General features: G+C 42.9%; 2 protein-coding genes across 9 annotated transcripts; both read left to right on the plus strand.

Moving 5' to 3' along the window:
* The first annotated feature begins 6,922 nt into the window (after positions 1–6,922).
* LOC121859288 (dihydroxyacetone phosphate acyltransferase-like) lies at positions 6,923–48,962 on the plus strand. Of its 8 annotated transcripts, XM_042356066.1 has the most exons (16): positions 6,923–7,018; positions 12,958–13,228; positions 18,902–19,075; positions 23,219–23,348; positions 25,500–25,603; positions 26,778–26,877; positions 28,595–28,746; positions 31,592–31,750; positions 35,054–35,258; positions 37,849–37,980; positions 38,575–38,724; positions 41,302–41,381; positions 42,972–43,130; positions 43,822–43,985; positions 46,805–46,919; positions 48,016–48,962. In XM_042356066.1, the coding sequence occupies exons 2-15, from the start codon at positions 12,998–13,000 to the stop codon at positions 46,905–46,907; spliced, it is 2,043 nt and encodes a 680-aa protein (XP_042212000.1). In that variant the 5' UTR covers positions 6,923–7,018; positions 12,958–12,997; the 3' UTR covers positions 46,908–46,919; positions 48,016–48,962. The 8 variants fall into 8 exon arrangements, with proteins under 8 accessions (XP_042212000.1, XP_042211999.1, XP_042212006.1 ...); XM_042356065.1 differs by having other exon boundaries at positions 46,805–48,962; XM_042356072.1 differs by having other exon boundaries at positions 6,998–7,018; positions 12,965–13,228; positions 46,805–48,962.
* Positions 48,963–55,210: 6,248 nt separating this feature from the next.
* LOC121859290 (monoglyceride lipase-like) lies at positions 55,211–120,898 on the plus strand. Its single transcript, XM_042356073.1, has 7 exons — positions 55,211–55,673; positions 90,839–90,945; positions 109,123–109,259; positions 111,398–111,553; positions 111,675–111,748; positions 111,985–112,171; positions 117,791–120,898. The coding sequence occupies exons 1-7, from the start codon at positions 55,525–55,527 to the stop codon at positions 117,902–117,904; spliced, it is 924 nt and encodes a 307-aa protein (XP_042212007.1). The 5' UTR covers positions 55,211–55,524; the 3' UTR covers positions 117,905–120,898.
* The last annotated feature ends 998 nt before the right edge of the window (positions 120,899–121,896 follow it).

Raw genomic sequence — 121,896 nt, forward strand, 5'->3', positions numbered from 1 at the left:
GTTTAAGTCTAGTTACAAGATCTTTACCTGTCTGGCCTAAGTAAAACATATTACATTCCTTGCAAGGTGTCATGGGTTGCGTTAGGTTTACCCACTCAACCAACTCCAAAGTTTGTTTTACTAGAGATAAGACACCCGGCGAGGCATAACTGGGACATATATTTTCCATTAGTGTATGTTAGCCAGCCTTTAGGGGGGGGGGGGGACAGTAGACAGTGTTGTACTGTTCATCGCTTCACGCCCAAAAACCAGAGTTGCCAACTTAGCGACTTTGTAGCTAGATCTAGAGTTTTTTGTTTTTTTCTAGCGACATTTTAGAGCGATTTGCGACTTGTCTCAAATCTAGAGATAGCCACAGAAATCTAGCGACTTTCTGGATACTTTTGGACTGTCCATGTAAACTCAGTTTTCCTAATTTCGAGCCATAATATATAGCAACGGGGTTACGGGGACAATAAATAATAAGAAAAGTTTAATACATTTGAACGGGTCGTGGTACAGAAGGAGGGACACGTCTATTTCCTGATCACTTGATGTCAGCCCGTCCATGCATCTAACACCCTAAAATTGTGGTCAGAAGTGGCAAATTACAGAGATGCGACAGGTGAAAACCCTTACCATGATCTGGCTGAAATTGCACTCGCTGCCTTATCTCTTCCGCATTCAAACGCAGATGTAGAGCGCACATTTAGTAATATGAACTTTGTGAAATCAAAATTGCGCAACAAAATGAAACTATCGACATTAAAGGCAATTCTTACAATAAAGTATGGGTTAAAAAGACAGAACACCTGTTGTGCAAGTTATGAACTTCCTAGTGATATTTTAAGAAAGATAGGGACTGTGGAGGCATACAGTTACAAGAGAACCTGAACCAAGCACTTCACATGCTTCCAGTTCTACAGTTGTTCACACTGCCGACGACTACAAAGAGGACTGGGATGCAATTACTATTGAATAATAGGTAAGTGTGCACATTAAACATTAAAAAATATATATTTTTATTTTTACATAATGCATTTTATTTATACTCCGTCCATTATAGTCGGCATTATGAAAATTTTATTTGCATCAAATTACTGAAGGGGGGGAATAATAGCTAGCGACTTTCCATGGAAGATTTAGCGACAATTAGCTACTTTTAGGTACCAGCCTAGCGACATTTGAAAATCCGAGTTGGCAACCCTGCCAAAAACCTCATTTTAAGTAGTATCCCATTGGCCATGGGTTAGTTAAGACGTCTTCCCCATCCTCTCCCTCCTGAAAGGGAGCGGGACACCACACCACACAGAGCCCTCCACCGCCACCCTTTACTGTGGACCGTCGTCGACACAAGACTAAGCATGTTAACCTAGGTTGTTATCCCCGTGGAAATATCACTTGTGGAAGCCTGGTTGCGACAAAAGCAATCCAGGCTGGTCTATTGCACCTTAGTGGTTAATTCAAGTCACGCTTACCAGTTCTCCTTGCCGCGACAACCGTCTACACTACAGTGACTGTCAGTGACGCGAGACTATGTGTGGTAACCCAAGAGTATTAAGGCTCTGTGAAGTCATACCCATAGTAGAGTAATCACATGTGTTCCCAAGTTGAAAATTCCCTCTTTTAGAAGATTAATTTTATTACAGCTTGAACGTGGGTGATTCATATATCCATGCAAATTGTAAATCATTGTATGGAAGCTTGACAAATAAATGTAAGTGCAATTATCTGCCCGTATCTGTGATCCAATCTTATTATTACTCAAGGTAATGACTGATTGGTTATGACAAAGTATAACCAATAACTTAGATGGATGTTGGAAATTAATGGAATTCATTAAATCATCATTTATCAAGTATGAATCATGGAATGTCGAGTGGTGGAGTGAACTTCTACGTAGATACGTCATAATCTCCTGTAAGTAATCAGTGTGAAGGTATCGAACTCTACGGTAAGAAATAAGAAATACGACATATTATTATCTTTATATAATGTAATCCACTCTTACTACCACCCAAAACCATGACACAAGGAACCTTGTAAATGCAGCAGCCTGCATTGTTGGGGGAGTTCTTGATTAACATTTGTTTTACGTTAGCTTACGATGGATTTGACTGTATTAACCATTTAGAGGGCAGGGGTTCCCCTCAGCTGATTAAAACTATCTGGCAATGGCCAGAATAAAGTGCCTAAGGGATACCTTAAATTATGCCGAACATTAAACACACTAACACTATTCCTGGGGGTTAAGTTAACGATAGGGTGGTTAATCTTCAGGTAAAGCGAGCTGGCGTGTCTAATCATCAAGAGAACTTTTTTTTTATGACTATACCAAAAATTTTGGGGCAGCGGAATACAGTATATAGAAAAAGAAAATACATTCAATTTTGAGCTTGGCCTTATCAGTAGGGGAGCCTGTATAGTTCTTTTAAAAGATCGGTCGTCGTTGGACGACGATTGGGGTTATTCGAGGTGCCTAGATTAACTAAACCATCGAATTCCGGTAGCTTGTGTCTCACATCCCATATCATGGGTTTTAGTAGGGTGCAGAGTGAATAAATATCGGAGGCAGGTGAAGCCTTCCCGTCATGGTAAAGTTCTGGGGCCACCCACCATCGATCAGTTTCGCGGGTTTTTTCCTTCACCGCCCAGCAAGAGGGGCTCATATCCCGTGTTATGAAGGGGTAAACTTCATTTATATTACTTTTACCCCCTACTGACAGGACGTCCGTAGACGATAAACTAAAGTTACAAAGGGTAATTTTAATTTTATTATTGGCCGATATTTCTATATTTATGTTATCGTTCATTATATAGTTGTGTATCACACCTAAATCGTGGACGTCTTGTACTACCTCTATTATTTTTATTAGAATGCCAAAGAACATTTTATCGTCGGTTGTGATGTAGCCTAGGTGACCCCACCGCCTTAGAGTTGTGTCGACTGGTGTTGTGACGATGAGACCTGGGAGTTCCGGACATAGCCTCAGGACATTTGGAACGCCTTTTATTCTCTTGAGCCACATGAGAGTTTTGGTCTCTCTTTCGGCCATCTGCAGGTTGCCCTGGAAGGTATTGAAGATTTTTAAGCAGACCTGGGGGTGTTGAGGGAATAAGTTCTTCGATAAGGTGAAACTCGTGGAGAATTCCCCTGCCGCAAGTATCCTTTCCCCCGACAAGATTTTGACGTCTATAAAGTCATAAAACACTTGTTCTTCAGGGGTATGAATCAAAGGGGTTAGGGTACTTTTATTAATGCGCAGGGAAATTTCCCTTTCTATATTTTTTAGAAGTTCATTCATTGTGGGCCGCTGATGAGGAGAGTGGGACAAACCCCGTTCGACCAATGTCAACAGGGATTGCTGTGGTTTTCTTTTGAGCGACCCCAGCAATGAGGAACACATGACCGAAGTAGAAAAAACATCTGATTTAAAAGATTCTTTCCCTTCATAATATAATTCCGGGGCCACCCACCAGTGTTCATCCTGGCGAATTTTCTCGTTGTAGGGGCCCGGATATTTTCCGTGGGTTATGAAGGGATGAACCTCTGATACCTTCATAGTTTCTTCAGTCGAAAGGAACCCTGCTAGACTAAAGTCTAGTAAGGTAGTTTTTATTTTGCCGTCTGCTGAGATATCGACACTTACATTTTCCTCGTTGATGAAATTATGGATCACCAAGAAATTGTGTATATTTTTTACAATTTTAATGACGTCAAATAGAATTTTTAAGGTATTGATGTCTTTGGTTTTCTTGGTGATCGCGCGAGCCCAGTGCCTGAGGGTTGTGCCTGGCGGTTGTGTCATCACTATGGCAGGGACCGACGGGTATAGGCACACCAGATTTGGGACACCTTTGACTCCCTTGAGGCACTTGAGTGTGTTTGCCTCCCTTTCGGCCATAGCCACGTTGCCGTGAAAAGTTTTGAATACTTTTGAACAGAGTGTTGAATGCTCCGGGTACATTCCGTCTGGTAAAGAATAAAGGGTGGCAAACTCACCTTCACTGAGCATTGTTTTGCCCTTTACCAGTTTTTTAAAACAATATTCTTTTGACAGCCCATCGGTGAAGGATGGAGTGTCAATATTATATTTAAGTTTCTTTCGGAGTAACCCTTTTCTGCCCTGGGGCTGCTCACAGCAATATTGCTCACAGCTGCCTTGGGGCTGATCACAGTAACACAGCTCACAGCTGCCCTGGGGCTGATCACAGTAACACAGCTCACAGCTGCCCTGGGGCTGATCACAGTAACACAGCTCACAGCTGCCCTGGGGCTGATCACAGTCCTGGAGCTGCTCACTGCCCAAGATGCTCTCGAGTAGAGCTTTGCACCCGCAGATCAAACTCAGCAAAATAAACATCACGGCTCCCACTAATAGGGTAAAGAGAAGAGTGTTTAATTTAGACCTTTCGGCCGCCTCTTGGTGAACCTTGACTAAGAGTTCGGCCAGGTAGTCCTTCTGCGCTTCCTTTAACAGTCTCGTTATGATCTCACCTACCAGCGGAACATACTCCCACTTGGAGATGAACCAATCTTCATGGAGGTCAACATCGGGAGCACCACCCCAGCGGTGCTCCCCGTGGATCACCACCACCTGGTGCGCCATGACCCGAATGGCTTGCTCAAGGTCAGCATTACGGAAGCGTCCCCACAACGCGACGGCTACGACCACCCAGACAAGGAAGGCCCACGAAAGTTTATTTTTCAAAATCATAATATATTTTCTTATGATATTTAATAACTAAACCCATGTTAGAAAAATAAAATTTCACAACTGGTGTATTCTTTGGGGATGTGAACACTGATATTTTGACTTACAACAGTTATTGTGGTGCTGGTTGTGGTAGTGGTGCTGATTGTTATAGTGATGGTTATTGTGGTGATGGTTATTGCGGTGGTGCTGGTTGTGGTACTGGTGCTGATTGTTATAGTGATGGTTTTTATGGTGATGGTTATTGTGGTGATGGTTATTGTGGTGGTGCTGGTTGTGGTAGTGGTGATGGTTGTTATAGTGATGGTTTTTATGGTGATGGTTATTGTGGTGGTGCTGGTTGTGGTAGTGGTGATGGTTGTTATGGTGATGGTTATTGTGGTGGTGCTGGTTGTGGTAGTGGTGCTGGTTGTGGTAGTGGTAATGGTTGTTATGGTGATGGTTATTGTGGTGCTGGTTGTGGTAGGGGTGCTGGTTGTGGTACTGGTGCTGGTTTTGGTACTGGTGCTGGTTGTTATAGTGATGGTGTTTTGGTGATGGTTATTATGGTGATGGTTATTGTGGTGATGGTTATTGTGGTGGTGCTGGTTGTGGTAGTGTGGTTGTTATGGTGATGGTTATTGTGGTGGTGCTGGTTGTGGTAGTGGTGCTGGTTGTGGTAGTGGTGATGGTTGTTATGGTGATGGTTATTGTGGTGGTGCTGGTTGTGGTAGTGGTGATGGGTGTTATGGTGATGGTTATTGTGGTGATGGTTATTGTGGTAGTGCTGGTTGTGGTAGTGGTGATGGGTGTTATGGTGATGGTTATTGTGGTGGTGCTGGTTGTGGTAGTGGTGATGGTTGTGGTAGTGGTGCTGGTTGTGGTAGTGGTGATGGTTGTTATGGTGATGGTTATTGTGGTGGTGCTGGTTGTGGTAGTGGTGCTGGTTGTGGTAGTGGTGATGGTTGTGGTAGTGGTGATGGTTGTGGTAGTGGTGATGGTTATTGTGGTGCTGGTTGTGGTAGTGGTGATGGGTGTTATGGTGATGGTTGTTTTGGTGATGGTTGTTATGGCGATAGTTGTTATGGTGATAGTTGTTTTGGTGATGGTTGTTATGGTGATGGGTGTTATGGTGATGGTTGTTTTGGTGATGATTGTTTTGGTGATGGTTGTTATGGCGATAGTTGTTATGGTGATAGTTGTTTTGGTGATGGTTGTTATGGTGATGGGTGTTATGGTGATGGTTGTTATACAAATTTATAACAAATTTGTATTATTTGGCAAATCACATGACGAAGGAAGTCTTCAAATGTGCAAATCTGTTGACATTGCCACCTGCAACATGTATAAGCTCGTTTTTTCTCATCTGCCTGTGGTTCATTAAAATAACGTTATATCTCTTGAACTCTATTACTTAGTCAAAGCATCACCTGTGAGATGTGAAGGTTTTGAGAAAATTCTGGACAAATTCAGTCCTACAAAGCATGTTTCCTTCCACACGTGCAGAGTAGGTGACTTACTCTTGAAGATATTAATGGGCGTCTTATAGGACAATATCCTGCCATTAACCTCCAAACTCTGCACTTAGATCTCTCTTCACATGCTGATAGACAGAAATATGAGAAAATCAATAAAATTGTGTTAGAAACAAGGTTGTTTTGATGGAATTACAATTCTTCAAGTCAATCCTGTTCATTTTTACAAAGCTGGCAAAGACCTTTTCAATGTGAAGCTTCTCTCATTATATATATATATATATATATATATATATATATATATATATATATATATATATATATATATATATATATATAGTATATATATATATATATATATATATTCTTCCTACAGGTCATTTGACCTGTGCCCTGGTGGGCGAATTCCCGTAAAAAAAAATTTCTTTCTGTTATAACACCGTACTTGAAATGAACTGTACTGCACACACATACAGTACATACATCGTTCATTATTATTATTATTATTATTATCCAGATGTCCTCACACTCCAAAATGAAGATATTTTATGGAGAAAGACATTATTGCGTGACAAGAGACGTGACCGATGGCCCAAGCGGCTAACAAGCCGATCAGTGGCGAAGAGGATAATTATTAAGTAAAAGATTATTGGATTGTCATTTATATACAGTATTGCATTATATAATAGCTTTAGATACCAGTTTCAAACGGTATACTCTAAAATAATTGAAAACTGAAATTTTAAGAGGACAACGATATTTATTAATGAGCGAAAGTAAAGGAAAATAACTTTCAAATCCCAAAGGAATTGTGTTAGTAGTAGTGTGTAAAGCAGCAGCAGACGCTCACTACCGGGGACTGATCAGCAAGTACAACAATCTATTGAACTTTTAACTTATTTTCAGACGTTATTGATTGACAAATGTTAGAATAACTACAAACTTGTATTAATTGGGATTTTTAAATGTGTTTTATGAGGCATGACAGCTGTAAAGCTTACTTATTGAAAAGGGTTTTATTTTTACCTTTATCCTCCTCGCCACTGATCGGCTCGTTAGCCGCTTGGGTTTTGACAGGATGGTCAAAGCTCTTGCACTTTTTTTTATTAGTTTTTTGTTTTATACTGTATTTAAACATGACCGCCGTCAGCAGAAGAGGGGGCTATTGAAGCTCCAGACATAAGACCCACTGCCTTATGGTTGTTAGTGCTTGATTTAATACTTAACCTATGTAATCCATCTAAAGGTAAAATTATTGGTAATTTTTCACTTATTGCCACTACGAAATCGAAGTTGAAATTATGTTTTTTCGATGGTTTTTGATGTATTGTGAACGAATTTGACCTTCATTTCTGACGCAAACCAATAGTTTCTGAGATAAGCCCCACTCTCATCTCACAATCTCGAGATTTGCTATAAAAATTAAGGTAAAAAGTGTTCAAAACTCATTGGAAACCATCGGAAAATCAGATTTCAACCTGACTTAACCTAACCAGGGAGCTCCACAATCGTTCCATGTTCTGTGTGTGTACAGTCACGGTCCGAGTAATACCCAAATGTAGCCGCAATGAAGTCAAATAATGGTCCTACTTGAATAAATCGGACTGCCAATCACTTCTCGACTAGTATTTGGTGTCACGAAGTAAAAAAAATTGGAAATCGTAATTTAATCTGAGTTAATTGATCGAGTGCATGTACCTAACCTAACCTAACCTCGACTAGTATTTGGTGTCACAAAGTCACAAAAAATTGGTAAACTTAATTTAATCTGAGTTAATAGATCGCGTGTATGTACCGAGGGAGCGAGTAATTACCCAAATGTAGCCGCAATGAAGTCAAATGATGGTCGTACAAGCGTAAATTGGGCTGTGAATCACTTCTCGATTATTATTTGGTGTCATAAAGTCACAAAAAATTGGTAAACTTAATTTAATCTGAGTTGTGTTGTGTTAGGTTAGATTAGGTTAGGTTAGGTTAGGTACATGCACTCGATCTATTAACTCAGATTAAATTAAGTTTACCAAATTTATGTGACTTCATGACACCAAATACTAGTCGAGGTTAGGTTAGGTTAGGTACATGCACTCGATCTATTAACTCAGATTAAATTACGATTTCCAATTTTTTTTACTTTGTGACACCAAATACTAGTCGAGAAGTGATTGGCAATCCGATTTATTCATCGAGGACCATTATTTGACTTCATTGCGGCTACATTTGGGTACATTTGGGTAATTACTCGGACCCGTACCGTCATGTATGAACAATTGAACATATATAATAATGTTAGGTAAACTTGCATAAGCGCACCACACACTGTTAGAAAGTCAAAAAGATATTTTTCTAGTGTATTTGTGTGTGTTTAGACCGAATATTACCTGCATTTCCGGCGGAAATTGGCCTTTTTTTCATAGGTATTTTTTTATGGGACGTTTTCCGGAAAAAATAATGGCTAAACTAATTAAAAATACACCAAAAAACACTAGAAAAACCAAACCTAACCTAACCTAACTGACTCTCACCATATGATGGAATCACCTATTTCTTACATTATTGCCGTCTCTTCTTTGTCTTTGGGATAAGGGACGAGTTAGGACAACGCCACATATATTTTTGCGATATTTACATTCAGTCTTGCACTTATGACACTTTACTGAGGTTGGGAGAACACCATGCCATCAAAAAAGGGCTGCAGTTTCTTCGTTTATTTCCCCAAAACTTGCAATCCGCTCCATATAATTTAAGTGACACCCATCACAGAATTCCATGGTCGGAAATGAATATGAATTTGGAAATACAGTATGAGAAACCCAAAATAAAAGGCAATTTTGATTGGGCCAAAAATACCGCAAGTTAAACCAAAAATCATTTTAATAGGTTGCAAAAAAAAAAATGCCTTTGATTGGCGGCGTGACGAATACGGGAATGCATGAAGGGGACATGCAGTGTGGGAGGTGAGGTAGGCGATAATGGCAGAAGAATAATGGAAGAAAATAGAAAATTTTGGATACGCTATCTCCGTTATTATACACTTGCACCGGTAATATAATAGATGAAAATTATCTTATTATTAGACGTCTTATTCGAATATAATAATAGATTAGTGTTAGGAATGTGTGGTGTGAAAATGCAATAATACCTAATGTTAAATATCTCACTTAAGCATAATTTGCACCAGAAATGCCATTGAAGGTAATTATTCGTTTTGGTAAATGTTTACGAAACTGTTATCACTAGAAGTTGTTTGTTGATTTGGTATTATTTTACTTTCGGACAGGGCGCCCCCAAAAGTTATAAACTACTGAAACATTTACATCTCGCTATTCTGAGCATTTTGAACCCCATATATACCAGGCAGAAATGGATAATAGAAGCAGCCTGGGTAATGTCATTGACCAGTCTCACAATGGCCCTGGTGAAGGTTGGTTGTCATTTGTGCTCCTAAGATTATTTTAAGTTTATTGCCGAGTTTTATGAGAAAGACGATTATTCTATCCAATTCTTACATATCCCTGGTTCTTCCAATTCTAACTAAGGTATTGTACTTTTGGACATGGCGCGCCCCAAAGTTTTTAACAACAGAAACATTTGGGATAGTTTAAGTTAGGCCTACCAGGGGTCAGGGGGCGGAGTCCCCGGTTAGGGGTTATGTTAGATTAGGTTTTGTTAGGTCAGATGACTCTTGTTTTCAACCCCCCACCCAAAAACCCCGATTTCTCAGGCTCCCCCCCCCCCATTATTGATGGGGGGGGGCAAAAAGTATCAATTTCTGCCCAAAATGAAGGTCAGAATCGTTTACAACACATCAAAATACACTGGGAAAACATATTGGTCAACCCCTAAGGAATCCTGTCCTAAAGTAAAAATATATTGTTGATTTTCTTTATTTTGCTATGCTTATTATTTTGATAATTTTAAGTATATTAAAAGAAATGACAACTTTCTATTATATTTTTTTTTATTTTTTACGATTTTTTTAAATTACTCTATCCTACGATTTTAAATTCCTTGTTAGAGGACAGGGCATGAAAGATGAAGGAAATTACTGGGTAAAAACACGGCAAACACTGATGTTATGGCATTAAACTTGCGTCTCCAGGTGCATTTCAAACGCCACAATTATTTTCTTACCGTAAGTCACTTAATTCCCTACCGCTGCTATTCCTTCCTCTCCAATTGTATAAATTGTGTTCCATTATTCCTGTTCCTTTTAATTAAAGAATTACGCATCTTTAATAGGTTTAGAATTACGTATATACCACTTTATTCTTCTTTTGTTTATTAAATGCATTCTCTGTTCTCTTTATATCTATAGTGTAGTGTGAACATCAAGTGATGATTACGTGTTAGAGTGTCTTGTTTACATCATGTTTGATATACGTTGTTGTGATTATTCTTCTTGCTAATTATCAGGCCTAGTTCTTGATGATTCTTGTTTGTTAGCTTTTATATTGTGACCATGGTTTAATTAACGCAACATTAAGGTAAGTTGTGTACGATTTTCTATTAGCATTACAGTAAGTCCTCGTATAACGTCGGCCCGCTTAACGTTGTTTCGGTACTACGTCTCTAATCTTTAGATGCCAGAAATTCATTTAGCGTCCCGATGACTCGGTACAACATTGTTTTACGTCATCACGGACTACTTTTTTATGGCGCATCACCCTCTCTTGTCTGGCCGCACTACGCTCTCTCGGCTCTGCGCAGAGTCTCAGTGACTTGCCACCCTCCTCCACTCCCTCCATACTCCTCCCGCACTCCCTCCATACTTCTCCACTCCCGCCATCCTCCTCCTTCGCCCCACTACCCACCACACACTCGCTCTACCACCTCTGCCCATCAGTGAGTACCAATACAAACTTTGTACGTAGTTGTATATATATGCACTATTTTCTATAGAAATGGCAATGATTTTCTGTATATTTAATGTATTTCATGTGGCAAAGGGAGGCTCAGAATCGTAACGCTTGTATTTTATCTATTTCTTATGGGCAAAATTGACCCGCTTAACGTTGTTTCATTTGACGTCGAGTTTTTAGGAACGTAACCCCGACGTTAAGCGAGGACTTACTGTATATTAAACACAGAAATGGAAATGACAATGCATGGAACCTAATAGATCCTCACCTAACAAACCCTGGGTTTCCATTTCTGTGTTTAATATCATGCTAATAGTGTGCAAAATTTTTTTTAACCAAATCGCACATTCCCTTCGGGTGATAACAGTTTCGTAAACCTTTGCCCTCGTTTTAGCACACCCTTGAATTTTTTCATCAGATATTTGATTTTCTGATGTATTTTGATGTGTTTTGTTCAGATCTAACCTTCGTTTTCATGGGAAATGTGTCGTTTAAAAAAAAAAAAAGTGTAAGTCATCCTTGATGAAAAATGGTTATTTTCCATTAAAAACGAAGGTGAGATCTGAACAAAATACATCCAAGTACATCAGAAACCAAACATCTAGACCCCTAACTTTCACTAAATTAACCAACCTTAACCTAACTTAACCTACCCTCACTTAACCCCAGCGGAGGCAGGCAATGTGACATACCCTCATGGCTCCAGACAGCTCGCTGTGGGACAAGAAATGGCGGGTGGAGAATTATTGATTTAATTTCTTAGGCTTTCCTCACTTGTGCGATTTTTCTGAAAGAACATGTTTACAAGAGGCTTCAAGGGTTGAGGAATGTATTACTGTACTCTATGATGTAGAAATTGCCAAAAAGTAATTGCTTCTATGCGATTTGAAAATATGTTAAACCGAATAATAACCCCATTGAAGAAAAGTGTCATAGAATAGTAAAAATTACTGATTACAACTATAAAATTCCCAAGACTTGTTTGTGGCAACATGTGAAATACTGGAGTACCAAATTCTTGTTTAAGTCATCCAGCGATTTTAAGGATTTTAAGTTTTGAAATCAGTAGTATAGACAGTTCTAAGACACTTTCTTCTAGGGCATTTCTTGCGCTCATGATTACTTTAAAAGAAAATCTTCAAAAAAAAAAGGAAAATCATCATATTTTTTATTTTTGCTCTAATTTGTTGGAAGTTGAAATTATGTTTTTCTACCGCTAATTACACCAAACCTAACCTAACCTAACCTAGGTAAAATAATCATATCGGTTATCCAGCGATTTCTAGGATTATAAGTATTAAAAGCAGTAGTACTTACCTTAATTAGACTCGGAAGACTCAGAGTTGGGGTCATCCTCTTCGTCATCCAAAGGTGTTTGTCAGCTTTATAGCTACAGGGCTGGTTACAGTTCGTGCAAGTAACCTCAGTTGGCAAAACACCGTGTTCCTGGAGAATTTCAACGCCTCACCATCGTTACTGTAATATTCAACGTGAAATCTTGCGATGGCTTGGAAGTAATCAACATCACAGCCATTGCACAAGGGAGACATCTTGGAAATACAATGTATATTCAAATTCAAGGGGGTTGTGGCTGGAGCCTATACCAAGCTGTAATTGGTTGATCCCAAATCATACCCACCAATTAATGTGTCAGATTCTTCCAAAGAATAACTGTGCTTGTGTCAGACTCTAGTGCATGTGGAGTACAGCATACTAGCCAACACATGAACACACAGGAGCTAACTGGGATGGTGGTAACACCAACGACACTTCCAAAAATTTATTATAATTTTCTCTGAAAGTAATCATGAGCAGAAGAAATGCTATAGAAGAAAAGTGTCTTATAATTGTCTAAACTACTGATTCCAAGACTTAACATTCTAAAAATTGCTGGATGACCAAAATGAAAATAATGCCATCTATAAATTACTTAGGCTAATGTTTGTAAAGGTTACAGGTGTAGTTGGTGGGTACAGGCACCCACTGCACAATGGAGCAACCAATGAATCCTACTAGTTCAAGTCTGCCCTTAAGGAAAAGAGCACAGTCGCGACATGAATACATTGATCTGCTGGCCCATCGAAGGCAGTCCAGTGATCTTAGATGGGCAGCCCGTGAATGGCACTCAAGAGGCAACTACAGATATGGAAATCAGCTGACACGTGAGGAGGTGTTTGACAGAGTTATGCAGTCTGACAGAGTGAAGCATACTATCAGTCAGGTGAGAGAAAGCTATAATACTAAACAAAAGTTGTAAATTTAGTGCCTAGTGTTAATTACTTTTACTACTTTAGTGTAATACTAATCATGTTGAAGAGGTTTTAATGTTTTATGTTCATCTATTCTATTTTCTATTAATTAAAAAAAAAATCTGAATCCCTGGTTATGATCATGGAGTGAACAGATGGTGCTTTTTTGTACCGGCAGCCCTTGTTTTTACATTGTCACCTCCCCATCCCCCAAAAAAAAAGAGGACTGTACGAGAGCTGAGACTATGTGAGAGTTTTTATGTTTACACAGTACAGCATTAATAAACATTTACAGAAAGCCAACAGTAATTCCAGGCAAAACCTGAAAGACATCAAAGCATATAAATATGTTTACAGTCCTCCAGTACACTATACAGAACACCATGTTGTGGAAACATTTTTGGAAAGATGTTTAAAAAAAAACATCACCACAACAATTTATCGGAGGGTTAACTGAACTACAGGCAGTCCCTAATTTTTAAATGGTTCCATTCTTGAAAAACCTTTCATAACTTGATTTTTTGTAAATTGGATCACATTTTCTCATAATGTCCCATTAAACAGACAGTACTCCATAGTGTCTCATTAAACAGGTAATACCCCCAAATTACAAAGATTTCGTTTATGAAAATCTGAAATTATGTGTCCCGTGTTTCAATTTACTCTGTACATACAAAAATTCTGAAGTTACAATTTTGTTTTCCTGCACCAAAACTGGTCAGTTTGTAAACACAACTAACTAAAGAACAAAACATACAAGTTAAAAGCAAAGAAATGAAGTGGAGGAGGCTGCACTCAGTGGGTGAGGAGCGACTTTGTTGTGACCCACGTCATGTTGTTGGGCAGGTGGTGAGGATGGTGAAATCTGCATTATTTATTGGGTGATCGGAAGTGTGACTATGGTCTTAACCACCATATTCAGCAATCGGAGACTACAGTATACACACAATATATATACTGTATACAGGTGTACAATATACAGTATACTGTATATATACAGGTACTCCTCGACTCACGACCTACTTGACTTACGACCACCCGGACATACGACCGCCTCAGTCGTACCAAAATTTTTTCAACTTACGTATTTTCGGGTCCCGACGTCAGTGATTGCGCTGTGTACTGACAAAATTTTCGTTTGTAATTCCCTTTAAAATGGCTGGCAAGCTTAAAAGTGAGAGATTTGTGGTGCTGAGAAGAAAAAGAGACACTCATTTTAGATTTTCTATGTATTATTTAAGCATTTTCGGCTTACGACCTGGATTTGGGTCCCTAACCCCGTCGTAAGTCGAGGAGCAGCTGTATATATATAGACAAGCTTTAGACAAGCTTAATGATCTTTGCCCTAGTATTACATTCAAAATTGAAAGAGAAATAAATGGATCCCTTCCATTTCTTGATATGCTTATCATTAGAAATGGTCATAACTATAAATTTAAGGTGTACAAAAAGTCTACACAGGTAGACAGTTTCATACTTTTTTATCGAGTCACCTGGAATCTACCAAAATGTCAGTTTTTTTTGCTATGTATTTTAGATCACTGCGTATTTGTGAAGCTGAATTTATTGATGAAGAACTGAAACACATTCATTCCATTGCTCATAAACTTGGGTACCCATCATTGTTTGTTGATCATTGTTTTAAAAGGGCTAAAAATTCCTTTCCTTCTACTCAAACCAGGCAAATTCCTACACTTAAGAATATTTTGACTGCCTTATCACAGTGAATTTGTCCCGTTAGTTCAGTCCCTTAAATTTTAAATATTAATGTTGGTTTTAAGTATGACTCGACTATTACCAATATATTAATCAAGAATAGCCCAACTTTAAATGTAAATGGAAGTGTTTACTGCATTCCATGTGGCAACTGTGGTGGGAATTATTTAGGACAGACTGGGAAAGCATTGCAACTCAGAATTAAACAGCACAAGTACAATATCAGAACAGCATCTGAAAGCAGTGCACTGTTCATTCATGTTAGGAATAATAATCATCCCATTGATTGGGAAAACAGCTTAGAGGTGTACAAATCATCATGTGTCACAGAAAGACTTCTGGTTGAAGCTAGTTTGATTAGGGAATTAAATTCTATTAACCTTAGTGATGGTCAGTACAAAACTGATATGTTACACAAATTTATTTGTCAGTGGCCCAAGGATAAAAATGCTTTGAAAGCCTTGGTGTTAGATGTAGGATAGATAATTAGTGGGTCCCATATTTTTTACCTGACTTAACTTGACTAGTCACGTCGCCCTTTCTCTTAAGCTCCTCTGCGTGTGTGTTGGTGTGCGGATTAGTGGATGTCATGATTATGACCTGACCTCATGTTTAATTAGGTCACCCTGTGTATTTAAGCCTCTCTCCATCCATGTTATTCAGTTGCCTCTAAAGATGTCTTGAATAAAGACGAAACCTAAGGTGCTCCATTGTTTCCCCTTTCCCTGTGTGATTTTATCAAGATTTATCTTATCTACGTTTTTTATTGTGGATCTACATAATATATGTATATACTGTATACAGTATTAACCCCGCTTTACACGGTTTCACTTTCCGCGATTTCTCATTTACGCGGTACCTTGCCAGAACCGGACTTTCACTTTCCACGGTGCATCTACTCATATACGCGGTGAAGTATAATTTTTTATTTTTTTTATTTAGCTCATAAAATTCATACAAATTACCCGGCCAGAATATAATTTACATTGCTGGAATTCTTACAATATGATGATCATTTTGAATATAAACATCATGGATTTTGCATTAGACATACAAATTTTAGATCTAATGTAATAATTTGGTTTACACAAAGCAAATATTTTATCCTTTGTGCAGAATATATGAAGTTTACATTCAAAATATTCCCTGACCTGCAAGGAATCCAGAAATGTCAATTATATTATCCTAACTTTAGTCTGAGTTATTATTTATTACTAAAAATGTAAATATACTATTTTCTCCCAAAGCTTCTCTGGTAGGGAGGGAGGGACCGACCCAGCTAGGGCGGAGTATTTTGATTGACAGATAGTGTCCTTGAAGAATATTTCTTTGTTTATTTACTGAAGATATATGTTTTAGCTCATAAAATTCATACAAATTACCCGGCCAGAATATAATTTACATTGCTGGAATTCTTACAATATGATGATCATTTTGAATATAAACATCATGGATTTTGCATTAGACACACAAATTTTAGATCTAATGTAATAATTTGGTTTACACAAAGCAAATATTTTATCTTTTGTGCAAAATATATGAAGTTTACATTCAAAATATTCCCTGACCTGCAAGGAATCCAGAAATGTCAATTATATTATCCTAACTTTAGTCTGAGGTATTACAGTATTTATTACTAAAAGTTAAAATCTAGTATTTTCACCCACACTTTTCTCTGATAGGGAGGGAAGGTGCGGGGTGGGGGAGGGTTGGGACCGACCGACCCAGCTGGCGTGAGTGTGAGGAGGGGGGGGAGGCAAGGTGGGGTACTTTGATTGACAGATAGTGTTGTGAAGAATATTTTTTTTTTTTATTAACTGAAGATATTTGTTTTAGCTCATAAAATTCATACAAATTACTCGACCAGAATATAATTTACATTGCTGGAATTCGTACAATATGATGATCATTTTGAATATAAACATCATGGATTTTGCATGAGACATACAAATTTTAGATCTAATGTAATAATTTGGTTTACACAAAGCAAATATTTTATCTTTTATGAAGTTTACATTCAAAATATTCCCTGACCTGCAAGGAATCCAGAAATGTCAATTATATTATCCTAACTTTAGTCTGAGGTATTATTTATTACTAAACGTTAAAATCTAGTGTTTTCACCCAATCATTTCTCAGAGAGGTAGGAGCTAGTGAGTTGTTCACTTTACTCGGTTTTCACTTTCCACGGTACCCTGTGGGTTCAATTGACCGCGTAAATTGGGGTATTACTATATATATATATATATATATATATATATATATATATATATATATATATATATATATATATATATATATATATATATATATATATATATATATATATATATATATATATATATATATATATATATATATATATCGACGGGGGTTACGTTCTGTAAACGGCAGTCGATAAAGAAACCGTCGATACCGTGATGGTTACGTAATTTTTCTAACTATTATTAGCATATGTTGAATAAATGTACCTTTAAGCATTAATGCGTTTCCTTTACACATAACCTTAAATAATAGTGTATAAATAATAATATAATAAGTGGACAAAAATACTAGCAAACTTACGATTTCATTTATTGAAGTGAACATCGGTCCTTACAGTAAACAATACAGTGTACAGTATATACAAGTGTGATGATTGAGGCTTATTAAAAGCCTGACCAGTCGATAATCGAAACCGTCGATAAAAAATCCGTCGATAAAGAGGGAGTACTGTACTATATATACTATATATATACTATATATATGCTGATAACTTTTTTCTTCATAGGAAAAAAGAAAACACGAAGTTCCTAAGCACTTTCTTGTAATTTGCATCTTCTGGTTATCAGCATATAAACAGATCACACGCACCTACAGTAATTTATTTGCATATACTGTACGTTTATACTGTATATAAATATATAACAGCGAGAATCCCTCTTAGCCCCAATTAATCCGGTAAATAAAGGTTTTACTGTACGATACAGTATATTTAAATGGATTAACTAGTAAATTCCGGCTGATGTTTGTAGACCATATCCAAAAACTCGAGGACCCCATCCCATTAACCCTTCCGTGGTCTTTCAACACAGATTGCATCACCAAGCACTCCCATGCTGGCCCCACCCCTCCAGTAAGCAGAAATTCTGGAACAGTGGACCGGCCCTATTAACTACCTAAGTTCCTCCCACTAGCCTCTTGGTCTGCCAGATGTGTCTCTAAGGGTACAATTTGGGGTTTGGATCGTTCTACCCATTGTTTACTTAAATGAAAAAACTGTTCCTGTAACGTCGAAAGACTGGGAGGGGGTGAGATTGTAAACAATGCTATTTACATCAAAAGACCGTGAGGTGTTGAGATTTCCGACCATGGCCTGGAGTACCAGAGGGATAAGTTGCCCTATAATGCAAGAGCTGCCTGTCTAAGGCCTCAGCCAGAAAAATGGATTTCAGGGACAGTTCTCCTTTTATGACTGAGATCAGAGTGGGTGAGGGGTCTTTCTGTGCTGAGTAAGATTGTCTAACATTAGCCAAATAAAATAGTAAACTGGTGTTATGTGGTGAAGGGGTTAACCTTCCTAGATCTCAAGGACATGACTTGAGGTTGTTAGAAGTAAATGCAGGTAGCTGTTGTGTGTGTGTGTGTGTGTGTGTGCACGCGTGTGCGTGCGTGTGTGTGTGTGTGTGTGTGTGTTTTTTTTTTTCTTGATAATGTAGCAGTCATGATAAATTAGTTCTTGTGTTTTTAATGACAACAGCCATTTTGTGAAGATCCCTTCAAAGGCTCTGGTCGTAGCTGATATGAGACACTAGCTACTCTTTCAAAATATGATGTGAGTTCTAGGTTGGTCTGATATAAGTCACCTACTGGTTTCCATCATAATACTGTATGTGATTTCAGTCTTTATTTTCATATTTTATAAAAATAATGTTTTTTTTCACCCATAGCTGGTGGTTGGTGGAAGTGATCATGATGTACTTGTGGCTGAAGCTGAAGGGATTCTGGAACAAATGGGGCACACCCAGGAACTTGCAATCATCCGTCAGTTTGCTTTTGTCCTTCCAAAGATCATGAAGAGATTGTATGACAAGGTGCTCATCAATGAGGATGGAGTTGAGAAGGTAAATTTGGATAAATATCATAAGTACTGCACTTGTTACTTTATGTTAAGAATATTGTGCAGGTGTCAGTCATGAACTTTGAAGGGAAGAGAAAGAGACAAAGTAAAGAGAATAAAATTTATATCCTTGAGCACAATATTAGGAGTAAACAGAGTTCATAAGTTTTGAAATGTCAGCTTTGCTGGCAAAGTGTACTTTGGCTCTGCAATACATTCATTTCATTGTACACAGACTTGAACTGTTCTTTTCGGTCGTGTATTTGGAAGCCATTCAGTTAGAAGGCAAATAACCCCGGATTGCAGTAATGTCTGTATGTAATGAGTTGGCTCTCATTGCTGCTTTCTCTTGAAGTTTCATGAGGTCGCTAACACAACCATTTTGTTTTCACTTGGTCTAGTTGCTGGGCATATATTTATCTCGCCTTTTATAACTGACCCAGTGGGTTGAGCAGCTCGTTTACTACACTGACGCACTGAAGAGTTGACCCCCTAGACTTTCACTTCAAATTTCTTGCCATTTACACTCACAGGGGTACAGTATAGCTTTCTCTACATTCCTAGGTTATTTCTCGTATATAGTAGCCTTGTGTTATTTCGTAATTTTTTTCTTTCTAATTTTATTTTGTATTACAGTATTTTGCTGGTCCTCTCCATGGCATTGCACCCAAATGTAATTTTGTACACTATCTTAATTTACAGTAATTCTTATTATATTCCTTTTGCAACTGGGGAAACCTGTGAGGCCTGAGCTCTTAACATATTGGTGAGAGTTACATGCTCTCCCGCTGTACCTTAACACCCTAATGTAAAAATTGTAAGATAATTTGCCTCAATAAATCTGTGTATCTTCACTCAAAATGTGTATGTTTTAGAATTAAAAGTACTATATGTACAATAATTCCTAGATTCGACCTCGAGTTTCTGAATTTGACTTCCATACATTCCATGTCCTGCTGTCACCCACATGACCAGACGGAGGGCGAGTCAGCTGTTTAGTCCACAACTACACATACTTTAATGTACGCTAATAGATTGCTTTATATAGGTTGGCTTGGCAAATTAATATTAGTCACACATGTAAAATTTTTATCGTCTATTAAGTTTTTAATTTTTAGTTTCACCATTATATTGAATTACTGTACATTATTGTATTTGGTAGATATACTATATGGTAAATAAAAAAATGTGGTAACTTTGCAGTGGGTGGCCAGCCACATGGACTGTAATTGGAGAAATTTACTTTGCTTATACATAAATATTTATGGCTCTTGATGCAGCTACCAAAATTTTGTATTTTCAAACATACAAGTATGAATACAATATACTGTGTGCTTGTATTTATTATAAATACAATGCAGTACCCAAATTTCAAGTGTATCAAGTGCCATAAATGTTTTTAAGTAGGGTAATTGTGCACACACAACCCAGCCACACAGCTCACATTAACCTAGCCAGCCATGACGTTAACATCCCTGACAGACAGACATTTATTGAGTTATATGCCTGAAAAGTATTACCTGTATAATTAGCCACTAAACAAGCAGGAATAGAATGATAATAGTGATACACAACCCTCGCATATAGTTGTGTTAAAAGCTCATTTTCTCAATTTTTTTACTCTTGGGGGAGACAACCATGCTTATGGCTTAACCATGCAAGTGAACCGCCCCTCAAACATAGTAAAATGATCGTCTACTTTACAGTAAATGTAATCACCTCAAATGATGCCTGAATTCCACATCCTTAATGAAGTGATTCAGGCTATTCCTAACCCAGATTACATTGGAGTTACATCTGGGATATCGGCTGGGGTGAACTAAACCTGTGTCAGGCCATGGGAGGTGTCGGACCATGTATTTCTGGATCAGGGAGGTACAACCTATATCAATAGATCTACAAGTGTAAAGTTCTTGTGTGAAAGTTGACAATCCGTGAATACCGTAAGCTCTTGTGTGAACATTTTTGTATTTCTTAATGGCACAGGATAATTATTCTTTGACACTTTTCAAGTAAAAAATGCATATCATCGTTAAAGATATGTACAATATCATGATTATTTGCCTGTAACCTTTTTTTTTTTTTTACATACAGGAAATTAATTTAGCAGATTTGAATTTAGGCCTCTATAATGTATTGGTCTGCATAATTCTTTGGGGTGGGAGGACTATTCCCCCACCAGTGGGTTGCCAAGTGACTTACACCTTGGGAGAAAATCAGCTTGAGAGTCCCTGTCCACTCACTTCCTCATCAATTTCTTAATCACTCTTTCCACAACTTTCATAACCTGATCTAACATCTTCAGGCCTCTGATATTGATAATAACAGTTTATTTAGCCAGAAGAACTCAGATACAGAGTCAATAAAAATCATAATATTAACATGGCTGAGCCAGTTGAGAGCCTGAGCTCTCTTGTAGGCACCTGATATATACCGTACAATTTATCTCAGAGAAGTATTATGTAACATTTAGTATCATCTGGAATGGTACACATAGAATGGTGGTACTAAGAGCATATCAAAATGTTACCATGGTTACTTCGATATTTATTTATTTTTATTTTTTTTATTTTTTTACATTTATATTATAAGTACATAATATATACAAACTTTACAGTGGAGTTGATATACATAATTATGATAAGGGAGGGAAGCAGTACAACATGGGTTGTATTAAGGTGGAACAAGAGGACAGAGCTGTCAGTATCATGTCTAGTTGGCATATATATTTATTGCAGTGGTAATTTGTCTACGGTATCTACATGATAATTTCTGAAAAAACGGTTTTGGTGGTATACAATAAAAGCAGGAATATAAAGTAGGTATTACAAAAAATATTAATACTTAGACAATAGATTTTTTTAAGAGATGATTTAAAGGGAGTATAGTCTTTGCTCGGATGTAGTTCCCATGTTCAAGTGTATCACCTTTACCCTTGTGAATATTTATAATGACATGCTTCAGCCATTAATTGGAACAGTACTGTACAGCCGTGGTCCTCTGGTCCCCAAGATATGCTAGGGACTGTTAGTTGATTGAAAATGTCCAAAGGAGAGCCACCAGACTGGTGCCTGCACTTCGGCACCTCAGCTACCCAGAGAGATTAGAGCGCCTGCAATTGCCTAGCTTATACTACAGACGGGCAAGGGAGACTTTATTGAGGTGTATAAGGGTACTACTCGGTCTAATGCCCTTACCTGGAGCTGGCAGACACGTGCCCCACAGGGGGTCACAACTCGGGATTGAAGTCCAGAAAACTGTGGGGGCAAAACTTTTCGGAGAGTGTTGTGATGGCACCGAGTGTGAGCTCTTTAAAGACCAAACTTGACCAGCACTGGAGCAGGTTCAGATACATTCAGAATCACTGCATGCCCAGTTCTTGCCTACAATGCGTAACAGAGACATGACCGACTGCCCAAGCGGCTAACGAGCCGATCAGTGGCGAAGAGGATAAAAAGTAAGTAAAAGTAATTCTTGCGCCTGGCCGGATCCTTTCTGTGTGGCAAGTCAAGTGGGGTGTGGAGTTGGGGGAGGGCAGGTGGCATGCGATGCAAATTTCTCATCAGAGCATGAGGAAATTCATGAAAGAAGGAAGGAAAGGATGGATGTAATTTTGTTTTCACTATATTATCTTAGGTTTACATACTGTACTTGGAAGAGTATATAACAGATAAGGACCTTTATTTTATGACTACTTGTACTGCATTATGATGTGACATACATTTCTTTATTTATAACTTTTTTCAGGTTGTTGTTCAGGTTTTAAACAACGGTATTTAAATAATGTATTTACAATAATGTTGATATGAGGAAAAACATTGAATATGTGGGTGGAAATCACATTTATTTTTTATATTTACCAACACAGGTCATATAGAATGTCATACCTGTATTTATTGTTCCTTTAATAATACTTTCCTTGGTAACTAAAAGCAAATACTGTAGTTGACTGCTGTATAGGTATACCTGAGAAAAGGTACTGTCAACAGGTTCATTTTATGACAAACTTTAACTCATGTTGAATTTTAAAAAAAAGTTCAAAAGATATTTTGTATGTTTCTGTGATATATATTTTGATTTATTCACACTGTAAAATGAAAGTACAGCATTTAGACCAAATGTTTATGATCTTTATGGTTCTCGTCAGCTGCGCAGTACTTTGATTGAGACACCTGTCGTGCTGCTGCCAACTCATCGGTCCTACGCAGACTTCCTTCTTGTGTCATACATCGCATACCATTTTGACCTTCCTTTGCCTGTGATTGCTGCTGGAATGGGTAAGACATTGCATTTCTTGGTAAATTGTGACAATTATCTTCCCTTGAAATATAGATTACGTTTCACAGAAAATATATTGGTTGAAACTTAGTGTTGAATTATAGAAGTTTCTCAAATACTTGTATAATAATAAGTGATACTTTCAAAATTCCATGATAAGGATAGAAGGGAAAAGGAATTTGGTCTTTGGGAGAAAGAGCTACCAATCTCTAGAAATTGCTTAGCTACATCTTTTATCTCAAAACTCTCATTACATAGGCAGTGTGTACTATGTAAATTTAACGAAAAAGTTACTGACATGCAACACATTAACTACAGTGCCATCTACATGTGAAAATTGAAACTACTTTCCTCAGTTGCATTATCCATTTCAGGATGTACTGTATTTCTATCTAACAATGAGAAATATGCTGATGGTGGCAGGGTAGCCTCCACATGCTATGAGGCTCCCACATGGGTTGGAGTGATTCTTTGTGTATTTCTCTGACCCCTGTTCTTTGATAGTGTAAATCAGGGGGGCAGATACTCAAAACACTTTGTAAGTTACACGTTCAGTGACTTTATAATGGATTTAGAGATATTTTACCTTACAAACTGCTGACAGCGCTGTAAATCCCTGTACTCAAAACTATTTTGGGATGTTGTCAGGGCATTATCACTCAAATGAAAACTTCGTGGAGTAAGTTTTCCTGCGGTTTAATCAGCCAATCGCAGTTACGCTTTCAAAACATACTGACCAATCACAAGCTAAGGATATTGACTGGCTTAGGGGCACAAGATTTATAAACAACAGAAGTTTAAGAAGCTAGTCAAAGATTTTCCACATTCTTTTTGTTGACTAAAACAACCCAAAGGACCCCCAAGTTGGTAACAGTGAAAAGCACACCTTTAATCTCCTTACCTGGTTTAAAGGTCCCTGGTAGTTGGGCATTGCTATGTATGCAGTGTTATTGAGAAATACCAGCATGTCAGATAGTGTCCTGAAACTTTTCACTGGGAGATGTAGCAACACAGCAATGTGGGAGGTGGGAATGTGACACTCTTCCCTTCACCACACACCTTGTCTCTGTTTTTGCAGCCTCCACACACTAATCTATTTATAGCCCTTAGCAAAGCCTATGGAACCCTAGCTTACGTCAGTGATCAATTAGCATATGACAAGGGATGATGTAATTTATGTCAGTGACTTTTAAAAGGTTAATGTTATTTTTCATTGCAATAATATATGAAACCTATTTTCTGCAGTATTCTTCGATAAAACAGCTTTAATTAGGTTGATCATAATGTGGGCATGTACGTAGAGAGATCTCTTGACCTGTGCGAGGGTATGGTGAATAAGAATGGTCACTCAGGTTGAAGTTAATAACTTTATTATAAATTGGGGTGTAGGGAATTGAAAATAAGATCACTAATTTTTATCATAAAAATTAACATAAAACAAAGTCAGGTACACATTAAAACATAAGAAACATAATAAAACATTATAATAAATGTTAACAAACATACAGGGTAAACTAAAATATGTTTATAGTACCATGTAACAGTTGCTAGTTCATGAGGCAGTGTACAGTCGGGGACAAAAATTCTCGCTCCCCGTGGTAAAACCGAGTCACGGGAATGAGTCTCTGAACTGACTTACCCTGACTGTTGTATCTCATTTGGTGTCGATGCTGCTTCATTTTGGGCAGGAGGGAACTTTTGACCCTGACTGTACATGTCTCGCCATTCCTGTCATATGTTGTAGTGTTGATTTGCAATTAATTAAATTTAATATGATAGTTTCAATAAAAATATTGCTTATGTCTATCATAATAATACTTTCTATTAATGTTCATTTTAATATTAACATTAGATGTTAGAGAAGTAATGTGAGAATTTTTTTTTTTTATTTACTTGGTTTCTGTAACCATCATATTTTTCAGGAATGCATCCCCAACATAAATCAGGGTACCACTGTATTATAATTGTATTGCTATTTTATTGGTGATTAGTATATTGTGTGCTGTGCAGTATCTTCACTACCCCTAACAGAGGGTCAGGGATGGGACCCACTTTCACCATTATCAGTCATTGTATCATTTTTATTGGCTTAAGAAGCATAGAGCTGTTGAGTGACTTCTTGTATCCTAAGTTTTTCTCTTATATTTCAGATTTCATGAATATGGCTGTTATTGGTGAAAAGCTAAGGGGTTCTGGAGCTTTTTATATCCGACGATCATTTATGGATAATGCTCTTTACTGGGCTGTGTTTCAGGTAAGAGTGATTGTTATGAATACACTGTTGATGAACTTTGTCCATAATATTAAATTTTTCTCAAAACTTATGATATATTTCCTTTTATTTGTATGATAAAATTAATGTTTTTCCTGCTACCGGGATGTCCCAAAGGTCACCCCCCAAAGGGATTTAATTTCCGTAATACAAAAATAACTCGTAACACCTGTCATGTAATTCAGATACAGTATAAAATAAAATGTGAGAAGATACAAATAAACGTCATGAATAAATGTTTTGACTGGTGACCATTAGCTTCATACCACTTTGCGTTGGATGAATACATGACACATGAATTCAACTCAATGTCTTGACACCAATTTTGTTACAGTCTGTTCTTAATTTATAATTTAATTTCATGTTCCTCAACCCAGGCAACCAAATGAGGGTTGTACTGTCCTGTTGTAATATGAGGGAGGGTACTGTCCTGTTGTAATATGAGGGAGGGTACTGTCCTGTTGTAATATGAGGGAGGGTACTGTCCTGTTGTAATATGAGGGAGGGTACTGTCCTGTTGTAATATGAGGGAGGGTACTGTCCTGTTGTAATATGAGGGAGGGTACTGTCCTCTTGTAATATGAGGGAGGGTACTGTCCTCTTGTAATATGAGGGGTGAAATTGATAAGTTAATGACAGGTAGTCACGTCCTTGGGAGAACACGGGTAGTCCTCAAAAAACTCTTGGTAATTTTTACTACAGTAGTCCTTAAAGTCTTATAATAAATACAGTACAGTACTATCACACATGAACTCAACTGACCACTGTTTACATCACACATTGGTACAGTATCACAATGTCATGGATAATGGAAGATTAAAGTTGGTTTGTTGTCCTTTGTCTGCAACTACCTAATTGATATTTTTACTTTTTTGAATAATTTTGTAAGATACCAGTATTTTAAGATTCCCAGATACAGTTAATGATTTCTGGAATTTCAGTAGTCTGTTGTAGATGCACTGTTTATTCTGTGTTATCATTTTATAGAGTAAATTCCTTGGATTTTAGTTTAAATGAAAAAGATTAGGTTCCTTTAAATTATGTGTTTACAAGAATCCAAGATTATCAGATTTATGTTCTCTTGGGTTTGTTAAATCCTATGCTGTTAGTATGGATAAAGGAATTAAGACTAAATCACTTACTTTTCACTTTGTAGGAATATGTCCAGACTATAGTGAAGTGTACTGGCTCTCCATTAGAATTTTTCTTGGAAGGAACAAGAAGTCGGAGTGGGAAGTCGCTGCCTCCTAAGATTGGTAAGTTATTTAGTAGTGTTGATAAAAAAAAAATTCTAGTGAAACCTTGAAAGAGCATAAGTGGGTTTTTCTTTTTCCATTTCTTTTATAACTTCAGTATTTTTACTGTAGATATCTTATATCTGGCCTATGGCTCGCATGAGTGATATCTGGCCTATGGCTCGCATGAGTGATATGGTAAGACTCGGCCAATTACATGTAGCTACAGAGGTTTATTTGTGTTATGGTAAGATACACTATCCCTGCAGATAAAATTGTACATAGTTGGTTAAAGGCATAATGGTCTTTTCTCTCCATAAATACAGCTTCTGCCATATTTGTATAAGGTTTCATTACTCACAGAGGATGCAGGTCAGTAGTTTTTCTTTCATTTAGGGATTAATTACATTGCAATGCAAAAGTCCCCCAAAAATGGTTCACATCTTCATGCAAGTTCTCGGTCATTGCCATTTTGTCAAAGGGTCAGCATATTATGCCGTTGTTGAATATCCATATACAGTATTTAACACATTAATTCTTTCCATATTTACTATTTTATAGCCTAAGTCTTGGATTGAGAAACACCAAAAGCTAGGCAGTCCAAAACACACACACACACACATGCACACACATACACATTTTGTGTGTGTGGTGTGTACTGTATACACAAATTGTGGTGTGTCTAACCACATTAAATGTGTTTTTACCTCATATGACACAACTTTGGAAGGTCAAATATATTTCTATGATTTTATTAACTTTTTTACTTTTCTTTCACACTTGGGGTACAGCTATTTACGGTACTCAGAATTTGCATCAAATAGGTTTAAATAAATACCCTCTGGGGACAATGTTGCCTCAATTGCTGAAGCCCCTTTCATATCCAGTAACATGCCCCAGATATTTGAAACTTCATTCTCTTACTCACTTTCTTTTAACTTCATTCATACTAACATTATTTTTTCATTCCTTCACTCATCCTTACTTATTTTCACCAGTGCACCTTTATTTACATTCATTGTAATTTTTTTTCTTGTACAGGAAAGTATCTGTCTACTGAAAAGTTTGGGACTACAATATAAACTTCCCCTTAAAAATGGATAAATGCATAAAATGGATACTATCATGAACATGTGTCCAAGGAAAGCATGTACAGTAATAAATAATAGTAGACTTGTGTCAGTTTGGTTCTTTCTTTAGTTTCTGTAAATTCCTGTATATTAGCTTGTTTCATTATTCTTTTAAGCTCTCAATGTTAAGTTAACAAATAATATTTTAATGTGCCATCGTTCTCCTACAGTCACCATATAACTTACTCCTCAAATTCACTGGAAACAAGTACAGTACTGTAGAATAGTCACTCACACCACAAATTACTCTACACAGTGCCAGTTGCATGATTTTCCAATTTCTCCTTATTTACTCTCTTGTAATACAGTATGTGGACAATTACATAAAAGAAATGGTTCGTAAATGTCATATTTAGAATGCATGTATCGAATGGCTCGACCATTCTGCGATATACTGCATTCGTCAAAATCCCGGGAAGATACTGCATTCTCTCAGTGTACATACTCTCATTAAATTAGAGTAAATATTAAATTGAATTAGACTTTACCAAACTTTTTAAAATTACTTGGCATTATTGTTTAATTATGTCATCCAGGCCCTCAGCTAAACTTTGAACTTGAAGAAAGATTGTGTATCCAGGTTTAAAAGTGTCTCTATATCCCATCAGGACTTCTTGGTTGTGTGTCACAGTGTTGGTTGCATGGAAGACTCCCAGACTTGGCTATTGTGCCCATAAGCATATCATATGAACGAACTCTTGAAGAAAAACTTTATGCATATGAACTTCTTGGAATACCAAAACCTCAAGAATCAACTTCGGTGAGTAGATTGTGAAAACAGAGCACATTTTGAACACATAAAATTCTGTTCATTTGTATAACAGTAAAGATATATGTAGAAAACTGTATTACTTAAGAATATGAAAAAAGATTTTGTTCTAATGTGATTGATTCTTTTGTTTTTGTAGTACATTGCAAGGTCTTTAGTCAGAATATCTGTAGTCTAAAACATCTAAAATTCAAGTATATTCGAGATTCCCACCAAAATGGCACACGAGTTTCCAAGGATCACTCTTCTGTTCTCTTTACATTACTGTAGCCTACACCACCACTTTTGTCATTGTTTTACCATTTTGAATTTGAGGTCTTCCTCATTTTTTTCTCTTATTTCTTTGGTTTATGTTCTTACTCTGCCTTTGTAATGTTGTCCATTACAAGTGGTTAGGCAATGTTGCAGTGATGGTGTACTTATTTATGGGTCACTTTTGTCAGAAAAGGATAAACAATGTCTTTTTGAGTCTTGAATGGGCAAAGAAAATTTTTGAGTGAAAAAAGAGGCCGGTGAACAGTATACTGTACTGTATTGGCATTTTAACAGTTACTGAAAAATTAATCCTTATCCAGGACATATTTATTATGAAGATGGGACTGGTCCCTTGTGGTGTTACATTCCAAGGAACACACTTGCTAGAATGGAGGAAAAAGCAATACATGGCATGAAGAAAGCTAAGGACACAAGTGTGAGTCGTTGAGGATAGGCAAAAAGAGTTCATCCTTTTTCCCGTGAAGGAAGTAAAAGTGCTTCTGAGTTAAAAAAGTACTGAATGGGCCTGGATCACTCATGAACTGACCACTGATGGTTTGATAATCATTATGTGATGGGATCTTGAGAACACTTTTGTTAGGTGGGGCTACCAGATCATTGTAAGATCAGGATTTATAGTGTGAAAATACCTGTAATATAAAGACTACAGAACTCACTCCCTTGGAATTCAGATTGGAGATCATCCACTTTATTTTATAACCTATGAGATATCAACAAGGATCCTTTGAGATCTGCGCTACTAAAACACCCCTAGCAGAGATTGCCAGTACCCAGAGGGCTCTGATGTATTTTAACAGCCTTAGGCTGCAAAGCAACACCTCTTATAGAAACTAGAATTAATTCAGTATACAAATACCTGGTCTGGTAGTTGCTTTAACCCTTAAAGGACGGCAGACATCATATGATGTTTGAGAGGAAAATGCGTAAAGGGCGGCAGATATCATAATACCTGTGTTATGAAGTTTAGAATTTTGCACCATTGTTTGGGTGTGCTAGTGGCTGTGTTGTCTGGTTGCTATGACAACATTGGCAGCTTGCTCCAGAACTGGAAAAACATTTATTTCTGGTTCAACTCATGATTTTTCCAAGAAATTATTATTTCTTGTATTCATTAACTAAATATAAAATTTTTAGGGGTAAAAAACAGCCTTCTAATGGTGCAAAAAAATTTAATACATCTTAAATAGGGCGCATTCTACATGTATTTCAGCAACATTATCTTATGCGATTTGCTCCATTTTCTATGTAGCAAATGACTTTCGGAACGTCGGGTTAAAATCCTAAGTTGTGCTTATGCATTCTGAACCCATTTATCTATAAAGTGGTTTCAAGCCTCCGCATTCTCCTGCTTCCTGGTGTTCATATGGAATGAGTCATGTTCTTACTTTGGATCAGTTTTTCTCAATTTAATGGTTGCATTAGGTTCAGTTCATGACCCTCAAGACATTCTTATTCAGGTACTTTACTTTCAAAACAGTTACAATCCATAAGCATAAAGGAAGTCAGTAAGGTACCCATTGATGTGGTGGTTGCCTCTAATATTTATTGAACTATGTAATTTTAAAATTATCAAACTAAATAGTCTCTATACTGTACGTACTTCAATAGGCTGTCCAGATGCATCTCCATCACTTGTACTGTACAGCTTCAGCCAAGTCAGCAATATGTGTTTGTCATTTTTTACAATCATAAGCACAGCCAGCTGACTGCATATTTTTTGAGACAAGTAATTTATTATTATTTGGGTGTGTTTATCATCGTAGCAGCAGTCATCTGGTGTATACAGTGTTTGGAAGGTGAGGTCATCATGATCATATCTTTACCTTTGGTTATTGTGCAAATTTAATCTTTGTCTTGTTAACAGATGCAAGCGAAAAGAAAATTATCTGTAAGTCTTCATTTGTATTCGGTATTTGTATATTTAAAGCACCATATACAGTACTGTTTAGTGAATGAGGTTCTGCTCTTCATATAGCAACATATAGGAAGAATATGAGTTTGGTAGGCAAGTGCAGGATAAAAGAGCTGTATGTGGGTAGCTGTTGTTCACCATAAATGATCCGAGGAAATGCATGAATTTTAACCTCTCAAAAATATTATGGATATACCTGTACTGTATATAGTTATACCCCAATTTTTTGCATAGAAATTTGACCGTAAATATCTAACTTTACTTGAGTGCATTATATAAGCTATCGTAACATAACGTATTTGTGTTGTTACATAATTTAAAGGTATTGGCACTAGGAAATACTATACAGTAGGTGTAAATAAAATGACATATGACAATAGAAATTTATGCTGGACCATAGGTGGTGCTGGACCAGAGAGGTTCAACCTGGAGCTGCTCTATCAAGGTGTCAAAGGACAGTCACTTCTTAGGCCCAATGGTTTGCTGGAACATGAGACATACAGTGTATTCCTGACCATGGAATGAGGAATTCAGGATTAAATTGTCATTTTTGTATTGAAAAAATTATTACTGTAATGTTTTATATTAGGATATGGAGTATAGTTTTGGAAAAGAAGCCCACTAAAATTATTTTCTTTATAATCACAGGGTCTCTTGAAAGCAACAAGCATCTTAAAAGAATGTTTTGGAGATATTTTTGTTCATGTTGGTGAGCCACTCTCTATACGAGGATTTCTTGGGCCCCTTGTGGATAGACATGTGCAGGCCTCCATACCATCACATCTAGCACCTTTAACAAAGAATGAGGTAAGAATTTTGTTATTTCTTTTGAATGTAGTCGTAACTCATCTGTTTCAATACATAATTTTAATTAAAGGCAAATTGTTCTCAGTACAACAGCTGTTAATGTTATAAAGAAATGTTGTACCATTAAAGACACAGTAGCCTCTGCCCAAAATCAGCTCTTCATCTTTACCTTGTTTTTTACTATACAGTGCATTAGACAGTAAAACAACATGTATACTGATCTTTTTCCAATAAACCCACGGGATAATTTTGGAGAGGATCCGATAAACTCAAGTGCATTGTGCATTTCAGAAGTATCAATGAAATTAAGGTATAGATCCTGGGTAGGACTACCTGGGCTGTAGACCATTACTAGATTAGGACCACCACCATTGCCCCAGCCACCTCCACAAGTTCCACCAGGATCAGTGCATCATTAATTAAATTCACTTGAGAGCCAAGTGTACCTGAAATTTGAAAAATTACACATTTCTTCAGTTAGTAGATTTATCCATGTCTCAGCAACTAGTTATTAAAATAACCAAATTCTTAATGAAAAGTTTCTGACTTGCCCCAATTTGTTTAAATTATACAGTCAACCCTCACTTTACGCGGTTAATATAGCCCCCAGGGTACCGCAGAAAGTGAGAAACGCGTAAGGTGAACAACATAACATATGGGATTAATTGAAATAGAGACCGGGCCGACCCCCAAACCCCACTTTATGACGACACGCAACTATGTTGTAGTAAAAATTTTATCTTAAATTTATGATGGTGTGCACAAACAATTAATATAGAGGAGGTTAGTTTAGGAAAAATAAAGGTTAAGTTAGGAAAAATAAGGGTTAGGTTAGGAAAACTAAAAGTTAGGTTGAACACTTACGTTAGTAGAAGAGATGGGTCGGCATACGGGGATGGAGGCTGGTTCCAAGGCAGAGGGCAGGCTACTGACCCTCAGGTGAGTCACCATCACTGTCATCCACACTTGTCAGGGCCTCCTTGACAAATCCCTCAAAGTCATCATCACTGTCTCTACCTCTGTCACTATCACTGGCTTGGGCTGGCTGTGGTGGGTTGCGGGCGAAGAACTCTGTTATGTTTTGCTGACGGCTGGTGTTTATGTTGTCGTGATAAACCTTGATGTAGGGCTCCATAGTCTGCAACAGCTGGGTAGTGAAGATTTCATACCTGTTTGTGTCAGGGTCGTCGGAAAGGAGGAGCTTGATTTTCTCAACACACTCGATGGCACCCCTAACATTACTATGGGATAAGCGGTGTTCTTCTTGGGATGACGCACCACCTGCCTCTTCACTGACATCATCATCTATCATCTCGTCGGTAGTCACATCAGGATCCCTTATCGCCTCCAGGATGTCGTCGTTGGTGGTCTCGGAGAAGCCTGCAGCTGTAACACTCTGCGCAGCTTCTCTGGCAAGGTCCACTGCTACTGCAACAGTTTGAACCTCACCAGTCACAGATTGACTCTGCCTAACGGCCGGAATGCCTTGCACCACATGTCTCCATGCGTGACGAACAGTTGCTACAGACAGCTGATCCCATGCCTCCACCAAGAAGTCCACAGCTGTCTTGATGTTGAATATTCTCCAGAATTGTTTGAAAAGTATTTTTTGCTCTGCCAACTGTTGATCCTCGTTGTCTTCGCTCTTGCTATCGGTGGTGGTGTCACTCAGGTTACGCAACTCTTCCCTGGTGTTGGTGTAGTCGTTCAGGAGCTTGAATTTTTTAGTAGAGAATGCAGCTTTTACATTACAGATTAACTCTTGGTCCATGGGCTGTAATATAGACGTAGTGTTGGGAGGAAGGAAGACCACTTTTACGTTGGGGTGACGATCTAACAATAGGGGCGAGTGTCCTGGTGCGTTGTCCAGCAGCAACAAAATCTTGAATGGCACATTCTGTTGCTCACAGAATTTCTTCACATCGGGAACGAAACAGTCATCAAACCAGGAGAGGGACAGTGTAGAGAACATCCACGCCTTACGTGCGGTCAGCCAGTGGACATTTAGCTTGGTCATGTCCATGCTCTTGTAGGCGTGCGGCTTGCGTGCTGTGTGGATCACTGATAACTTGGCTTACAGGTACCGGAGGCATTGGTGGTAAACAGGACGGTGATGCGCTCCTTCTGCAACTTCCGGCCCCGAATCTTGCTGGCATTCTTCACAACGAAGGTCTTGGAAGGTAGCTTTTTCCAAAAAAGAGCAGATTCGTCCATGTTAAACACCTGGTCGTCGGTGTACTGTCCTTCCTCCATAATCTCACATAAAAACGGAGGAAATTCCCTAGCCGCAGCACGGTCAGCACTAGCTTCTTCACCACCAATGTTTATATTGGTGATCTTGTTCCGCATCTTAAACCTCTCTAACCACCCAGAGGAAGCATTAAAGGGTTTGGGCTCTGTAAGTCCCATCTTTCGTGACACCGCAGCATACAGTTCACGTGCGCCTGACGCACCAAGTAGCTCACAAGTAATTTTTCCGTCTTGAGAAGCACCTGGTTGTGGAAATACTTGATCATAGAAGCATCTGTAGACTTTGTGATCTTCATGTGCTCCTTTATCTTGGCTGCATCCTTCTTTATCGTCCGGATCGTAGATTCGTTCACACCATGCTGGCTCGCCAAATCAACCTGTCTTGTTCCTTTCTCTAACTCTTGGATGATCTTGTACTTCACCTCGTAGCTTAAGAAACGTCGTGTCTTCTTGGGCTTAGGGCGGCTGGGTCCAGGCAAGGAAAGGTTTCTCTCTGGGGGCGGTGGTCCGGCGGAAGCCATTTTACAGAATAATGGATGCACGATTACACGGTGTGGCCTGGAGGGATGAAACTGCCACGGCTAGGTCAAGCGTCGTCTTTCCTCCCTCCTTCCCTACCCCGGGTGGACATGTCATATTTTTTTAAACCAATTACAGCTAGCAGCGGAGGGAGGTAGGGATGCATGGCCAATCACAGTCCGATACGTCATATGACGTCTGATAACGCAACAGAGACATGCACTGCGCAACCTTACCGTGCGGCTTGCCCAGGAGGAGGCGGGAGCAGGCTGGTGGGGCGAATCTAAAAATAGCGTCGAGCCGGACACTCTCCGCGTAAAGGGGTACACGCACCACGGAATGTGAGCATCAAGGGTTCCGGCAGGGTACCGCGTAAACATGGAAATGCGGAATGTGGGACCGCGTAAAGTGAGGGTTGACTGTATAGGGTATTTTATTACATGAAGACAATGCAGACTGATATTCTTGTTGAAATAAGGTGAATAACTTAGATAATGAAGTGTGATAATAAATTGGTATTTGTTTCTACTCCAGTTATCTGCGTGTGAAGCTCTCGGTCATCACATGTTAAGAAAGATCCAGTCAGGTGTTGTGGTCAGTGTGTGGAGTGTGGTGTGTATACAACTCTTGCGTACACTCTGGACACAACAGTGGTCACTTCCATTGAAGGTTCTTGTACAAGATGTCTCATGGCTCATTGGTATCCTGGAGAGGATTGGTGGAAATGTTGCTTTTAAAGGTACTGTATATATATATGTATATATATATTATGGATATAATAAATTAACATTTACATGTACATCCAAATTTTCCCAAAAATGTAGATGATAAGTTGCTATATGAAAAGTTGGTATTCTTCAAATACAGTACCTATATATTTTATATAAAATACTGAAATCCCACTATAGGAGAAGACAAAACACACAAAAATTGAGATCACTCTTCATTTCAAGCATAACCTACAGTTCTGTTCAACATTGGTCATAATACAGTCGACCCTTGTTATTTGCGATTTTGTGGTTCTTGGTTTCAACTTCACAGTTCATTCCTTTCAGCAAATAAAGACACAAAGATACTGATTGGAGATACAACAAAAATACAGTAAAGCCTCGAATAACGACGGTAATGTGTCCTCCAATATTGCAGTGTAAGGTGAATCATCGTATCGCAAATCATTAATTACCATTAAAATAAAGCAATAATAATGAGATGCGTTCCCAAGTGTGACCTTTTCATATATTTTGTGTGGCCTTTTACCCTCTTTTTCCCTCCAAAACAATACAATTAATGAAAATTTCAAACTATATTCGTTAAATAATGTTTCTGAATGCACCTTATACAATATAAATGAATAATATGGTCACACAAGAGGAGATGGGACGCCATTGTTTTCGTTTGTGTTTACAGCCGGGAGTCCGGGACGATAGTTCTACACAAGAAGATAAGACCTTGGTTGTAACTGTAGTAAAATTAATGTAAAAAAATGAATATATAGGTTTTAAGTAATGTTATTTAATGTTAATAAATGGAACAATAGAAGTAGCTAACCACTAATGGTAAAGAAAAAAAGTGAGATGGATTGGGAACGCCAACATATACGTACGCATTTAAGGATACCGCGTCATTTATCTTTTTAAGAATATGTACAAAAGATTCATTATTGTTTATTACTGAATATGTATTTGATTGAATTAATCTTTACACATATATGCGAAATGAACAATACAATTCATTAATAATACGTAGAATATTAAAACACACAGGAGGATAAGAGACGGCAATGTTGTCAGTGTTTACACCCATAATGTCAGTTATCCACCTGAAACTGAAGAAAATAAGACCCTGGTTGTTGTTGTAGTAAAATTAATGTAAATGATATGTATGTTTAAATTAATGTTATTTAATGTACAGTAGAAGTAACCACTGATATTAAGGAAAAAAGTGAGACTGATAGTGGAATGCCAATGTATACGCGCGCACTAAAGGAAACAGTCATTTATCTTAAGAATATGTACAAAAGATTCATTATTGTTTATTACTGACTATGTATTTGATTGAATTAATGTTTATACAGTGACCCCTCAGTTAACGAACTCAATCCGTTCCAGAAGGTCGTTCATTAACCGAAAAGTAATTGGTTCCAGCTCACCGAAAATTTCCTAAATTCAATAAAAATGGTGGAAAAGTTCACTTACTTTGAGGTGTGTATGTAGAAGGCTCCTGGATGATGATGATGGGAATTAGAATGGGGGTGGAGGAGAAGGAAGAAGAGAAGGCATTGGGGTGGAAGAGAAGTCACCCCATGGCGCCATTTCACCCATAAAATTTTAGCTCTCTTGGTGTAATTCAAGATTGTTTTCTTTAAATCAACACTGCACTGCATTATATATTGTCAATATGTAAAATATATTTCAAAATGACCAATAATTTGCTTGGAAACACAGAAAAATGCGTTTAGTTGAAGAGAGTCTCAAGCAAGATGTTACCTCCAGTGAAAACAGAGAGAGACTAACGCCTGTTTGCTGTGTTAAGAGGCTGGATGCCGCGCATTAAACTAGTCACTTTACCTTCAATTATGTTCAATAATTGTTAAAATGACTAAAAAATTGTTTTTATGCTTATTGGTGGCTTAGGAGTGCTTAACCAGCATGTGCCCCCTTCTCGGGTCTGTCTCCCTTCTGTCTGGTGGACAAGAAATTTCATGGTGAGAGAGGCTGGCAGCAACTTCTAGCTGCTCTTCTCCACCCTGAACATGTCTCCAGTTTAACACCCATGACTGGATTCCTGAGGTTCAGAAGATTTGTCAGAGGATTAACACAAATTAATGACCCAACAAAGTGTACCATCAAAACCATACAAGAGTTTGTAGGAAGGAACACTGATGATAATTTGAGGCACGACTTAGTTTTAGCAATTGGCTGCAATTGGGAAATCCATAAAAATAACACCAACAATGATATGGCTCACATTTATATGTTTTCAAGTACAGTAACATGTTTCCAAAACAACCCTGGATCTGTACAGTGTCAGTTATTTTCACAGTAATAAAGTGCATCCACCACAATATTGTCTCTTACATATGGCTTAATTAGTGATGGAGGTGGGTACTGTACTTATGGGGCCTCCACCTGTGAACAGCACCAGGGCTCCTTATACCTAAGAGGCCCTCACCATTTTTAATCCAGTGCTGTAGTTGAATGACATTATTTTATAATTCCAGGTACGTATAAATAATGTGTGTGCCAGATGTCATATAAGCATGTTTTGATTTTAGATAAAACTAATGTACTAAGAATGCTCAATAATATTTCCTTTGTGTTATTATATAGGGAGAGTGGATGAGGCTGTGATACGCTGCCTTAAGATTCACTGTCAGGTTGCCAGTCTTGGTGAAGATGGAGTTGTGTATATACAACAAGTTCATCAGCCGGCCTTCCAAACTGTAAGCAATCAGGAAAAAAGTAAGTTTTTTATACAGTTACTAGTTTGAGAATATGTAATATACTCTTGATTACTTTCTACAGTAAATGCCTATGATGATATCTTTGCAGTATTTTGGCTGCTTCATGAATTATTTTTGTGACCTATGCATTATGAGTGACTTGTAAGATTCCTTTGAGAAATACCCAGAAACAAAACAAAACTTTATTGGGAAACATGGTTTGCTTAGTTGCAAGTTGACACCACAGGACAAAGCCATTTTAAAGTGAATTACAAACTAAAATTTTCTCTGTGTACTGACGTTGGGACTCGAAAATACGTAATTTGACAAAATTTTGGTACGACTGAGGGAGGTCGTAAGTGCGGATGGTCGTAAGTCGGGGAGGAGCTGTACTGTAAATTTCAAGTTTAACCTCGTTTGTATCGGTTGGCGTTCATAAGTTTGACATTCATAAGTTTGACATTCATAAATGAGGGGACCTCCTGTATACGCCCCACCCACAACCAAAACCATGATGGATAACATGAAGTGTCCTGTCATTAAAATACAAGTATTATGTACACTATTATGTGAGATGTAAGATGTTTATAAGCTTCTTCTATTTTCTTTGCAGAAGTAAACTTGAGTGGCATAACTGTGAAGCACGCAGTGACACACCTGATGCTACAGCATTACATCAATCAAGCCATACACCTCCTAATTCGACCAGCCTTGGTGGCACAATCTTTGATGTCACTTGGTCTATGTGCAGGCTGTTCCCTTGGTTAGTGGTACAATTTGTATTGACTTTATTTACTTTATGATGTATCCCTTAATGAGTCTATATTCTGTGTGTGCAGTGCACTGTTCGTTCATGTCAGGAACAATAATCATCCCATAGATTGGGAAAACAGCTTAGAAGTGTACAAATCATCATGTGTCACAGAAAGACTTCTGGTTGAAGCTAGTTTGATTAGGGAATTAAATTCTATAAACCTTAGTGATGGTCAGTACAAAACTGATATGTTACACAAATTTATTTGTCAGTGGCCCAAGGTTAAAAATGCTTTGAAAGCATTCAAGTTAGATGTAGGATAGATGATTAGTGGGTCCTATATTTTTTACCTGACTTAACATGACTAGTTACGTTGCCCTTTCTCTTAAGCTCCTTTCTGTGTGTGGTGGTGTTGGTGTGCGGATTAGTGGATGTCATGTTTAGTAAGGTCACCCTGTGTGTTTAAGCCTCTCTCGGTCCTTGTAATTCAGTTGCCTCTGAAGATATATATATATATATATATATATATATATAATATATATATATATATATATATATATATATATATATATATATATATATATATATATATATATATATATATATATATAATATATATATATATATATATATATATATATATATATATATATATATATATATATATATATATATATATATATATATATATATATATATATATATATATATATATATATATAATTTTTTTTTTTACATGCACACACAATCATTCACTCAGAATGTACAAAAAAATTAAATAAATAATTATCATAAGGTCAAAAACATAAAGGGATTAAACATTCATGATGTGTGGGAGGTAGCACAGAGAGTAAAGGAGAGGGAGCGAGTAGTTTTCTCTCATGACTCTATTGTCCCGCGTGTAGTGACAAGATTGTCAAATGGCAATGCCGATTTTTTTTCTGTTCTTTTCTTTATTATTATTATTATTATTATTATTATTATTATTATTATTATTATTATTATTTATTAATCACATTCACTGGTATAGTATACATTATTTTATTTACAAATAATAGCTTCTTCCACACGCAAACCATCCTCTGGGTAACATGACACACTTCAACTGCTTAGCCGGCAGTCACTGTGGATGGGCAGAACCTCCCAAGCATCCCACGTGGATTGCATGTGTCACCCCATTCTAAGATTGCGTCATCATATCTTGGAATATTGCGAGTTATTGTACCTTACTTTTTCATAGCAATGACAAAGCAGGAAAAGCATTCAGGTAGTGAACATGGTAAAACTGACCTTTAGCCCTCGCATAGTTGTAAATGCTATTAATTTTTTAACAACGTAAAACTAATGAAGCATACATAGATCCATCGTATAACGGTCATTGCCTGTAAATGATCGATCACTTAACGATGGCTTTTGAGGTCCCTAACCCCATCGTATAAAAGGCAACTTCGACTGTACTCTTCGTTGGTTTTCCTGTCAGTGTAACTTATTCTTGGCATTCACCTATAACACCTCATTTCAAAAGCCTCTTAACCTCTCTTTGACCCATACTACAGTCCTGATTATATATAGCCTTTCTACAGCCTTTCTCAAATTGAAGTTATGTCTATTTTAATAAAGCTTTTAGATTATTAAATGTTGTTTTTACTTGACCTAGTCTTGTTTTGATTTCTTTTTCACATCTTCCATCACAGCTAATGTTACTTTATAGATAAATAACACTTTTCACTTGTTTAAGTTCTTTATTGCCTGCTATGATTTTTATTTTAGGATTTATTTCTAATTTGGAACCAGCCATTACCTTAATCGTTTTATTAACTCTTAACCCACATTCTTCCCGTATTCTGTTAACCAGTTTTGTAATGCCTCTTCACTATCCATGATAAGAGCAGTATCATCTGTATAGTGTATATTTGATAATACTTTACCATTACCCTAATCAATGAGAAAAAAAATTCAACAAAAATGTTTTATTTTATTATGAAATATTAAAATAATATTACATGTTGCAGTCTACATCATCTGTTTTCTCTGAAAGATTCTACTCAAAATATGGGAATGTGTATGAAAAGAAAATACAGTCACATAAAGAATTTTTTTTTTAAGAAAATGTGACTAGGTCTCTGGCCAGATACTAGATTTATGCAAACATCCAGCCAGATATCTGATTAGATAACTTATCTGGTGGACCCATACTTAGGTCTCACCCACCTCCCTGGGTTATCCTTAAAGAAGTCAGAGGTTGACTGGAAGTAAGGTGTGTACAGGTACTGTAAACCTGCTATAGTATGACCTGGGTGCAATATGGCTTTGTGGCTTCCTGACTTTTAACCTGCCAGCCTTCAATAGTAGTTGCAACTCTTAATTGTCAATAATGAGGTTATGGTTGTCCAGTGGGAGATGGTCACTCTTCAGATTTTGGCCTCAGCTACTTTGATATAGGGTTTCTTAGTTTCTAAATCATAGGCTGTGACAGGAATTATACATGAAATTTTCCTCACATGCTCACTCATGAAGTGGCTTTTCATGATCAAACCTTCATTTTACTGGACCAGATATTTACAAGTATTTTCTTTTGCATTACAGAAGAGTTGCAGTCAAGATTTAGTTTTCTCCGTTTGCTGCTGGGACATGATTTCATCTTTGAGAAGAATATGGAAGGAAGGGTATGTATATTTACCATAAATTATATATATAGTACACCCTCAATTTATCGTGCTAATGGGATCAAGAATTAACTCGAAATAGTGAATCACATTATATCATTTTATTATTTCAGTAGGAATTATGGGGTATGGGACTGCAGCCTCAAAAAACTAAAATCATATAAAAAATTCCTTTAAGATTCATTTTTTCTGCTTTCAGTACAATACTACTATAGTTCCATCACTTCAAAGCACTTTTTGCCAAATCATATCTCATCTCCCCTTGAGTCAGAACAAATGCTTTCTGGACTGCAACTGTTCTGCTCAAGGTGAGTGATGGAACAAAAGAAGTTGTGGTGTCGTGACTCATGAGTGACCTGCATAGATGCTGCCATCTAGTGAGAGTGGGGACAACTTTAGGTTTCTTTCAGCTGATTGATTGATTTTGTTTGATATTAAACCTTAAGAAATATATTTGAGGAAGCATATTAGGTACTGAATATTTCATGTTAATCTAAAAAATGAAGCATTAAAAGCATAATTAGTGGTTTTCTTACACTAGAGGTCACAGTCTTACGTTAAAGAAGTGACAAGTTCAGAAGCCTTGACTCAAGAAATTTACCTCTTTGGTTGTCAAGTGTTGTAATAACCTACAGATTATTGTGACAGTAAAAATTGTAATAGCTTTTGTAATAACCTGCCAGAGAATGTTGTGACAGTAAGAGTTGAAAAACTGTTGTAATAACCTGACAGGCAGAACCAAGTGTGAGCTCATTTAACCCATTTATTATGGTATGGAAAAAATAATAATGATACCTTGAAAATGGTGACTTTATGAAGAATTTATAGTGTGTTTTTGTTATTGAATTGTATTGCCATTTTAAAGAGCATATCTTCCCGAGTCCAAAAACATCTAACATCACGGTGAGCTGGTGCTCGATGTGTTTCCCAAGTAGCAACAACTGCGTAGTAATTGGTGTTGTGGCTGACAGACATATGATTGCCTGAACACCACCTATGCAGTAAATAAAAAAACCCATTTCATTTGCTTTTGTGATACTTTTTCTCTTACCATTTGAAAGAACATGCTTCTCTAAACCAGTTGAAAATGTTAATGCCATACCACTAGAACAAAACACTCCTCGACCCCTAATGTTCTCATTGACGCACTTTGCTACTTCAGATGATACCCTGTCAAAATATTCTCTGTCTACAAGTGCAAAGTACTGTACAACTTTCTTTCTTTCCCTAGATATTACTATTGTAGTTGCCTAGCCATAAATATTGCTTCTGTCATACTGTTACCCAACATAAACCCAAACTGCATTTTGTTAATGTCCATTCTTTCCCATATTAATTTCTCAATCACTAATATTAAGTGGGTGTTTTTGAGGTTTAGGTATGTTCTTACATAAGATATGTACTATGGTCATGCAGCCTCAGGTAACAGGTTATACAGAATTGTGTTGTAAGTGTTTTACCTTGGTGAGTTGGTGGATACCTTAGTGTCAAAGAGAATGCTTTAAGATTTTTTTTTTTAAATACGTAATTAGTTTTGTGTAATAATTTGTTCATGAATTGAAAAATAATATAAGGTAATGATCGTTTCAGGACTTCATGGATGGTTTGTCTATCTTGACATGGAGTGGAGAAGTGAGTGTCATACAAGGGCATGTTCATGTGATAGGTCGAGGCAGCAGGTTATTAAACACACTGCTCGACCTTCTGAGACCCTTCAACCTTACCTACACATGTGCTGCACAAACCATGGTATGTGTGAATTTCTTTCAAATGGATTATTAACAAGTGACTTGTAAGACCCTTAATACTAAATATTCTCATGTGAGTCTGCCCCCATGACTGATATGTTTAACAGGTTCACATTTATCATGTCCACTCATGGAGTTACTGGACTGTTTCATAACTGTTTGGGTGTGATGGTTACATTGGTGCTACTTCAGCAACATTGCCCTTAGGTGTGATGGTCTTAGTATTACCATGCTCATCAAAAAATGTTTCCTCTCACATTCAATTTACCATTTTCTTTGAATGATTTAGTGGCCACCCACCAGAAATGTCTCCTAGGAACCTAACCCCAATTTTTATCATTATGTCTAGGTTTAACGTTAACTTAAGTTCACTATACAGTACATTGTTTCACTTTACATCACACTTTTCGAAAACCCATGTCTGGCATATAGTGAGCTATACAGTGCAGTACCTGTATTTAGTTAACCTGCAGTTTTGATCATCCACATATCAACAAATCATCTGGTTGACCATCTCAATTAAGATATGGAAATTCTTCAAGTGATAACTAGTATTTAAACTTCATCAATATCTGATCAGTATCAACTCCTTTGCCTTACGTTTTATTGTGACTTGTATTTTTATTTATTTTTTAATATAAATATCCTTTTTCACAGAGAATTACTCTAGGTAATATATGTGTAATTTTCAGGCATCCCAGGACTGGATAGATAATGGAGCACTGGTATTAGGTATTCAGGAATGCATTGAAAGATCACTGATGAAGTCTGGACTGTATTCTGCACTCTCCTTGGATACTGTGCGTCATGCAGTACGAGCTCTGAGTAAGATGGGTGCTCTTACCAAGGACAAAGGGTAAGCCATCAGATGTCATTTGAATACAGATTCTAGTACTGTAATGTGAACTCAACTGCCATACCTAATTGAATGGAAATTATATACCTTGACTGAGTGCTTGCAACAGTGAAACAGTGAGACTTTAGGTCAGGAGTCCTCAACTCATGGTAAAGTTCATTTATCCCAAGACCTTTCTGGCTTATGGGGTTATATTCCAAACCTCTCCAGTTCCTTTTATAAGGTCAAAATATCAGTGCCTTCCTCCTAGACCCCTGGTAGATAGACCAAGAAGATAAGTCTTATTATTCATCTTTGTTAATATTTATACACATTTAATTTTCAGTTTCAGTTTATATGTTACAATCTGTGTAAGCTTTGGTGTATGGAGTGAATGGTGTTACTTTAAGCCATTGTACTGTTGGTTTGTTACCAGTCATTGTGTGAATATAAACTTCTTTGTTTTACTCTCTCTCTCTCTCTCTCTCTCTCTCATATATATATATATATATATATATATATATATATATATATATATATATATATATATATATATATATATATATATATATATATATATATATATATATATATATTTATTTATTTATTTGGGTAATAGATTGTCATTTCCACCTTTACTGTACTTCATAACCTTCACTATTACTGTTTGCCCTTTCTGATTTGGTAACAACCTCAGCCTCAGCCTAACCCAACCCAATCCAACCAAAACTTGACTATCACTGTTTGCTCCCTGGCACGGGTAACCACCTCCTACAATCCCCGTGGCGATATCTCAATTGGTGAAGATTATTGGTTCTTGCCCAGATCACCCAGGGGTCCTTGGTGCACATCCTTAAGACCCAAGTAGTATGTGTATGAAGTTGCAGATCTTTAACTGCTCCATTTTGAAGCCATGGATGGAACAGACACCCAGTGGTCCGTAGTAATACTATCATACCTCATACAACAGATGAGATACGTCAAAAGAGGCCATTACTGTACCTTGGGACCTACTGGACTGTACACCACCTCTCCCACCTACTGGACTGGGGAGGACTGACACTGTCTCCCAAGAGGACCTACTGCCACCTCCCACCTGCCACCTCTCCCACCTACTGTACACCATCTCCCACCTACTGTACACCACCTCTCCCACCTACTGTACACCACCTCTCCCACCTACTGTACACCACCTCTCCCACCTACTGTACACCACCTCTCCCACCTACTGTACACCACCTCTCCCACCTACTGTACACCACCTCTCCCACCTACTGTGTCACCACCTACTGTGTGTCTCCCACCTACTGTACACCACCTCTCCCACCCTACTGGTACACCACCTCTCCCACCTACTGTACACCACCTCTCCCACCTACTGTACACCACCTCTCCCACCTACTGTACACCACCTCTCCCACCTACTGTACACCACCTCTCCCACCTACTGTACACCACCTCTCCCACCTACTGTACACCACCTCTCCCACTTTGAGGAGGAGTTAAACAGTTAGGTAGTTACAGTGTTGAAACTTATTGTAAATTGTATATACACGACACATGACTTTTATTTTATTTTTTCTTGTTGTGGATCCTCAGTCATTTTGAAAACAACATTTTTCTCTAGATGAGGAATATTACTCCTTCCTTCACCCTCAGCCATTATTACCTCTCCTTGTATAACTGCTGCTTCCTTTGTGTCCAGCTTACTCACATTTCTACAGTATCTTTGACCTCATCCTTGGTCTGGTCTACCATTGTGTATCATTCTTTGACTATATTCACACCTCCTCAACAGCCCTCGGTCACTGCTCTGTTTGCCTCGTGTTTCATATCTTACTGTAATTTCTGCTCAGTATTTCTTTTTCTCTTTTATTCTGGTCACCTCATATATTGCTCTTAAGCTCATCTCTTCTCTTGCTTGTAATACACTTATTTTTCCTGCATAGAAGGTTTATGTTTCCCCACAGCTGTGGTATAATGGTCAGCATGCTCGCCTCGTAAGCGAGCGGACCCGGGTTTGATCCCCGGGCAGGGTGAAACTATGGGCAAGTCTCTTTACGCCATTTGCCTCTGTCTACCCAGCAGTAATTGGTTGCTAATTGATTTGTGATCTTGTTCTGGGGTAATGGTTAGCCAGTGCAGTTGGTGAATTGTCCGGTCTTCTCAGACTATTCCTTGACACTGGGTCATGCAGCTCATTAACTTAGGGTGTGGTTGTTGTATTGGCAGCAACTTCTACACCTTAATCAAATTCACACTTTTTTTTTTTTACGGGATTAGCCCACCCGGGCACAGGTCACTGACCCACATCGGGGCCTGGGGGCGAAAATGTAATAATAATATAATAATAATAATAATAATAATAATAATAATAATAATAATAATAATAATAATAATAATAATAATAATAATAATAATAATAATAATAAAGAACCATAAAGAAATGTAAAAAAGAAAAAAAAAGTGAGAAACGATATATGTATGTTGTGTTGTCAATAGTACGAGAAACAATTGAGACCTTGCAATTGTGTGTAAATGAGGCAGAAGTCAGATCAGCAACCTGGGACTTGGTCACAATTTTCGTGATGCCATATGGCAGCAGGGTCTACCATTAGACAACACATTATGCTGCCAATATCTTCCCAGGCAGTAGTACCTCCCTTGGGCTGGCCATCCTCGTTACACGAGGGGTAACCATTATTATTATAGTAATGTCAACTCCAGAACTATAATTCTGTACCTATATGGTTTAGTAAATTATTACTGTACTGTAGTATATTTTTGTACTTCTTAGGAGATTACAGTATGATTTTCTTGTTGTGTTTTTCTTCCTACAGGATTGATGGTCAAATGATACTTGCTGGAGACACCCAAAAACTTCATTCCATTGTTGAGATCTTAGGACAAACTGATAAAAAAATATTGCAACCTAAACTGTAAGGAGAGACTTAGGTAATGTTAATACATGTATTGTGGTCTTGTGTGTTAGTATCTGGTCTGCTTGATAACACTGTTAAAAGTCACCCTGTTGTATAGTACAGTGAAACCTTTCTATAAAAGTTCTTAGAGCTTAAGATACCCTCTTGTCATGTACAGTGCAACATCTCTATAACAATTGTTTAAGGTTAAAGTCACCCTCTTGTTTTATATAGTGAAACCTCATAACAGCTGTTTAGGACTTAAGTCACCCTCTTTTGTTTACAGTGAAACCTCTTTGTAACAGCTGCTCACGACCTAAGTCACTCACTGTTGCATATGGTGAAACCTCTTTATAACAACTGTTTACGGTTTAAGTCACTCTCTATTAAATACAGTTTGACCTCTCTATAACAATTATTTAAGTCTAAAGTCATCCTCTGTTGTTTTTAGTGAAACCTCTTTATAACAGCTGTTTAGGGCTACAAGATCTACTTCATAATATGCCTCATGATACCATAAATTAAGATTAAAGTTATGTAATGATAAACATAATTTATATATTAAAAATCATGATAATTTGAAACCCTCTGTAACCGTACTGTAATGACACTGTACAGTACATTCTATTTGACTCCCCATGTTCAGTGTGAAGGGCTATGAACCAGAGACAAGTGTATCTTTTGAACAGTATATTAAATTTAGGAATTAAGAAAGTATTATAACTAAGTGCCAACAAATATAAATGATTTTCTGTTCAAAAGAGTAATCAAAAAATATTTTACTAAATGAATTTTAAATATCCTTGAAGTAGATTTCATTTGTAAGTCTTAATACCAGTGATTCTACTATGCAACGCTACTTACCTAACAATACACACTTATTATTCAGTCAGAATCTAAATCAAAGATAACTTCAGCTACTTCTGGGATAAAAGATATGAAGGATTGATCCAGACATTTCACTTTAGGCCAAGAGTCCATTCTACAAGTCTTACATAATTTGGCACTTTCAATATAGATACAGAACTCATGTCAAATCTTAATTACTAGTGGCTGGGAGTAATTCATGAATTAATTGCACTTTCTTGTTACAACTAAAGGGTGTTTAGAAGCAAACGTCACCATTTCAGGTAGAAAGTAGTGAGCTGCATCATCCCATCAGTGGGTGTGCATCTTACCTATCAACTGGGTTAACCATATTGGATGCCATGCTTCACTTCTCCAGTCCAGTTCCAGGTGACTTCCAAGCTATCATGGTACGAGTTCAGTCATAAATTGGCATTTCCCAATCATGCTTTTATTAATGTCTTTTGTATGTAACTTCAGTGCCTGAAGCTAGCACTAAAGTCTTCCAACAGCCTATCTGACAAACCCCCTCTAGGAATGTTAATCCTGCTTTTGTTGTTATATGTAACAAGGAAACTAACCTTACATACTCCATAATGTCACACAATCCATCAGCTTAGCTTCTTTATCCAGATATAGGCTGACAACAGTGTTTGCTGATGACCAGGTGCCTCTTTTTAGGATGAACTAAATGGACATCCACGGGAAAGGAGCTTCAGCCTTGTTGTCTGATATTTCTCATAATTACTTTGGATATTGAGTTAACCTAACATGACTTGCTAGATGGGTTATTGATATTATATAATGTGAGGTTCCCACATGGATTTAGACATCTGAAAGTGAGCTTTAATTACTGTAGGATGATGTAGCACTGAATTGGACCTGTGATGATTTTAGAAAGGGATTTCTAATAATGATTAATTCACATGTACTGTATTTAGAAAATAATAAACTACATAAAAATTTTAGTTCTAGTTGTAGTTGTAGATGTGTTGTGAGTTGTAGATGTGTTGTGAGTTGTAGATGGTTCAGGCAGTCACTGCAAAAGGCTGCACTATTTACAACATGACACAGGAGCTGCCTCCCCACGATTCATGCAAAATAGGAGAGGTTATTCAGAATCCATGTAGGCTTCTGGCGATTGCATCAAGAAAATCTCTAAAGTTTATTTGAGCTTGATGAATATTTACACACAATACTGTAACAAGGGTACAGTAAAATATGAGCTACACAATACTTTTACTTTTATCCTCTTCGCCACTGATCGGCTCACTAACTGCTTGGGTGGTCAGTCACATCTGTTTTGCTCTGTTGACAAGTACTGGGCATGCACTGGCTCCAGAATGTATGTGTACCTATGCCAGCGTTAGTCAGGTCACACTCAGTGCTGTCACAAAACACTGGCAAATTGTTCCAAGAGTTTATAATTTTCGTTCCCAAATATTTTCCCTCGTAATTTTATGGACTTCTGGCTTCCTCAACCTTGAGCTGTGACCCCAGTGGGGCGGACATCTGCCAGCTCCAGGTATGGACAACAAACTGAGTAGTCCCTTCTGAGATGTTTAAAAACTTCAGTTAGGTCACCACTTGCCCATCTATAGTACTAGCTAGCCAGTTGCAGGCGTTCTAATTACTCGGGTTAACTGAGGTGCTGTAGTGCAGGCACCACCCTGGTGGCCCTCCTTTGGACATTTTCAGTCAACTGACAGTCTCTACCATATCTTGGGAACCAGACGGGTGACAGTACTCCAGACGGGGAAGCACCTCACTCTTGAAGAGCGTTACAAGGGACGGACCATCTAGATATCTGAGCAGCCTTCTTATAAAACCTACTATCTTAGTTGCTTGATTCGCCTTCTTTTCACAATGGCCCGAGAACTTCAGTTTGTTATCAATATACACACTCAGGTCCTTTTTACAGTCAGTGTCTATTAATGCAGTTTCTCTGTCCCGTTGGGACATGTGATTTCCTCCTCACTATTGGTACGACCTGGGTGCATCATCTTACTTCCTGACATAGAATGTTAACGGCCATTTCTTTGACCACTCGTGATGCTGACAGAGATCTTTCTGTGGCTCATTACAGTCCATTTGGTTCTTAATTTTAACCTCTCAAAAATATTATGCATATATACGGTAGTCCAGCCCCTACTTCTTGCATAAATATTCGATCATGAAAACTGGGACTATACTTGAATATTTTTGGTAATTACAATACTGTACAGTTTACCACTAATATATTCCAGCTATATAATAATGTCTTTGTGACTAATTCTGCAAAAGTACAAACAAAAGTTACCCATAATTTTGGTACAGTTATCACAAGAACTGAGAGCAATTGCTGGTTCAACTCAAGCTATGAGATATTAATGTAATAAGGGGAGTTGCAGGTGGGAGTGTCGCCCACATGGAGTCACAACCTCACATTAATTATCTGCACCTCTATTTGTGTTCTCTTCTCTGAGCTGCTTTCTCTTAAAATGCCTTCTTAAATGAGTTGTACCTTAGAAAGATTGCAGCATAGAGAGGTTTTATTACAAATGAGGGAAGTTGTTTACTTTGATTTATTATTTATTACAAGTGTTAGCTGAAGAAACTGTTTTTGTTTCTAAAGTAAGAATGAACTTTATTTCTAGGCAAAATGAGTAATGGATGATGGTCTCAGTTTTTCAGGCCTGAAACTGAATACGTTTAGGGCTAAAGGAAGGACTCTCAATCTTTGTTAAGAATTTCGGACTCAATCTGAGTTGCTCATTTGAGATAATCAAAGGAGATGAAACTGGAACCTCTACTTCAGGCATAGATGGATCTTTGAGATCTTGTCCCTGGTGCAGTAGTTCCTAAACTGGGGGGTGCGAGGTAGAAATTTTTCAATAAAATTTTAGAAAAAATTTAAAAATCTTTGTATATTTTAATCTTCAATACATGTATAAAATAATTATGAGTTAGTTGATCTTAAAAGTAATATAAATATGAGTACTAGGTGTAAAACTGATTAAATTGATTTTATAAAATGCCCCCCCATCATGTAAAAAAGTTTGGGAACATTATTTCAAGACTACCTGTTAGAATCCAGGAATTTAAAGACCAGTTCTAATGCCCAGCACATATTTAAAGGCAACAGACCTTGTTAGAAAGAAAAAGATCTAGAGATATCTTTAAATACCATTGAAAAAAGGTCAGATGCAAAATCATCTCTCAGTGGTCGAGTCAGTAGGTAATGTTTAAGCTGATGATCTTCTATTGAAACTCTAAATAAGGAAATCCACAATCAAAGACCATTTACCAACCAAATGAAAGTTTGGAAATTTCTTAGAAAAAGTAAAGTACTCTTACAGCCACACACCACAGGAGCTCACCACACCATCTTATAGCCACACACCACAGGAGCTCACCACACCATCTTATAGCCACACACCACAGCAGCTCACCACACCATCTTATAGCCACACACCACAGGAGCTCACCACACCATCTTATAGCCACACACCACAGGAGCTCACCACACCATCTTACAGCCACACACCACAGGAGCTCACCACACCATCTTATAGCCACACACCACAGGAGCTCACCACACCATCTTACAGCCACACACCACAGGAGCTCACCACACCATCTTATAGCCACACACCACAGCAGCTCACCACACCATCTTATAGCCACACACCACAGCAGCTCACCACACCATCTTATAGCCCACACCATACACCACAGCAGTTATACAGCCACACACCACAGCAGCTCACCACACCATCTTATAGCCACACACCACAGCAGCTCACCACACCATCTTATAGCCACACACCACAGGAGCTCACCACACCATCTTATAGCCACACACCACAGGAGCTCACCACACCATCTTACAGCCACACACCACAGGAGCTCACCACACCATCTTATAGCCACACACCACAGGAGCTCACCACACCATCTTACAGCCACACACCACAGGAGCTCACCACACCATCTTATAGCCACACACCACAGCAGCTCACCACACCATCTTATAGCCACACACCACAGCAGCTCACCACACCATCTTATAGCCACACACCACAGCAGCTCACCACACCATCTTATAGCCACACACCACAGGAGCTCACCACACCATCTTATAGCCACACACTGGTGGGAGCTCACCACACCCTCTTATAGCCACACACCACAGGAGCTCACCACACCATCTTATAGCCACACACCACAGCAGCTCACCACACCATATTATAGCCACACACCACAGGAGCTCACCACACCACCTTATAGCCACACACCACAGGAGCTCACCACACCCTCTTAGCCACTTTTTTTCTTTTATTCTCTTCACCACTGATCGGCTCGTTAGCCGCTTGGGCGATCGGTCACGTCTCTGTTATGCACTGTTGGCAAGTACTGGGCATGCACCAGCTCCTGAATGTACCTGAACCCGCTCCAGTGTTGGTCAAGTCTTGTCTTGAAAGAGCTTGCACTCGGTGCCTAGCTTATACTACAGACGGGCAAGGGGTGACCTAATAGAGGTGTATAAGCATCTCAAGGGGCACTTCTCAGTCGAGTGTCCTTACTTGGAGCTGGAGGACGCTCGCCCCACAAGGGGTCACAGCTCAAGATTGAAGAAGCTGCAAGTCCAGAAAGCTGTGAGGGCAAACTTTTTTGGAGTGAGAGTTCTTAACTCTTGGAACAATCTACCAGAAAGTGTTGTGACGGCACCGAGTGTGAGCTTTCAAGACCAGACTTGACCAACACTGGAGCAGGTTCAGGTACAATCAGAAGCCGGTGCATGCCCAGTACTTGCCAACAGTGCGTAACAGAGACGTGACCGATCGCCCAAGCGGCTAATGAGCCGATCAGTGGCGAGGAGGATAAAAGTTAAGTAAAAGAAGTGCAGGCACCAGTCTGGTGGCCCTCCTTTGAACATTTTCAACCAACTGACAGTCCCTAGTATGTCTCGGGGACCAGACGGGGTGACAGTTCTCCAGATGGGGAAACACTTCACTCTTGAAGATCATTACGAGGGACAGACCGTCTGGATATCTGAACGTCCTTCTTAGAAGACCCAATAATTTATTTGCCTCATTTACCATCTTCTCGCTCATCGGTCTATAGTTGTTCATGGGCACAGCAGACGGGGTGACAGTTCTCCAGATGGGGAAACACTTCACTCTTGAAGATCATTACGAGGGACAGACCGTCTGGATATCTGAACGTCCTTCTTAGAAGACCCAATAATTTATTTGCCTCATTTACCATCTTCTCGCTCATCGGTCTATAGTTGTTCATGGGCACAGCAGTAAGTGTTGATATCCTCAAATTTTATCATTTTCAATTTAGAAAATTGTGTAACTGATTGTACACTTCATGGTGTTCAGTAGGGTGTTATAGGGGCAGGGTGAAGGACAGGGAGAGGGGCAGGGTGAAGGACAGGGAGAGGGGCAGAGTGAAGGACAGGGAGAGGGGCAGGAAGGAGGAGACAGGGGAGGTGAAGGACAGGGAGGGGCAGAGTGAAGGACAGAGAGGGGCAGGGTGAGGACAGGGAGAGGGGCAGGGTGATGGACCAGTGATGGACAGAGGGGCAGGGTGAAGGACCGGGAGGAGGCAGGGGTGAAGGACAGGGAGAGGGGCAGAGTGAAGGACAGGGGAGAGGGCAGGGGTGAAGGACAGGGAGAAGGGTTGGGTGAAGTACAGGGAGAAGGACAGGGAGAGGGGCAGGGTTATGGGGTAGGGTGAGGTGCAGGAGTGATAAAAGGAGAGAGGATCTGGGTGAGAGAAGGGAGGTTTAGGGGGATGAGTAGCAGGGAGGGGTGAGAGGGTGAGGGGTGAGGTGAACGTTTGGGGGAGGGGTGAGGCCCAAAATGAGGGTTAACCAGTTAGGGGAGAGGAGATTGATTTTGCCGCTTACAGCGGCTAGTTTATTGTGCACCCCACACTCATCCTGTGAGCGGAAGCGTAAAAGGATTACAGAGTAGAGTTTACAAAGGGTCATAATAATTAACCCCCGTTGTCAGGATATCATGGCACTGAATGTTACACACTATTTCAATTACATTATTTGTTCTATACATAAAGGGTAACTTATTCACAAATGCGTGAGTACAGGCGTGTGAGGCAGTATGTCTAGCCTCACACTTTGTTATTCACATTTAAGTGGGAGGTATTCAAGCACATTGTGTATTTGGTTCTGTACATGAGAACTGATATAGTTACTAAGTGCAAAAAAGTGGATACAATCTTAATATGTCGGCTATCTTGCCATTAGAGATGAAGTGTTGTGCCATTTCACACACAATGTGCTTGGACCTGTCCCTAAAAGGTTCTATCTTCACACAGTCGAGGACGTAGTGTTCAAGTGTGTGGCCATATGTATGGCCACACACTTTACATTTAGTCTTGTTTACATCTGCTTGAGGAACATACTGCCAAAGGTACTTATATCCTAACCTTAATCTAGCGGTTACAACATCTTGTAATCTAGTGATCTTGTTACTTGCTCCATATACATGTTTCACTTGATACATCTCATCATGGTAACCTATGGATCGACTAGTGCCTATTTGCACTAGTCTACTTGCGTCAAACTCATCAATAAGTTCTTTCCTAATTACAGTTTTAAGGGTTCTTTTTGACAGACCCAAATTGTATTCAACGGTGTCTTTGTTAGACGCGAGTTTGGCGAGAGCATCAACTCTGTCATGTTTTATGAGGCCTATGTGAGAGGATCCACAACAGTTTGACCCTGACACCCGGGTCAACAAGGCGCATATTTGTGTCTGGCTTCAGAGACAAGAGCGTGACAACCTGAGTCGAGGGTGTCAAGGGCAAGTAGTGAGGATAGAGAGTCAGTGATGATGAGACTGTCAGTAACAGTGGTTTCAATGAATTTAATAGCTGTGAGTATGGCAACTAATTCATTTTGTAGAGTGGATGCCCAGTTGTTAATTCTAACTCCTTTCTCAATTATATTACCGTCAGGTTGAGTCACAACAATAGCACTTCCAGCCCTCCCACAGGCGGTGTTAAGAGATCCATCAGTGTAGATGGTCTGTGTGATATTATCATCAGTTTGTAGAGTGTGTATGTTCAAGAGCTCTCAATTTGGCAGTGTGTTGGAGATAAATGCTAGGCAAGGGAGGGGGTGGGAGGTGACATGAGGGGAAGGGTTATGGGATGGTTGTCATGGTGATGGCGTCCCATGTGTGTGTGTCTTGCGCAGTGTATCTTCGTGCTGGTACTCTCACGCCACTGCCTCACGTACAAACTATTATTGAAACAGTTTACTAGCGTGCTTCATATCTTGTTTTATAAACGGAGATGTTAAATTATATATATATATATATATATATATATATATAGGAATTATAGTGAGTAAAACTGAGCTTATAATTGAAATACGAAAGGATAAATCATAATTTAAATCATGCGGTACGATATTTGTTTCACTCAGGTTATCCGGCACTGCTCACACCACAACACTTGTACGGGTTCCGGTGACGACGGTGCATGAAAGCTCCTACTCTCTGCTTAGTTAACACTCTTGCATATGAAGTTTCTGAAGTTACTCTAGTAAATATCAACTTTTATACACAAAATTAACTTGTTAACCATGCCGAGTTAAAACAGTTAACGAGAATAATACATCTACTTCTGTAACATAATCCCTCGTTATACATTCTAAATGTGGTATCAGAGAAGGTTGACTTGCTGCATGTTACCGTTTTCACTCGGCAAGTGAAATTATATTGTGCGGTGATCGCTAACGGGTGTTAAGTTATATAAAGGTCGCCGTACTAGCGAGGATGACTAGCAAAGTGCAGCCCAGCGAAACGACGGACACCACCACCAAGATAGAGAGTAGAGTGGGTCCTGACACCAAGTTCATCACAAACAACAAGGGAAAACGAATACATTGTAGCTACTGGAGACCCTCTGATGACGTACAAATAAGGTCAGTTACTTATCATTAATGAGAACCATTAGTAAGTACTGTACCACAAGATGTCCTCAGTGGATGACTAAGGCTGAAGAGTGGCTTTGCCCCTAAGTTACTACAGTACACTGACGAGTCGTGTACTGTGCTCCCGGTATAACACTCGTATAATTTCTACGTCTTCCATACAGGGTGTTAACCCACACTTCATACTCTAAAATGCTACTGTTAAATACAGGTTAGAACGAGATAGAAAAAGATTGATTTATGGTACAGTGAAACGGTAAATGGGGGTTCAAAAAGAGATCACTGCACTTGTCATGTTACTAAAACTGGCGACCGGACAGTCCCCCTAGTGAGACCAGCAGTGGTGCTACCTCACCCTAGTAAGATTTAGTGGTACTACCTCACTCTTGTGAGACTCACAGTAGTACTACCTCACACTAGTGAGATTTACAGTAGTACTACCTCACCCTGTTGAGATTTACAGTAGTACTACCTCACCCTGTTGAGATTTACAGTAGTACTACCTCACCCTGTTGAGATTTACAGTAGTACTACCTCACCCTGTTGAGATTTACAGTAGTACTACCTCACTCTAGTGAGACTTGCAGTAGTACTAACTCACAATGGCACTAGGTTTGAGTTGACCAAGGTTGGGTTGATAAGGGGTTGTCTCGTAAAATTATCGTTTCGGTCATCCACCAGTTTGGAAGTTGAAGTTATGTTCTCTCAGTGGTTTTTGATGTGTATTGGACGATTCCGACCTGCATTTCTACCGCAAATCACTACTTCCTGAGCTACCCCTCCCCTTAACCAACGATAATGAGGGACCCCCAGTGTGAACCAGGGGGTTGTGTGTAGGGGAAAATCACAAAAAGTAGTAATTTGCGATAAAACTAAAGTTCAGAATCATTCAAAACCCACCAAAAACCACCGGAAAAACATAACTTCAACCTAACCTAACGGATAAAAATGGTCACAGAACTGCTTCTCAAATGCAACTAACCTAACCTAACCTAACCTAAACTAAACTACCGATTCCAAAACTTAAAATCCTAAAATTCGCTATATGACCGAAACGATAGTAATACCTACTTCACCAGGGGTTGAATTGACCGACCGCCGACTGGCAAACCTTTTCAAGTTGAATGTGTCTGGGTGACGTGAACAATAATTGGTATCGGTGATGTAGAGGTAGTGATGGGGTAATAGGGGTGGTGATGGGGTAATAGGGGTAGTGATGGGGTAATAGGGGTAGTGATGGGGTAATAGGGGTAGTGATGGTAATAGGGGCAGTGATGGGGTAATAGGTAGATGGGGGTAGTGATGGGGTAATAGGGGTAGATGGGGTAATAGGGGTAGTGATGGGGTAATAGGGTGGTGAGTGGTGGGTAATAGGGTAGTGATGGGGTAATAGGGTGGATGGTAATAGGTAGTGATGGGGGCTGTGGGGTGTGGATGGGGGCATAGGTGATGGGGTAATAGGGTAGTGATGGGGTAATAGGTAGGAGGGCAATAGGGTAGTGATGGGTAATAGGGTAGTGATGGGGTAATAGGGTAGTGTAATGGGGTGATGGGGGTAATAGGGGGTGGTGATGGGGTAATAGGGGTTGATGGGGTAATAGGGTAGTGATGGGGGTAATAGGGGTAGTGATGGGTAATAGGGTGATGTATATAGGGTAGTGATGGGGTAATAGGTGGTGATGGGGTAATAGTGGGGTATTGTAGTGATGGGGTAATAGGGGTAGTGATAATAGTAGTGATGGGGTAATAGGGGTAGTGATGGGGTAATTGGGGTAGTGATGTGTAATTGGGTAGTAGTAGGGTGAATGGGGTACTCGCCAGTAATTGGTCATCTTGTTTGTCAGGAAATATTGATGAGGTATATATTTTGTGGCAGAGTTAAAGTTGTAGTGAGAGACCTTGGATAGTTAGTTGTCCAACTTCACTCTGGCAGTGGTTAATAGTGCCACTACTACTACTACAGCAATGGTTGATGGTTCCTTTACCAGGGTGGTAGGTGTAACACAGGGTGGTAGATGTAACACAGGGGGGTAGATGTAACACGGAGTGGTAGATGTAACACGGAGTGGTAGGTGTAACACGGAGTGGTAGATGTAACACGGAGTGGTAGGTGTAACACGGAGTGGTAGATGTAACACGGAGTGGTAGGTGTAACACGGAGTGGTAGGTGTAACATGGGGTAGATGTAACATGGAGTGGTAGGTGTAACACGGGGTGGTAGATGTAACACAGGGTGGTAGATGTAACATGGAGTGGTAGGTGTAACACGGAGTGGTAGATGTAACACAGGGTGGTGTGTAACATGGGGGTAGATGTAACACAGTAGATGTAACACAGGGTGGTAGGTGTAACACAGGTGTAACACAGGTGTACAGGTGGTAGGTGTAACACAGGGTGGTAGGTGTAACACAGGGGTGGTAGGTGTAACACAGGGTGGTAGATGTAACACAGGGTAGTAGGTGTAAACAGGTGGTAGGTGTAACACAGGTGGTAGGTAACACAGGGTGGTAGGTGTAACACAGGGTGGTAGGTGTAACACAGGGTGGTGATGTACACAGGGTGGAGGGTGTAACACAGGGGTGGTGGGGTGTAACACAGGGTGGTAGGGTGACACAGGTGGTGTAACACAGGGTGGTAGGTGTACACAGGTGGTAGGTAACACGGAGTGGTAGGTGTAACACAGGGTGGTAGGTGTAACACGGTGGAGATGTAACACAGGTGGTAGATGTAACACGAGTGTAGGTAACACTGGGTGGTAGATGTAACATGGAGTGGTAGATAACACGGAGTGGTAGATGTAACACGGGGTGGTAGGTGTAACATGGGGTGGTAGATGTAACACGGGAGTGGTAGGTAACACGGAGTGGTAGATGTAACAGGGTGGTAGGTGTAACACAGGGTGGTAGGTGTAACACGGTAGATGTAACAGGGTGGTAGATGTAACACGGAGTGGTAGGTGTAACACAGGGTGGTAGGTGTAACACAGGGTGGTAGGTGTAACACAGGGTGGTAGGTGTAACACAGGGTGGTAGGTGTAACACGGAGTGGTAGGTGAACAGGTGGTAGGTGTAACATTGGGTGGAGATGCAACAGGGTGGTAGATGTAACACGGAGTGGTAGATGTAACACGGAGTGGTAGATGTAACACGGTAGGTGGTGTAACACGAGTGGTAGGTGTAACACGGGGTGTAGGGTGTAACACAGGGTGGTAGGTGTAACACGGTGTGGTAGATGTAACACGGTGGTAGATGTAACACGGGTGGTAGATGGGGTGTAGATGATGGTGAGGATGTAACATGGGGTGGTGGTGTAACACAGAGTGGTAGATGTAACACAGGGTAGGTGTAACACAGGGTGTAGGTGTAACACAGGGTGGTAGATGTAACACAGGGTGGTAGATGTAACACAGGGTGGTGGTGTACACAGGGTGTGGGGTGTAACACAGGTGGTAGGTGTAACACAGGGTGGTAGGTGTAACACAGGGTGGTAGAGGTAACACAGGTGGTAGGTGTAACATGGGGTGTGGTGTAACACAGGGTGGTAGGTGTAACACAGGGTGGTAGGTGTAACACAGGGTGGTAGGTGTAACACAGGGTGTGGTAGGTGTAACACGGAGGGTAGGTGTAACACGGGGTGAGGTGTAACACAGGGTGTGGTAACATGGTAGGTGTAACACAGGTGGTAGGTGTAACACAGGGTGGTAGGTGTAACACAGGGTGGTAGGTGTAACACAGGTGTAAATTGGGTGGGTGTAACACGGTGGTAGATGTAACACAGGGTGGTAGGATGCACAGAGTGGTAGGTGTAACACAGGGTGGTAGGTGTAACACGGTGGTAGATGTAACACAGGGTGGTAGATGTAACACAGGGTAGGTGTAACAGGAGTGGGTAGGTGTAACAAGGGTGGTGAGGTGTAAACATAGGTGGTGTAACACAGGGTGGTAGGTAACACAGGTGGTAGGTGTGAACACAGGTGGTAGTGGGTGTAACACAGGGTGGTAGGTGTAACACGGTGGTAGATGTAACACGGGTGGTAGATAACACGGGGTGGTGAGATGTAACAGGGTGGTAGGTAACACAGGGTGGTAGGTGTAACACAGGGTGTAGAGTGTAACATGGAGTGGTAGGATGTAACACAGGGTGGGTAGATGTAACACAGGGTGGGGTGTAACACAGGTGGTAGGTGTAACACAGGGTGGTAGGTAACACAGGGTGGTAGGTGTAATGCGGGTGGTAGGTGTACACAGGTGGTAGGTGGGGGGTAACACAGGGGTGGTAGATGTAACACAGAGTGGTAGGTGTAACACAGGGTGGTAGGTGTAACAGGGTGGTAGATGTAACACACAGAATTAGTAGGTGTAACATGGGGTGGTAGATGTAACACAGGTGGTAGAGTGTAACACAGGTGGTGGATGTAACACAGAGTTGGTGGGTGTAACACAGGGTTGGTAGGTGTAACACAGGGTTAGTAGTGTAACACAGAGTTGGTAGATGTAACACAGGTGGTAGGTGTAACACAGGGTGGTAGATGTAACACAGGTGGTAGGTGTAACACAGGGTGTGGAGTGTAACACAGGGTGGTGGGTGTAACACAGGTGGTAGAGTGTAACACAGGGGTGGTAGATGTAACAACACAGGGTGGTGGAGTGTAACACAGAATTGGTAGGTGTAACACAGGGTGGTAAGGTGTAACACAGGGTGGTAGATGTAACACAGGGTGGTGGGTGTAACACAGAATGGTAGGTGTAACACAGGGTGGGTGTAACACAGGGTGGTAGATGTAACACAGGTGGTAGGTGTAACACAGGGTGGTAGGTGTAACACAGGGTGGTAGGTGTAACACAGGGTGGGTGGTAGATGTAACACAGTGGTAGGTGTAACACGGTAGATGTAACACAGGTGGTAGGTGTAACACAGGGTGGTAGGTGTAACACAGGGTGGTAGGTGTAACACAGGGTGGTAGGTGTAACAGAATTGTGAGTGTAACACAGGAGGTAGGTGTAACACAGGGTGGTAGGTGAACACAGGGTGGTGGATGTAACACAGGGTGGTAGGTGTAACACAGAATTGGTAGGTGTAACACAGGTGGTAGGTGTAACACAGATTGGTAGGTGTAACACAGGGTGGTAGATGTAACACAGGGTGGTAGGTGTAACACAGGGGTGGTAGGTGTAACACAGAATTGGTAGGTGTAACACAGGGTGGTAGGTGTAACACAGGGGTGGTGGATGTAACACAGGGTGGTAGGTGTAACACAGGGGTGAGGTGTAACACAGGTGGGTGTAACACAGGGTGGTAGATGTAACACAGGGTGGTAGGTGTAACACAGTGTAGGTGTAACACAAATTGGTGGAGTGTAACCAGAATTGGTAAGATGTAACACAGGGTGGTAGAGTGTAACACAGATTGGTAGGTGTAACACAGGATTGGTAGAGTGTAACACAGGGTGGTAGGTGTAACACAGGGTGGTAGGTGTAACACAGGGTGGTAGGTGTAACACAGGGTGGTAGATGTAACACAGGGTGGTGGGTGTAAACACAGATTGTGGGTGCACTGGGTGGTAGGTGTAACACAGGGTTGGTAGGTGTAACACAGGGTGGTAGGTGTAACACAGGGTGGTAGGTGTAACACAGGGTTGTAGGTGTAACACAGGGTGGTAGATGTAACACAGGGTGGTAGGTGTAACACAGGGTGGTAGGTGTAACACAGGGTGGTAGGTGTAACACAGGGTTGGTAGGTGTAACACAGGGTGGTGGAGTGTAACACAGGTGGTGGGTGTAACACAGGGTGGTAGGTGTAACACAGGGTGTGGATGCAACACAGGTTGGTGGAGTGTAACACAGGGTGGTAGGTGTAACACACAGGGTGGTAGGTGTAACACAGGGTGGTAGGTGTAACACAGGGTGGTAGGTGTAACACAGAGTTGGTAGATGTAACACAGAGTTGGTAGGTGTAACACAGGTGGTGGGTGTAACACAGGGTGGTGGGTGTAACACAGGTGGTAGGTGTAACACAGGGTGGTAGATGTAACTCAGGTTGGTAGGTGTAACACAGGGTGGTAGGTGTGAACACAGGGTGGTGGGTGTAACACAGGGTTGGTAGGTGTAACACAGAGTTGGTAGGTGTAACACAGGGTTGGTAGATGTAACACAGGGTGGTAGGTGTAACACACAGAATTGGTAGATGTAACACAGGGTTGGTAGATGTAACACAGGGTGGTAGATGTAACACAGGGTGGTAGATGTAACACAGATTGGTAGATGTAACACAGGGTGGTGGAGTGTAACACAGGGTGGTAGGTGTAACACAGGGTGGTAGATGTAACACAGGGTGGTAGATGTAACACAGAATTGGTAGGTGTAACACAGGTGGTAGATGTAACACAGGGTGGTAGATGTAACACAGGGTTGGTAGGTGTAACACAGGGTGGTAGGTGTAACACACAGATTGGTGTAACACAGGGTGGTAGGTGTAACACAGGTGGTAGATGTAACACAGATTGGTAGGTGTAACACAGGGTGGTGGGTGTAACACAGGGTGGTAGATGTAACACAGGGTGGTAGATGTAACACAGGGTTGGTAGATGTAACACAGGGTGGTAGGTGTGAACACAGGGTGGTAGGTGTAACACAGAGTTGGTAGATGTAACACAGTGGTGGTGTGTAACACAGGGTGGTAGGTGTAACACAGGGTGGTGGGTGTAACACAGGGTGGTAGGTGTAACACAGGGTGGTAGGTGTAACACAGGGTGGTAGATGTAACACAGTTGGTAGATGTAACACAGGGTGGTAGATGAACCAGGGTAGGTGTAACACAGGGTGGTAGGTGTAACACAAGTGGTGGAGTGTAACACAGGGTGGTGGATGTAACACAGGGTGGTAGATGTAACACAGAATTGTAGGTGTAACACAGGGTGGTAGGTGTAACACAGGGTGGTAGGTGTAACACAGGGTGGTAGATGTAACACAGGGTGGTGGGTGTAACACAGGGTGGTAGGTGTAACACAGGGGTGGTGGATGTAACACAGGGTGGTAGGTGTAACACGGGTGGTGGGTGTAACACACAGGGTGGTGGGTGTAACACAGGGTGGTAGGTGTAACACAGGGTGGTAGATGTAACACAGGGTGGTAGATGTAACACAGGGTGGTAGATGTAACACAGGGGTGGTAGATGTAACACAGAGTTGGTAGATGTAACACAGGGGTGGTAGATGTAACACAGGGTGGTAGATGTAACACAGGGTGGTAGGTGTAACACAGGGTGGTGGGGTGTAACAGGGGTGGTGAGTGTAACACAGGGTGGTAGATGTAACACAAGGGGTGGTAGGTGTAACACAGGGTGGTAGGTGTAACACAGGGTGGTAGATGTAACACAGTTGTGGGTGTAACACAGGGGTGGTAGGTGTAACACAGGTGGTAGGTGTAACACAGGGGTGGTAGGTGTAACACAGGGTGGTAGATGTAACACAGAGTGGTAGATGTAACACAGGTGGTAGGTGTAACACAGGGGTGGTTGATGTAACACGGAGTGTGGAGTGTAACACTGGGTGGTAGGTGTAACACAGGGTGGTAGATGTAACACAGGGTGGTAGATGTAACACCTGGGGTGTGGGTGTAACACAGGGTGGTAGATGTAACACAGGTGGTAGGTGTAACACAGGGTGGTGGATGTAACACGAGTGGTAGGTGTAACACAGGGTGGTAGGTGTAACACAGGGTGGTAGGTGTAACACAGGGTGGTGGCTGTAACACAGGGTGGGTGTAACACACAGGGTGGTAGGTGTAACACAGGGTGGTGGGTGTAACACAGGGTGGTGGGTGTAACACAGGGTGGTAGGTGTAACACAGGTTGGTGGATGTAACACAGGGTGGTAGGTGTAACACAGGGTGGTAGGTGTAACACAGGGTGGTGGTTAACACAGGGTGGTGGCTGTAACACAGGGTGGTAGGTGTAACACAGGGTGGTAGGTGTAACACAGGGTGTGGGTGTAACACAGGGTGGTAGGTGTAACACAGGGTGGTGGGTGTAACACAGGGTGGTAGGTGTAACACAGGGTGGTGGATGTAACACAGGGTGGTGGCTGTAACACAGGTTGGTAGGTGTAACACAGGGTGGTAGGTGTAACAGGGTGGTGGGTGTAACACAGGGTGGTAGGTGTAACACAGGGTGGTAGGTGTAACCAGGGTGGTGGATGTAACACAGGGGTGGTAGGTGTAACACAGGGTGGTAGATGTAATACAGGGTGGTGGAGTGTAACACAGGGTGGTAGGTGTAACACAGGGTGGTAGGTGTAACACAGGGTGGTGGGTGAAACCGGGGTGGTAGGTGTAACACAGGGTGGTAGGTGTAACACAGGGTGGTAGGTGTAAACACAGGGTGGTAGGTGTAACACAGGGTGGTGGGTGTAACACAGGGTGGTAGGTGTAACACAGGGTGGTGGGTGTAACACAGGGTTGGTGGGTGTAACACAGGGTGGTGGGTGTAACACAGGGTGGTAGGTGTAACACAGGGGTGGAAGGTGTGACACAGGGTGGTGGGTGTAACCTGGGTGGTAGGTGTAACACAGAATTGGTAGGTGTAACACAGGGTGGTGGGTGTAACACAGGGTGTGTAGGTGTAACACAGGGTGAGGTAGGATGTAACACAGGGTGGTGGGTGTAACACAGGGTGGTAGGTGTAAACACAGGGTGGTGGGTGTAACACAGGGTGGTAGGTGTAACACAGGGTGGTGGGTGTAACACAGGGTGGTGTGTAACACAGGGTGGTGGGTGTAACACAGGTTGGTAGGTGTAACACAGGGTGGTAGGTGTAACACAGGGTGGTGGGTGTAACACAGGGTGGTAGGTGTAACACAGTTGGTGGGTGTAACACAGAATTAGTAGGTGTAACACAGGGTGGTAGGTGTAACACAGGGTGGTAGGTGTAACACAGGGTGGTAGGTGTAACACGGGTGGTAGGTGTAACACAGGGTTGGTAGGTGTAACACAGGTGGTAGGTGTAACACAGGGTTGGTAGATGTAACACAGGGTGGAAGGTGTGACACAGGGTGGTGGAGGTGTAACACAGGGTGGTGGGTGTAACACAGGGTGGTAGGTGTAACACAGGGTGGTGGGTGTAACACAGATGGTAGGTGTGACACAGGGTGGTGGGTGTACTGGGGTGGTGGAGTGTAACACAGGGTGGTAGGTGTAGCACACAGGGTGGTAGGTGTAACACAGGTGGTGGGTGTAACCGAGTGGTGGGTGTAACACAGGGTGGTAGGTGTAACACAGGGTGGTAGGTGTAACACAGGGTGGTAGGTGTAACACAGGGTGGTAGGTGTAACACAGGGTGGTGGAGTGTAACACAGGGTGTGGGTGTAACAGGGGTGGTGGGTGTAACAGGGTGGTGGGTGTGTAACACAGGGTGGTGGATGAACACAGGGTGGTAGGTGTAACACAGGGTTGGTAGGTGTAACACAGGGTGGTAGGTGTAACACAGGGTGGTGGGTGTAACACAGGGGTGGTAGGTGTAACACAGGGTGGTGGGTGTAACACAGGGTGTGGGTGTAACACAGGTGGTAGATGTAACACAGGGTGGTAGGTGTAACACAGGTGGTAGGTGTAACACAGGGTGGTAGGTGTAGCACAGAGTGGTAGATGTAACACAGGGTGGAAGGTGTGACACAGGGTGGTGGGTGTAACACAGGGTGGTAGGTGTAACACAGGGGTGGTAGGTGTAACACAGGGTGGTAGGTGTGACACAGGGTGTGGGTGTAACACAGGGTGGTAGGTGTAACACAGGGTTGGTAGGTGTAACACAGGGTGGTGGGTGTAACACAGGGTGGTAGGTGTAACACAGGGTGGAAGGTGTGACACAGGGTGGTGGGTGTAACACAGGGGTAGTGGGTGTAACACAGGGTGGTGGGTGTAACACAGGGTGGTAGGTGTGGCTGGGGTGGAGGTGTAACACAGGGTGGTGGGTGTAACACAGGGGTGTGGGTGTAACACAGGGGTGGTAGGTGTAACGAATTTGATGGGTGTAAATTGGTTTGTGGTGATTGTAATATCAGGATGTGTGTGTGTGTGTGTGTGTGTTGTGGAATCTCAGCATCCAGAGCTGACCCACCTCAGTCTATCCTCCATCCCTGGATGAGGTAGCTATTGTAATCAAACAGATGAAAAATAACAACGCTTCAGGGCCTAATGGAATCTCAGCCGAGGTGTATAAAGCAGAAGGACCTCTGCTTACTAGCCGTCTCCACTCTCTCCTGGAGAATATGTTATTATGGGAAGAGGAGGAAATCTCCCACCTCTAAAAGACGCCACTATCGTCAATATTTATAAGAGCAAGAGGGACTGGTCAGACTGTGGCAACTACCGCGGGATCTCGCTGCTGTCCATAGCTGGCAAGATTATCGCCCGAATCCTCCTAAACAGACTTCTTCCCGAGGCGGAAAACTTCCTTCCAGAATCTCAGTGTGACTTTAGACCATTACGTGGCACCACTGACCGGGTCCTTGCTGCCCGCCAGATACAGGAAAAGTGAGAACAGCATCGTGACCTGTACATGGCTTTCATCGACCGAACCAAGGCCTTCGACTCGTCAACAGGGAAACCCTCTGGCGGACCTTCAGCCGTTTTTGCTGCCCACCAAAATTCATCGCCATTGTGAGGGAACTCCACGATGGCATGAACGGCAGTATCCTGCACAATGTCACCCAGTCTGAGTTCTTCCCCATACAAATGGGGGTTAAACAAGGGTGTGTACTGGCACCAACTCTCTTTTTACATTTTCTTGGCTGCCTTCCTTACTCTTGCCAGTGCCAATTTAGACGGCGGGGTGGACATCGAATACCGGATGAAGGGTCTTTTCAGCATAAGACGACTCCAGGCAGGAACAAAGGTGTCGGCAGCTTCCATTACTGAACCTCAGTGTGTGTGTAGCTCAGATATCTAAGGTAATGGCAATTGTCAGTGAAGATGATGGTTACTGTCACGTTGGTAATGTTCTACTCCACTTAAAGAACAACACAATGTTCTACTCCACTTAAGGAACAACACAATGTTCTACTCCACTGAGGAATAACACAATGTTCTACTCCACTAAGGAACAACACAATGTTCTACTTAACGGGATGTAACCGTGCTCTGCTTCACCTTAACTGTGCACCAGGACCCTCCTTTCTGTGCACCAGGACCCTCCTTTCTGTGCACCAGGACCCTCCTTTCTGTGCACCAGGACCCTCCTTTTTGTGCTGGACCTCCTTTCTGCACTGGACCCACCTTTCTGTGCACCAGGGCCCTCCTTTCTGTGCACCAGGGGACCCACCTTTCTGTGCAGGACCCAGGACCCTCCTGTGCACCAGGACCCTCCTTTCTGTGCACCAGGACCCACCTTCTGTGCACCAGGACCCACCTTTCTGTGCACCAGGACCCTCCTTTCTGTGCACCAGGACCCTCCTTTTGTGCACCAGGACCCTCCTTTTTGTGCACCTCCTTTTGTGCACCAGGACCCTTTCTGTGCACCAGACCCTCCTTTCTGTGCACCAGGACCTCCTTTTCTGTGCTGGGACCCTCCTTTCTGTTCACCAGGACCTCCTTTCTGTGCACCAGGACCCACCTTTCTGTGCACCAGGACCCTCCTTTCTGTGCACCAGGACCCACCTTTCTGTGCACAGGACCTCCTTTCTGTGCAGGACCCACCTTTCTGTGCACCAGGACCCTCCTTTCTGTGCACCAGGACCCTCCTTTCTGTTCACCAGGACCCTCCTTTCTGTGCAGGACCCTCCTTTCTGTGCACCAGGACCCTCCTTTGTGCACAGGACCTCCTGGCAGGACCCTCCTTTCTGTGCTCCCTCCCTTTCTGTGCTGGGACCCTCCTTTCTGTGCACCAGGACCCTCCTTTCTGTCACTAGGACCCTCTTTCTGTGCACCAGGGACCCTCCTTTCTGTTCACCAGGACCCTCCTTTCTGTGCACCAGGACCCTCCTTTTCTGTGCAGGACCCTCCTTTCTGTGCACCAGGACCCTCCTTTCTGTGCACCAGGACCCACCTTTCTGTGCACAGGACCCTTTCTTTCACCAGTGCACCAGGGTGCACCACTCCTCCTCCTTCTGTCCTTTCTGCACCACCAGGACCCTCACCCCTCCTTTGTGCTTTCTGTGCACCAGGACCCTCCTTTCTGTTCACCAGGACCTCCTTTCTGTGCACCAGGACCCTCCTTTCTGTTCACCCCTCTTTCTGTTCACCAGGACCCTCCTTTCTGTGCTAGGACCCCACCTTTCTGTGCACAGGACCCACCTTTCTGTTCACCAGGACCCTCCTTTCTGCACCAGGACCCTCCTTTCTGTGCACCAGGACCCACCTTTCTGTGCACCAGGACCCACCTTTCTGTTCTGGGGACCCCCTCCTTTCTGTTCACCAGGACCCTCCTTTCTGTGCACCAGGACCCTCCTTTCTGTTCACCAGGACCCACCTTTCTGTGCACCAGGACCCTCCTTTCTGTGCACCAGGACCCACCTTTCTGTGCCCGACTGTGAGTCATCGTGAGCATCTTTTATCTCCAGTAATAGAGCGACATGGTTGTTGGTGTGTGATGGGTTATGGTTAGTTAGTATGAGATATACTCTGACTTCCAACGTCAATTCGTGTTTGTAGACACTGTGTCATGAAGTCATGCCCGGAGGAGGAGGGGTGCGTGAAGCATGGTGGCACTATTTACCTCGGTGGTCAGGGTACAGTACAGTACAGTATATGAACTGATGCCAACAGCTGCTGCACGCCATGGCTGTAATCACTTGAAAGTGATCTGTGTGAGAGCTGTTGTTGGCGGGGAACAGTTCACCCCTTCACTCACTCCAGTAGTGTGTTACGCTGATAACTGCTGACCTCATATTGAAACCTCTGCTGACAGTGTAGAGTGACTACTTTACACGACCAGCACACACAGTTAACCTACATAACTAGCAGTACTAGCTGCACTAGCAACACTACTGCTGAAATGTTATTCTCACAATTAACACAACAGTATAACAAACCACAACACTTAATTACGTGATATTAAAAGTTTTAACATGCTGTTAACAATAATAGCAAATGATGTTAAGAGTATTAACAGGTTATTTTAACAGTAACAGAGTAGTTTCAACTATATTAGCAGGTAATTTTGAGCTTGTTGATAGAAGCTGTCAGTAATATTATTAGCTGGTAATTTTAATAGTATCAACAACTACAGTATATGTGCCACAGTCCCATCATCACTGGCTCACTCTCCTCACCACTTGCCCTGACACCCTTCACTGGGGTTGTCACGCGCTTGTCTCTACACGGGAAGGGGGGTAATCAGTGATGAATTTGAGGCAAGCAAACAAATGCAAACAGGAAATAATCATTCCACCGTTTACCAAGTATCAAGATCACTAGATTACAAGTTGTTGTAACACAAATGTTAGGAAATAAGTAATTCCAGACATATGGCCACACAAGACCACTACGTCCTAGATGGACAGAAAATAAAACCTTTTGGTGACAGGTCCAAACACACTGTGTGTGTGAAATGGCAGAACATTTTATCTCTAATGGCAAATTAGCTGATTTATAAAGATTGTATCCACTTTTTTTCTATGTAGAGTATAGAACTAAAACCACAGTCTACTAGAATGCCTCACATGCAGATGTGAATAACAAAGTGTGTGGCCTGACACTGCAGGGGTGAATCAGTCAACTCTTATGCTCAGAATTAACATTGTATTTGAAATACTCTAAAATTCAATGCCACAATATACCGACCACTGGGGTCTGTTGTACACACCCTTTGTGACCTCTACTCTGTAATACTTTTTGCGATACCGCTCACAGGATGAATGTGGGGTGCACAATAAACTAGCCGCTGTCTGCGGCAAAAATTTAAAATTCGATTCGTGTACCTCCCCCTCGTGTACCTCCCCCTCGTGTACCTCCCCCTCGTGTACCTCCCCCTCGTGGACCTCCCCCTCGTGTACCTCCCCCTCGTGTACCTCCCCTCGTGTACCTCCCCGTGTACCTCCCCTCGTGTACCTCCCCTCGTGTACCTCCCTCGTGGACCTCCCTCGTGGACCTCCCCCCACCCCTCGTGTACCACCCCCTCGTGTACCTCCCCTCGTGTCCCCTCGTGTACCTCCCCCTCGTGGACCTCCCCTCGTGTACCTCCCCTCGTGTGCCTCCCCCTCGTGTACCTCCCCTCCCTCCCCTCGTGTACCTCCCCCTCGTGTCCCCCTCGTGTACCTCCCCCTCGTAGTTCATATAAAACAATAACCTTCTATTATCAACAATTTGGTGGACCCAGCCCGCTCACACACACACACACACACACACACACACACAGTGACGCCATCATCAACGTGTAAACCAGGTGTTATATTGTGTGCCTGCCGCTGGTACTCGCGGAACAATGCTGAATACTTTTGGTCGCTGTAAAGAGTGACAATGGCGTATATTTTTGGGTGGTGTAACGACTGTGCTCCTCCACACTCTGCTCAATAACCGATCCTTGATTAGCCGATATTGTTCATTGCCCCCCTCCCCCCGCCTCTGTGCGTGTGTAACATTGTCCACCAACACGGTATTTTATTTGACACACACACACACCACTACTACTACTTTGCTGTCACTCGAAATCGAGTATGACGATCATCCAGTTATTAAGAATGTCACCTAGGTTGGTGAGTTTTGAGGTGACTAAAGAGGCCGATACGGGACCGTCAGTGCCGTTTACAGATGTTGCATGTGTGGAGGGCTACATCTAGTGAGGGAGGGCGGCGTAAGTGTCTTTCCTGTGTTGGCTCTTGTCTGCCTCGGTATGTAGTCGGGTGGGAAGTAATCGTCTCCGAGGTGAGGGGGTCAATTTGGCACCTTTTCAGGTTTGTCTTAAGACTATCCTTATACCTTTTCAGTTGCCCGCCAGCATTACATATACTATTCGTTAGGTGGCTGTAAAGTAGCTGCTTTGGCAGTCTACTGTCGTCCATGCGGGTAACATGGACAGTCCAACGTAGTTGTTCATGGATGATGGTAACCTCGGTGCTCCTACAGTTGGTATCAGCGAGAATACTGGCATTTGTTCTCTTGTCTTCCCAGCTAACTCAGAGGATGGAACGTAGACGACACGAGTAAGGAAGGCAGCCAAGAAAATGAAAAAGAGAGTTGGCGCCAGTACACATTCTTGTTTTACCCCCGTTTCGATGGGGGATAACTCAGACTGGGTGCCATTGTGTAAGACACTGCCATTTAATACCATCGTAGAGTTGCCTCACAATGGTAATGAATTTTGGTGGGCAGCCAGAATGGCTGAGGGTCCACCAGAGGGCTTCCCTGTTGACTGAGTCGAAGGCTTTTGTTAGGTCGATGAAAGCCATGTACTGGTCACGAATTTGTTCTCTGCATTTTTCCTGTATCTGGCGGGCAGCAAAGATCATGTCAGTGGTGCCACACTGAGAATGTGGAAGGAAGTTTTCTGCCTCAGGAAGAATTCTGTTTAGGAGGACTCGGGTGATAATCTTACCAGCTACGGACAGCAGCGAGATCCCATAATTGCCACAGTCTGTCTGGTCTCCCTTGTTCTTATAAATATTGGCGATGGAAGCATCTTTAAGACCTTGGGGGATTTCCTCATTTTCCCATATATTCTCCAGGAGAGAGTGGAGACGGCTAGTAAGCAGAGGTCCTCCTGCTATATACACCTCGGCTGGGATTCCGTCAGGCCCTGAGGCCTTGTTATTTTCCATCTGTTTGTTGGCAGTAGTTACCTCATCCAGGGATGGAGGATAGCTGAGGTGGGTCAGCACTGGATGCTGAGGGACCTGCTGGGTTGTCAGGAACAGCCACATCAGTGTTTTGATTGAGCAGTGAATGGTAGTGCTCTTTCCAGCATGAAGGATACTTTCATAGTCTTTAATCTGGGAGTTACTGTCGGATGAGCAGGGGGAGGGGGGGGAGGGGGCTGAGGCACGAGTGATTGGCCCATAAAATGTTTCAGTGGAATTAGAAATATCGCACATCTTTTGCTGATTGTGAAGTTTGCGCTGGGCCACCGCTTTCTTCTTGCGGAAGGTATCAGCTTTGGTCTGAGACTGGGGGTTAATATTGATGAGTACATTGATTGCAGGGTCATTTTCATCAAACCAGTCCTGGTGTATTCCTTAGATCTAGCCTAGGGTCTCTGCAGGTTTTGTCATGACCGTGTTGAAAATATCCCATTCAGCACTGGGATTTGGGTTGTTTGTCGTCGGGTTGTCTATCAGCCCATGTTCAAGCTACTCTCTGAAAGCATGTGCTACTGCTGGATCCTCCAGACGCTTAGTGTTAATGTTAAAACCTCTTCTGGAGGCTTGCTGCTTTCGCCATTTTGCGGCGACGTGAAGTGATTGCTTGGCTCTGACGAGCCGATGATCAGTGTCGCAGGAGTCTGAGCCACGCTTGTCTCGAATGATAAGGACATCTTGGCGATCTCTTTCTCTGACAATGATATAGTCAATGAGATGCAAGTGTTTGGATCATGAGTGTTGCCACGAACCCTTGAATTTGTCGGCCTGCCTAAACAAGGTATTGGCGATAGTGAGGTTGCGTGCAGCACACTTACTGGAATTACACTTGCTGAGTCCATTTCCCCCTATGGTTCCCTGCCAAATGTTAGCATGTCTGCCAACTCTGGCATTGGAGTCACCAAGGAGCACAACCTTATCTTCTCTGGGGATAGAGGTTAGCACTCTGTTGAGGTCAGCGTAAAAGGCCTCCTTGATATCATCCTATGCATCTAGTGCTGGGGCGTATGCACTGATGAAAAAGGCATGACGTGAGTGATTCAGTGGGACTCTTGAGTATCATGAAGGGCTCGTTGATCCCAATAGGTGTTTCAGTTAACCTGTGTAGGATGCATTGGCGGATGGCAAATCCAACTCCATAGTTGCCCACCAGCCCACCCCCATAGTTGCCCGCCAGCCCACCCCCATAGTTGCCCACCACCCCACCCCATAGTTGCCCATCAACCTACCTCATGACCTATGAAGTACAAATATGGATTCCGGCTATAACTACAGTACCTTTATAACTAGTTCAGGGTCATCTACAGTACAGCGCTTCAGTCAACACAGTAGTGAACATGGACGCTGTTTATAATAATCTAACTCACATATTGTTTACTACATGGTACATCCTGCGCACCTGTTTGACGTGGATGCTCTTTTAAGGGTAGGAGAATAGATGACCCACTGCTATTGTGTGGCGCCCAAACGAGGGGTCTCACTTTCTCTCATCAAAGGGTGATTTAAGTGTGTTAAGTAGGATTAGGTTATGTCAGATGTAGGCTTAGTATGCTGTTATGTTATAATCAGTTACTTATTATTGTCTGTTTGTTATATTAAGGTTATTTATAACATGATAATATATGCTGCGTTTCGTTATGATGCCTGAAATTGGTGTATGTTCGGTTAAGATACACGATGTATGTTATGTTGGCTGCTATATTATCCCAATTGACCGTTAATTATTATTATTATTATTATTATTATTATTATTATTATTATTATTATTATCATCATTATTATTATTACACATGCGCGCGGGAAGTGCCACGTAATAAACTAACTTGTGTTCGGCTGCCGCAAAATAATTTATGCTACAAGTACACTAGCAGTCCATGGGTAGGCCATGGAGTAGACGCCCACTGCTTGGTATTCAGTGAAGGTTAGTGTCTCCGCCCAAACAAAACAAGTGTTGCTTCTCTTCTCAGCATGCCTTTGTCTTCTTCATTAATTTAAAAGGTGATAATTTTGTTTTTCTACGATAACCTTTCTCTTACTTCATAGTCAGAAGGTACAAGTTGGCATCATATGATGCGTTGTATTATATCCGGGAAACGCATTTCCGGGCCACCTGTTTTAAGAATTATTTTTCAGCGCTTTCAAACTTATGACTGATTTGTTATAAAAGCTGTTTACAGTACATACCGGAGCATCATTATGTTGTCTTCTTCATGGCTACCGGTGTTTACCTTGACAATATTAACACTACTTTGTCTTACAGTCAAACTTATGTGTAACTTCGTTGTCATTGAGAATTGTGTTTTGTTCTTAAATGACGTCATCCCTGGTCACCGTATACAAAACTCAACATTTTTGTAAATTTAACCTCAACCAAATTGCTTAGATTTGAGATTCCTGTAGAGTGAATCTTGGTACAGTGTTGTGCTGAGTAATCATTGAGGTGTGGCTGTCCCAGGATGAAAGGGGTGACGATATGACAGCAGCCAGCACCTATGACATGTGTTGCAGCTGGTATACATTTCCGTGTAGTCATGTGGGTCATTGTACAGTTAACTCTTGTCCTCACTGCTCGGATGGTGGGTAAAGAACTTCCTCCCTTACCCTTGACCATTTCTCCTTCTCTTGATCTTGTTCTCATATTGCGTCACTCTCAATTTGTCTCAACATGTCAGGTCGAGGGGAGATGAAGACACTGTTTTATTTTACTGTCGACTTGGGGTTGTACTTCTCAATTATCATATCTGTCGGTACTTGTAATGTCTCACCAAACTACAAAGGTAACTTTTTATCAGTTTATCTTTGTTCATTCACCCTTTCCTAATTGTTTATGATAAGCTTTTCTTTGTATTTGATAATTTCCAGTTATTCAGGGATCTTTTTCTGAACATTTTTATTTTAATTATCACTGTTGACGACGTAAACAGTTGATAGTTTCAGTTTGGCCACAGTGGTCTTGAACCTTCATCCTACACTCACCGCTTTGTTTTATTCATTTTCCTAATTTCTCCATCTTACCTTCATGATCCTCTATTTTACTAATTGTCTCACCTGTTTCATCCATTTCTACGATTTTAGTGAGCGCTCTGGACACATGGTCTGTTACTTGTGTACCGCCCCCTCACACCACGATTTTACATAACAGCTTTGGATTTTTTTTATGATTATTTCTTAGTATTTATCGTACGTGGCGTGCGCTGTGCTACTATCGCGACTCAAGAGGACCCGATCCCTCCTTTCACCTCCAGGTCACGACTGTTGGCATTTACTTTCTCAGTTACACTAAGTCACCTAGCTAGCCTGCCTTCCTTCCCTCTTCTGATCATTCATATGTCTCCAGCAGCTACCTCCTTCAGCAGTCCTCTACATGATGTCATATACACCATATATACTACTTTGTTTTCACTCGGAATCGAATAGACGATCATCCAGTTAAGATACAATGATGAGTTATTAAGGATGCCACCTTCGTTGGTGAGTCTTAAGGTAACAAAAGAGGCCGATACGGGACCGACAGAGTCGTCCACAGATGTGGAGGGTTACATCTAGTGGTAGGAGGGGCGGCGGCAGCGTCTTTCCGGCGTTAGCGCTCGTCTGCCTCGGTATGCAGTCGGGCTACCTCGAAAGTATTGACATCTTCTCGTGTGGTGCTCCTCCAAGCGTTACGGTGCAGAGTAATCGTCTCCCAGCAGAAGGGGTCGATTTGGCACTTTTTCAGGTTTTTCTTAAGACTATCCTTATACCTTTTCAGTTACCCGCCAGCGTTACATTTACTATTCGTTAGGTGACTGTGAAGTAGCTGTTTTGGCAGTCTACTGTCGTCCATGCGGGTAACATGGCCATATAGCAGGGTGGGGAGGTCCACTGCTCGATATACGTGTAACTTTGTAGATAATTTCAGCTGCTTGCAGCTGAAGACACGGGTAAGGATTCTGCCAAAGGCTTGAGATGCACATCTGACCCGATGTTGAATCTCTTCATCGTTGTCCGCAGTGGTGGACAGGTTCTCACCGAAAGTGGGTAACATTAGAGAGGGTAGTACCGTTAAGCTGGATGGATGGTGGAAGTGTGGCTGAACCAGGGGCAGGTTGAAAGAGAATCTAAATCTTCCGTACATTCACTTCAAGACCAAAGTGTGCGTAGGTGTTCAGGATTTCCTGTAGGTTGAGTTCAGTGTGAGCAACAAGGGTGAGGTCGTCTGCATACTGAAGTTCAGTAATGGAAGGTGCCGACACCTTTGTTCCTGCCTAGAGTCGTCTTACAGTGAAAATACCTCCCTTCACCCGGTACTCGATGTCCACCCCGCCGGCTAGATTGGCACTGGCACGAGTTTGAAAGGGGTAGAACTCAGACTGGGTGCCTCACAATGGCGATGAATTTTGGTGGGCAGCCAAAACGGCTGAGGGTGCACCAGAGGGCTTCCCTGTTGAATGAGTCGAAGGCCTTGGTTAGGTCGATGAAGGTCATGTGCGGGCCACAACGCTGTTCTTTGCACTTTTCCTGTACCTGGCGGGTAGCAAAGATCATGTCAGTGGTGCCACATGATGGTCTAAAGCCATATTGAGATTCTGGGACAGCAGCGAGCTCACACGTAGTTGCCACAGTCTGTCTGGTCTCCCTTGTTCTTATAAATATTGACGATGGAAGCGTCTTTAAGACCTTGGGGGATTTCTTCCTTTTCCCATATATTCTCCAGGAGAGATTGGAGACGGCTAGTAAATTGAGGCCCTCCTGCTTTATACACCTCGGCTGGGATTCCACCAGGCCCCGAGACTTTGTTATTTTTCATCTGTTTGATGGCAGTAGCTAGTACCTCGTCCAGGGATGGAGGATAGTGGAGGTGGGTCAGCTGTAGATGCTGAGGGACCTGCTGGGAAGTCAGGACATCCACATCTGTGTTTCGGTTGAGCATTGAATGGTAGCGCTCTTTCCAACGCTGAAGGGTGCCATCTTCATCTTTAATTAGAGAGTTACCATCAGATGAGTGGAGGGGGCTGCACAATGAGTAATTTGTCCATAAAGTATTTTAGTGGAATTGAAAAATTCGCTCATGCTTTATTTTTAAACCTGTCGTTCTTTAGCTTGCGAAGTTCATGCTGTGCCGTCACTTTCTTCTTGCGGAAGGTATCAGCTTTGGTCCGTGACTGAGGGTTGTTTGGCCAGTCAGTTAAAGTCTAGTTCAGCTAGTTCAAGACCCCCTACACAACACCCCACACAAGGCCTTCTACACAACACCCCCTACACAACACCCCCTACACAACACCCCACACAAGGCCCCCTACACAACACCCCCACAACACCCCCACACACACCCCCCTGGCACAAACACCCCCACACAAGCGCTCCCCCACACAAGGCCCCTTTCTACACAACACCCCACACACAAGGCCCCCCACACAACACCCCCACACAAGGCCCCCACACAACACCCCCACACAAGGCCCCCCACACAACACCCCCACAACACCCCCTACACAACACCCCTACACACCCCCACAGCACCTACACAACACCTACAGCACCCCCTAACACCCCTACAGCACCCCTACATGCCCCACACAACACCCCTACACAGCACCCCTACAACACCCTACACTTGCCCCTACACAACACCCTACACAGGGCCCTACACAACACCCCCACACAAGACCCCCACACAGCACCCCATTACACAACACCCCTACACAAGGCCCCTACAGGCCCCAAGGCCCCCACAACACCCCCTACACAACACCCCCCTACACAGCACCCCTACACAACACCCCTACACAACACCCCCACACAAGGCCCCCTACACAACACCCCACACACTACAACACCCCCTACACAACACCCCACACAGGCCCCTACACAACACCCCCACAGCACTCCCCTACACAAAGGCAAGTTATACGTAGTTATTTATATAAGGAAGGGTATCACTGGGAGAGAAGGAGGAGGTTTCAGTGGTGAAGTTAAGGACTTTCCAACTCTCTCTACTGCCACACTCACTCTCACACTCACACATGTAAACGCTTCACTACTATCACACTCCCACACACACACACTAGAATATTGAAACCTAACTAAGTCACAGTAAAAGTTACCTGCCATCATCAAGTAACTTTGTCGACAAACTGAGTTACTGAGTATCAACTTTACGCTCGTTGTCGCTATCATCCTCAACACAAACCCAGAGAATCTTGTAACCTTTTTTTTATTATAAATTATGTTGGTAGATTATTTCTTACTCTATGTAAAGATAAAAATATATATTTCCATTATACAGAAACTAGATAGGGGAGGAATATTATTTTTGATAAGCTTTTGAAACATTTATTATCGTGTTCTTGAGAGATATGTATGGTCTCACCTTGATGACACGTCTTAAGTGATACAATGATTCATCCACACTGCCTTGACATACACAGAAACATACACTTGCTTTGTGTAGATAGAGAGATATACACTGTATATAGAGATATACACTTGTGGTAGATAGAGGTATACACTTGTGGTAGATAGAGATATACACTTGTGGTAGATAGAGGTATACACTTGTGGTAGATAGAGATATACACTTGTGGTAGATAGAGATATACACTTGTGGTAGATAGAGATATACACACTCTGTGTAGACAGAGACAAGGCCACTTGTGGGTAGAGAGGAGATACACACTCTGTAGATAGAGATATACACTCTTGTGGTAGATAGGAGCATATACAATTTGTGTAGATAGAGGATATACACTTGTGGTAAGATAGAGGTATACACTTGTGCAGATAGAGGCATACACTTGTGGCAGATAGAGACACACACTTGTGGCAGAGAGATATACACTTGTGGCAGACAGAGACATACACTCTGTGGTAGATAGAGAGATACACTTGTGGTAGATAGAGACATACACTTGTGGTAGATAGAGATATACACTTGTGGTAGATAGAGATATACACTTGGTGGTAGATAGATATACACTCTGTGGCAGACAGAGGCATGTACACTTGTGGGAGATAGAGGTATACACCTGTGGTAAGATAGAGATATACACTTGTGGGTAGATAGAGATATACACTTGTGGTAGAGAGTGCATACACTTCAGGTAGATAGGAGATATACACTTGTGGTAGATAGAGATATACACTTCAGGTAGATAGAGTGTATACACTTGTGGTAGATAGAGGCAGAAGCACTCTGTGGGAGATATTACGCCTGCAAGAGGGGAGTATACACTTGTGGCAGATAGAGGTGCATACACTGTGGTAGATAGAGATACACTTGTAGATAGAGTGTATACACTTCAGTAGATAGAGGCATACACTCAGGTAGATAGAGACATGGCCACTTGTAGATAGAGATAAGTACACTTGTAGATAGAGATATACATCAGGTAGATAGAGATATACACTTGTGCAGATAGAGATATACACTCTGTGGTAGATAGGAGGCATACACTGGTGGTAGACAGAGATATACACTTGTGGTAGATAGAGGCACACTTGTGGTAGAGATAGAGGTATACACTTGTGTGTAGATAGAGATATATGCACTTGTGGTAGATAGGAGACACACTTGTGGTAGACAGAGTGTATACACTTTGTGGTAGATAGAGATATACACTTGTGGTAGATAGAGGCATACACTTGTGGTAGATAGAGGTATACACTCTGTGGTAGATAGAGATATACACTCTGTGCAGATAGAGTGCATACACTGTGGCAGACAGAGGCACACACTTGCAGACAGGAGGTATACACTTTGTGGTAGATAGAGTGTATACACTTGTGGCAGATAGAGGTATACACTTGTGTAGATAGAGGTATACACTTGTGGTAGAGATAGAGGTATACACTTGTGGCAGATAGAGATATACACTTGTGGTAGATAGACACACTTGTGGTAGATAGAGTATATACACTTGTGGCAGAGTAGAGATATACACTTGTGTAGGATAGAGATATACACTTGTAGATAGAGTGTATACACTCTGTGGTAGATAGAGATATACACTTGTGTATAGAGGCATACACTCTGTGGCAGACAGAGGCATACACTTGTAGATAGAGTGTACACTCTGTGTAGAGAGTGTACACACTTGTGTAGATAGAGGTATACACTTGTGTGGCAGACAGAGGCATACACTGTGGCAGACAGGAGTGCATACACTTGTAGATAGAGGTATACTCTGTGGTAGATAGAGATACACACCCCAGGTAGATAGAGATATGTACACTTTGTAGTAGATAGAGGCACACACCTCAGGTAAGAGGCAGGAGACATACAATGGTGGGTAGAGATGGAGAGACACAAGCAGACAGAGATATACCTCTGTGGTAGATAGGAGATATACACCTGTGGTATAGAGATATACACTTGTGGCAGACAGAGACATACACTTGCAGTAGATAGAGTACATACACTTGTAGATAGAGTGCATACACTTGTGGTAGATAGAGACATGGCCACTGTGTGAGTAGAGACATACACCTGTGGTAGACAGAGATATACACTTGTGTGGCAGAGCAGAAGACATACACCCAGGGATATAGAGACATACACTTGTAGATAGAGTGCACAGCACTTGTGTAGATAGAGGCATACACTTGTAGGAGGCATACTCTTGTGGCAGATATGCATACACTTGCAGATAGAGACAAGGCCACTTGTGGCAGATAGAGACATGGTTAATTTGTGGTAGATAGAGATATACACTTGTGGCAGACAGAGTGTATACACTCTGTGGTAGATAGAGGTATACACCAGGTAAGACAGAGTGTATACACTTGTGGTAGGAGAGGCATACACTTGCAGAGTGAGCATACACTTCTGTGGTAGATAGAGAGATATATACTGTGGTAGATAGAGTGTATGTTACTTGTGGTAGATATAGAGATATACACTTGTGGTAGATAGAGATATACACTTGTGGTAGATAGAGATATACACTCTTGTGGTAGATAGAGTGTATACACATCAGGTAGATAGAGAGGTATACATTTGTGGTAGATAGAGATATACACTTGTGGTAGATAGAGATATACACTTGTGGTAGATAGAGACATACACTTGTGGTAGAGCAGAGACATATGCACTTGTGGCAGATAGAGACACACTTGTGGCAGACAGAGAGATATATACCTGTGGTAGATAGAGGCATACACTCTGTGGCAGATAGAGATATACACTTGCAGATAGGAGAGTATACACTTGTGGTAGATAGAGGTATGCCACTTGTGGTAGATAGAGATATACACTTGTGGTAGATATACACACTTGTAGATAGAGGTATACACTTGTGGTAGATAGAGATATACACTTGTAGTAGATAGAGGTGCATACACTTGTAGATAGAGGTATACACTTGTGGGTAGATAGAGATACACACCTGTAGATAGAGATATACACTTCAGGTAGATAGAGGCATACACCAGGTAGATAGAGATATACACTTGTGGTAGATAGAGTTATACACTTGTGGTAGATAGAGGTATGCACTTGCAGATAGAGACATACACTTGTAGATAGAGGCATACACTTGTGGTAGATAGAGGTATACACTTGTGGTAGATAGAGATATACTTGTGGTAGATAGAGGTATGGGCACTTGTGGTAGATAGAGTTATACACTTGCAGATAGAGTTATACACTTGTGGTAGATAGAGACATACACTCTGTGTAGATAGAGACACCTGTGGGTAAGATAGAGTGTATACACTTGTGGTAGATAGAGGCATACACTTGTGGTAGATAGAGGTACACACTCTGTGGCAGATAGAGTTTATGCTGACTCTGTGGCAGACAGAGTGCACACTTGCAGATAGAGGATAAGGCCACCAGGTAGACAGAGACATGGCACCAGGTAGAGCAGAGGCATACACTTGTGTAGATAGAGAAGTACACTTGTGGTGTAGATAGAGTGCATACACTCTGTGGTAGATAGAGATATACACTTGTGGTAGATAGAGGTATACACTTGTGGTAAGATAGAGGCATACACTTGTGGTAGAGTAGAGGCATACACTTTGTGGTACAGAGGCATACACTGTGGGTAGAGGAGATATACACTCTGTGGTAGAGGTATACACTTGTGTAGATAGAGGCATACACTTGTGGTAGATAGAGATATACACTTGTGGTAGATAGAGATATACACTTGTGGTAGATAGAGTGCAGTATGCTGTTCGTAGTAGATAGAGGCAGCACTCTGTGGTAGATAGAGATATACACTTGTAGTAGAGTAGAGGCATACACTTGTGGTAGATAGAGATATACACTCAGGTAGATAGAGGCATACACTTGCAGATAGAGATATACACTTGTGGTAGAGAGAGGCACACACTTGTAGACAGAGACATACACCTGTGTGTATATAGAGATATACACTTGTGGTAGATATAGAGATATACACTTGTGGTAGAGATAGAGGCATACACTTGTAGAGAGAGATATACACTTGTAGATAGAGATATACACTGTGGGTAGATAGAGATATACACTTGTGGTAGATAGAGATACACTTGTGTGCAGATAGAGTGCATACACTCTGTGGTATAGAGACATACACTTGTGGTAGATAGAGACATACACTGTGGTAGATAGAGGCATACACTGTGGGTATAGAGGTATAAGCACTTGTGGTAGATAGAGACATACACTTGTAGATAGGAGGTATACACTCTGTGGTAGACAGAGATATACACTTGTAGATAGAGGTATACACTTGTGTAGAGATAGAGATATACACTTGTGTAGATAGAGACATACACTTGTGGTAGATAGAGATATACACTTGTGGTAGATAGAGGTATACACTTGTAGTAGATAGAGGTATACACTTCAGGTAGATAGAGGTATACACTTGTGGTAGACAGGTATACACTTGTAACAGGTATACACTTGTGGCTGATTGGGACATTTATTAGAGACATGGACATAGTTTTAACCAATCCTAAGCGTCAGGGGAGACCTTACGAGAGACGTCACCAACTGTTCAGAGGCCTCCCAACAGAGCCTGAAGATATTTGCAACACGATGATTTGAACTGACAGAGGGTATATAGGAGGGAGAGTCAGTGTAGCTGCGTTTCATATAAAGCGTCAGTCAGTGTATAAATTTCAACAGAGATTCAACAGAATGAAATTTCAACAGACGAGTCCTAGACGCCATTGTCGACCGGTGGAGGGGTGGGTGGCGATATCTGTGTGAATGTAGTACACTTGATTATAAAAGACCCTCTTAGCGGTTTTAATTTCTTTTTTTTTTCTCTACCGTTTGTGTGTGTATGTGAGGGGGGGGGGTGTCCCTGGCGTGCCCGTGTGTTTGTTATTGATGAAGGAAAGTTAACCGCTATGAGAGCAGCCGCCACCCCCAAAAAATAGAGGCAACTCATAACCTGTGTCTGTCCTTGGCCAGAGTTAAGCGCACGTGCAAAAAATAACCATACCAGATTTCAGTTCTCTTTGTATAAAACTATTGTCATGCACGGGGGAGGGGGGGCACATTCAGGTGAGGGTCGGTCTCTCAGGGATCCTCCCCCCTCAACCCCAGTATAGACGTTTGTGAACATTCTCGGAGTTATTTACATAAATATGCCAATGTTCGCTCTCCACCTTAAAAAATGTGGCTGTACGTAATAAAAACACAGAAAAATTTATGCGTTAACTGATCGTGATAAGAAAGTTATCTAAACACCTGACTACAGTAATGACGCGTGTTAATGATAACATTTTGTACCTTGATCTGCGTCACTGTTACCATACCAGGTGGTGACCCGAGCCCCCTCTTTCTTTTATTATTTTGTTTTGTTTTGTGTCGTTTTTATTTTTGGTCCTGTATTTTCTCTTTGCAAGAATTATTATTTTACGGTAAGTTTACGAAACACAATGAGTGAGGAGGGAGAGGGCTGGAGCGTGACCTACTTAGGCAGGTTACTCTCAACAAAAATTGCGCTCCCATTGTTGTAGTTGAGACCCTACAGGTGGTGGAGCCTGGCGCCCTCGTCCCTGTCTTACTACCACTTTAACACTACCACAAACTCACCTAAGTAAACAAGTAAACTGTGTACCAGGTGTACAGTCACCCAAGAAAGTCCTGTCGCGAACCATGAACCCCGAGATTCAGACTCTTGAATCCGAAGCATTTATGGACAGAATAATGTATCAGTGTCTACTGCTTCGGGTTCACGAGTCTGAATCTCGGGGTTTGTGGTTCGCGACAGGACTTTATTGGGTGACTGTACCTGTATACCTACAATACACGTGCTGGTCACACCAAGGCGCGCCCCCAACACCACATTACATACACATCATGTTCCCTATTCAACTTACGCCGGAGTGAGAGACACTGACCTTGACGCGCTCACAGGTAACTATAATGGAAGTATAATGTATGTACTATATAAGTAACTGGGCATGATATATGATTGAGCTGCAACATACATAGGGAGCTGTGTATGATGGTTTGGAAAATAATACTGTTCTTATATTGGTAACTATGTATGGTGTATAGTTAAGAAATAATACACTAACTATGATTTGTAGTTAAATAGAGCATACCAAAGGTGTGTATGTGGCGTAATTGAAATAAAACATTTTTCTATGTAATTGTTCTGCACACACTAGTAGTGTGTGTGTGTTGTAGCCTACACACTGGTGGGTCAATCTCCCAGCTTCACCATGTTAATCCCTCTCTGCCATGTAACTTAAGCTAACTACTGTGGAAGTTAACTCTCAAATTACTCGTTTAGTTATTTTACGAATTGTGATGAAATACAGTATATGAAACACACACACACACACACACACCGGCTTACATTAAGTGGTAGACGACCTCAGTGTAGCCTCAATAGCTGGCCATCTTCCCGTACTTATTAATAGTGCATTCGACTAACATTTAGGGAAGTTACGTCAAGCAGCCAGAAGGTGTAAACTGTACCTGACGACGCTCCACCACACAGCCGGCAGACACGGAGGAACTGAGTCAAAGATCCCCATGTCCAGGAACTTTGTCCCGTATCCCTACATAGGAACCCTGCTCATGAGTAGTGCCCAAGTTAACCATTTTATTGCTTAAAGGCACATCATCCAGCCACTCTACTCTCCACCAAGAAACCAAACACGAGGCAAACATTACACATTCATAAGCTAAACACTTCACTCCATCGTAAACAAACAAAAACTCTTATGGTGAGGAGGTGAGGGGTGGTGGACCGGGCAGGGCAGGATCAAGGGGTTGGTTCGGTCAAATAATAAAGTAAGAAAAACCTGCTCCTGTGTAACATCAGATTAACCTACCAAAAGCGTCGCCAATGCATTACAAGTTACAGTAATGGTTTAAGTATAAATGAACTTCAGATTATATCACGAGGCTTTACACAGTTGAATCTTTACACCTGACGACGATCATAAAGTAGATAATATAGTAAGGTACAAGAGATAGACACAGGAGGTGAAGAGTGTTATCAGTAGTAATAAAGTATTGTTCCACTTCTCACAGGTCTCGCCTCTCTTATCTCCTAAAAGTTGAACGTCCTCACAATGTAAGGTCTAGTATGTCTACACCTTTGTCCTCACACTATATATTTCATCTCAGTCACATTTAATTAAAATTTCAGTAAATTGTCAGAGAAACTTGTAGGCTAACCATAATCAAAGAGTGTTCATGAGTTGTAGCCACTGATGTTGTTGCTGACACTTGTTGTCGCCCACCACTGGTACTGTTGCTGACACTTGTCGCCCACCACTGGTGTTGTTGCTGACACTTGTTGTCGCCCACCACTGGTACTGTTGCTGACACTTGTTGTTTCATCCAGACCATTGTGATGGCTAGCCACCTGTGTGTCCTCAACCTTCTGCTACGTTGATCTTTATTATAGTTTCCAACGTTGTGTTAGAGAGCGGAAGATCTTAATAGGCCTCTTATAAAATTCAAGTTTAGTTAAGTAATCCCCTGTCTCGTTCTTGGTGACCATCGTGAGAACTACGCACCAGCTAAACCCATTTTATATGTGTATATATATATATATATATATATATATATATATATATATATATATATATATATATATATATATATATATATATATATATATATATATATATATATATATATATATATATATATATATATATATATATATATATATATATATATATATATTACCATATTTCAAATATTTCATATGTGTGGTAGGTTTACGTCAAATTCTGAGTTTCATTTTACAAGTATTATGAAAATATACAATAATTTCATGTGGTTGACGGATCACAGGAACATCATCAGACTGCTGGGCTTGACCTAACATCATGTTGGGCCCTACGTTAACCTGACACAGGGAGACTTTTGACACTGTCAGTGTTTGTGCAGGATTATATCCTTACACAGAGGCTTAGTCATGTGGTCCAGGCTGGGCCAACCGTGCTCAGTCTCCTCCAACCCTTACATGTGATTGACACGTGACTACAGGAGTCAAGTTTTATTGAGGAAACTCCACAGGTACAGGTGGAGATTCCACTAATGAGGGAGATTCCCACATGTGAAGCAAATGGATTTTTTTTTATCCTGACGCAGTGTTCTATTGCATGTAGAGTGACAATAAACAGTTGAGAGATGTCAGTATTGATGTGTTCAGTTTAGAGTTTGTGGACGTGTTTAAAAATATTGGTTGTGGCAGCCTGTTGAAGGTATGGACGGTGTATAGGAGTTTTTTCAGCAGCAAAACACTGTTGTTTCGAGCTGCTTACCAGCGTGACGGTGTGGCGGGTGAGGGTGTGACGGGGTGGAGTGCGGTGAGTGGGGATGTACTTACCATTCCCTTGCTGTCATCTCACTGGCCACGACCTTCAATTATGTTCATGGAAAGTACAGTCGCTCACCATGACCCCGAGACATCTAGAAGAACAACGAAGCAGAAGAAATAAGTGCCTTTTTGACCCAACAGATGTCGCACTGTAGGGTGTAGGAGAGGGGGGAAGGGGTGGTAGCAGAGAAAGATTGTGTGAGGGTGATAGATGGCGTCATGAAATCCCCATATACTGGTAACGTTAGCTATTTGATGCCGATGGTTCACAATATTAAGGACACTTGAGAGTTCTATAACGATAATAGCAATTTTTTTTACGGGGAATTAACCCACCCGGGCACAGGTCAAACGACCCACAACGGGGCCTGGGGAAAGAACAGAAAGAAATTAAAAATAGAGAACAAAAAGGTTATATTGTGTTTAAGAAAATTTACTAGGAGGCTACAACAGCAACCGCAGTATAGTTAATAGTATACTGATTACTAGTAGCCGTACCATTAATACCACAGGTGTTAAGGTTAGAGAAGTGCTGTACGATTATTGATAGTTTATATCTGGATGTGATACTCTACAAATCATACTAATAATTTAGCAGGCTACTAACTAAACCCTTCCTCTGTCAATACGCAGGGCCGGATTCAGGAGTGGGCAAAGTGGGCAGCTGCCAGGGGCCTCCACAACCTGGGGGCCTCCACATATTACAATATGTTCTAATTTCCTCAATATAACTGCATATGGCTTCAAAATTCTCCAAAGAAGTATTCAAATTTCAAAATTTTCCCAGGGGGCCTACGGCGCCCTCCTGAACTCCCAAGATGTTTAGGCTCGCTTCACTCACCACCCCTGCCCTCTTGGGAAGTTATAAGAGAGGAGCCTCCACAAAGAGGCTGCCCATGGACCTCCACAGGTTCAATCCGGCACTGTCACTACGTTCCCCTCTTCCTCCTCTGTCTCTCCGTGCGCCGAAGGCATGTGTGCTGCTTAAAACTTGTGTCATCAAATTGGTCGCTCAAATCTGAATCACCCAAGGCGCCTCAGAGACTGATGAAGGTTATATAACAGGAAGAGATTACCATACAGTGCTGGTCCGTGGTATAATAAAATGCGTTTTGCTCAGTAGAGGTTCTGCAGAATGTATGATGAATAGGTCGATGGAAGGTGCGTGATGGTGGTGCTATTGAAGGAGTGTGCTGCAGCTCGTCAAGACACTGGCTGGAAGCTTTTTATAATTATTTAGGAAAAGCGATAAGACATCCCTGTGAATATTCGTGTTGATAATTATGATTTCCGCTATGGGGTCTGGCCGAATGTTCTATCAGTAAGTGTTAAATATGACAGATACCAAAGGAGCATTTGCGAACAACAGACACAGCAGAAGTTCTTAATCGTATTTATAGAAGAGAGTTGACGAATATGATAAAACCAATCTATGTTTTATAGCAACAGATTGTAACCAGGAAAGTTGGAGAGATGATCGGGAAGACGGAGAAATTTGAGGGTTTATGGAGAACAATAAATCGGGTTATCTAACTATAAAGGGAAATGGTCAGGGTCAAGATGAGCGACTCGACCGAGAATATGGATTGATTTTGATTTTTAGGGCAATTATGCGAAGGTCTGTCAGTCCAGTTGGTAGGGAGATGTCTGGCACGTCTGTAGCTGTCGCCTTCATTGATTTCACCAAAGCATTCGACCTAGTCGACCACAATATAATCATCAACAAAGCTATTGACCTCGGGCTTCGGAGAAGTCTTATACCATGGCTTACAGACTTCCTCAGTGACCGACGCCAAGCTGTACGCTTCCGAGGGGCTGTCTCCACTTTTCAGTCACTCACCTGGGCGTCCCCAAGGCACCAAGATGGGACCACTCTGCTTCCTTATGCTCATCAATGATGCCCTAAGAGAAACCCCTGCTTGAAATTTGTCGACGACTCCACCATTGGGGTCAGCGTCAACAATTCTGCTCCCGACTATACCGCCTCAGGATTTATTGAACAGCCTCCAAAACTGGGCCACCAACAACCATGTCACCATCAACCATACCAAGACCATGGTTATGCACATCAACCTCTCCTCCGACATTGTCCCACCTCCTTCCATTACTTTAGGTCCGAACACACGTGCTGATTCCACGAAGCTCCTCGGCGTCACCATAGACAACAAACTAAATTGGAAACCACACGTCGTGAAGTCAAATTCCAGTTTCCGTCCCACCTCCGCCGACTCAAGTCCTCGGGTTCCTGCACCCGAGCTCCTCAGTGTTTACAACATTCATACTTCCCAAGCTCACCTATGCCTCCCTACCTGGTCTTCCTCCCTAAATGCCACACAACCTAAACACCGAGAAAAAGTGCAAAAGAAGGCATGCAAGATTATTCTCTCCTTCCTCTCCACATATCAGAAGCGCTCAACACACTGACCCTTTCGACTCTCACTGACCATCACCACGACCTCATCTGCAAATTTGGTAAGAAGCTACACCATCCTCGACACCGGCTCCTATTACCACCTGAGATCCCTAGCCCGAGTGCTGTTCGACACCACACCGCATCCAGCCCATACGTGCACGAACTGATCGCTATAAGAACAGCCCAGTCCCAACCATTGTAAAATTATCAATAACTTGTAATAAACAGTGTATTCACTCCCAGTAAATAATACTTCTTGCACTGTCACTTATTTGAAATGCACTGTAGTTTGAGCTTTTCCCCATCTAGTTATTATATATCTTATTTGTATCACTTATGTTACTTGTATATTATTTGTAATTCATAACCCATTCCCCAAATATGTAACTGTATATTTTCAGCCTTCTGGCTGTAAGCTCTTCCAATAAACCGTTAATTATTATTATTATTATTATTATTATTATTATTATTATTATTATTATTATTATTATTATTATTATAAAGTGTCATGGTCGCGTGTTGCCGATCAGGGTAGACCCGCGTGGAAAGCCCCGACCAGTGGTGATGGCCTGAGGCTCCCCAGGTTATAATGGTGTATATGACATCATGTAGAGGACTGCTGGAGGTAACTGCTGGAATGTGTGAATGATCAGAAGAGGGAAGGAAGGCAGGCTGGCTAGCTAGGTGACTTGGTGCAACTGAGAAAATAAATGCCAACAGTCGTGACCTGGAGGTGAAAGGAGGGATTGGGTCCTCTTTGAGTCATGATAGTAGCACTGTCCTTGGCTGGCAACTCTATATATGATATATATCCTAATTCTACAAGACACTAATGCTGTTTCTTACACAATACTCACTTTAACACTACGTGGTACATTTTATTACTAACCCATACATAATCTAATACATTTCTTTCTTTTGTTCGCCTTGCCTCTCTTCGTACTTCATTTATTTCTCTATCAATACATCGTGTCTGGTGTCTGCTGAAAACTGCCCACGCTCAGACTAGTTGAGAAATATTTTTTTAGGTTTTTAAGATTTCAATCCCTCAAAATATTATTCGTATATGAAATGAATCCCCCCCCCCCTAAAAAGATAGGTCTCGGTCTTGACTTCAAAGGGTCTTGGTCTTGTACTTGTGGTCTTGAATACAGCACTATTTTCACACCAACAACTTTAATTACAAGAACATTTTATCGTCTCTGTCGAAACTTATGCCTGTCTGTCTATCTGTCTCATGTTATCACGGTTGATGCAAGATAATTAATAATAATAATAATAATAATAATAATAATAACAATAATAACACAAGGCGGATATGAAGGCTGGGGTGAAGATGGTTGTGACTCAGGCAGGCTCTGTACTATACATTTCCCTCCCCAAGTTGAGAAAGGATGACACACCACCTCGCAGCTTCCTCACGAGTAATGTTGACACCAGCAGGAGCAACACCTTTTCCTTTTATCCTCCTCGCCACTGATCGGCTCGTTAGCCGCTTGGGTGATCGGTCACGTCTCTGTTACTCACTGTTGGCCCCTGAATGTATCTGAACCTGCTCCAGTGCTGGTCAAGTCTGGTCTTGAAAGAGCTCACACTCGGTGCCGTCACAACACTCTCTGCCAAGTTGTTCCAAGAGTTTACAATTCTTACTCCGAAAAAGTTTGCCCTCACAGTTTTCTGCACATGTGGCTTCTTCAATCTTGAGCTGTGACCCCCCTTGTGGGGCAGGCGTCCGCCAGTTCCAGGTAAAGGCACTCGCCTAAGTAGTGCCCTTTGAGATGCTTATACACCTCAATTAGTCGCCCGTCTGTAGTATAAGCTAGGCAATTTTAGGCGCTCTAATCTCTCAGGGTAGCTGAGGTGCCGAAGTGCCGGCACCAGTCTGTTGGCCCTCCTTTGGACATTTTCAATCAACTGACACCTACATCTCTATTACCACTACACAAACGTTTCAATAACTATTAGTATGTTGTCTTAAATTTGTATCACTTTATCTGTTCATGTATTTGGTAGATGGGGTGATTTTTCCAGATTATTAGTGTTGTTTGTAGGCTATTATCATTATTATTAATTCAGTGCCTCCACAATGTCTTCGATTTAAGGAAAATTAATAAATGAATAAAGTATAATGTCGACCAATAGTCAGTTGTACTAGACTTGTCCCAACTAAACATTGGTGTTCACGTTACAGAGGCCTGGTGTTTATATGCCATGGGTTTGGGGAACATCTTCAGTGGTACGAGGACCTGGCGCTCCGCCTCACAGCCACCGGGCTCCTTGCCTTCGGCCACGACCATGGTGAGTTCATTATTACTTTGCATGGGTGCGGCGGCCGTGTGGCTGCAGCGCTCGAATGCTCTGTTATAGGTACTTAGTTCACGACCAGGATACCCCAAGTGAAGGTGATCGAGTAGTGTCGTCCACGTTGCCTCCTTGTATTCAGTTGACGATATCCACAGGAAATTGTGACCTCTGTAGTGCCACCTATCTTCAGTATTTAAAGAAATATTTTACATAGTATAAATTTGACCTTTTGTCCCTTAATAAATATGCTAACTAGTTGAGATCCGGATGGGGCGTCTCATTTGCTTTTTGATGAGTTGTACCCAGCCTAACACCGCGCCAACTTTCATGATTTTATACAGTGATGAAACACTAATGTCACTTAGTACCCACACTATTGGTATTTTCTCATATGTTTTTCTATTATAATTTATCGTTACCATTCGCCTCTGACGACCTATCAACTCTTTCTGGTGTCTGCTGAAAGTGTTCTCGCTACTGACTCTTACGACAACAGTCCGTCGCCTTATTTCAAGCTAAAACTAATCTTCCTTTTTTAATAAGTTCCTATGATTATTAAATGCTCTTTTTCCTTGTCCTATTCTTCTTTTAGTTGAGTTCTTATATCCACTACCACAACTAATATTACTTCCCAAATGCACCAAAATTTTAGGCAGTTATACAATTATTTTTTTTAAACACTTGAGACGATCACCAGTGTACTATACAAGGTTCCCACATTCCTTATAATTTTTAATTCGTTCATAACTTCTCCAACTTGTGTTTCTTAAACTTTATTTCCTTTTTATTTGTATCTCCACACTGTCATTGGAGCTCTACTGACATCTGTTGAAACACACCTGACGTCAGTTTATTATTCATCCGCTAATTGAAACATTACAAATTTGAATTCATAATGTGTGTATGATGGGAAACAAATTGTATTTTATAACATAAATACAAACGGTAAGTGAATAATTCAACTGAAGAACCTAGTAAGCTGCCGGAGTCACTTCACCACCCAATATTGCTTACAAGTTACTTCTAGTTACTGGTGCTGTTACAGGTGTTGCCTGGTGCTGTTACAGGTGTTGCCTGGTGCTGGTACAGGTGTTGCCTGGTGCTGGTACAGGTGATGCCTGGTGCTGGTACAAGTGTTGTCTGATGCCTATTGCTGGTACAGGTGTTGTCTGATGCCTGGTGCTGGTACAGGTGGCGTCTGATGCCTGGTGCTGGTACAAGTGTTGTCTGATCCCTGGTGCTGGTACAGGTGTTGCCTGGTGCTGGTACAGGTGATGCCTGGTGCTGGTACAAGTGTTGTCTGATGCCTATTGCTGGTACAGGTGTTGTCTGATGCCTATTGCTGGTACAGGTGTTGTCTGATGCCTGGTGCTGGTACAAGTGTTGTCTGATCCCTGGTGCTGGTACAGGTGTTGCCTATTGCTGGTACAGTTGTTGTCTGATGCCTGGTGCTGGTACAGGTGTCGTCTGATGCCTGGTGCTGGTACAGGTGTTGCCTGTTGCTGGTACAGGTGTCGTCTGATGCCTGGTGTTGGTACAGGCGTTGTCTGTGCCTGGTGCTGGTACAGGTGTTGTCTGATGCCTGTTGCTGGTACAGGTGTTGTCTGATGCCTGGTGCTGGTACAGGTGTTGCCTATTGCTGGTACAGTTGTTGTCTGATGCCTGGTGCTGGTACAGGTGTCGTCTGATGCCTGGTGCTGGTACAGGTGTTGCCTGTTGCTGGTACAGGTGTCGTCTGATGCCTGGTGCTGGTACAGGTGTTGTCTGATGCCTGTTGCTGGTACAGGTGTTGTCTGATGATGCCTGGTGCTGGTACAGGTGTTGTCTGATGCCTGTTGCTGGTACAGGTGTTGTCTGATGCCTGTTGCTGGTACAGGTGTCGTCTGATGCCTGGTGTTGGTACAGGCGTTGTCTGTTGCCTGGTGCTGGTACAGGTGTTGTCTGATGCCTGTTGCTGGTACAGGTGTTGTCTGTTGCCTGGTGCTGGTACAGGTGTTGTATGATGCCTGGTGCTGGTACAGGTGTTGTCTGATGCCTGGTGCTGGTGGGTGCTGGTGCTGGTACAGGTGTTGTATGATGCCTGGTGCTGGTACAGGTGTTGTATGATGCCTGGTGCTGGTACAGGCGTCGTCTGATGCCTGGTGCTGGTACAGGTTGTTGTCTGATGCCTGGTGCTGGTACAGGGTTGTTGATGCGGTGGGGCGTCGTCTGATGCCTGGTGCTGGTACGGTTGTTGTCTGATGCGCGGTGCTGGTACAGGCGTTGTCGATGCCTGGTGCTGGTACAGGCGTCTGATCTGGTGGGGTGTCTGGTGTGGTACGGTTGTTGTCTGATGCCGGTGCGGTACGGGTCGTCTGATGCCTGGTGCTGGTACAGTTGTTGTCTGATGCTGGTGGGTCTGGTGCCTGGTGCTGGTACAGGTGTTTATGCTGCTGCTGGTGCTGGTACAGGCGTCGTCTGATGCCTGGTGCTGGTACAGTGGTTGTCTGATGCCTGGTGCTGTGGGTGTGCGGTGCTGTCAGTTGTTGTCTGATGCCTGGTGCTGGTACGTTGTCGATGCCTGGTGCTGGTACAGGTGTTGTCTGATGCCTGGTGCTGTTGGTACGGTTTAGCTGGGTTGTCTGATGCCTGTGTGCCTGGTGCTGGTACAGGCGTCGTCTGATGCCTGGTGCTGGTGATTGTTGTCTGATGCCTGTGTGGTGAGTGTTGTCTGATGCTGGTGCTGGTACAGTTGTTGTCTGATGCCTGGTGCTGTTTGTGCCGGTGCTGGTCAGGCGTCGTCTGATGCCTGGTGCTGGTACAGGCTGTCTGATGCCTGGTGCTGGTACAGGTGTCGTCTGATGCCTGGTGCTGGCTGGTGTGTTGCTGGTGCTGGTACAGGCGTTGTCTGATGCCTGGTGCTGGTACAGGTGTTGTCTGATGCCTGTGGTGCTGGTACAGGCGTTGTCTGATGCCTGGTGCTGGTACAGGTTGTTGTCTGATGCCTGGTGCTGGTACAGGTGTTGTCTGATGCCTGGTGCTGGCTGGGTGCGTTTGTTGTCTGATGCCTGGTGCTGGTACAGGCGTCTTGCTGCGGCGGTTGTGCTGGTGCTGGTCGTTGCTGGTGCTGGTACAGGTGTTGTCTGATGCCTGGTGCTGGTGGGTGTTGTCTGGTGCTGGTACAGGCGTTGTCTGATGCCTGGTGCTGGTACGGTGGTGTCGATGCCTGGTGCTGGTACAGGTGTTGTCTGATGCCTGGTGCTGGTACAGGCGTTGTCTGATGCCTGGTGCTGGTACAGGTGTTGTCTGATGCCTGGTGCTGGTACAGGTGTTGCATGTTGCTGGTACAGTGTTGTCTGACCTGGTGCTGGTACAGTGTTGTCTGATGCCGTGCTGGTACAGGTGTTGTTGCTGATGCCTGGTGCTTCGTTTGCCTGGTGCTGGTACAGGCGTTGTCTGATGCCTGGTGCTGGTACAGTTGTTGTCTGATGCCTGGTGCTGGTACAGGCGTCGTCTGATGCCTGGTGCTGGTACAGTTGTTGTCTGATGCCTGGTGCTGGTACAGGCGTTGTCTGATGCCTGGTGCTGGTACGGTTGTTGTCTGATGCCGGTGCTGGTACGGGTGTCGTCTGATGCTTGGTGCTGGTACAGGCGTTGTCTGATGCCTGGTGCTGGTACAGGCGTCGTCTGATGCCTGGTGCTGGTACGGTTGTTGTCTGATGCCTGGTGCTGGTACAGGCGTTGTCTGATGCTGGTGGTACAGGCGTCGTCTGATGCCTGGTGCTGGTACAGGCGTCGTCTGATGCCTGGTGCTGGTACGGTTGTTGTCTGATGCCTGGTGTTGGTACAGGCGTTGTCTGATGCCTGGTGCTGATACAGTTGTTGTCTGATGCCTGGTGCTGGTACAGGTGTCTGATGCCTGGTGCTGGTACAGGTGTCGTCTGATGCCTGGTGCTGGTACAGTTGTTGTCTGATGCCTGGTGCTGGTACAGGTGTTGTCTGATGCCTGGTGCTGGTATACGGTTGTTGTCTGGTGCTGGTACAGGCGTCGTCTGATGCCTGGTGCTGGTACAGTTGTTGTCTGATGCCTGGTGCTGGTACAGTTGTTGTCTGATGCCTGGTGCTGGTACAGTTGTTGTCTGATGCCTGGTGCTGGTACAGTTGTTGTCTGATGCCTGGTGCTGGTACAGTTGTTGTCTGATGCCTGGTGCTGGTACAGGCGTCGTCTGATGCCTTGCTGGTACGGTTGTTGTCTGATGCTGCTGGTACAAGTGTTGTCTGATGCCTGGTGCTGATACAGTTGTTGTCTGGTGCTGGTACAGGCGTCGTCTGATGCCTGGTGCTGGTACAGTTGTTGTCTGATGCCTGGTGCTGGTACAGGCGTCGTCTGATGCCTGGTGCTGGTACAGTTGTTGTCTGATGCCTGGTGCTGGTACAGTTGTTGTCTGATGCCTGTGCTGGTACAGTTGTTGTCTGATGCCTGGTGCTGGTACAGTTGTTGTCTGATGCCTGGTGCTGGTACAGGCGTCGTCTGATGCCTGGTGCTGGTACAGTTGTTGTCTGATGCCTGGTGCTGGTACAAGTGTTGTCTGATGCCTGGTGTTGGTACAGGCGTTGTCTGTTGCCTTGCTGGTACAGGTGTCGTCTGATGCCTGTTGCTGGTACAGGTGTTGTCTGATGCCTGGTGTTGGTACAGGCGTTGTTGCTGTTGCTGGTACAGGTGTCGTCTGATGCCTGTTGCTGGTACAGGTGTCTGATGCCTGGTGCTGGTACAGGTGTTGTCTGATGCCTGGTGCTGGTACAGGCGTTGTCTGATGCCTGGTGCTGGTACAGGTGTTGTCTGATGCCTGGTGTTGGTACAGGCGTTGTCTGTTGCCTGTTGCTGGTACAGGTGTTGTCTGATGCCTGGTGCTGGTACAAGTGTTGTCTGATGCCTGGTGCTGGTACAAGTGTTGTCTGATGCCTGGTGTTGGTACAGGCGTTGTCTGTGCCTGTTGCTGGTACAGGTGTCGTCTGATGCCTGTTGCTGGTACAGGTGTTGTCTGATGCCTGGTGCTGGTACAAGTGTTGTCTGATGCCTGGTGTTGGTACAGGCGTTGTCTGTGCCTGTTGCTGGTACAGGTGTCGTCTGATGCCTGTTGCTGGTACAGGTGTTGTCTGATGCCTGGTGTTGGTACAGGCGTTGTCTGTTGCCTGTTGCTGGTACAGGTGTTGTCTGATGCCTGGTGCTGGTACAAGTGTTGTCTGATGGCTCTGTACAAGTGTTGTCTGATGCCTGGTGTTGGTACAGGCGTTGTCTTTGCCTGTTGCTGGTACAGGTGTCGTCGATGCCTGTTGCTGGTACAGGTGTTGTCTGATGCCTGGTGTTGGTATGGGCGTTGTCTGTTGCCTGTTGCTGGTACAGGTGTCGTCTGATGCCTGTTGGTACAGGTGTCGTCTGATGCCTGGTGTTGGTACAGGCGTTGTCTGTTGCCTGGTGCTGGTACAGGTGTGTTGCCTGGTGCTGGTACAGGTGTTGTATGATGCCTGGTGCTGGTACAGGTGTTGTCTGATGCCTGGTGCTGGTACAGGTGTTGCCTGGTGCTGGTACAGGTGTTGTATGATGCCTGGTGCTGGACAGGTGTTGTCGATGCCTGGTGCTGGTACAGGTGTTGTCTGATGCCTGGTGCTGGTACAGGTGTTGTCTGTTGCCTGGTGCTGGTACAGGTGTTGTATGATGCCTGGTGCTGGTACAGGTGTTGCATGTTGCTGGTACAAGTGTTGTCTGATGCCTGTTGCTGGTACAGGTGTTGTCTGTTGCTGGTACAGTTGTCTGATGCCTGGTGCTGGTACAAGTGTTGCCTGTTGCTGGTACAGGTGTCGTCTGATGCCTGATGCTGGTACAGGTGTCGTCTGATGCCTGGTGCTGGTACAGGTGTTGCATGTTGCTGGTACAGTGTTGTCTGATCCCTGGTGCTGGTACAGGTGTTGCCTGTTGCTGGTACAGTTGTTGTCTGATGCCTGGTGCTGGTACAAGTGTTGCCTGTTGCTGGTACAGGTGTCGTCTGATGCCTGTTGCTGGTACAGGTGTCGTCTGATGCCTGGTGCTGGTACAGGTGTCGTCTGATGCCTGTTGCTGGTACAGGTGTCGTCTGATGCCTGGTGCTGGTACAGGTGTTGTATGATGCCTGGTGCTGGTACAGGTGTTGCATGTTGCTGGTACAGGTGTCGTCTGTGCCTGTTGCTGGTACGTGTCGTCTGATGCCTGGTGCTGGTACAGTTGTTGTCTGATGCCTGGTGCTGGTACAAGTGTTGCCTGTTGCTGGTACAGGTGTCGTCTGATGCCTGTTGCTGGTACAGGTGTCTGATGCCTGGTGCTGGTACAGGTGTTGCATGTTGTGGTACAAGTGTTGTCTGATCCCTGGTGCTGGTACAGGTGTTGCCTGTTGCTGGTACAGTTGTTGTCTGATGCCTGGTGCTGGTACAAGTGTTGCCTGTTGCTGGTACAGGTGTCGTCTGATGCCTGTTGCTGGTACAGGTGTCGTCTGATGCCTGGTGCTGGTACAGGTGTCGTCTGATGCCTGGTGCTTGTTCAGGTGTTGCCTGTTGCTGGTGCAGTGTCGTCTGATGCCTGTTGCTGGTACAGGTGTTGTATGTTGCTGGTACAGGTGTCGTCTGATGCCTGTTGCTGGTACAGGTGTCGTCTGATGCCTGGTGCTGGTACAGGTGTCGTCTGATGCCTGGTGCTGGTACAAGTGTTGTCTGATGCCTGGTGCTGGTACAGGTGTTGCATGTTGCTGGTGCAGTGTCGTCTGATGCCTGTTGCTGGTACAGGTGTTGTATGTTGCTGGTTCAGGTGTCGTCTGATGCCTGTTGCTGGTACAGGTGTCGTCTGATGCCTGTTGCTGGTACAGGTGTCGTCTGATGCCTGGTGCTGGTACAGGTGTCGTCTGATGCCTGGTGCTGGTACAGGTGTCGTCTGATGCCTGGTGCTGGTACAGGTGTCGTCTGATGCCTGGTGCTGGTACAGGTGTCGTCAATGCCTGGTGCAGGTGTTGCCTGTTGCTGGTACAGGTGTCGTCTGATGCCTGGTGTTGGTACAGGCGTTGTCTGTTGCCTGGTGCTGGTACAGGTGTTGTATGATGCCTGGTGCTGGTACAGGTGTTGCATGTTGCTAGTACAGGTGTTGTCTGATGCATGGTGCTGGTACAGGTGATGCCTGGTGCTGGTACAGGTGATGCCTGGTGCTGGTACAGGTGTTGCCTGGTGCTGGTACAGGTGTTGCCTGGTGCTGGTACAGGTGTTGCCTGGTGCTGGTACAGGTGTTGCCTGGTGCTGGCATAGGTGTTGCCTGGTGCTGGTACAGGTGTTGCCTGGTGCTGATACAGGTGTCGTCTGATGCCTGTTGCTGGTACAGGTGTCGTCTGATGCCTGGTGCTGGTACAGGTGTCGTCTGATGCCTGGTGCTGGTTCAGGTGTTGCCTGTTGCTGGTGCAGTGTCGTCTGATGCCTGTTGCTGGTACAGGTGTTGTATGTTGCTGGCTGTACAGGTGTCGTCTGATGCCTGTTGCTGGTACAGGTGTCGTCTGATGCCTGGTGCTGGTACAGGTGTCGTCTGATGCCTGGTGCTGGTACAAGTGTTGTCTGATGCCTGGTGCTGGTACAGGTGTTGCATGTTGCTGGTGCAGTGTCGTCTGATGCCTGTTGCTGGTACAGGTGTTGTATGTTGCTGGTACAGGTGTCGTCTGATGCCTGTTGCTGGTACAGGTGTCGTCTGATGCCTGTTGCTGGTACAGGTGTCGTCTGATGCCTGGTGCTGGTACAGGTGTCGTCTGATGCCTGGTGCTGGTACAGGTGTCGTCTGATGCCTGGTGCTGGTGCAGGTGTTGCCTGTTGCTGGTACAGGTGTCGTCTGATGCCTGGTGCTGGTGCAGGTGTTGCCTGTTGCTGGTACAGGTGTCGTCTGATGCCTGGTGTTGGTACAGGCGTTGTCTGTTGCTGGTGCTGGTACAGGTGTTGTATGATGCCTGGTGCTGGTACAGGTGTTGCATGTTGCTGGTACAGGTGGCGTCTGATGCCTGGTGCTGGTACAGGTGTTGCATGTTGCTAGTACAGGTGTTGTCTGATGCATGGTGCTGGTACAGGTGATGCCTGGTGCTGGTACAGGTGATGCCTGGTGCTGGCATAGGTGTTGCCTGGTGCTGGTACAGGTGTTGCCTGGTGCTGGTACAGGTGTTGCCTGGTGCTGGTACAGGTGTTGTCTGATGCCTGGTGCTGGTACAGGTGTTGCCTGGTGCTGGCATAGGTGTTGCCTGGTGCTGGTACAGGTGTTGCCTGGTGCTGATACAGGTGTTGCCTGATGCTGGTGCAGGTGTTGTCTGATGCCTGGTGCTGGTACAGGTGTTGTCTGATGCCTGGTGCTGGTACAGGTGATGCCTGGTGCTGGTACATGTGTTGCCTGGTGCTGGTACAGGTGTTGTCTGATGCCTGGTGCTGGTACAGGTGTTGTCTGATGCCTGGTACTTGTACAGGTGTTGTCTGGTGTAACGTGAAGGCCAAAAGTCACTTGGAACTGACCTTATCACAAGACAACAGGAAGTTAACCTTGCGATAACGTCAGATTCAAGTGACTTTTGTCATTCATCATACACACGACAGCGCCCTTCATCTATTAGTGTGAGGAGGGCGGGTTAGGGTCCTGCCAGGGACAAAGTGGTGCTATTTCTCATTTCTCGCATTTTTATGTTACTGTTGCATATATTTATTAATTTATTCATTTATTCATTTCATGTATTACTCTCCCCAGAAGTGCGGGGCACTGTGTGTGTGCGCGTGCGTCTGTCTGTCTGTCTGCCTGTCTGTGTGTCAAATAGCTTGACAATAGTTAATTGAGGTGTATAAGCATCTCAAGGGGCACTACTCAGTCGAGTGTCCTTACTTGGAGCTGGCGGACTCTCGCCCCACACGGGATCACAGCTCAAGATTGAAGAAGACGCAAGTCCAGAAAACTGCAAGGGCAAACTTTTTCGGAGTGAGAGTTGTGAACTCTTGGAACAATCTACCAGAGAGTGTTGTGACGGCACCGAGTGTGAGCTCTTTCAAAACAAGACTTGACCAACACTGGAGCAGGTTCAGGTACATTCAGGAGCCGGTGCATGCCCAGTACTTGCCAACAGTGCGTGACAGAGACGTGACCGATCGCCCAAGCGGCTAACGAGCCGATTAGTGGTGAAGAGAATAAAAGTAATAGGTTCTTTGTACAACCGATACCCTTTCCCCGTTACCTGGCTGGCTAGCTTGGTGAGAGCAAGAGGCTGGGGAGTAAATCCCAAAGAATAAATCCCCGGGGAGGAACTATATCGCTGGGGGCGGGGTGAGGGGGGGGGGCAGGGGTCGAGAGGCTGCCTCTACAGTACAATGGAAATTTTGGATGCCTGCTGGAGGAGCCATATAGAGCAACGGCAGGGATCACGCGCCTCAGTAAGGAAGTGGCAGCTCTTCTGGTGTATTTGTTGCCGATGAACCCTTCAAAGATTTCGCTGACTGTACAAACACTAGATAATAAACTTTAAAACAAACTAACAAAGAACAGACCAACCGTTCAAACACCTAGTGACCTGATAAGTGGTGACACGGTAAATGAATACACACTTCACATGGTTCACAGATGCTACTGCTTACTGTCCATCATTCAAGGTACCGTCCTCATATGAGAGAGTCGTTGACCACAGTCCACTCTAGGCATTCTCGGGCTGTTTTCTACCAATCCATCCAATGCTTGGCTTTGAGCCTAAGATCTATAAATCAATCAATCCAAGGTTTTGTATTTCTCTGAGGACCCAGTTTAATAATTTAATTCATCCTTTCCAGTCTCTGCCTTCCCCTGGCCCTCCTACCCTCAACTTTGCTCATTAATATATCTCTCTTATTATCCCCTCGCTCCTGATTACATTACAAAAATCTCTTTTATCTTTTTTTGTACATTTCAAGTATCTCTCTTAAAGTTTTTGCTAACCTTAGTACTTCTTCATTTGTTTTCCTGTCAGTGTAGCTTATTCTTAGCATTCGCCTTTAGCCTCCAATCCCTTTTTGGTGTCTGCTGAAAGTATCCACACATCTGACCCATACATCAGTCCTTGCCATATAAAGCTATTTATCAGCCTTTTTCACAAATTGAAATTCATGTTTCTTTTCATTAGGTCTTTTAGATTATTAAATGCATTTTTGTCTTGCCCTATTATTGTTTTGATTTCGTCCATACATCAACCATCATAGCTAGTGTTACTTCCCAAATACACAAAAATTTTCCACTTGTTTAAGTACCCTGCTGCCAACCATAATTGTTATTTTTATAGGATTATGTTCAGTTTGGAAACAACCGTTATTCTCTTTTACTTCTGTGCCTCAACAGGATCTTATTTTCTTTGCTTTTAATAGTCCCACCCCATTTATCTCTTTTTTCTGGTTCGTTTGTTTAATCTTTCTGATCATTTTCCAATAATTATGCCTACAGTCATTATCTTCAATCTCCTTGTATTTCCTTTCTAGGTCATCTTTCTTGGCTTGTTTGCATTACTTCGATTTCTCGTCTCTTTTCGTCTATTTTCTTTAAAATTTAATTTGTCATCCACTCACTTTTAGTATCGTTCCCCCTATGTCCTTTAAGTTTTTCCTCATTTTCTAACATTACTTCTTTGTAATCATTAAATTGTTGTTCTGGTCCTTGTTCATCAAAGTCACTCTCTAGCAATACTGAAAATCTATTTTGAATTTCAATTTCATATTCTCTCCCTGACCCTGTTTTAAGCTTACCTAAATTCCACTTGATTTTGTCCATTGTTTTCTTTATTTAATTTTTGAAGTTTTGGCATCACTAAACTCATTACTGGGGCGTGATCTGCCCCTAGTTCAGATTATTGAATTTCTGAATCTTTCCTGAATTACTGTAAAGAATCTTAATGCCACACATCCACACACAACACAGTAATCGAGTTTGTTTCTAACCCTTTAGCTGCCAATGTAAGGGGTTAACTGCTCTGAAGATTGCATTTCTTTGTGTACGAACCTCTGTCCTGCATGGCAGTGAAGAGTGACATTACCCACATGAATCTGACCTCTATACATATATAGCTGTTAATGCATATGATGTATTTCTTTGTGTTTGAACCTCTGTCCTGCGTGGCAGTGAGAAGTGACACCACCCTCAGTGTCAAGACCTGACTAAATTACTCAGAATAGGCAAACTGTACTACAAGTTTTGTCAATAAATTTGTTAAACTAAAACTAACTGAAGGTTACAGGCTCACATTCACAACCACTATACACCAAATATTTTCACACATCTGAACAAACATTGACAAACTTTAAAACACACACACACACACACACACACACACACACACACACACACACCTCAGCAGGGAGAAGATAAGGGGAACACAACTGGCGGAGGTAGGGCATAGTGTGTTGAATCCCCGGGACAAAGACACTCAACGAGCTTGACAAAGGAGGTATAGACATGGTAATGAGGCTCAGTCACCCTGCCTAGCACACGTGACACACTGGGACACGCTCCTCACGCTCATTCTTGTACACTTGACGAACATCCTTCAATTATGGCGCGTAAAAACTGCCTCACATGTGTCCACCTGACCCGAGTGTCGCATGATGCTTTCCTCCTGACCCTAGTGTGTCATGATGCCTTCCTCCTGACCCTAGTGTGTCATGATGCCTTCCTCCTGACCCTAGTGTGTCATGATGCCTTCCTCCTGACCCTAGTGTGTCATGATGCCTTCCTCCTGACCCTAATGTGTACTATTGCCATACTCCTGACCCTTGTGTGTCATGATGCCTTCCTCCTGACCCTAGTGTCTCATGATGCCTTCCTCCTGACCTTAGTGTGTCATGATGCCCTCCTCCTGACCCTAGTGTGTCATGATGCCTTCCTCCTGACCCTAGTGTGTCATGATGCCTTCCTCCTGACCCTAGTGTGTCATGATGCCTCCCACTCCCTAGTGTGTCATGATGCCTTCCCTCCTGACCCTAGTGTGTCATGATGCCTTCCTCCTGACCCTAGTGTGTCATGATGCCTTCCTCCTGACCCTAGTGTGTCATGATGCCTTCCTCCTGACCCTAGTGTGTCATGATGACCCTGTGCCCTTCTTCCTGACCCTAGTGTGTCATGATGTCTCCTCCTGACCCTAGTGTGATGCCTCCCCCCAGTGTGTCATGATGACCCTAGTGTCTCATGATGCCTCCCCTGACCCTATGATGCCTCCCTGACCCTAGTGTGTCATGATGCCCTCCTCCTGACCCTAGTGTGTCATGATGCCTTCCTCCTGACCCTAGTGTCATGATGCCTCCTCCTGACCCTAGTGTCTCATGATGCCTCCCCTGACCCTAGTGTGTCATGATGCCTTCCTCCTGACCCTACTGTGTCATGATGCCTCCTCCTGACCCTAGTGTGTCATGTTGCCTTCCTCTGACCCTAGTGTGTCTTGATGCCTTCTGACCCTGATGCCTTCCTCCTGACCCTAGTGTGTCATGATGCCTTCCTCCTGACCCTACTGTGTCATGATGCCCTCCTCCTGACCCTAGTGCCTCATGATGCCTCCTGACATGCCTTGTGTGTCTTGATGCCTTCCTCCTGACCCTAGTGTGCCATGATGCCTTCCTCCTGACCCTAGTGTGATGATGCCTTCCTCCTGACCCTAGTGTGCCATATTGTCCTTCCCTGACCCTAGTGTGTCTTGATGCCTTCCTCCTGACCCTAGTGTGTCTTGATGCATTCCTCCTGACCCTAGTGTCTTGATGCCTTCCTCCTGACCCTAGTGTGTCCCTTCCTCCTGACCCTAGTGTGTCCCTTCCTCCTGACCCCCTAGTGACCCTAGTGTGTCATGATGCCTTCCTCCTGACCCTAGTGTGTCATGATGCCTTCCTCCTGACCCTAGTGTGTCTTGATGCCTTCCTCCTGACCCTAGTGTGCCCTATGTCCTTCCCTGACCCTAGTGTGTCATGATGCCTTCCTCCTGACCCTAGTGTGTCATGATGCCTCCTCCTGACCTAGTGTGTCTTGATGCCTTCCTCCTGACCCTAGTGTGCCTATTGTGACCCTAGTGCTTTCCCTCCTGACCCTAGTGTGTCATGATGCCTTCCTCCTGACCCTAGTGTGTCATGATGCCTTCCTCCTGACCCCCTGTGTCTGATGCCTTCCTCCTGACCCTAGTGTGCCCTATTGTCCTTCCCTGACCCTAGTGTGTCATGATGCCTTCCTCCTGACCCTAGTGTGTCATGATGCCTTCCTCCTGACCCTATTGTGTCTTGATGCCTTCCTCCTGACCCTAGTGTGCCCTATTGTCCTCCCTGACCCTAGTGTGTCATGATGCCTTCCTCCTGACCCTAGTGTGTATTGTCACCCTAGTGTGTCATGATGCCTTCCCTCCTGACCCCTGTGTGTGTGTCATGATGCCTTCCTCCTGACCCTAGTGTGTCTTGATGCCTTCCTCCTGACCCTAGTGTGTCCCTACCTTGTCCTCCTTCCCTGACCCTAGTGTGTCATGATGCCTTCCTCCTGACCCTAGTGTGTCTTGATGCCTTCCTCCTGACCCTAGTGTGCCCTATTGTCCTCCCCCTGACCCTAGTGTGTCATGATGCCTTCCTCCTGACCCTAGTGTGTCATGATGCCTTCCTCCTGACCCTAGTGTGTCTTGATGCCTTCCTCCTGACCCTAGTGTGCCCTATTGTCCTTCCCTGACCCTAGTGTGTCATGATGCCTTCCTCCTGACCCTAGTGTGTCTATGCCTTCCTCCTGACCCTAGTGTGTCATGATGCCTTCCTCCTGACCCTAGTGTGTCTTGATGCCTTCCTCCTGACCCTAGTGTGCCCTATTGTCCTTCCTGACCCTAGTGTGTCATGATGCCTTCCTCCTGACCCTAGTGTGTCTTGATGCCTTCCTCCTGACCCTAGTGTGCCCTATTGTCCTCCCTGACCCTAGTGTGTCATGATGCCTTCCTCCTGACCCTAGTGTGTCATGATGTTCCTCCTGACCCTAGTGTGTCTTGATGCCTCCTGACCTCTTGATGCCTTCCTCCTGACCCTAGTGTGCCCTATTGTCCTTCCCTGACCCTAGTGTGTCATGATGCCTTCCTCCTGACCCTAGTGTGTGATGCCCTTTCTCCTGACCCTAGTGTGTCATGATGCCTTCCTCCTGACCCTAGTGTGTCATGATGCCTTCCTCCTGACCCTAGTGTGTCTTGATGCCTTCCTCCTGACCCTAGTGTGCCCTATTGTCCTCCCCTGACCCTCCTGAACCATATAATTCACCGTAATTCATTTTACATTACAGTCACCGGTGTGCTGTAACAAACATGACGCACATTGCAGTCAATATTTAGACAAGATAAACTGATGTTAATATTAGAACACACGTACACACACACACGCAGGACCATCGGCCTTGGTTTTGTCGCAGAGAACTGGCCCACAGCCAGAGTACCACGCTCGGGGCGAGATTGAGGCTGCCTGGCCACCACACTGCATGGTACAATGCCTGCACACCACACACTGCATGGTACAGCGCCGGCACACCACACACTGCATGGTACAGTGCCGGTACACCACACACTATGGTACAGTACCGGTACACCACACACTGTATGGTACAGTACCGGTACACCACATACTGCATGGTACAGTAACGGTACACCACATACTGCATGGTACAGTACCGGTACACCACATACTGCATGGTACAGTGCCAGAACACCACACACTGCATGGTACAGTGCCGGCACACCACACACTGCATGGTACAGTACCGGTATGCCACATACTGCATGGTACAGTGCCGGCACACCACACACTGCATGGTACAGTGCCGGCACACCATACACTATGGTGTAGTGGTACTAATAATTGTGTTTTTAATTGGTGGTGTAGGTGGTGATGCAAATGGTGATGCAGGTGGTGATGCAGGTGGTGGTGTATGTAAAGGCCTGGACTTTGAGATATAAATCCCTTGCCAGCCTAATCAGGATCTTATAAAAGGAAAGTCAAGAACCATGGGTTTCCAAGGGGTAACAAACAACCGTTAGAGATTGACTTCTCTTTACTACGAAAAAAATCACAATAATTGACACCACTCACACAAATATTAAATTAACAATTACGGGAGTCAAACAATTTACAGATATTTCCTTCGCGGTGGAATGTTCCGTTAACCCTGTGGTCCGCTCTCAGGGGGAAGGTCCAGGGCAGCCTCCTCACTTGGCGTTGGTGGGCGATGTCTGCCACACAGGAAAGACACCAAGGCACGGACGGTGGATAGGACGTGGAGGAAGTGGCAGCCTCGGTAGTAGCTGGAGTAGGTGTCCGGAGATTAACAGCCGAGTAGTGAAGGAATGGGGAATCAGCTCAGGAGCCCCAGATGAGCACACAACCAGAATTGAAATCGAACAATGGGGGAAGTGCAGCTGTGGCGCTGGCTGGACAACCATCCCGCTCGTTACAGCCCTTACAGTATACTGGATGTGGTGGTGTAGGAGGTGATGTAGGTGGTGGTGTAAGTGATGACGTAGGTGATGATGCAGGTGATGTATGTGGTGATGACGGGGTGGTGTAGGTGGAGATGCAGGGGTGTTGTAGGTGGTGATGTAGGTGGTGATGTAGGTGGTGATGTAGGTGGTGGTGAAGGTGGTGATGTAGGTGGTGATGTAGGTGGTCATGCAGGTGGTGATGCAGCTGGTGATGTAGGTGGTGGTGAAGGTGGTCATGCAGGTGGTGATGTAGGTGGTCATGCAGGTGGTGATGCAAGTGGTGATGAGTGGTGGTGAAGGTGTGGTCATGCAGGTGGTGATGCAAGTGTGGTGATGTAGGTTGCTGATGCGGGTGGTGGTGTGGGTTGTGAGTGAAAGTGTGTGGTGGTGAAGTGAGTGGTGGTGATATAGGTGGTGGTGTAGGTGGTGAAAGTGAGGTGGTGGAAGTAGGTGATGGTGTAGGTGGTGTAGGTGACATAGGTGGTGAAAGTGGTGTGGTGAGAGTAGGTGGTGGTGTAGATTAATGGTGAAAGTGGTGAATTCAGAGTAGGTGGTGGTGTGGGTGGTGAGAGTGGTGGTGGAGTAGGTGATGTGGTGTAGGTGGTGGTGAAGGTGGGTGAAAGTGGTGGTGGTGTGGGTGGTATAAGTGGTGGTGAAGTAGGTGTGGTGGTGTGGGTGGTGAAGTGGGTGGTGGTGTAGGTGGTGAAAGTGGTGGTGAAGTAGGTGGTGGTGATATAGGTGGTAGTGTAGGTGGTGAAAGTGGTGGTGAAGTAGGAGATGGTGTAGGTGGTGGTGTAGGTGATGATATAGGTGGTGAAAGTGGTGGTGGTGTAGGTGGTATAAGTGGTGGTGAGTAGGTGGTGGTGTAGGTGGTGGTGAAGGTGGTGGTGACGTAGGTGGTGATGATGTAGGTGGTGGTGTAGGTGGTCTTGGCTGGGATTGAGTTAGGAAAATTGGTAGCGTGGCAGAGTACCATCATCAGGGGAGGTTAAGTGATGATACGTTACCACACGGATATAGGGAATGGGATACGAACACATTTCTGAACAACAAGTTACCACGAGGCATAGAATATGAACAAAGGCACAGCCAACTCATGTCTCTCCACTCCAGGACCTTGGGCACCTATACCAGATGACAGACACTCACTACACGCATGGGAAAAACAGCAGAGCATGGGACTAGGCGCTTCTCGGGTTGGCAGACGTGCTTCCCTCGGAATTTTTCTTCACTTGAAGTGCTTCCTGGGCTGGAAGAGGACTGGTGCTCGGTCCAGACTGGGGGGAGACAGCTGCCTTAGCCAGAATCTGGGTTGGAATGCCTAACTTTTACTTGTTTGGGTCGGTATTAATTCCTATTTCAAGGCCACCCTATCCTCGTGGTGTAATCAAGGTCCATGTAATATCACAATCGTGTGGTGTAGGTGGTGGTGTGTGTAAGTGGCGGCGTAGGTAGTGATGTACTGTAGGTGGCGATGCGGGTGGTGGTTATTCACCTCTCCAACATGTGACAACTCTTCATAGTGTAGGCCTGGGCAGCCTGGTGATGTGGTAACGGTTTATGTGTTACATCATACTCAGGAGGAAGTGTCAACAATCTCTCTCTTGCCGTGTCTTGTCGTCTGCTCAAGACGTTATTATATTGGATTATTTGAGATGTTCTTTCTATCGGGACGTGATGTTAGTCACCCTATGGTAATGCTTCACATATTAAGGTGTAACTATGTCGTATAAACCAGCGTAGGTGAGTTGAGTCTTCCTTCAGCCGTCACCACGATGGTCCACCTCTCCCGTTACCCTGTCTCATTCAACTGTCCCTCGTCTAACAGTGTTTACCTCTCAGTAATGACGGTTTATAGGCACGAGATGAGGGATACAGTGGCAGGTGAGGGATTGGTCAATAGGATACAGAGAGAGAGACGGCGTGTCTCCGTTTCCTTGGCGGAGCACCAAGTGAGGCAGCCGCAGGAACAAGGACCACCCCCCACCCCACCAGTCCCTGCTGTGGCACCAGTACCGTTGTACAATATAGTTAAAGCTAAAAAAAATCGAGTAATGAACGACTTATTTTATGTGTTTACTTAAAGATAAGAGGGACTCGGTATATTATTACTGGGAAGGGTAAGTTAAACTGTCTCGGGTATAAATCATTTAGTGCATGTGTTCACTAATAATAAAATAAACACTTAGTATACTAATTATTAACACAATTGTTATATATTATTATGATCGATTACCGTTTATTGTTACGATCAATTATCCTGTGAATTATTAGTCAGTTATGTATAATGATGATGAGCATTACTATAGTAAATTATGAACTATGTATAACAGCATATCGTGTGATTAGTGGCTTTAATGATACCATGAGAGAGAGAGAACTTGACCATATACAATGTGTGCGTGTTCCCCCAATTTATACTTCCTGTAAACTATTCATGTAATATTATGCTTAATATAAGGAGGCGTTGGGTGAGTGGATCATCATTATTATTCTGTTCCGAGTTGACCAGCTGTAAAGGGTTAACGAACTATGTACAGTTTGGGAAGTGAAGGTACTAGAGTGCAGTACCTGCCTCGCCACCTCCTTGTATACCGAAGGTTTAGTGTGAATTATGTCCTCACAGTCCTTCACGTTTAGTGTATTAAGGATTTTCACACATACTTTATTCTCCCGGCAGTTGGTCACGGGAGGTCAGAGGGTGTGCGAGGCTACGTTGACTCTGTGGACGACTACGTCACTGATGTACTACAAAACTATGATGACGTGCGGTCTGGCTACCCAGGTCTGCCCTGCTTCATCGTTGGCCACTCCATGGTATGTCGCCACCCTCATCTTGCTCCTCTTGCTCCACCCTCATCTTGCTCCTCTTCCTCCACCTCTTAACCTTGAACGTCTATCATTCTCATTTAAGTGAAGAAGTTTCACCCGTCTCGCTCAGGACTAGTTGAGCAGCACAACATTCACTGGCGTCGCGTTGACATTGGGAACCTAAAAGTCCTAACCTCCCCTAACCCAACCTACCCTAACCTAACCAAACTTAACCTAACCTAACCCAAATAAACATGACCTAACCCCAACTTAACCTTAATCAGTTTAACCTAGCTTGACATGACCTGACCTAACCTAACCTAAGCTAATCCTACACATAGGCTAACCCTGGACCTAGTGTGGGCCTCGACCTCGTGTGGCCCTGACTCTTATGTGGCCCTGGACCTCATGTGACCCTAACCCTTATGCGGCCCTGGACCTAGTGTGGCCCTGGACCTAATGTGAACCTGACCCTCATGTGATCTTGGACCTAGTGTGACCCTGACTCTTATGTGGTCCTGGCTTAGTGTGGCCCAGACCATTATGTGGCCCTGGACCCAATGTGGCCCTGACCCCTGTGTGGCCCTGACCCTTATGTGGTCCTGGACATAGTGTGGCCCTGGACCTAGTGTGACCCTGACCCTTATGTGGCCCTGGACCTAGTGTGGCCCTGACCATTGTGTATCCCTGGACCTAGTGTGGCCCTGACCCTTGTGTGGCCCTGGACCTAGTGTGACTAATTATTACAAAAAGTAAATGTGGGATAACTATTAATATAATTATTCCATAAGGTAATTACAGTAACAATATCGATATTATTATAACACAAGGTAATTAGTTACAAAATTGATATAATTCCCATAAAAGGTAATTACAGTAACTCCTTTAACAGTGCTCTGTTGGCTCATGTACCCGATGTCCTTCCCTGGCCGACACAGTTACCCGAGGCGCACATTGAGACGCAGGCGACACAGCACAGGGCAGTGCAGGAAACTGTATCTGGTTATTTTAAATCGAAGTCAACACATTGGGACGCAGGGCAGCACAGAACAGACACAGGCCTGTGTCGGGCTGCGCGGCGCAGTGTTTGAAACACAGATTTCTGCTCCACGCCTGCACGTGTTCGTCAGTACAATGACGGTCTCCGAAGAACTCGTAGAAGCTGTACGGAGTGAAAGAGTCTTGTATGACACTTGGCATTGTGATTACATGAAGGGGAAACTGAAGGATGAGATATGGGAACGTATAGGCAAATTCCCCGTGTGTATTTATTTTTTTTCCATGGACTTACTTCTCCATACTGACTTCTTTCCCTTGCTGCTGTCATATAGTAGCATTAAATGTTCCATTTCGGTATCCGAGTCGGATTCTGAATTCATATCTAAATAATGTTGCAAGCTAGCCATGAGCAGCACAGCAGCGAGGGTACAGTCTCGCCCAAAAGTTCGTTAACCTCTCAGCCAGCTATTGCTGCACTGCCTGCTTCAGATGTTTGAAACTGTCTCAGTACCAACCAGAACATGAAACCGATACGAATGAATCTAAAGGTTCGAAGTAACAGACTCAAGTTCATACATTTGAAGCAAGCAGTGCAGCAATAGCTGGCTGGGAGAGTTAACGAACTGCTTTTCAATGTGCGCACCACACCTATGCTGCCCTGTGCTGTGTCTGCCCTGCTCTGCTCTGCACTGCACTGCCTCTCAATGTGCGCCTAGGCTTAGAGGCTGTTCGGAGTCAAAGTATTAAAGGCCACACGAGGTCCAGGGCCACACAAGGGTCAGGGCCACACAAGGGTCATGGCCACACAAGGGTCAGGGCCACACAAGGGTCATGGCCACACAAGGGTCAGGGATAGGTATATCAATAATGTTACAATAAATAGTTTGCAATTATTGAAAATAACAATGTTACCTGAGTTACCTTGTGTAGTTATTATGTTAAATGTTTCTATTATAAGTGGTATTGCAAGGATGTAATTATAATATTCTGTGCACCTGATATTACACTCTTGTTTACTCTGAGTACAGGTTTAAAAAGTAATATTAGTTTACAAACAATCATGATACAATTGTAGAAAATAGTTGTATGTTTACACAGGATCACAGGTAGAGTGAATCAGGTGTGTACAGGGATTATTGTTACAGGGCGGGATGATCACCATCAAGTGTGGACTCGCTCGGCCGCACTACTTCGACGGGGTGGTGCTCATGGGTCCTCTCATCAAGGCCAACTCGGCCGAGGCCACACCGCCCAAGATCTTCCTGGCCAGGCTGGTCGCTCGCATCCTCCCTTACCTGGCGGTCAGTTAATTACAAAACTTCTTTCAGACAATAATAAAGAATACACCATATTCTACACAATTATGTATTGAATGTGTGTGTGTGTGTGTATACAGTTAGTACGATGATGGACACATTTCAGGTCGCTAAGCTGAAGCTGGATCACGTCACCCGGGATGAGGACATGAAATCTCGAATGAGGAAGGACCCACTCAGGTGAGTCCCGCGGCCGGGTCTACCTTTATAAACAATATTATTAACGTGTTCTTACGGTGAGGAATATACCTAGAACAGCAGGGCAGGACTGGTGAACTTTACTTGTGTGTGGGCACAGGACACTTTCAGCTTCCTACAGGGGTGAAATACCTTATCTTAAACAGAGAGGGAGGTGAACTTTCATACAAAACCACGTGGCCGAATATGTAATCAGTAACAATTGTTTTGTTGACCAGATATCAGGGCGGTATACGGGCACGCTGGGCCATGGCGGGCATAGAGACTCTACTGTACTTTGAGAATCACATACCTGAGGTGGAGTGGCCCTTCCTCATCCTTCACGGGGAGAAGGACCAGCTGTGTGCACCTGAGGGATCCCAGATGCTTCTTGACCAAGCCAAGAGTTCTGACAAGACTTTAAAGGTGAGTAAGCTTGTACTTCATTCAACCATTAGTTGATAATACACTCAGTGGACCCTAGGGTAGTGCTGCTTCATCACCCTGTTGTAGCGTAGTGCTGCTCCATCACCATGTTGTAGCGTAGTGCTGCTCCATCACCCTGTTGTAGCGTAGTGCTGCTCCATCACCCTGTTGTAGCGTAGTGTTGCTTCATCACCCTGTTGTAGTGTAGTGTTGCTTCATCACCCTGTTGTAGTGTAGTGTTGCTTCACCCTGTTGTAGTGTAGTGTTGCTTCATCACCCTGTTGCAGTGTAGTGTTGCTTCATCACCCTGTTGTAGTGTTGCTTCATCACCCTGTTGTAGTGTAGTGTTGCTTCATCACCCTGTTGTAGTATAGTGTTGCTTCATCACCCTAGTGTAGTGTTGCTTCATCAATTCTGTTGTAGTGTGTAGTGTTGCTTCATCACCCTGTTGTAGTGTAGTGTTGCTTCATCACCCTCAGTGTAGTGTTGCTTCATCACTCCTGTTGTAGTGTTGCTGCTTCATCACCCTGTTGTGTGTGTAGGTGTTGCTTCATCACTCCTGTTGTAGTGTAGTGCTACTTCTTATCACTCCTAGTGTAGTGCTGTTTCCATCAATTGTTGTAGTGTAGTGCTGCTCCATCAATTCTTGTTGTAGTGTAGTGTTGCTTCATCAATTGTTGTAGTGTAGTGTTGCTTCATCACCCTGTTGTAGTGTAGTGTTGCTTTCACCCTTGTTGTAGTGTAGTGCTTCACCCTGTTGTAGCGTAGTGTTGCTTCATCACCCTGTTGTAGTGTAGTAGTTGCTTCATCACCCTGTTGTAGTGTAGCGTGCCGTTTCATCACCTCAGTGTAGTGCTGCTTCATCACCCCTGTTGTAGCGCAGTAGTGCTGCTCCATCACCCTGTTGTAGTGTAGTGCTATCATCACCCTGTTGTAGTGTGGTGTTGCTTCATCACCCCTGTTGTAGTGTAGTGCTGCTCCATCACCTTAGTGTAGTATGTTGTCATCACCCCTGTTGTGTGTAGTGCTTACCATCTTGTTGTAGTGTAGTGTTGCTTATCACTCCTGTTGTAGTGTAGTGTTGTTTCATCACCTGTTGTAGTGTTGCTTCATCAACTCCTGTTGTAGTGTAGTGTTGCTCATCACCCTGTTGTAGTGTTGCTTCATCACCTCCTGCTGTAGTGCTGGGCTTCATCACCTGTTGTAGTGTAGTGTTGCTCCATCACCCTGTTGTAGTGTAGTGTTGCTCCATCACCCTGTTGTAGTGTAGTGTTGCTTCATCATCTTGTTGTAGTGTAGTGTTGCTTCATCAATTCTGTTGTGTAGTGTTGCTTCATCACCCTGTTGTAGTGTAGTGTTGCTTCATCACCCTGTTGGTGTAGTGTTGCTTCATCTCTGTTGTAGTGTAGTGTTGCTTCATCACCCTGTTGTAGTAGTGTTGCTCCATCACCCTAGTGTAGTGTTGCATCATCACCTGTTGTAGCGTAGTGCTGTTTAATGTTCTGTTGTAAAGTTGCTTCATCACCTTGTTGTGCGTAGTGTTGCTTCATCACCCTGTTGTAGTGTAGTGTTGTTTCACCCTGTTGTAGTGTAGTGCTGCTTCATCACTCCTGTTGTAGTGTAGTGCTGCTTCATCACCCTGTTGTAGTAGTATAAGCTTCATCATTCTGTTGTAGTGTTGCTTCATCATTCTGTTGTAGTGTGTTGCATCATCATTCTGTTGTAGCGTAGTTGCTTCATCACCCTGTTGTAGCGTAGTGTTGGCATCATCACCTGTTGTAGCGCGTAGTTGCTTCATCACCTGTTGTAGCGTAGTTGTTTCATCAAATTCTGTTGTAGCGTAGTGTTGCATCATCACCTGTTGTAGCGTGAGGTTGCTTCATCACCCTGTTGTAGTGTAGTGCTGCTCCATCACTCCTGTTGTAGCCGCAGTGTTGCATCATCACCTGTTGTAGCGTAGTTGCTTCATCACCCGGTTGTAGCGTAGCTGTTTTATCACCCCTGTTGTAGCGTAGTGTTGCTTCATCACCTGTTGTAGCGTAGTTGCTTCATCACCCTGTTGTAGCGTAGTGTTGCATCATCACCTGTTGTAGCGTAGTTGCTTCATCACCTGTTGTAGTGTAGTGTTGCTTCATCACCCTGTTGTAGCGTAGTGTTGCTTCATCACCCTGTTGTAGTGTGTTGCATCATCACCTGTTGTAGCGTAGTGTTGCTTCATCACCCTGTTGTAGTGTGTTGCATCATCACCTGTTGTAGCGTGCTGTTGTAACTGACTGACCGAACAACCCTCAGTCTCGGACCAAAGCTGATACCTTCCGCAAGAAGAAAGCGGCGGCCTAGTGGGAACTTCGCAGTCTAAAGAACGACTGGTTTAAAAATAAAACATGTTAAACAAAAAATTGCCAATCGGCAAAATATGCGCGAATTTTTCAATTCCACTAAAATATTTTATGGGCCAATCACTCGAGGCGCAGCCCCCTTCCACTCATCTGACGGTAACTCCCTAATTAAAGACGATGAAGGCCTCCTTCAGTGCTGGAAGGAGCACTACGATTCACTGCTCAACCGAAACACCGATGTGGATGTCCTGACTACCCAGCAGGTCCCTCAGCATCCAGAGCTGACCCACCTCAGCTATCCTCCATCCCTGGATGAGGTAGCCACTGCCATCAAACATATGAAAAATAACAAAGCGTAAGGGCATGATGGAATCCCAGCCGAGGTATATAAAGCAGGAGGACCTCTGCTTACCAGCCGTCTCCACTCTCTCCTGGAAAATATATGGGAAAAGGAGGAAATTCCCCAAGGTCTTAAAGATGCCTCCATCGTCAATATTTATAAGAACAAAAGGGGGACTGGTCAGACTGTGGCAACTACCGCGAGATCTCGCTGCTGTCCATAGCTGGCAAGATTATCGCCCAAGTCCTTCTAAACAGACTTTTTCCTGAGGCGGAAAACTTCCTCCCAGAATCTCAATGTGGCTTTAGACCATCACGTGGCACCACTGACATGATCTTTGCTGCCCAACAGAGAACAGCATCGTGACCTGTACATGACTTTCATCGACCTAACCAAGGCCTTTGACTCGGTCAACAGGGAAGCCCTCTGGCGGACCTTCAGCCGTTTTGGCTCCCCTCCAAAATTCATCGCCATTGTGAGGCAACTCCACAAGGGCATGAACGGCAGTGTCCTGCACAATGGCACCTAGTCTGAGTTCTTTCCCATCCAAACAGGGGTTAAACAAGGGTGTGTACTGGACCCAACTCTCTTTGCCATTTTCTTGGCTGCCTTCCTTTCTCGTGCCAGATGCGTATGCACACTTCGGCCTTAAAGTGAATGTATGTAAGACTCAGATTCGCTTTCAGCCTGCCCCTGGTTCAACCACACCTCCACCATCCATCCATCTTAGCAGTACTACCCTCTCTAATGTTACCCACTTCCGGTATCTCGGCTCCCACCTGTCCACCACCGCGGACATCGATGGAGAGATTTAGCATCGGATCAGATGTGTATCTCAAGCCTTTGGCAGACTCCGAAACCGTGTCTTCAGCTGTAGGGAGCTTAAGTTATCTACAAAGTTACACGTATATCGAGCAGAGGTCCTCCCCACCCTGCTATATGGCAGTCTGACGTGGGTCACATACAGGAGGCACCTCATGGCACTTGAAAATTTTCACCAACATAGTTTACGTTCCATCCTCCGAGTTCGCTGAGAAGACAAAAGAATAGATGCCAGTATTCTTGCTGACACGAACTGTAGAAGCATTGAGGCTACCATTATCCATGAACTGTTACCCGCCTGGAAGACAGTAGACTGCCAAAACAGCTACTTTACAGTCACCTAACGAATAGCAAACGTAAAGCCGGCGGGCAACTGAAAAGGTATAAAGATAGTCTTAAGACAAACCTGAAAAAGTACCAAATCGACTCCCTCACCTGGGAGACGATTACTCCACACCGCAACGCTTGGAGGAGGACCACGCGAGAAGGTGTCAATACTTTCAAGTTAGCCCGACTGTATAACGAGGCAGACAAACGCCAACGCCGGATAAACACTGCCGCTGCCCCCCTCCCCACACAAGATGTAGCCCTCCACATGTGCAACATCTGTGATGACCCTGCCGGTCCCGTATCGGCCTCTTTAGTCACCTCAGAACTCACCAACCTAGGTGACATCCTTAATAACTTAAATCATTGTGTCATAGCTGGATGATCGTCATACTCGATTCCGAGTGACAGCAAAGTAGTAGTAGTAGTAGTGCGTGCGTGCGTGCAGGAGCGTGTGTGTGTGTGTGTGTGTGTGTGTGTGTGTGTGTGTGTGTGATAAATACACCAACACTTCCCCTGCCTGACTCAGCTGCCTTTGAGCGTCTGTGCAGCTGTGCTGTACTAAAATCCAGGCACAGGTGTGCCTCGGACTGTGAGGGTGGCCACTACCTGTCCTGGCCATAATAATAACAATAGTAATAATAATAATAATATTAATAATTAACAGTTTATTGGAAGAACATGGCAGCCAAAGGGCTGAAAATACTGTATAGTTACATATTTGGGAATGGGTCCTCATGACTGACAAATAATATACAAGTAACATTAGCGATACAAATATGATAAATAATAATAAGGTGGGGTGAGGAATGAGTCAACAAGGAATTTCTGTATAGTAACAATACAAGAGTAACAAAAGCAAAGGTGGCAGTACGTGCTCCTGTGGGCTGGATGCAGTTGTAGTGTTGAACAGTAATTCGCAGACGTCAGGAGACAGTGACGAGGATGGTGCAGAAGTTTCTCCCAAAACTTGCAGATGAGGTCGTGGTGATGGTCAGAGAGAGCCGATAGGGTCAGTGTGTTGAGCGCTTCTTGATATGTGAAGTAGGAAGAGGAGAGAATTATCTTGCACGACGCCTTCTGCACTTTTTTTTTGGTGCTTCCGTTGTGTGACATTTAGGGAGGAAGACCTGGCAGGGGAAGCATATAGTAGATGAGCTCCGGCGCGGGAACTCCCAGGGTTTTGAAACGTCGGCGGAAGTGGAGACGAAAGCTGGAAGATTTGATAATTGCACTGACGTGTGCTTTCGAATTCAGTTTGTTAGTGTAACAGTGAGGCTGACCACTACCTGCAGTAGGACGACATAGGTCAGTCATCACGACATTAATGAGAGTGATACACTTTTATTTCGTAGAATTTACTAACACTGAGTTCATACTAAGTTACTTAATTAAGACTGAGTTAAGACTAAGGTAACCTGAAGCTCATGAATCTTTGTTATAATGCATAATATATAATAATTTAATTTACATCTTATTTTCCTCAATGTTATTCACTGTGTTTAAATACGTCATCCGTTTATCACTACAAACCTCAGATATGTACATAAAACATTACATAAGAAGTTTACTCCTTAGTGGTATGTATCACCGACTCCGGAACATGTGTCTCTTGATCACAACTGTTGTGTGATGAGGCGAGGAGCCCCCAGGTGAGGAGGATATGAGTTACAACAACAGATTAGGAAAACATAACTAAAATAACAAATGAATTGCTGGTGCTCATCTTAAATGTAATTCATGTTTTTTTTTTTAAACAAGTGTTGAAAGTTATCTTGTTACCTCACGCAGATGTTTCCTCTGGCCTATCACCACCTGTACCTGGAGCTGCCTGAGGTACGACATGAAGCACTTCAGGACACAGTCGACTGGATCACCGCCCGAATCTCTCCCAGCAAAAAATGAGTTTATTATTTAAGATATGACAAGTGACGAGTAATATTAAATATCTTTGTACAGTTATTGTTGTATATATGATGTCGTTGGTGTTTGTTTTGTTTTTACAAGTACAGTATTAGCGTTTGGTGAAGAGATAATGTTATTAAGTTTGTTGTACACAAGCAAGATAACCTAGAGCTGTGTGAAGATTCGTCTTTGTGATTACCCACATCTTTGGGAAACAAATTATTATATTCTTGTACATAACAACTGTGTGATTTTATTTATTAAATGAACACTTTTCTGCCACAATTGTTTGCCAACTGTAAAGTTTTTCATGACTTGAATACTTAAAAAAATCATATACAGTATAAGGTAGATATTATGAAGATATAAATAACCCAGCAGAGAGGTTATTTTTACAGTGTTCACAGCTGCACTAGAGAACAGCTATATAATTAGTTGTGAACTTAAATAAACTTAAAGAAACATGTACTTACAGACTGACACGCACACACACACACACACACACACACACACACACACACACACACACATTAATAATTTTCCTTATGACACTTTAGCCGAATGTTCCTTTCTTGTTTATAATGAAGAACAATGAACACACCTGAAACTGTGTACCACCGAACATTAGCTTAGACCAGGGGTCACCAAACTTTTTTCACAGTGGGCCGGATAACTGAAAGAATGACGAGCGCGGGCCGCATAATCATTCTGTTCAATACTTGCAAGCCAGAACGAAAGCTCTGGTAACGTCAGAGCGTAGGCGGAGCTACCACGAGCCGGGGAAGGACTTGGGATCCGGCCCGCGGGCCGTAGTTTGGTGACCCCTGGCTTAGACTGTTAGGGGGCAAAGCTGTGATGTAGAGCGAGAAGGTGATGTTTACAACTAGTGAGTGTGTGTGAGATTCATTATTTTGAAAGTCTGGCAGAATAGTATTCATAAACAAAAAGTGGTTCAGCCACTGTATACTACGGCATCTTAATCACTATTTTATTCAAAGTTCATCTTCCTAACTCAAAAAGTGGCTAAGATATCGCCTGATCAACAAGCATGAGAGCAAGAAAGAGAGAGAACGACCCTCTTTGGGAACTCAAGTGGTTGGGGCGGTACTGAAGGTCGGAGAGGGAGGGAGGGCAGCATTCAGTGAACCATAAATTATCTCCACCTCTGTGTCTGACGGGTTCGAAATAAACACCTGACTAGTGTTGTCTCGGTAGTGCTGGTATACAGTATATGATTGTGGAGATGCGTTTCTTAATTTTTATGGTGTCTTCAGTATAGTACTATTTTTAGATAGAACAAATACGATGACATATACTAAATTTTCGATAAAAACAAAGACAATAGAATTTATTATGTTGTTTTACTCACGTTAGAAATTATTCCACCTTGGGATGAGTTGCTATAGCGGAATATAGCAACATAACAATGTTGGTAGCATTGTCATCAACAAGTTGGATAAAAGATGTCAACATTGTTAGAAAGAAAGATGAAATGTTCACATAATCCATACCAGTCATATTTCTGTTACTGACAATGTTCTCAACATTGTTTTGTTTGTGTGAGGATACACCTTTAGTTGTTCCCATGACGTAATATGTTATATTCCTCGTGTAATTTTCGCAACATTATTGATAACACAGTTGCCAACACATATTACCTACATTGTTGGACTGGAGTGCTTCCACCTTCCGGACTTCGGCTGAAGAGCTGGTGGCGTCCATGCCTCGGAGGCTAAATAGCGTCATTGAAACAGGGGATCCCTACACTAAATATTGATGGAAATAAAATGTCTGTATATTTTGTTTCCCGTCCCTATCAATAATTACCTAACTAACATGAAACCCATGAATTTCAAGCTATGAGATTGACTTCTTTGCCAATGCATCTCCCTGTCAATCGTATGACACACAGCTGTGTTGTCCACTCCCTAAATTGTTAAATTTAATTCATTTATTTTCATATAATGGCATGCGGTTGTAATCACCCTGCCTATGTTAACATAATTTCCCAATAATATAATATTATCGTCTGTTTTATAACCTGATTATGTGTTGACAGCCCTATACTGATATAAAGCTACTGGCAGCCGTAGCGACATGCAACTCACCAAGTCTCGGTAGAGCTTTGTCTTTCAATTCTGGCCTAGCATCCAAAAAATCCTGGAGTATACAGGGAACTATTAGGAGGAGCGTTTTACAGGCATGTACAGTGTAGTAGTTCCTTTGATATTTTTGAGAAAAATGTTCAACTAGCCACTAAAATTAGAAGCCTTGCTGGTAAGTATTGGAAATATTGTAGAAATTACGTCATTTGTAGTAACCCTTTGGAAAGTGTAAGTTGACCGCCACAAAGACTTTGAAAAATGTATTGATTGTGTTTTGGTCCAACATTTTAAATTTCCAAAAAATTATAGTATAGGAAAACAAAACAAGAAGCCTCTCATCTGTACATTATGAACCAGACTATTAAGTACATGTGTAGCAGTTATTTAATCTTTGAATACAATTTCAGCTGGAGAAATCCTGTTTCAGCTTGTACGGGTCCGCCTCCCATCAAGTGTAAGACAACAGGCACCGTATTTATCAGTGTTGAAAGTCATTATCCCGGCACAGTAGTTAAATCGCACATCGACTGGAGGCGTCACATGTCCAACAGATTATAATATTTATTTTCGTAGGTGTCTATACACACCATCAATGGTTGTCATCCTCGAGAAATTAGTGATCAACATTTGCCTTACCTTCGTTAATGTTAGTAATGTGTAGGTGTGTGGCAACACAGGTGGCTCAGGTGTGTGTCTTTTCAAGTGTGTTGTTCTCGCTCATATTTATCTTTAACCCCACACGGCCACTCGCCTTCATTGTCTGCTCACTCGGGATTAAGGTGTTATAAAGGGAACATAAGTATGTTATGTGTGAAAATACTCCCCTTTCACAGTAGGACATACACACACACACACACACACACACACACATATATATATATATATATATATATATATATATATATATATATATATATATATATATATATATATATATATATATATATATATATATATATATATATATATATATATATAGGCTATATATATATATATATATATATATATATATATATATATATATATATATATATATATATATATATATATATATATATATATATATATATATATATATATATATATATATATATATTGTTCCCTGGTCACAGTCATGGGCTCGTGGGCCGTGGGTTCGAATCCTGGCGGGTTGAGGTGTTGATTGTATGTAGAAGTCCGCGTGCTTTATTGGGCTAATGAAATATATATGGATCCTCGTGTTTCGAAGCCGGATTTGGTAAAACGTTTCTCTGACCACCTACGTGATACGGGTAGTCCCCATTAGAGGTTCACGGCGCCATAAGCTCATTGAACAGGCTTTGTGTGAAATATAACAAAGTCTAGGACCACTTTTATATCCTGGTGGTCCAGTGGTAGTGTTCCCTGGTCACAGTCATGGGCTGTGGGTTCAAATCCTGGCGGGTTGAGGTGTTGATTGTATATATATATATATATATATATATATATATATATATATATATATATATATATATATATATATATATATATATATGTGTCTGTGGTAATATTTTAAATCCACGTTTGACACGTTCATGGTCATCAGTGATAAAGTTACACAATATAAAGTAGAGCTAGACGACAGTATACAAAGTGTACACCAAAGAAGACGACGGGCCTGGCAGCTGCTGCCTCCCATCAGTGTTTCAAACCCAAACAGAATTTGCTACTTTAAAATTCTCCAAAATCTCAAATTTCTTACAAATATTCCAACAACAGTCACAAAATGGTTGACTTTACTTAAAACTTCTGAAAATTTTCAGTGTTACTAAACAAACTGTCAGCATATTATGAATAGATAACCAGATCTGTTGATTGAATTGTTAAGTAAAGGGGTGGATCCAGGGGGGGGTCCGGAGGGCCCCCCCC

The sequence above is a fragment of the Homarus americanus genome, unplaced genomic scaffold (assembly GCF_018991925.1).
Source record: "Homarus americanus isolate GMGI-L3 unplaced genomic scaffold, GMGI_Hamer_2.0 scaffold36188, whole genome shotgun sequence".
In the NCBI taxonomy this organism is placed as follows: domain Eukaryota; kingdom Metazoa; phylum Arthropoda; class Malacostraca; order Decapoda; family Nephropidae; genus Homarus; species Homarus americanus.

Excerpts from the sequence above, each read along its gene's own strand:
- LOC121859288 (XM_042356065.1), top strand. The coding sequence starts at position 12,998 with ATGGAGCAACCAATGAATCCTACTAGTTCAAGTCTGCCCTTAAGGAAA. Across the intron at positions 19,076-23,218 it reads ATGAGGATGGAGTTGAGAAG|CTGCGCAGTACTTTGATTGA; the intron begins GTAAATTTGGAT and ends GGTTCTCGTCAG. Across the intron at positions 28,747-31,591 it reads AACCTCAAGAATCAACTTCG|GGTCTCTTGAAAGCAACAAG; the intron begins GTGAGTAGATTG and ends TTATAATCACAG.
- LOC121859290 (XM_042356073.1), top strand. The coding sequence starts at position 55,525 with ATGACTAGCAAAGTGCAGCCCAGCGAAACGACGGACACCACCACCAAG. Across the intron at positions 90,946-109,122 it reads TGCCTTCGGCCACGACCATG|TTGGTCACGGGAGGTCAGAG; the intron begins GTGAGTTCATTA and ends TTCTCCCGGCAG. Across the intron at positions 111,749-111,984 it reads ATGAGGAAGGACCCACTCAG|ATATCAGGGCGGTATACGGG; the intron begins GTGAGTCCCGCG and ends TTTGTTGACCAG.